General features: G+C 33.6%; 7 protein-coding genes and 1 long non-coding RNA gene across 18 annotated transcripts; 3 read left to right on the top strand and 5 right to left on the bottom strand.

The window, feature by feature from the left end:
• Window positions 1-3,076: 3,076 nt before the first annotated feature.
• Window positions 3,077-11,428, top strand: Scp1 (Sarcoplasmic calcium-binding protein 1). The gene is made up of 4 exons (XM_089633770.1): window positions 3,077-3,267; window positions 8,268-8,434; window positions 10,359-10,592; window positions 11,264-11,428. The coding sequence occupies exons 1-4, from the start codon at window positions 3,216-3,218 to the stop codon at window positions 11,408-11,410; spliced, it is 600 nt and encodes a 199-aa protein (XP_089489896.1). The 5' UTR covers window positions 3,077-3,215; the 3' UTR covers window positions 11,411-11,428.
• A 136-nt stretch (window positions 11,429-11,564) lies between these two features.
• LOC149426861 (NPC intracellular cholesterol transporter 1-like) lies at window positions 11,565-61,615 on the bottom strand. 6 transcript variants are annotated; one of them, XM_089633734.1, is made up of 22 exons: window positions 61,317-61,615; window positions 51,439-51,564; window positions 43,257-43,491; window positions 40,539-40,612; window positions 40,244-40,459; window positions 39,701-39,896; window positions 37,025-37,129; window positions 36,421-36,516; window positions 34,311-34,532; window positions 32,182-32,460; window positions 31,730-31,922; window positions 31,204-31,375; window positions 28,598-28,859; window positions 28,081-28,282; window positions 27,490-27,690; window positions 27,042-27,213; window positions 26,636-26,858; window positions 25,612-25,743; window positions 24,709-25,490; window positions 20,259-20,346; window positions 18,884-18,966; window positions 15,677-15,817 (listed from the first exon to the last, which is right to left on the bottom strand). In XM_089633734.1, the coding sequence occupies exons 1-22, from the start codon at window positions 61,416-61,418 to the stop codon at window positions 15,812-15,814; spliced, it is 4,167 nt and encodes a 1,388-aa protein (XP_089489860.1). In that variant the 5' UTR covers window positions 61,419-61,615; the 3' UTR covers window positions 15,677-15,811. The 6 variants fall into 6 exon arrangements, with proteins under 6 accessions (XP_089489852.1, XP_089489860.1, XP_089489845.1 ...); XM_089633726.1 differs by lacking the exon at window positions 18,884-18,966 and having other exon boundaries at window positions 11,565-15,817; XM_089633719.1 differs by lacking the exon at window positions 15,677-15,817 and having other exon boundaries at window positions 15,848-18,966.
• A 3,800-nt stretch (window positions 61,616-65,415) lies between these two features.
• colt (carnitine/acylcarnitine carrier protein colt, mitochondrial) lies at window positions 65,416-67,269 on the bottom strand. Its single transcript, XM_089638871.1, has one exon. It carries the CDS (start codon window positions 67,078-67,080, stop codon window positions 66,187-66,189), a length of 894 nt encoding a protein of 297 aa, XP_089494997.1. The 5' UTR covers window positions 67,081-67,269; the 3' UTR covers window positions 65,416-66,186.
• Window positions 67,270-69,360: 2,091 nt separating this feature from the next.
• On the top strand, window positions 69,361-95,011 carry LOC149426859 (uncharacterized). Its single transcript, XM_089633699.1, has 7 exons — window positions 69,361-69,706; window positions 85,092-85,206; window positions 85,410-86,913; window positions 88,132-90,852; window positions 90,996-91,222; window positions 93,475-93,679; window positions 93,905-95,011. The coding sequence occupies exons 1-7, from the start codon at window positions 69,562-69,564 to the stop codon at window positions 93,992-93,994; spliced, it is 5,007 nt and encodes a 1,668-aa protein (XP_089489825.1). The 5' UTR covers window positions 69,361-69,561; the 3' UTR covers window positions 93,995-95,011.
• Window positions 95,012-95,022: 11 nt separating this feature from the next.
• On the bottom strand, window positions 95,023-108,782 carry Marcal1 (SWI/SNF-related matrix-associated actin-dependent regulator of chromatin subfamily A-like protein 1). The gene is made up of 13 exons (XM_089633708.1): window positions 108,249-108,782; window positions 107,059-107,174; window positions 106,729-106,826; window positions 105,620-105,754; window positions 104,114-104,303; window positions 101,988-102,168; window positions 101,658-101,808; window positions 100,816-100,980; window positions 100,515-100,665; window positions 95,892-96,023; window positions 95,671-95,796; window positions 95,399-95,458; window positions 95,023-95,309 (listed from the first exon to the last, which is right to left on the bottom strand). The coding sequence occupies exons 1-13, from the start codon at window positions 108,586-108,588 to the stop codon at window positions 95,103-95,105; spliced, it is 2,052 nt and encodes a 683-aa protein (XP_089489834.1). The 5' UTR covers window positions 108,589-108,782; the 3' UTR covers window positions 95,023-95,102.
• A 189-nt stretch (window positions 108,783-108,971) lies between these two features.
• On the top strand, window positions 108,972-110,425 carry bug (thioredoxin domain-containing protein bug). The gene is made up of 2 exons (XM_089638858.1): window positions 108,972-109,061; window positions 109,152-110,425. The coding sequence occupies exons 1-2, from the start codon at window positions 109,019-109,021 to the stop codon at window positions 109,997-109,999; spliced, it is 891 nt and encodes a 296-aa protein (XP_089494984.1). The 5' UTR covers window positions 108,972-109,018; the 3' UTR covers window positions 110,000-110,425.
• A 3,675-nt stretch (window positions 110,426-114,100) lies between these two features.
• Window positions 114,101-120,525, bottom strand: Nmdmc (NAD-dependent methylenetetrahydrofolate dehydrogenase). Of its 6 annotated transcripts, none has more exons than XM_089633645.1 (7): window positions 120,129-120,238; window positions 119,614-119,806; window positions 118,373-118,557; window positions 117,985-118,255; window positions 116,665-116,873; window positions 116,229-116,351; window positions 114,101-114,335 (listed from the first exon to the last, which is right to left on the bottom strand). In XM_089633645.1, exons 2-7 carry the CDS (start codon window positions 119,700-119,702, stop codon window positions 114,223-114,225), a joined length of 990 nt encoding a protein of 329 aa, XP_089489771.1. In that variant the 5' UTR covers window positions 119,703-119,806; window positions 120,129-120,238; the 3' UTR covers window positions 114,101-114,222. The 6 variants fall into 6 exon arrangements, with proteins under 6 accessions (XP_089489771.1, XP_089489788.1, XP_089489803.1 ...); XM_089633662.1 differs by having other exon boundaries at window positions 119,614-119,673; window positions 120,098-120,195; XM_089633677.1 differs by lacking the exon at window positions 119,614-119,806 and having other exon boundaries at window positions 120,226-120,525.
• A 1,068-nt stretch (window positions 120,526-121,593) lies between these two features.
• LOC149426855 (uncharacterized) lies at window positions 121,594-123,004 on the bottom strand. Its single transcript, XR_016303006.1, has 3 exons — window positions 122,952-123,004; window positions 122,013-122,082; window positions 121,594-121,911 (listed from the first exon to the last, which is right to left on the bottom strand). It is a non-coding gene; the product is annotated as an uncharacterized LOC149426855 (long non-coding RNA).
• Window positions 123,005-123,747: the final 743 nt, after the last annotated feature.

Here is a 123,747-nt window from a genome sequence, read left to right as displayed (position 1 = left end):
AAATGCTTTTCTCAATGCATTTCCCATTTTAAATGCTTTTTTGCAACATTCTTCCTACTATCTCCACTCATCTTTTTTTCATCAAGCCCCAAATATCAGTCGGTTCTCAACCTCGCTATGAGAGATAATTTACATTTGTCAAGTTGCTCCCTGGTAGGAGCCCTGGCAATTGAGTGATACCATTACAAAAAAACTGATTCAAATACTGAACATGGGGCCATGACGCTGTAATATTAACTGCTAAGTTTCTATGTTTTTACGTTGGAAACATTAGTCCCGCGCAAATTTTTTGTTGTCTCATAATCTGTAGTCGTGGTGTTTTTGGATTTACCATCATGTAATATGTTTGTTCTACATTGATGTCCATTATTAAATGACAAAATTGTTTAAAAATTCTATAATTATTTTAATTGTTTGACCTCAGAAACCATTTTGCATTTTCAATGCATTTTGAAAATAGGTATTTTGCATTTTGCATTTGAAATGCTTTTCTAAAAACCATTTTGCATTTTGCATTTTCAAATGGAAAAGTTTTGACCCATTTCCATCTTGCATTTCAAATGGTTTTGGGTACCCATTTTGCACATCTCTGGCCCTGTAATATTACTAATATAACGTATTTTTGAGAAAAAAATTGTATGAGTAAGAAACTAACTTTAAAAAGTGTCTGCATTAAAATAAAACTAAGAACTTGTTCACGGCCATAAAAAAAACCACTTATTACACGCCCAAGATCGCCCTTAACGAGATGAAGTAAAAAAGTGTTCTGATTTGACGGTTACCGTTTCTAACGCAAAAAATGTTTCGATTTATCGATCAGCTACAAAGATCGATAACTATGTGTATCTATGGAATGCAATGCATGCATTTGTTATGTGGAAAAATATTTTCTAATTCGTCATCTGCGCGGGTGATCATGTGCATCGAGATACACCCTCTCCATCTCACCCCATCGTACATCGGACAGGAAGTGAAGTGGGTAATGGCGCGGCGTAATGGGCAGTGGGCAGTGGACGATGCAACTAGTTAAGGAAAAGGAGGTGGGAGGTTTATTAAATGCCGCATAACATAAAAAAATAGAATTAAAAACCGACAGATTGATAATTAAAGTATCATAGGGGGCAAAAAAGTAAAAAGCTTTTTCTAAATAATAAATTGGGAAACAAAGAGTGTGCATTACCTATAAATTCTTGTCTTATATTCCAAACTTTATGGAACTAGTAGAGTAATGGATCTCCCGATGGCGATGACGTGATTCTAGGGAGGTTAAATTTCCTTTAACCCGAAATGTTTTTATATGTCGATGAACTTAAGTGATATTAAATAAATGTCGCAAATATTTTACAATATTGCTACGCAAATTTCTAAAATTCTGGCGAACATAAAAAATACAAATGCCTTAAAATTAAAAAAAGTTTTATGAATCCATTCGGACCACAGACATATGAATATATACAGACTAGAAATTAAAGGTGAGGGGTAAAATCAACTGTCGAAGAACGAAGGGGGTAAAGCTGACTGTGATTCGTCAATAAATCAATCTGACAGTATATAGGCATCTCGCATTATAATATCACCATTTAGTTCTTAAAAGTAAAATCTGCTTTTGAATAAATAGACATTTTTACATGGGAGCGCAAATTACTCGCCACGTTATGAACAAATTTGCGAAGTCCAAATTCGGCAAAAAAAAATTCTTCTATTTTCAGAGTCGAATATTTTGTTTACGTATTTAGTTAAGACACTTTTATAAGTGTTCATAATTTACTTCCCAGTAACAACGATGCGCACACTTGAGAATCGCTACATTCGACCAATTTTGGCTCGATGTGATAGTATATGTTTCTACAACTGATTCATATTATACGACGTGAATAAGCTTAAAATGATGCTTACATATGGAATGTAATACGACAATTGGGTTTATTCTCTTTTTCACATCTATTTTTACAAGTTTTCATATCACAAGCCACTATTTTGCCGTGTTATTTCATAAAATGCCTCGACCATAGCTCGACGCTAGTTCGCACAAGAATGATGACGTCACATTCTCAAGATTCACGGGAAGCCATACGCGAGCCCAGCCGGCTCCAATGGAACCGGTATGGGGAGTGGGGAATAATACGCTTTTAATCACTTAGGGCAGGTCTACTAATATTCATATGTCTATGATTCGGACGGAAATCACACCTACATTTATTTTATTTATAACGGAGTAAGTTAAGTATATTTTTTTGCCAACAATAACTTTGATAAATTTAGCCACGTTTCTTGAAGTATTTTTTGTGATATTTTTTATAATTCTTTAGTTCAATGGTAATTTTACTTACCGAAAGCAGCTGCCTTAGTTCGGTAATGAATCAACATAAACCCGGTGATATACCTACTGATATTTGCAGACCTGTTGTGCGAGTTCAATGAAAATCGTGAAACATTACTCGCATTTTTGCAGCTCCCGGGCATTGTTGACAATGTTGACTATTTCATACTGACCCGTGAGGGGACACGATTACACACTTTAACACTGGTTTATTTCCCGCCAAAATTCAAAATATGCATTTTTTACTGACATTGATTTCTTTCTGGTGAAAACCGAATTTAGTTATTTGTTTGGATTATATTTATTGACTTTTGATCTGCAAAAAAATGTAAATACTTAACATCGCTGCATGAAGGACGTTTGGCGGGTTTAGCAATCGACATACTCCCAACAATTGGTCAATCAATCACAACATCTCATCTCACACCTAGCTGTTGCTAAATTGCAACGACAGGAAGTTTAGGCACAAGCAAAATGATTTATTTTATCGTGTCGACCACTTATTTACACATCACACTCTCCGCTCATAAACGTAGGGGCGTAATGAATTTGAGGTTCAATCAATAATAGAGGTTCGATCGTGCCCTTGATTTTGCATTGTTGATATAATCGACAAGCATGTGTAACAGGAAGTAAATATGCGCGGAATGTATGTCCCTATTACAATATTGGCATCCAGAAGCGTTTGCGCATTATTCTCAAATTATCCCACGATATGTCTACAAAGAAGAGATCAGTATCTATAGATCGGTGGACGATTTGGTAGCAGTGTCCCAGTGAGCTTCGAACCGGGTCAGTGTAGTCTTACTGCTTTATTTCAGGAGTGAGATAATCGTTTCTTGATCGACATAAATATACTCACGTTCTGTCTTCGACCTAAACTCAAGGGCGGGAAATGGCTTACACTTGGGATAACAGAGTTGCCTTTGTTGTCAGATTTCTTTACGGTACGGAAACTGTTTCCTTCAACATTTTTTTTTAATATTAAAGAATTAACTGTGTGTTACATATCATTTAAAAGTGAGCTGTGTTCAAAGTTAATATCTAATATCGCAATCGATTTTATCGGCGATTAAACGAGCAGGCTATCAATGAAATATAATAAAACCGTTTTTAACCTTATTCCACTTTTATTTCTCTCCCACTGGACCAGATGATAATGCTAGTAATTAACAAATTAAGTGTAAATACCACAGTTTTCAAAAATGTACCAGAAACCGGTCCGGTCGAAGGTAAATAAAAGTGAAATAAAGTATAAAAATGTTTTTACTATATGGAATTCCACCAAGTGTTAACATACATTTTGAACACACTGTCCTTGCACGAATCATCACAAATAATTGTCACTCGAGTGCCGGTAAATTATATTTGTTGTGAAAGCACATCATGAATAAGCTAGGTCAAAGAGTGTTCAAGAACAATCTGCACATCTGTAGGTATTTCAAAATCACATAGTACTAAATACCACATGTTATTGATTTAGTGGAGGTTACTTACTCTTCACATAAAATTTATAAATACCACTTTAAAAATCTGAAGTAAGTATCGAGTGTGCATGTCTATTCAAATAATATTTTTTTCAATCCGCATAGTTAGTGAATTGATGCCGTTTTTATTATACTCATCAGGTGGTCATCATCATAATTGATGCAGTTTAGTTATGTACGAGGTACCTACTCATTTTTTTTACCTACCGTGATTTTTACGCAATGTACGTAAAATCTGATTCCAAAATAATAAAATATACATATTAAGTAGGTACTTTTTGTCGTATGCACATTGCTGTTCACTGCGGATGGTGAAACATTTCACAAGAGTAGGTACAATCCAACATAGAACGATGTGGGAAGGCGGGAAAATTCCGCTGAAGTAATAGGGTTAACGGCCGGTCCCAATTTTTTTTTTTTCATTTTTGCACGCTATTTTGATAAATAATAATATCTGAGAAATAACAACAACTAATAACAAACATGTTGTAGGTGGGTACTTTTGATAATCTACTTAAATTGACGTAAAAATAAAAGATACCGAATGGAAAGAAACGGTGGGTAGGTAGTGAGTAGCGATCTAAATATAATAAAATAAGGAATTTATATTCGGTGATTATGATCTAAATATAAAAATCTCGCACTTGTTAGTATTTTCTATTTTGAAATGGGAGGGCGGTGATATTTTACAGGCTAGCAAACCTGCACGTGGTGGCGTCAAATAATAATAAACAGCACGATACACTTTACTTTGCTGTCGGGGGCGTCGCCACTGCTGATATTTTAGATACAAAAAAACGTGAAATTAAAAAAAATATCTTTATTTCGTATTTCCTATTTTGGCGGCTTGCTAACCATGTCAAGCTGATGTATATGATCATTTCCAACCTCTGCTGTTTCATCGCCGTTTGGAATTGGAATAGTGAAACACAGGTGTCTTGTCAACACAAGCAATGTGAAGCAAAATAAATCTTTCCAAAATATACACACAAACCCGTTAACAACATTTAAGAATTAAATGATAAACAAAACACTCCGTCACAGACACTTGGGGTTATTCGTCAAAATTAGTGCTTACCTTTTTTTTTTTTTTTTTTTAAATTTAAAAAGAAAGACAAACATTCCCGGGTCACGAATAACCCAACAATGTTTGAAAATCTCCTACTACCACCACAGAAAGCCGAAAATGTTGCTTGTGTTGTGATGGAGGACTTAGCCAGCCGAGGAATCGAACACGCGACGCTCGGGTGAGACCCAAGCGCTATGCCCACTCAACCACTGACCGGTCAAAAATTAGTTCTTTCCTATCCAATTAGTTCTTTCAGAGACTCATGTAAAATAATAATTTATTGGCCTATGTACCTTTACCAAGTATAATAAATTTAACCAGACCAATAATACTAATTTCGGTTGTGTGTGGGTCTGTGCAACTTTCGTTCAATGAGTTCGTATTTGCTTTAACTTAAGTGTAATTTTCAAATTTGGTATTGAAGAATTCAGACAAGCGATAATGTAGGTATCTACCTATAATACAATATTTTTAACAGAAAATTATGTCAATTTTGCATTTTCAAAATTGGAACTTGGAACTGATTTATCAATAATTCTGACACCTACGTAAGAGTACCTGAGTACCCACGTAACATTCTAAAATTCAAAATTAAAAATACGGTAATTCTTATTATTATTTTCATTTGGTACAAATAATTTATAATGAACCACCTGAAGCCCTCGGTGATGCCCGAGATTAACACAGAGTTTATTTAGAATAGTGGATCCTCCGCAATGCTTCGCTATTGCTAATGTCTTTCTCGGGCGCCTCTGACTTCTTCCAGCATTCCCTACTGTATACCACAATGTTATTGCATTCAATTAAATTAAATACGAGGCAAAGTTCTACCTTTTTCTGTGACAATTTTAAAACGTACTATGAAGCTCATACATCTATAAATAGACTACATCATTTGGGAATATTGTAGACATGTTTAAAGATTCCGTATCTAAGCACTCCTGGCACTAATAACAACAAAATTTTAAATTTTCATCGATGTTTGTTGACTACTTTTCGAGTTATGAGAGCACAAACATAATCAGGCTGAATTTTTATATATTAAGAATATGTTTCCGATCGAACATTCCAATGTTCCGGGATGTTCTGGAATGTTGTGGAATGCTCTCGAATGATCTGGACCTTTCTAGAAATTTCTAGAGGGCGTAACTTCCAGCCCTTATATCTTCAAAAGCCCGCCCTTCAGGTAATAACCTGAACCTTCTTCATGGATGGTGGATAGAGGGCTACCACACCATATAACTCCCTTGATTGTACCAGGACTCATTTCTGAGTTTCTATTCTTGCAATAGTTGGTCGTGTAATGATTTCGATTAGGTTTAGTGTATTGGGTTTTGATTCTCGGCGGTGGAAATTTTTTGTTTTTTTTTAAATTATTACTTTTATTACAAAGATACAATTTTTATCCTGTGATTTTTCACAAGTCAGCGCTAGTGGTTACTATTTGTAGTCTGAAGAGGAACATTATGAAGAGTTGCGTGATACCATGCTGTCTTCATCATCTGCCATTGTGGAAAGATAAAAAATGATTTAACATTTGTTATTTTCCTCATTTTATGTTGATTTTGTAGCGTTTAACGGCTTTGTTAATGCCTGGAGAAATTTTAGTGTTACTTGAGTAATCTTTGAAGTAAAATGCCTATCATGTTTATTCTTATTCTACTAGAAAGAGATTAATTACTGGCTGACAGCTGGTTCTGCCTTCTCATCGTGTGTTTGATTCATTCTGATTCTTGTTGGATCAGTTTCTCTTTTGAGAGGTGTTCTCCATCATAATTATAATAAATTGCAAAATAAGTGCGAAAAACAATACATTGTTGAATTTCAGAACGAAAAATAGGACTTTTAGATACACAAGTATTATAAAGTCCTATAGTGATGCCATAAGTAGGTACCTATATTTAATAAAATGTTTTACTTATCAGATTTAAAAAATTAGATGGATGTTTTATAAAACTCACTAATGTATTTTAATTTCTCTATATTATCAAAAAACAGCCTATTATTTACTACCAACTACCCCACACCTGAATACTGGAGTTCATAAAAAAACAAAAAAGTATATACCTCATATCTACATATTACTTCTTACTATAGAAAATGGATGAAGTTTGGAACAGCATCTGTATTATAAAAAAATTTGTGTCTAAAGGACCTAGTTCAATGTCCCAATGCGCTGGCCCAACGTGTGCAGGACCACTTGGCTGTTGCATGCCTTGGCTGCTAACGTTGGCCGGTCTACCCGATTATTGTCGATTTCATGCACACATCAACGGATCTTGGCACCAACCTGATAACAGCGTTCATACGTTAGCCCCTTCTTCAGTTCGCAATACGCATTCAGCGAAGACAGTCGTATTGATTATTGCATGAGTGATTATTTGCGTTTATGAATTACAATTATTAATCATTGTAATTAATGTAGGTAATGTAAATAAACTGAGTTTTTGTAACTGGATAGTTATCACGTAAGTGAGAACATCTGTAAAAACCCAGTATAAATAAATAAAAAATGTGCCATACAAATAAATTGTCGTCGCTGCAATAATTTCCATATCCATCTAGATTTGACGGCCTCCATGGTTGAGGGTAAGGCTCTCAACTTGCAATCCGAAGGTCACGGGCTCAAATTCCGGCATGCGCTAGTAAATTTTATTTGATGAATTTCACAATTTATTCACTTAAAAATAATGTATAGTATACTTGCGGCATGTTCCAGAATGGAAGATACTCTCAGTATCGCCCTAGTGTAAGACCACCATGCAGAAACTTTGCTTGAAATAGCTTTAGCAGTGTTTGGTGACAAGATCTGAATAGCCAATTACTCCCCAACCATCCTCTTCCCCTCTCCACTACCTTCAGCCTCATAAAATACCCCACTTGGGGATGCCATAGTCTTACTGTCTCCAGACTGTTGGAGGCAGTTAATACTCTTGTGCGCTATTCACATAAAAAAACAAGAATCATCAAATGGCCAAAGCAGAAAAGGGTAGTTTCATTATTTTCCTTTTCTTGAAAAAAATTACGATAATGAAGGTATATTTATTTTATTTTTATGTTGATGAATAAAGTATCTTTAACGATTTATGATGTACCATTTTCGATTTTGCCGCCTAAGCGACATGACCATTTTTAACCGGCCAACGTTGACGACATGCATTGGCCAACGTGGACTAGTCCCATAAGGCTTTTAAATGGCCGCCAACATTCAATAGTGTAAAAATCCCAAAAGGAAACTTTAGATTCATCCATTATTTTATAGTTACTGGGACTGTACTGATAATAGGATTAATCCTGTCTAATAATAGGAAGCAAAGAAGAGTACTAAACAGTAAAATAATAATCTATAAATAAGAATCTGACACATTTGTTGTTTTTTTTATATTTGAAGATATCGACAACAATGGCTACCTGGATGCGCATGACTTTGCTTGCCTGGCGGTGCGTGCCTGCGTGCTGGAGGGGCGGGGAGACTGCGGAAGTACACGGCTAGCGCGCTATCAACACATCATGCTCAGCCTGTGGGAGGAGATCGCTGAGATAGCTGACTTCGACAAGGTCTACCCGACTTGCATATTACTTATACACCATCAGAGCTACAATCCTTGGAGTCACAACGGCCTCCAGGAAATGTCTCCATTCCTGCCGTTTCCCTTCAGTTTCTTATGCCCAAGACTTTAGTATTGGCCTGCAGGTTTATTGAATAGGATATTTGCTGGTCGACTTACCAAACTCTCTCACGGGTCGGTAAAGCCAGGTCTCTGCTGATCTGATTTCATAGAATCTATGAAATAGATCCATGAGAACAGGTTTCTATGTATTAGAAACCCAAAGTTGTCCTTAGAGGATCATAAAATGGATCAGGTGAAAATGCACCATACGAAATCCATATAAACCGGGTGCAGTAACAATGTGGGCAATTGAAGTATGCATCAACGCTCCGGTGTATGGGCCCAAATAGAAATATATGAAGCGGAGTGCTCTCGGTATCACACTTTCTTACTGCACCTGGTTTATGTTGATTCCTTATTGACCCGTGAGGGAATGGGCTTAGTAACATAAACTCTATTTTGTATTATTAATAAAACTCACTTCAGACTGCACACACTTACATGTACAGGGAAAATGGTAATTGATTAAAAATATTGAAGCTCTATTCAGGGTGTCCGGGAGTAAAGAGCGCTAACTTCAGGGGGGTGATTCTACATGATAGTACAAGCAAAAAAGATTAATAACTCTTTTATTTCTACCATCACCATCATGTAGAATCACCACCCGAAGTTGGCACACTTTACGGGCACCCTGTATAATAAAGACTTTTATTCTGGATCATGGAAATACTAAACTAGAATAGGTACTCCGATGATTATTATGACTCTGTGACCTATCCAGCTAGAATACTATTTTTATTCATTCTTTATCTTGTACTGAATTTTGAGATTATCAACCCAAATATAAAATATATACAGAAATGTAGTTTCCAGATTCATCAACTGTCGCTGGAAGATTATATTATTGAAAGAATTACTGAAGACCCATGAAAAATCAAGGGATATTATGATTGCAGGATTGATAATGGCATTTCACTAAAAGTCTGACCTTACTTGTCACCCTTAACAAATACCATAGAATAATAATAATACGCCCAACTCCATCGACATAAAGGCAGTATTTACCCAAAGCTGGCCGCTAGAGACATGTGTAGCATGTTACAATTGCTTCCAGACATGGCGGCAAATTATTGAATTTGTACAAGGTGTCCGGGGGTAAAGTGCACTTACTTCTACACGATAATACAAGTAAAAAAGATAAATAACTTTTTTCGAAATTCCAACTTTTTAAGGTAGTTTTTAACTAAAAATACATATTCTTCTATGGAAAAATTATTTTGTATGGAAATTTTCTTTCTCTTTTTTGCTTCTATCATGCCGTCATATAGAATCAGAATCACCTCCCGAAGTTCGTGCACTTTACCCCCAACAACCTGTAAGGTGGCGGTGTTTTGCGCTTTCAACATTGATTAAAAAATATATAAAAGCAGTTGGGTCTTTGTAGGTTACTACATAATGTGTATATTTTTAAAATTTTCTATTTAACGAAGAAAATATTTCACATGAAATCCATTAAAATGTATGAAAGAAAACCAACCCGTAGAACTCGCGCCGTTAGGAGGCGCTAGTGTAGCATACTGCCATCAGAATGTAAGGGAAATGTAGAAGTTTACTGTCTCTATTCTGGGTTATTTGCCCTTAGAAATGTAAACAAAGGAAATATATATTTCAAATTTAGAATTAGAATAATTCTCTGGTACAAAAATATAGGTACTTTATCGCTTGTCTAAATTTGTGAAACATCAGTTTGAATTTTAAAAATGATATTTAAAATATTATATTATATGTAGGTACTTTATTGCTTACCTGAATTCACTTAAATTCAAAACAAATCCAAGTTCATTGATAAAATAATTTATTTTCATTACCAGGATGGAAAAATCACAGTATCAGAGTTTAAACTCGCAGTGCAGCAGTGCTGCGTGGGAAGAAGGTATGAGGACTTCCCCCAAGCCATGAGGGCGTTCATCGAAGCCAACTTCCGCCTCATCGACCTCAACCAAGACGGGATCCTGGACATAGATGAATATAGATACGACTGCTTACAACGAATGCCCGTAGATGATATACACATTATAAATGATGCATATTACAACTTATTAAATGTGAGTTGATCATTATAAATAAATTAAATATTTCCATGATCAAAAAAGTCTGATACATCATACAGGGCGTGTAAGAGCTTTACCTGACATATATTTACATTCACTCCAAATGAGGTTAGGAATCACTGATTAAAGTTTGTCAGGTACATCTCTTTACACCTGTATAGCATTGGCTATATTTTTTAAACTGTGTCCAAAATATTATTTTTGGCGGAATACTTCTATATATGAATAATTACATAAAAAACTGCAACACTGTTTGGTAATTTCTTTTATGTGTATTTAATTTAATTTTTCTTTTTATTGTAGAAAATGGAATATTTAAATTTAAAAAATTGAAACATACATTTTTTTATGACCTTATCAATGATCTTTTTAAACGTTAAAAACAAATATGTAGATATGTTTTACAAGGACAGATTTCGAATTAAACTTTTTTTTACACTGTTTCTGTTGAGTAATTGGATCCACTTTGGTTTTGCTGCGTGATTATTATTATTTTTATCTAGTAGTCATATGAAACCAATTTGGGGCAAAAACCTCAATAAGTTGTGGTCAAGTGTGACATGGGTTCATCCTTTCAAAATTCTGGGAAAGAATTTGTATGTATTGTGTTTGTTATCTTGTATAAATAGGGAAGTACTTTTTTATGGTTTTTAAATATTTTGCAGGATGAAGATCGGAAAAGAGGCGGCCTTACCTTAAACCGTTACCAAGAACTGTTTGCCCAATTCCTGGGCAACCAAAAAGATGACAATCCTTCCATGTACTTATTTGGACCCCTCGAGTTGACTATTAATCACTTGTACGCTTGTTAATAAAAAATAATAAAATTACTTGTTTTATTAATTTAATACCTATACCTTAGAATTATTATCGAGTCCTCATACTATTGTAAAATGTACAACGAAGTCAACACCAACCGTTATTTAGGTTGTGCCTAACAAATTTAATATCACATATTTCAGATGATAACTGCCTTGTTTTTAAATCCTTGCACAACGATAAACAAATAATATGTAATCTCATTTATTTTTTAGAGATATTGTTGAGAATATATAAATTTAATGTAAAATATGCACAAACGCCATACAGCAGAGACCCAAACCTCGAAATAAGTTTTATCATCTCCTATGACTTTGTATACAAAGTAAACTTACAAACTATAACTTTATAAATTTAAATTTTAACTTGGTTACTATGGAAGTCTATAAACTTACCAGTCTGAGGGTTAATATCATTTTCGCTTGGAGAATAAAATAGAAAATTTCCGACTAATACCATTTATTGAAACAAAAAATGCAGAATGATGAATTATTTAAAAAAAAAGGTTTACCAAGTTTAGTGTCCTAGTTCAGGTAAGCATTAGAAGTGATTGCTTCAGAAAGGGATGTCGCCATTGCCAAGACACATAATGTAAAATATGCTAATTAAATAATGTAATCAAAGAAACGCAATTAAAAATTATTTTATAAACACAAAGTCATACTAAATATTGGTCATTGTAAAAAAAATACTACTTATCCTATTCAATCAATTTACCTAATAGATTTTTGACAACTTCACAAATGAATATGAATGTATGAAGGCTTGGAGGAATGAAAATATACGAAAGGAGCAATTATTTGAATGAATTCAGTATAATTACAGAAGGTTCATATTCAGTAATCCTTGAGAATCTACAAGATTGAATTTCTGAATTTTACAAAAAATACGATACTACGTAAAGGCACTGCCAAAGGCTGATTAAATTGTACTCACAAATTTATGCGCTTCAAATTGACAATGTAATCTCTCTGACATTCTATGCAACTAGGTTTGCTAATCAAATATAAATATTAACTGATGAATTTCCCTACCCCCAAGACTTCAAAATAATAAATCAATGCCAAAAGAAATTTGTTCAAAATTCAAAAGATTATCACGATAATACATAATAATACTTACAATATAATAAAACACTGAATATACATATCATACATTTCAACCACGAACGGAAACGTTGATTGAAAAACATTATCATTAGGTCAATGTTCCACTGATTTCCTATTATCCTATGGTTATATTTGAAATTTTTACAGTGTCAACACACTACAGAAGATTGTGTTTTCAAAATACAGAAACCATCAATCAACCATGAATCACAGGCAAGAGAAGTCATTCATTCATCCTTTGCATGAGATGTTGTTATATTATGTAAAATGCATGCACTCTTTCCAAAAGTAATAAGTACGAATTGTACGAATCTATTTCCTTATTGTTTAACCCACACACCCTTATGCCCATACTATGGATGTGCAAATAATCTGTGACTCCCACATGCACACACGCTTTCGTAATATGACTGTTAAAAAAGGCCAGTATTATATAAAAAAAATAATTGTAAAACTTTATTTTTATCGGAAAATAATTGATTTTTAATAGACTTTCAAAATGAAGAGAACGTACTTAACATTTTTTTTAAAGTAAATATTTTAAACATATATATTATGTGCAACAATAATATAATAATTTAAAGCAGAAATTTAACACTTTCATTTTATCTTTCGTGGTCGCTTTCATACTGCTCATCAAAGTTGTGGATAAAAAATATTTTCACTATAAGATTCATTTTGGTTTACCTTCATACCCATTTACCGTTATGTACTACATATATATTTTTTCCTATTTATTAACTCTCAAATAAGATTATATAGTATAAACTTTAAATAAAAATTAACAATACCATATTTCAGATCTCAGGTTGCATAAATATTATCTGGGCCAAAAAAGTTGTGACAAACACGGAAGGAAAAAAAAAACATAACTTTAACTTTAATCATACACTATCATGGTCAATCTGTAAATATTTTAACAATATATAATTATTCATTATAATATTTATTTTTACTGTGTATTATTTATTTTTTACATTTTTCTATTAATTTTAACATAAACAAAAAGACTTCTTTCCTGAACTAATCCATCCCATCCAAAGTTATTTTGATTGAAACTGACCACATTAACTGAATTAAACTTTGTCCTGAATTTATTGTTTTATTTATTGTCCTTTATTGATATGGTAAAAATGACGACTCTTCGTTTTGTATTTATTTAACACAAATTTAATTTTTAATAATTTAAAAAAAAGTATATGTATACATCTTGAGATGGCAACGCATCCTACTATTTACATAAAAATAAAAATTTTGTTGAGAGGCATAAATTATGACAGTCAGGCCATGGCCTTCTAAGATAGCATGCTAAATTGTGGCGGCTCAGAGGGAATGGGTTAAAAGGAGAAATCGTATATTCCATGCTACAAAAGCGAACTTAATTTTTGAGAATATTGTCTTCTCTTTCAACACCAATTGTATGGATTATTATTTTGATTGATTATTTTTGGGTAGAACTATTTACATAATTTGGTTAAAAAATATAGCAGTTAACACACTTCAGGTGGGAAAGATGGTTCTACCCGTTTGGTCGATTGATGCTTAATGGCGGGAAGGGTAGTTCTACCTTTTGCGTTGGCCTCATTTCAATGCCAGAAAAGACAGAATTATTCAAAGTTTTCATATGAATATTATATACTAATCTCTTTGTAAAGGTCCCAACTATATGTACATAATTATCGAATCGTAACAAAAGGATAGTATATTTTTAGATGACATATTTTGTTATTGTAATAATTCAATTCCTGGAATGACGATTTTTATGACCGTGAAACCCGATTCAGATCTCTATCTCTGTTCCGCACCCACTCAACTCCTATGTGCAAGATAGCGAGAGATGTCGGGCGTATTTAAAGAAAGCAGGTAGGGGCAAATACCAATAGGCGAATCGTAATAAACATATTACAAGGTTAATTGAGTTGCGTGTCAAATAATATTCGATTTTCGTTTAGTTACTTTTATAGCTTGGGTATGCTGAGTTACCACATAGACATTTTTATTAAAATATTTTAACTATTTTCGAAGATATAGCGATTTAAAACAATTTAAAGAAAATCGTACGGGACCTTTACTTTCTCCCGGAGACAGCGTAGCGCCAGCGCAAAAAATACCTGCCAGAAATGTGTTAATATTTGTGGTTTAAAAATAATAAAATAAAGGAAGCCTTATCCATTTACTCAAGCCCGAATGAAGTTGATCACAAGGTACATTATATGTTATATATTATTTATAAAAGTCTCAACCTTCAGTAAGTTTCTTTAGTAGAAAATTACACAAATTAATTAAAAAAATTGTAACTAAAGATGAAAAAATGATGTAACAAAAATATAAAATATAGTTTGAATTACTTGGGTAGTAAAATATATAATAATATATTATCTACATGGCTATATCAGAGTAATTGCAATACTTAATAATTATTGACACCTTAAAAAATGGACGAAATTAACATACAAAATAATTGTTAAAATAAAAAGAAGAACATTATCAATTAAATTGATACAAAAACATAAGTATCTAATGGATATGTATACACCAAACTGTCTCCACATAAGTATGTATATACATCATGTATACACCAAACTGTTTCCACATAAGTATGTATGTACATCATAGAAAAGTTTCATTACTCTTTACATATTTATATACTTAATAAATACTCTCCACGATAATACAAAGGATCCTTACAAACTATAAGTACAACCACTGCGCTGAACCGCTCTTTATGAAACAATAACCACTCCAAGCATTCATAAGGTGACAGTCAGTCTGTGACTCCATCCTAAATCTCTATCTAAGCCAATGACTGTACTTAAGGCACGTATAATTGTATTGCAATTATACTGACAAGAAAACAATACATACATACGCTGCGGAGATCTACAGAAGTATCTAAATATATACACACATGTTTTCGCAGGAAGAAGCATTCATTAATTTGTCGAAGTACAGAATTGCAACATTAAACATCAGCCATGGCAATATACCGTGAAACCCACTTATTAGGTTTCCACATAAGAAGTTTTTATTTCCAGTCCCTTTGGAAACATTTATAAGAGGGTTTCATTGTATACACGGCGTAGCTACGAAACTTCTAGTAGATCCCCAGCCATTACATTAGAGTAGAAAACAGATGGTTTGTTTGTTTGTTTGTTTAGTCTTCACCCAGCTGTGGGGGGTGTTGGTTTATACTGCAGTAGGAGAGGTGCGGCCGGTCGCCGTCGGCCAACAGGCACTCAGAGTCTCCCGGGCCCTCCACTGCGCACAGCCGGACTCTACTTCGGGTTATGCCTGTGAGAAAAGTCATCAGTTCAACAAATGATACAGACTAAAAGGGATTTGTGTGCCTCGCAATGCCCCAGTTATTTCAGTAAAACCCACATAAGAACTTTTCACACATAAGGTTTGTACGTGTATGCCCAAATAGACCATTCGCCCAGAGTGCATACATGTATGTATGTGTTAATTTTCATAGAAAATATAATATGAATATCCAAAAAGTGCCGCGCATACCCGTTATCCTATATACAAGGGCTAAGGTTTCGTAATTCTGCTCTAGAAAATTTTCAAAAGGAAAAAGCATTGTTTTTTATTTATGGACCACCACACGAATAAGAAAAGCCTTATGAGAGGGTTTCACTGTACGATAAATTATTCAAATGGTTCTTATTACAAATTTCATGCAACACAAAAAAATAATTTGCTTACATGTTTACAAACTCTTACTACCTGTTTATTTGGCTAGCATGCAGTACATATTTGTGTCTTTTATTTTAATAAATAAAATGCATCAATATTTATTTTTTATTGCCTTGAAAAAAATACATATAGATAAATCTCATCCAAAAATATTGTTAATCATTTAAGCCAGGACCCATTAAGCATAAAAACATTTAGGTTTATTTTAGTAGTTAACACTTGAAACATCCTGCCCCAATTGTCTACCAACATTATTTTGAACAGCTGTAAACCATTTTTTCAAGTCATTCAAACTTACCGAATTTGTAAGTTTAATCGATCTCACGATAATTGCTTGGGTTGATCAAAATGGACATTAAAACGACTGTATATTTAATACCAAAAGCAACACAAATATATCCCAATGTATATATGTATGACCAGGTCCAAGGGAAAACACATTGAATGCGTCATTAGCATAGTCATGAGTTAAAGCAATATGCAAAGCAACCATTTAAAGCTTTGTCTTTCATAAAATATTGTTTTCAAAATTAAATAGGTATGTGAAATGATAAAAATGCTAGCCAGATTAAAAATGTATTAATAAATGAACAACCCATGCAATATTAAATGTTAGGTTTGTAAATGATACAAAATAAGGGTTATTTAATAATTTATTGACATAAAACAATATACAAAACAAAATAATAACTGGATATTTAAAGTAATAAAATTAATATTTCCTGGAGGTACAATTTTGGAAAAAATCATATATTTTAAGTATTTGCTTATATTTTCTATAAAAAAATTCGTAAATGATAATTTACATCAATGACCCTGTTTCGGCAGTTTGGTAGAAAATTATTTAATCTGATAGTAAATCATAATTTGGAAACAAAACCAAAAAAAAATTATCACCAACAGGTGCATAATATGAAGTTACATAAAAATTTAAAAAATGGAGGTCAAATACAAAAATGATTGTTAGTCACAAAAATACTTTATTTAAAAAATTACAAAACTGAAAATGTTAATCAGCTAATTTAAGAAACAGCCCATTTTAAATAAGTCACAATGTAACATCATGCAAATGAAAATGTAACGAAATGTCACTTGAAGCAAAGGCAAATCTATCGTTTCAGTTGAAAATAGAGATTTGGCAGAAATGGTTCGCTGCAGCGGTAAAGCACACATCAATTGTTTCACTCTAAAATAGAAACATAGCAGATTCACGAACGAGCTGACTTTCTATTTGGCGTTGCGTTACACTCGGAACAAAAGAGACAGTGACAGATTAGATGTCACTAAAAAAAGCAGTGACATTACGCCATTATTATTATATTAATTAACCAACTCCAACATATTTTCCATGATAATTGTATTAAATTATTTCTTTGTTTCACTAACATTATGAATTTAGTAAAAATGGACGGGACTATAACAGTGATGGCTTGCAAATAAAATCCTCAAAGGAAGATTAATTTCATAATATGGTTATGTAAAGATTTGCATGCATAATGGGGCTGACAGACTTGCGGTATACTCTCATTGCTTGGCCTATTTCAGCATATCTCTCGCCATATATTCCGAATGGGAAAGTATAGCGTGCGTTATGCTGAAATAGGCATAAACCTCGTACTATACTGAATGATATATTATATACATCTCTACACAAAACTAATAATGCAGCTATACTATAAACCATCACTGTTGTTGACAAATCAAACATTATGTTAAAACAGAAATATCAGTCAATGTCACAAAAAATATTTATCATAGCAATAATTTGATCGAATGTTCTACATTATTTATTTAAATAAAATCTAAATGTCAAATATTATCATACTCGAGAGTAAAATTATATTTTTTAAGCTAAATAATATAAATGAATACATAAAATAAAACTACTTTAAGCAGACAACAAACATTCATTAATTAATAAAACTAATAATCACCATTAAATAAGGAATAAAAATTAATCATAATGAAGACTTTAGTATGTATTCAAATTATTCACTCTGATAACCTTTTAGAGAGTTCCATTTTAGTATGATTTAGAAAAATATATACTTTTTACAGCAGAATTCATAATCAGTAGATATGCATACGTGTATGCAGGTTAAAACACTAACCAGAGGTGATTTCAAACGTGACATTATTGGGCTTAAGATAATCATGCACAAGTCCATTTGAGATCAGTATTCAATATTGTATCTCCAGGAATGGACTTGTCACTGGACATACTCAGTATAATATATCTGTCTGGTATACAGCAAGTTTGTATATTAGTAATTTGTATGAAAAATGTCACCGTTCAACACAATAAATAAATTGAGAATAAAATTAGACACTTCAAGCTCAAATAGTACAATATAATGATAACACTATTTATTGAGAAAATTGTAACTAATGTACTACATTATTTAATAAGAGCACTTGTTGGAAGTGACGGTGTTTAAATGTCTCTCGACACTCTTGATAAATTATCATAAGCCAAATAAAGAATAAAACTGTAGCGAGTGGGTCAGTAAAACCAAGCAAAGGTTGGAGTGAAGAGAGATTAATCTAGACAGGGTGTGGTTGTGTGTTGTTAGGTTAGTAGTAGTAGTAGTAAGATCAGCCTAAAAGAGACTGCTGAAAGCGATCACGGTGTGCCCTCCCCCGGCCCTCTGCCCTTACTCTGGTCAACGAGGTCTCCTGAATGCCGCCCTCGTTCAGGGCCCTCCTGTGCTTGGCCAGCTTCTCCTTATTCATCGGCGAACCTGCGAAATTTATACATTATGCCTTATATCTAACATCTCTTCTCAGTCAATAAATCAAACAATTAAACTCCCGAGGCATACAAATAATCACGTTTTACTACTTTGATTCACAATCAATCAATTAAGTAAGGTGAAAGTAAAAGCACTGTCGGATGAAGATGCTTCCCTGGAAACGCACTTTAAACTTATATCCGCTTTCGTCTCGGGCACTTGGAGCCCCGAATATACTGATGCCAAGTTTAGCGACCAGAGGACAAAGATAACCCAGAGGTTTGAGAGCATGGGCACAAAAACACGCAACTTCATTATTGGTTAAATAACCACTCAAGCAACCAAAATACCAAATATGTTCATTTAAAAACGTATATAAAAAACATTACGTAATTATGATGAATGTGTGAATATTAAAATAATATAATATGCAATGCATTTTGCTTAGGAAATATAATGTTAATATGGAAATAGGTTGGATCGTATCTAAATGAAAATACCGTTTTAACAGGGATTGCAATACATGTACAGGGTTGGTTACGGGGATTTGACAATTTTAGTTTAGGAAATGGACGGAAGGTTGATTTATAGCAGTATAAAAGAAAACAAGGAAAAAGAAACAATTTTCTTACAATCCTTATGAAATATGAAGAGAAAACATTTTACAAATCTACTTATGCTGGTTAACAGCACAAGCAATGATAATATTGTACATATTATTTACTTATGCTGGTTAACAGCGCAAGCAATGATAATATTGTACGTATTATTTACTTATGCTGGTTGACAGCGCAAGCAGTGATAATATTGTATGTATTATTTTACTTACGCTGGTTAACAGCGCAAGCAATGATAATATTGTACGTATTGTTTTAAATTCACCCATGCTGATTATCCAGTAAAGTCTACGTGCAAATCCTTAAACGGTTTCCCATGCAACTCCATTAAATATGATATTAGATACATACTATTACAAGATTTTAGAAAAATGTTATTGTTAAAATAAATTAACGGCTATGTTCGATAGGACTATCACTGAATCTAAAGATAAATACAAACATCCGATGCATTTAATTAGAAAAAAAAACTAAAGTCAGGTTTTCAAACGTCTTGACTTCTTCTCATTAGTAAGCTTAATAAGCATTGGGGATTCTGCTTGATTATGATAAAACACAATGACACAAAGCATTGATGTTGGTATTACCATGGTGATTATTATGAGATGATATATAAATGTATGTAATTATGCAAAATATCAGTAAGATAAAGAAAAAAAAAAACTGTATAAAAAGATATCTTACCAATATAGCTGAGTAGCACCGGCAGGAATATGAGGCCGTGAGCTGCCCCAAACACTACAATGCCGAGGTACATTCGGAAGTAGAACACCTAAAAAATGTCACATTTCTATTAGAATGCTGGCATTATGTACGCATATAAAGTATATATTATTATTTATATGCAAAAATAATAATACATACTTTATTATGTATGCATACAAAGTATGCATTATTATTTATGCCCAAAAATAATAATACACACAAAACATATATGTATGCATATATTGTAAGTATGTATTATTATTTATATGCAAAAATAATAATGCATACATTATTATTTCATTATCATTATTATGTATGCATATAAAGTATGTATGTATTATTATTTTTGGGAAAACTATTGATTAGAAATTCAATAGTGAATTAATTTACGGAAATGTATTCCTTGCAAAACTTACAAGTTGCTAATTATTATGTATATATATTTGTACAGCGCCCTTGAGGTGATTTTCCACAAAAACGGCGCCATACAAATCATCCAAATATTATTTTTATTATATTTAAATATGGTAGCAACAATCTAAATAAACAAATATAAAATTCTATACAATGAATGGAATATTCCATGTTATATTTCTGCAAGGAAAGTCAAAGGTCAGATGCAACATATATATTTTATACTAGCTGTATCCCTCAGTCTGTCTGTGCAGATAAAGAAACAATAGCGCGTTTTGCTATTACGTCCAACAGATAATGGGGTTAAAAAAAAAAAAACATGTTTTTACCTCACAGGTGTCATCTACATAATATAGGTATATAAAAAACATGCGTATTCGAATGCGACATTGTGTAAAAATAAGAAAGCAATCGGTGAAGAACTATCGGAGATTTAAGGTTTTGAACAAACGAACATTAACATTTTTATTTTTATATAGATTGTTCAGTAGATATGAAATTGTTAAATAATGAATCAGTATTGGCTTACTCAATCAATGGTTAAATTAGTGTAATTTTTAAAAGTAACAAGTAAACAGTTCTATTATGATTGCATTCAATCAAAATTATTTTAACACATTGTAGTCGGGCGCTTCAAACAATAGACTCTAGCCTATAACGGGTGTTTTTCGCGAATAGCGCAAAAATATATCGCTTCAGCTAAATCTTCACCAGAATGGGCAGACAAATTATCGGCGAATATTTCCTCATGACTTTCGTTATTATCTGAAGACATTTTTGAAGGATAAAAGAAAATATCAATTAAATAAATTCCACTATAAAAACACGTCTGTTTTGTAACTATGTATATCATAACTAAAGCATGTGTATATTAGCGCCACTCTATCTTCACAAGTAACGAGTGCCAGGAAAAGTTATTCAGGAAATGATTATTGTAATACAGTAGAACCCCGTTAATTCGAACCCCGATAATTCGAAAAAACGCGTAATTCGAAATTTTCGCAAAAAAAATTTCCGCTGAAAATTTTTTTCATACAAAATTTTTTTTAATTCGAAATTCATTAATTCGTAATTCGAAATTTATTTTTGTCCGCACACGAAAATTTGTTCGTGTAATTCGAAAAAATCTGATTTTTGCGAAAATAAATCATAATATTTCATAAATCTGAATCTAAAAGTCAGCCGTGGCGGTAAAACGCCGAAAAATGTATTTTTACGTGGTTATACATCTTCCTAATTAGTATTATTATTTTGTAAATCTGAATCGATTTACACTGGAATGTTGTATTTTTTCAAATTTATTTCGAATATCCGAGTTTAAAGGGCCGAGAAAATACATTTTACGCGGATATATGTCGTAGTTTTACGAGTTTACGCCAAATATCTGCATTTAAAGGGTCGGCCGCGACGAAACTCGGCCGCGTAATTTCGATTTACGCGTAAATATATCGTATTTTTACTAACTTTACTTCGAATATCCGCGTTGAAAAAATACGGCGCGACGGAAATCGGCCGAAAAATTTCGATCCATGCCGAAATATGACATATTTTTACGAATTTACTTCAAATATCTGAACATAAAAGGCCGGCCGCGACGAAAAACTGCCGACAAAATTCGATTTACGCGGAAATATATCATATTTTTACGAATTTATTTTGAATATCTGAATTTGAAGAGCCGGCCGCGACGGAATACGGCCGCGAATTCTCGTTTTACGCGGAAATATATCGTATTTTTACGAATTCAAATTCAGATATTTGAAATAAAGGGCCGGCCGCGACAGAAAATTACCGCGAAATCTCGATTTACGCGGAAATATATCGTATTTTTACGAATATCTCAATTTAAAGGGTAGGCCGCGACCGAAATCGGCAGCGAAATCTCGATTTACGCGTAAATATATAGCATTTTTATGATTTTTTTTCGAATATCTGAATTTGAAGAGCCGGCCGCGACAGAATACGGCCGCGAATCCTCGTTTTACCCCGAAATATATCGTATTTTTACGAATTCAAATTCAGATATTTGAAATAAAGGGCCGGCCGCGACAGAAAAATACCGCGAAATCGAGATTTACGCGGAAATATATCGTATTTTTACGAATATCTCAATTTAAAGGATAGGCCGCGACCGAAATCGGCAGCGAAATCTCGATTTACGCGTAAATATATAGCATTTTTATGATTTTTTTTCGAATATCTGAATTTGAAGAGCCGGCCGCGACAGAATACGGCCGCGAATCCTCGTTTTACCCCGAAATATATCGTATTTTTACGAATTCAAATTCAGATATTTGAAATAAAGGGCCGGCCGCGACAGAAAAATACCGCGAAATCGAGATTTACGCGGAAATATATCGTATTTTTACGAATATCTCAATTTAAAGGATAGGCCGCGACCGAAATCGGCAGCGAAATCTCGATTTACGCGTAAATATATAGCATTTTTACGAATTTATTGCGAATATCTGAATTTACAGGGCCGGCCGCTACGGTAATCGACCGCGAAAATAAAGAAATAATTGGTATTAATACGAATTTACAACTAAAATACCACCCGGATTTGAAGAGGCGGCCGAGAAAATCGATTTTCGGCCTATTTTTTTTTTTTTTTTTTCATAAAATTTCGAATTACGTGGGAATTCGTTAATTCGAAATTTGATTTTTGATGTCCGCTGGATTTCGAATTAACGAGGTTCTACTGTAACAGGTCCAATGAATTTATAACACGTCATAAAAATATAATAGGTACAGTGGTGCCTAACACAACGAACTTAATTCGTTCCAGGAGCAAGTTCGTTATGCGAAAAGTTCGTTATGTGAAACGCGTTTTCCCATAACAATACATGTTAAAAAAAATAATTCGTTCTGTAGCATAAAATATGGTAAGATGACATAAAAAAAAGATAAATTTTTTGTTATTATTTTTATTTAGATACATCTAAAAACAAAATGAAAAAAACACACATTTTTTAATTTTAAGAAATAATCGAATCTTGCACATCTTCATCCATTTTCCGCCGATGGTGCAGTGAAAAACCTGTCCAAAGTCGTTTGTTTCTCTTTTTTCTTCAACATCTGCCGGAAATAACGGACAAGAGTATCGGAGTACAGGTTTTTGATCCTGTTTGCTTCAGCGGAATCCGGATAGTGGGCATTAGTAAACTCCTGAACTGCTTTCCATTTGACCAGGATGTTCTTGATGTCAGCAGTTGGAATTGGTTGATTGTTTGATTGTTGCTCATATCATATATCATATAAAAAAAATGTTGAGTTTATCTTAAAAGGACGACTGCCGTGATACGTGTGCAATTTAATTCGTAATGAAGAACGATTGCTGCGATACGTGCGTAAGTTAAGCGTACTACGCAGTGACTAACGAGTCTAACGACTGCCTGCGCGGGAGGATGCAATTAATCGGCAGTGATCGTAGAAGATCGGGCGACTTCGTTGTGTGAAGCGAAGTTCGTTGTGTGAAGCGAATTTCGTTGTATGAATCGTGAAATGAACGAAAAGGAAGTTCGTTGTGTGCAGCATTCGCTGTGCGAGGCGTTCGTTGTGTGAGGCACCACTGTACTCATATTCCCAGTACAACTAACAAACAATCTTTGAAATTTAACACAATAAAATTGCCTAATTATTTCAAGAGTATGTGTGTACATAAAAGAAACAATGGCTTATCTTTTTTTTGTTATATGTGTGTGTAGTTTGTAATGTCTTCAAGCGTTTAGATTAAATAGTCACGGGAAATAATAATAATAATTTTCCTTCCTCGCCTTTGAAATGGAGCCGGCGTAAAGGGTATTTTTACCCGTCCCGCCGATAAGCACCAGTCGGCCACGCGGGTAAAAATACCATTCCCGCTCATAGTGTGTTAAGATCGCAGAACTTCGTTAAGCATTCTTCACTATACCCATGTAGATACTTACAAACAATAAAAGTGTAGTTCAAAAGAGGACGAGTGACCTTTGACTTTGGAGATATAGCTTTAATTAAGGTGATGGTATTAGCTTACCTGGAAGATCTGACTCTTTGCAAATCCTAACACGATAATTCCTCCAAATTTGGTGAGTGTTATGCCCGAGAAGACGGAGCTTCCCATCTTGGTGAGGGCGTCGGTAGCTCGCAGCACTCGGGACTCCTCCACACTCACTGAGAAGCTGTGCACCAGATGAGAGCAGAACTCCACTGATATTCCAACCGCCATCACCAAGTTGACTAGAGACACCGCATTCAGGGTTATGTTCCACCAGTACATCAGTCCACCAATATTCACAACTATCATAGTGATGGTAATCACAACAACTAGGGAGGAGAAGGTGTCAAAGCCCATCAGCAAGAACGTCACCACGAAGATAGCCAGCACAGAAATGCCCATGGACTTGAGAGTATCCGGCCACATGGTCAAGTACTGCTCATAGAACACATAGAACACAGAGTACGGGAACACAGTGACCGTCTCATTCTTGCCTTGAAGTCTCAAGTTGGTATTAATCATTCCTGTCAGGTTTGTGGCGATCTTTCTAGCCGCGCGTAAGGCTTCATAATAGTCTTTGCTTGTCTTCAAGACGGTATGGTATCCGCTGAAGTAGGACGCTCCGATGCGGGCGAGTGTTGGGTTCTTGGGGTCGGGGAAGTCGTAGTTCACTCCTTGGCCGTAGGCAGCGTGACCGGCCTTGGCGCACTTTTCATCAGGATTATCTTGCAAGAAGAATGGCGCGTATTGTTTAAAGCCCGTTGCATTTGGTCTGTGTTCTTTTCCTGTCAAAACGATATTGCACTGGTTGCATGTACGCCCTGAAAAAATAGTACAATAAGCTATTAATATTTTAAAGAAATAATAATATAGAGAATAATCATGAATCATGATTAAAATAAACAGTATGCAAAAACAAATAGATGAGAATGCTATACTCACTGCTGTGAGGACAGAAGCTTCCATTGTTGGGGAAGAATTTGCAGCATTGATCAATCGATGCCCAATCCATGTAATCATCAATCCACGAATTTGATGGTCTACCGATGTATGTTTCAGCGCCCAGTTTAGAAGCTGCAAATAAAGATATTAAAAGTTAAAATAAATCACATTAATATAATAAATCGAATTAAGTGATTGCGAAGATGATTCTACACAGAAACTCTAGTCCCCATTATAGACACTGTAACGCTGTCCGAAATGTTGGCTAAAGGAGGAGGAAGCACGTAACACGGCATAATAACCCAAAATTAATCACAACATGAAAATCTCAAATTATAAACAGTGGCGGCTCATAGCTTTGAGCATGATAGAGTGTAAAGTTTTAAAAATTCGACATTATTAATGTTGTTTAGTCCAAAATGATTATTTTGTTTTTTCGTAAAATTCGGTTTTTTGTTTGAAGATTTTCAGGAAATTTTAGTTTGGCCGACGGTGAACGGATTTCCGGAAAAATCTTCATACAGAAAATTGAAATTTAGAAAAAAAAAAAAAAATTTTCGGCTACAATGTCTATAATGCCATTTTTTGTAATATTATCACTCTAGTATACTCAAAAGTCACGAGCTGCCACTGATCGTACCCTTAATCTCATATAAAAATGAATTAACTTTTGAACACAATCACATCAAATTTACAGCAAGACATTATTTGAGCTTGATTACTGCAAAAAAATTTTTATATACCTACTAATAATTATTATGATATAAGGGAAATTTTTATATCCCTACTAATAATTATTATTAAATAAGGGAAATTTTTAATAAAATACAGGTGGACCTGAAGTTGATAATGATCCAGCCGGCAAGGCAAGGGTCCTGGGTTCGAGTCCTAGATGTGACCGAATCTTTTTCTGTTTCAGATTTTCATTTAAGAATCACTAATATTGTCTTCAATAATTAAATATTACAATTTGAGGTTTTACTCACCAAGTTATTCCAAAAAAAAAATAATAAATAAAACTTACCGAGATAGAGCTGTGTTGAGACGCTGTCAGGATTACAATAGAGACCGCCGCACAAAAGATTTTGAACTTTAGTTTCACTGTAGTCCAAACCTTCTTGAACAACAAAGTATACCGGAGGACCAATGTTTAGGTAAGACTTGAGATCCTTAAAGTATTTAAGTACGTGGCTGTCGTGGGGCATTGACAACTCCTGGTCCAGACCAATTTCAATGTGTGGAGCGACCTGAAACACAATAAAATATACTCAGAAGATCTGCAAGGAAAATGCCAATCATAATATAAGATGGTCCTGTTGCTGAGAGCTCCATTGTAACCTCTCTTTATGTTACACGCCGTGTGTACAAGAGAGGGAGATGTTACACCGGAGTTATCAGCGGCACACCTTTACAAATGTCTAAACACTTACTGCAATACTGGAGCATAACCAACCAAAGAAGACAACCATGACAACAGCACGAACTGTCTTGTTCATCAGGAAAGGCGCGTAAATGCTCTTGAAGAACGTATAAAGTATTCCCTCCGACGCCTCCTCGGGGTTGTCTTTTTTGTTTCCTCGAATACAGCAGAAGATGTCGTATCTGAAATAATTTATAATATATATACATACATAAAATGGTATATACTGCTTTAGTTGGAGCGTAATAAAGATGAAAATACACAGATATTTCATTTATTTTTCCTAGGGTAATGTTGCGGATTACACTCTGAAGGGCAGTGCAAAAATATTAATTTCATATATTATTGCTGCCAATGCAATCTGCCAGAGATGTTGGTTGTTAAGTTCGATGAACCTTACGAAAATGGCATTACATCTGTCTTAGGGGAGATTAATAATATCCTGAAATCGTTCAAACCTGTTTGAGTTCTGTCGGATGGTGTCCAGAGCCAGCAGACTGACAAAGCTGGTGACTTGGAGCAGAAAATCAATGAGTAGCGCCATACCGGCGTACAAGGCAAACGCCCTTACCGCCGGCATGTCACTCAGGCCTCCCAGGAAGAAGCAGCACGACTCTGAGACGGATGTCAGCAGCATAGACGGCCCAACTTGACCCAACCTGATCAGATGATAAAAATTAAAACCTCATTTATTATTATTACACAACCCCAGTATATTACTTTGTGAGTGCCACTCCTGGCCTAAAGGTGAGCTGATTACATGCTATTCTTAGTTTTACTAGTACACGGCTAACTTGACGTGACCACACGTAACGCAACTGGCCATACAAAATAATATTACATAAATACACTGATTTCATCAAATTATGGGTATTCTCAGTTTTTCTAATACACGGTTAACTTGACGTGACCACATGTAATAACGTAACTGGCCATAAAAAATAATATAATATAAATACACCTGATTTCATGAAAATTGAAGTCAATGCATAATATAAACAGCTACAAAGTTATAAATGAATTCTGTTGATTGAATTTTCAAAACTTACGTTCTGCCAATATGTTCGGCGACAGTTTCGTTAGGACGGCGCCCGTCCCTCTGATGTGTCTGCACCAATATAAATATGTTATCAACTCCAACAGCCAACACCAAGAACGGAATGACTTCAATAATAATCAGCGTAGCCGGGAGACCCACAAATCCAAATAATCCGATAGAGCACACCACCGAAGCCAACACGATAAAGACACCTGAAAAAAAAAAGATAATTCATTAGCCTGTCCTCGCACCGCGCTCCTAGCGTTTGATGCAATTCTCAATGACAAAAAAATTTGCAGTCAAATGGGCAAAAGAAATGAATTGTGACCTTAATAATATTTCAGAACTTTGTATTAATGTTCAATTATTGCTTGATACTTGCCTGCACTTGTTTAGGTCATGCGTCAAACACTTTGACAGTGTCACGACGGAGCTATTTATGAAGATATATTTGTATATTTTTATACTGAACGGTATTCTTACAGTGTGAACAATAAAGAAAAATTATTGATGTTGTTTAACTGTACCTCCGAGTCCTAAGGTAATCTTGCTGTCAATCAGCAATCTACTGCAGGAGTTAAGTTGTCCCAAGCTGATGGCGATGTAGGCAAACATGATAATGTAGGAGACGAGGATTGTCATTACGTCGGACTGAGATTCTCGGTACAGCTCGTCTTCTATAGACCTCTCTGATGTAAAGGAAATATCCATGAACTCTGGCTTCTCGGTTGTTGTCCAATTCTTCATCAGGTCAATGTACTTTTTCTCCCATTCCATGGCCGGTGTGAGCTGAACAAATACATAAGATAGTATTATTATACATATATACCTAATATAAAATAAAAATCAATTTTCAATTACAACAAAAAGATCTCAAATTCCTCAATTTAAAATCATTCAACGTATACAGCTCTTATGACAAAATCAAGAAAAAATTTCGAATCATGAAACTACTCAATACTTGTCATAGACTCACTTTGATCAGACTATCCTGCACAAAATTATTAACTCAAAAGTTGACTGCCCTGAGTTGGTAAACAAAATAAATTTCCACGCACCGCTTTGATAAAACAGACAGAAAAACCCTTTTCTACATTGGCAAATGCAACACCAACTCTAATCAAAATGAATTTATGAATAAGACCTGTAACTGGAACAGCAAACTTGGAAATATAGACATACAAACTGAAATATGCTGCTAGTTACTATCGTTACAGAAGGTCATTGTATCATATTTTAGGTGCAAATTCATGATGGTTAAATTAATTGTACCTTATTTTTTTATTTATTAGTTATTTTCATTTCACTTAAACGGCAACATCCCATAATCTTTCTCCTTCCCTAACCCGCCCCAAACCCAAAACCTGTTTCCACTCTATCCGGTATAGTTATAAACACGTATATTGTTGTACTTTCATTTATATTATTTTTTTAAGTACTTAGTTTTATACGACTAAATCAACCTATCCGTGAATATTTATAATCAGTCAGTTTTTTTTCATTCTCTTCTGTATATTAATACTGTTTACGTTCCTTAAATAAATTTTAAAAAAAAGATTGTTTCCAGAGAATTGACAAATTTATAGTTTATAATATTTTTAAAACCCTCGGGTTCTCTTCGTCATAAATAAACTAAAGTTATCTATGTAGTTATTTTATAAATCGACTGACTATTAAGCTTGCATAATCGTTTTACTTTTTAAGGGTAAGAGATCCATATGAAAACTTACGTATGATAGTGACATAATAATTTTTGATAAGTTTACACATTGCGTAATTTCAAATTCCTTAAATTGAGGCCATAAGAGGAACGGTTGCGCAGCCTTTTTCATACAAAACTTAAATTTGGGTATGAGGCCAAAATACCTAACGAACTGAATAATATCTTGTTTTAATATTTATTAAAGGTATATGTTTACAAGACAAGGTTTTTTTATGCAAAGCACAAAGGATAACAAATTATTAATAGCCTGAAACAAAAATATAAATTGAAAAAATCTTCCGGGAAAAAATAAATGCCGCCAACGGGAATTGAACCCGCACCTTCTGATTAGATACTTGTCAAATATTATTAATATTAGGTAAACATATGTTTACAAGACAAGGTTTTTTTGTGCAAGGCACAAAGGATAACAAATTATTATAAGCAATAATTATTAGCCTGAAACCTTAGTCAATAATATATCTCGACCCCATCTAGTGAGAAATTAAGTATTTAACAATACCTTTCCTGCAAACATAAAGAAGGTTGTTTTCAGGTGAAAAAATCAAAAAGCAATAATTGTTGGATGAAATACTAGTATTTATTGAATTATTTGACGGTTAAAAATAAGCCTTGCACAGTGGTTCCGTGCACCTGACCGGCAATGAGAAGTTGCGGGTTCAATTCCCATCGACGGCATTTATTTTTTCCTGGAAGATTTTTAAATTTATATTTGTGTTTCAGGCGAATAATAATTGCTTATAATATTTTAATATCTTTTTTAAACTAAGGGTATAGCAAATATCTAGTGCGGATATGTGGTACTTTATTTATTTGTCGTTTAAATTATGATATAAAGGCCATTAAAGAATTCAATTTTTCATGATTTTAGAGGCAACTTTGGCATTTGTTTGTGATTTAATTGAATCTAATAAAAAAAAAATAATAAGATTGTAAGGTTTAGACATTTCATACGCTTTTTATGAAAACAGCTGCAACATGCCTACTATGTGAAGGTAACATTCACGATAAACACGTGTATTACAACCTGGGTAAATGTTTACATTATGTACTTGTGTATTATTCCTCGGGGAAATCTAAACGAATGTCTTATTTATTATAACTGCCAACGAAACCCTAAGAGCTGAAAGCATAATGCAAAACTCATCGATGTATCCTCAGAGGACACTAATAATTCACGACCTGAGCAAAAGGTCAACGTTAAATTCTGTTGAAACGCTACAACAGGAGATTGACGTCAGGGTATATGATAAAACCAAAATTCACATGGATGACATGCGCATAAATTCACGGAGGATAACCATCTGAGGAAATATTCCGATAACAAATATTCAGTTCCCAGGAAGCTGTTTTGACATAACGGTTGCAAAACAATACATTAGCGATATTTTTTTTGATTGTAGCACGTACCTTGGTTTTGTTGTGATGATTGTTGACTATGAAGGTGAGGATAATTGCGGTGGCCTTCTCGTATTTGGCCTCCTTGCTCAGCACCTCGCCGGGCTCCAGGAAGCCTCCCAGCGCAACAGCAGGGTCCACGGGGCCCCCGTATGGCGCCAGGCAGTCAGGATTGTAAGGGTTTCTAAATAAAACAAGCAAAAAATCACTAGTCATTATGTATATAGAACATGGGTTGCATAATCATCATTCACAGCGAGATTAGTCAAAATGTCATGGCCGCAGACAAATTATTCGGGGCAAAGTATTCGACAGAAATGCTCCCACAGTAAATCCAGGCCGTATGAATAATTCACTTATCTTCTGCAGGAACATAAATCTGGGAACGTGTTGTTTTTCAATGAAATACATAATGCATCATGTAAATTATGCAGAATACTTAACTCCTGAACACAAATATGTACATTTTACTAATAGAATCAGTTTGATGTTGGTTTGGTTTGCCATTATTGGCAGGATAGAATGAACAAAGACTTACTGGGTGCAGCTCTTGAAGTGGTCGAGGTAGTTGGTTTCGTAGCCATCGGGATCTATGTCCTCCTCGTCAAAGGTTTCCATATCGTCTTTGTAATATCCCCACACTGATTGCAGCACGCATTGTTCTACGCTTGGGGGTCCGGTTATGGGAGAGCTCAGGGGAGCAAAGCAGATGTGCTCCAGACCACCGATACCTGGAAAACATTATATTTATTATATTGTATTTGGTAATCTACGGAAATTCCAAGTTAATTGTTCACAGCTTTGTCTCCCGCATGAGGTATCAGATCTCTGGTCTCAAAGAGAATCGGCAAGAACAAAAACTGAATTCTACAATTTTTTTTTTTTGTGTTGTATGTACATATTTTTTTAATATAACGGTTCGTGTATGGCACTTCTCCCAAAACCACGTTTGAATAAAGAGATATTTACATGTTTTTAAGATCCACATACCTTTGATTCTTTCTTGCAGATCAAACACTGTTTTCATGAAAGTCTTGTTGAACACCGGACCAAATGTGATGATTCCGCGAGACGTGTTGTGAACTATATTGGGGAGATCCACTGCCTTGATGATGATCATCTCAGTCCTGTAGAAGGGCTCAAAGTGAGAGTCAAAGTATTCCCTCTCGAGCCGGGCCCGGGAGTTGGGGGCAGCCCACAGCTCCACAGGGTCAGTTGTCACCTTCATGTACTTGATGCCATGGCCCAGGGCAGTCACCACACAGAGTCCTAAAACCAATCATTTATGAGAATGAGGGAAAGGTTACGATGAATCTATTAACGGTACGCTAACAGGTATTATTATTATTTTATGAGCTGGCAACATTCTGCTGATGCGCTTGTAATAAGTTTTACAATAGATTAAATTTTAAATAAGGTTAATCCTTTATTCTCTCCAAATAAGAATCCAATCGAGCTTTAAATGATTTATATTTGTAGCATCGATGACATGTTGTTGAAGTTAGTTCCATGCTTCCACTACTCTATTTGCAAGGAAGTGATTCCTAGAATTGAATGCTAAAGGCATTTTTTTTAGTGTCTACAGAGATTTACATTTGTGTTGGTGGTGAAGATTTCTTGAATACCGAGGCAACTATAATGTCCAGATAAAATTTTAAAACTCTCAATCAAGTCGATCCCTTTCTCTTGTTGGTAATTTTAGTTCCTTGAGTCTATCTTCACATTGCCGGTCTTTCAAAGCTCTCGGTATTTTTGTGAATCATATTTGTACCCTCTCTATTAGATCTATAACCTTTGCAAAATGTGGACTCGAAATTTGGAAAACATATTCCAGGAGAGGTTCTCCTAGGTCTTGTTGTTATATACCATAATTTTAATTGGTATTTTGTATCCCGTCGACTTTCAACAAACAGCTACATATTTTTCAAGTATTAAATATGAATTTATGTACCTACATACAATTGATATCATCTAACTAGATTGATAAATAAATAATAAACTACTGAAGGGACAACTATTAATATTAATGGCTGATTATGTCAAATGCTGTCTGCTACAATAATAATTCGATCATCGTTAAGATTATGCACTGTTTCGATGATTCATAATAGTAAAGGACACAGAAATAGACACGTGATGTGAGTTACATGAGGAAAAGTCACAAATATCACGACATTTGCTGATAAGCTGAGTCACCATATCCACGAAGTTCTTAATCATAGTTTATGAAAAATAACGATAACAAAATTCTAATTCGATTAATGGAAAAAGTAAAACAAAATTACTTAAAATAAGTCAAATATTACATCAAATTAAGCATTTGAAATCGATAATTAATATATTATGATAAGTTAACATTTTCCATCAATAGAACAGATATATTTGACAATTAAAACTACACAGTTTTACAGAGCTGTTCAGCTGAGTTCTTTTTCCAATACCGTAAAACAAGGATTCCCAACAGGTCAATTGGGTAGCAAATTATGGTCGATCTCGAAGAAAAAATTTATATCCTAAGACAAATTAGATCTGCTAGATTCATCCTTATCGAGTCAAAGTTTGAAGTAACAGCAAACATTCTTTTTAGTTGATCCCTATGAAAACCAGGGTAAAATGTAGCTCCCAACCTTCTTGAGGTTCCAAATTCTTTCCGTAAAATTTACTTTAAAAACGGTTTTTGATAACTTCTTTTACAATGCATTGAGGCTTATGGCATTGTGAAAGGATGTATTTTTACCCACAAAGAACGTGATAAAGTGGTTTTTCCACAAATGTTAGGGTTTTCCCCTCATTTGAATGACACAATACAGTATACATTCATTCCTAGTTAGTTATGTATGAACAATTTTGAGTTTTTATTTTTCTTACATTTAATAACATTATTATTTTATTTAAAAAAGCTTATTTATAAGCAAATTCTGCTTTGTAATTATTATATAGTAAAAATCATAAAATTAAAAGAGAGTTCTACAAATTAAGCTACATGAAAAAAATAATAAATTACTAAAAACACAATAAATAACTCGTCAAAACAATAATAAATAAAATAAAATGCATGAACAACTTGGTCAGATGTATAAAAGTACACAAGACACAGGTGTATAAAAATTATAGCTTACCAAAGAATAGAACGGGCCATGGTTTAGCGGCGCATAGGGTGCCCCACCAGCGGAAGAATCTCTGCAGATTGGCCTCCGTGCCGGCGCCCAGCTTCTCCAGAGTGGAGGGTTCGGGCTCATCCATATCCTCAGTCACCCCCTCGCCGTCCGCACGTCTCCTCTCGCCCTGAGCGCCCCCGGACACCCCGCATGACAGCTCCTGCTCTGTGTCTGATGTCACACCTGCACCAGGAAATTAATATTATTTCATAGAACAACACTAAAGTTAACTACAGTACAAGATATAGTATACATTACAATATTGCAGAAATCTACTAAGGTGTATATTACTTAGTTACAAAATGATATCTGTCAGTATCAGAGCATGATTCTCCCAGCACCCGTCCCAATATTATGTTGGCAATTTTAAATGTTCAAAATATGGTTAAAAAAATATATACAGTCGAACTTGGTTATAAGTTGAAATGATTGCAGAAACACGTAATGAGTTCACAGTTGTAAATGACCAATATTCTTTGGTTTCTCAGATTATGCATATCTCTCTAATCATAAAAAATTATAATCAGAGAGCCCTTTGGGGTAATAAATTTAGTGAGAGCCTTTGTCTGATGGTACATATACATTTGCAAACCTTAACGCAAACCGAGCCACGAATTACGAGAAAGGAACTGCCAGCGGCGTTTCGCGTCCTTTGCGGTTGCTTTGTTCCTTTCCCATAAGTTGAAGTTCAGTTCGGTAGTTCGGCTCGCGTATGTATACGTAGCATAAGATTTAGTGATATTTATGATCCCGACATATCTTTTCGCATGTCATTGTTCAGGTGGATGTAGATAAAACTTTGAGATAACCAAGTTCCACTGGATGCTTTTGTTTGATAGTCTACGCTTAGCGAATTTACAAATTGGATTGGACTGAATTTGTAGTAAACAAAATGATTCATTGTGAGAATAATAATACATATATTGTTTGCTTACAAGAACTAAGTCAAAATTTGAAATGATGAAACAGTCACAAATAATGGTAGATAAGCAGAACAAAGGATTTTGATAACACTACTATTGTGGAATGATGTAAAGCAATAAAACTAATGATGATGACATAATGAACCAATGAGTATTTTAGCTGGTACTATAGGATAGTTTATAATTCAAGCCTTCTCCCACCCACCCTCTATGGCTACAGCCGGAAATATCTGAAGGTCTTGCTTCTCCGGTCTCCCTATAAATGTACCCACATAAAAAGACATGAAATAAATTGATAGAGAAATTCAAAAAGGGCAACGTTAATAACAGCACACTTGCCATTCAGCCTAATTTAAATTAAAGAATAAAAAGGATTTTAATAAAGATGTTAATTTATTATTAGTTATAATTTAGTGCAATGAAAAATAATTGTAACTGCAGTTCTACCATCTGCTTTAATTTGCAATGAAATAGATTAACAAACATTCACCAACAAAGCAAACACAAAAGGTCAATGGAAAAAAAATGCATTTGAAAAAACCTGTTATTGAATTTATAAGCACAGGTCTATATTATTACAAACTTTTTTATATATACAGTAATATATTGTATACTAAGTGGCGACAGGTGAATTTATTTTTACTAAAGAGCTAGAATATAATTTTTTTTTATCTATAAAAAATACAAATTGTAAATTTTTTTTTTTCATCTTAGTTCTCTAGAATGAAGAAAGTTAAAACCTTCCTATACCAAATAATGCCTGCACAATATAAATTATCTAGCTTTCTTAACTCAAGCCGCTAAGTCATGCATAAAGCTATTTGTCGTTAAAAACGCATTTTCTATAAACAAAACTAAACGAAATGGAATTTGTCGCAAAAATAATCTAAGTAGCATACAGGTGCCATTCTTCTTATCGATCAAATAATAGTTGAAATAAGCTGATTAGTTTGTGTAATTTACACAATTAGATTAGAGTCATTAACACAACATATCTGTATATTATGAATTTTAACGGTTAAATGTTCAGCAACCTGAATCTCACAGACACGTTAGACAATAATTAGACAATGGAGATGTTAAGCACGAGTACACGGATATGGCTGCACAACACAACAAACACTTCTTATAAGTGAGCAAGGACATACTGGAAGTATGAGAGTGCAGGGGAGAAGTCTCCGGGGCATGGCAGCCCGTAGTCAGCTGGCGCCCCACGGCCCTTGCCCCGCCGGCCCGCAGCCACCCTACAACAGCATAAGCCAGTTCATGCACTAAAGAGTTAACCGTCTACTACGCCACGAGGTGCCAAGGGGGATAAGTGCAGGAGTTAGGAGCCTACACCGCCATGCCGTCATGCTGCCAAACCGCTGCTACAGTCAATTATAGATATAAAAGGAGTACGCTACTCAAGTAACTCATCTAATCTAAAACCCTGGTAAATTTCAGCTAAAATAATAATTGGCGCCAGCAGCCAAAAAATAACAATAATAATTGACTTTTATAGAAAGCATTCATTTTGTGGTTTGACATTACATTGTCCCAGTTCAGGCATAAGTCACCAACCTCAGAAACAAAGCTTTGAGTGATTGATTTATTTCACAAGTACTAGAAGATTTTATGTTTATTTTGAGCATTGCCGACGTTGTAAGCACTTGCGTGCGTACTCCTTTTAGGTCATGACGGCTGATGGGCGATGGCTGGATGGCTGGCGACTACAGTGCATCGGTTAGTAGTGTTGAAGAGTAAACATACTGGATCTGTGAGAGTGCAGGGGGGAGGCCTCGGGCTCGCGCGCCCCGCCGCCTCGCTGGCGCCCCCCGTTGCCCCCGCCGTCCACTCCGTCCGCCCGCAGCCAGCCTACAACACACGCACACCCGGTTCATGCAACAAACACATCCAACCAACCAACCACTGCCACCATTCTACTCAACATCTACTCACGCCATCCGCATGTCTACCCTGTTTAAAAATTGATGCTTGTTTTCGGAATACAGTTAAACTCCCTTATATAATATAAAGTTCCCCATAGTAACTTTAATTTTTTCGGTCCCTTGAATATCCTAATAAGAACGTTTCACTGTAAAAAGAATGAAAATGAATTAATAGGAAACGAGAAAACCGAATGAGCTTTAAATTCAATTTTTTATCTGTTTCAAAATGAACATTATAATTTATCCTGCTCATCTCAATACCAATTACCAATTATCAATTACCAATGGTGATGCCCTTGGGAAGAACCCTAGGTTAATTAACTGCCTCGCAGGAAATGTGGATATTTTCCACATGTCCTACAACGTATTTAAACGTGAAATATTATTATTCAATACTTAAAATTGTAAATCTAAATTTGAAACTTTTTTCTTTGTCCCACTTGTAAATGTACCTATTTGTTATTCACTTTTTTGTAAATGTTAATTATCGATATTGCAATGTTCTGGTTCATACTGTTTTTGCAAATAAACAATAAATAAATACAGGACTGCCCTAGTCAGTTGAACGGGTTATGTTATGCTTTTATTATACAACTAGCAGAAGACTCTACACAGGGTTTTTAGAAATCTAATGAAGACAGTGACCTTCCCCTTGTTTTGAAGGTCAAGTGTGCAAAATTTCATCAATCTCAGAATAAAATTGCAGATTTGTATGAAAATCAAATCCAAACCACGCATCCCGTGTCCGCCCGCCATAGACACTATTCTTTATATAAATAGATTTTTTTTAAATAAATCAATAAAAACATAAAAATTTGATACACTACATGATCGCAATATTCAAACAAAACAAAAACTAACCTAATAAACAAATAAAAAATTAGGTACCTGTGCCAATAAAATATACATTCTTATATTGGGAACAGTGTTATTAACACAATTGTGGAACAAATAAGAAAAACCTCAAGGATATTGGAAAAATATGTACATTTTTAAAATGCATAAGGGTGACTGTTAGTTAGAGACAGAGATAGAGAGAGAGAAAGAGTTTGACCCTATATATTATATTGGTTTACTCTCAACTGGTTGCGGATGCTATTCAAGTATTATTATGAACCCTTCAAGGTCTATGACACATAACTTGTAAGCAGATTATTTATTTATTTATTCCTTACACACAGCTGTCAAGCCATTTTTGTAAGTTCCATCAAACTTGATATCGATATCACACCACCCAAGACTTGGCAGTGTCTACAATATATAATAAATTAGATATTGACATTCATATATCGATGTATGTGGTGCATGGAAAACAGGGTAGACCTCTCTGCTTAGGTCATTCAGATGAAAAATTCAGTCAAGTCATAACAATTTCATGGTATAAGACAATTTAAAATAAATAAATGCAAACTTACTGCAACAAATATCAGATAAAGCTTGATGTTATGGTAAATACATACGATGAAATAATTTATATCACTGTCTGCTGCCGCAGATATGAATTTGATTGAACATTACAAAGGAAGTTATGATTTGAGAGTATAAGATTATTATCATAACTCAATTCACATAAATTATATCATTAATCAATGGAAATTATAAGAAATACAATAATACAGTCCTAAGGAGGAAATCCATAACTGGTTTTATTTGGGGTATACTAAGTATGTACAAACTGATAAAATATATGCTGTCGATTTCCCGAAAAAAAATAAACAATATGTATAAACATCAAGGAAAAGAAACATTTTTATTGTCAAAATATTAAGAGAGATTTTTCCAAGATACAATTTTAAAATAAAATTATTCTTGAATTTGAATCACAATTATAATGTTCAACATGTACATGAAAAACCCGCCTAGTGCCATTATGCCAAGGGATGCTCCCTTGCATAATGAAGATCTAATGAAATATGACAACTTAATAAAAAATATCAGAGGTAGCATCCAAACTGTATATTTACAGAGATCTAAGGGATCATTCCATAAACCATCCTACAAAGCTAAACAAAAAAGTTAACAGAAACTCTGAGGTTGTATTTCAAACAATACCACATTTGTAAATAAATTGATGATAAGTGCAAGTAGAATTTTTAACATTTGGACGGTCCACATTTAGTCGCTGATTCTCAGCCCGTTTTAGCTTAACTAATTGTCATCAGCTTATAAGCATAACAATAAGATGGACAGCTGATGACGGTTATCGAAGACCGTTAAAATGACAAAAAATCAAAATCGGGCTGGATCGTCAATTTGATGGTAATCAATTGTGATAGATATTTGAAACTCTCCAACCCAAAGCTAACTTTAATTTCCTCAGGGGTTCCAATACAAAATCATTCACTAGTTGCAGAACTCTACAGTCAACAACCAAATGTTATTAAATCAAATATTTGTTCATAAAATACTAAAATTAGTAAGGATTCACCATTAATCTATAAAAATGTTGATCCACCACGATTTGACGAAAAGAAACACTAATAGTTGGTCGACTTACCGACGGTGTTGTTTGGCGAGGGCGTACAGCAGAACACTCCCGACAGGAAGAGCAAGGAGCCGAGGAAAAAGAGCAGCAGCAGCACAAGTGCGTAGCCGTCCATACCCAGCAGCGTGAAGGGGATGGGGGCCGGGGGCAGAGGGGGTGCCACGGGGCATGACGATTCGCAGTCCAAGCATGCGCAAGCAGTGCCATTCTGGAAACCACAGATACAATCAGTGGATCATGTCTAGGCCATACAGTTTGAATGCAACAATCAATCTCTAGCTAAAAAAGATTTAGTAATTATGACAGGGCTGTAAAGCATATTCTAAGGCGTAGATAGTTAAACTTCTGAATGCTTGTACTTTGGAAATTCAAAGCAAAGCTTGTGGTGTTAGTTTATTTTACTTGTTAGAGATCAAAAATCAACAGTTTCACTCCATTTACTAATACATTATTCTTAAATTATGTAAATATATTCTTTGAGGTATTAATAATGAAGTGTAGAGTGCCCTTATCAGTGAAAGAGATGAGATGCTGAATTGATGGTAATTGGCTTACATTGACGGCAGAGCTGCACGGAAGGATGGGCAGATCGGGAGGGGTCATATTCCCGACGGGTCCGTCACTGCTGATGTAGGTGATCTGGAAGGGCACGTAGGGATTGCCCTTCTCGTCGCCCATGTATTTGAACCAGCGGGCCGCGGTGCAGCCGATGGCCCCCCACTCCCCACACATCATGTCCAGGGCAAGCTGCCCAGAAGCTGGTACCATCACCTAAATCAATTCAATCAATCAATGTTCATAACCAACAATACATATCCCGTATTCAAATATAAATTAAACAAATTAGCACCTGTTTGCAGGAATTGAAGGTTCCGTTCATGTACTTTTCAGTTAAGTGAACTTCGACAGATGTTATAACTTCCCCTGTAAACAAAGAGAAAAGGTTATCTTCAGTGTAAAAAAAAGCAACATATATTATTACTGCAGTAAGCAAGATACATAACTAGATACACTTGTAAGGGTCAGTTGTTTCACAGCACTTGAACAATTCATCAATGTATTAACTTTTATATTAATTCATTTGTGTATTTATTTGTGAAAGTTCTATTCAAGTTCTGCGAAACAACTGGCTCCAAGTCACCTGTAAAACTAAAAATAGAGATGTTAGCATTCCGTCGAAATTTGAAGATATGATATATAATTTTTAAAATTTGTTCAAATGTACAGCATACGAACATTTTTGTAGATATTTAACATTCTTAGTTTTATTATTTTTTTAAAATAAATAACTTTAAAAAAAAAGTTAAATATCTACAAAATTTTTCGTATTTTGTTATTTATTTTAGTTATTTTTATTTTAAAGTTATTTACTTTAGTTATTCTTCTAGGAATAACTGGGAATCTTGTGGTAAATGGAGGGAAGAATGGGCACTATAAAAAGTGCTGCAGGTGTCTCATAGAACTGCATATATCAGTGAAGACAATCCTCAGTCATGACTGAGGGCCAGAAATCAGACGATAATTTATAAAGACCTAATTATAATATTTGCAGAATAAACATAAAAAATTTATAAAGAAAATGTGTTTAATGCTAATATAATCAATAATTATATTCAAATCGTAAGCAATAAACAGCTTCACATGTTTTGCATTCAAATAGGATTAAAAAATATACCTTACTTATATCATGTTTTTGAATGATTTTAAAAATATCGACTTATGTAAATAAGATTTGAATATATTCATTTTTCAAAACAAGTCAACATTACGTACATTGTCCCAAGTATTAAATACCATTGAGTCCAGAAGTAAAAAGATGACCTTCAACTTGTACGCAAGTTTCTTGTGTATAACTATCTGAATTAAATTGTCAGTTTTTAGTAGATAAAGCTTGAATTACTACTTCGATTTTGTCAAGATTCTCTTAACACATAATTAAATAATTAACATGTTTGACAAAAATAAATTTTGCAAATTTAATGAAATCTCCTATTTGTTAAAAATACGCATTAAAAAGTCTATTTTTTTACTAGCCTATATTGTGAGCATGATTTTCACAAAGAATGGTGGTGTAAAAAACTACAATGCGACTGACTGCCAGGGGGCATCAAATAAAAAAAGTTCAGATTTACCAAGAATCATGATTCTCGCTGAAGATCTAGTGATAGTGACTACCAATAAATTAACATAATATATAGATGTTTAACTGCTTGAGACATTGATGCTGCAGTTAACACGCATAGGAGGCAAACTGTTAAGCACAACAGTCACACATAGGCCGTGGATGCAGGTATTCAATGAATTGTCGCAAAAAAGGCATTATTGCATTATTAAAGTAGACATGCAAATATGTTAATTAGACACTAAACGATAGTCTAAAACAACAAGACTTAAATCCTATAAATGGCAGTAATATGAAGAACATTAATACATAACTTAAATGTTTATTTGATTGGCAAATACCAGTGGCATAAGTGTATCATGATGTTTCACAACATTAGACTGAAATGATGTCCTTAAGAGATTCAGTCGCCTTGAAAGGAAATGCTCCCATTAAGGAATGAGATGTCCTTATCAGATGACTGACTGGCTAATTCGATGATGAAATGGAATCCTTTAATGGAGGCTCGGCAATAGAGTGTAAGAAAGCAGATAAGGGGACTGTGCAACGTGCATGGAGTTGAAGGGTTATAAAAGTACACATCAGTAGCTGTCTGTGACTTTTCATGTGAGCTAGAGCAGTAAGATAGAAAAATTGACATTGTAGCTGGAAATATTTTTATTGTTTTTCAAAAATATTAGAAGACAATTCAACTGGCCAATTTAATTTTATATGAAAACTGAGTAACAGTTTCATTAACTGCTTAGAACCAGGAGGAATATGCCATCTCCTATTTGAGAAATGTTGTTGTAAGTGGGGTACGAGAGGAAAAGGTAGAAGAAGGTTGAAGTACCTTGCTATTCAGATCTGGTCACTAAGCATGGCTAAAGCTAATTCAAGCAACATTTCAATAGTGAATCAAGGAGCTGGATGCAATAACGACATATACACGCACAAGCTGTTATGCTCCAATCCCTTCTTTATCTGTTGTGTAAATATTACTTCTGTAGGTTTTACACAGACGGAGCTACACGCAAACGTTCGAACACTAGTTACAAGTTACAAGTATATACAAAGCATTTAAAAAAAAAATTAAAGCGTTTTACTTTAAACTACAATTTTAAACATAAGTTAATTATTGTATCCAGCTCCTCAATTACAGTTTCTCAACCCGGCGAACATTTTAGGAGAATTTAACACTGGAAAGAAGTATAACTAGGTACATGTATTATTTTCTTGTAACTATATGCGAAATAGCTAATTCAAAATCTATTTCATTTTAATTACCTATGCTGGGTTTCGAACATACAACCTCCGGGTCAAGTCAGGAGACCGAGGAGCTTACTGCACTGCCACAGAAGTCTTCAAGTCTTATTGATATATATATTATTAGTATATTGTGAGGCTGAAGGGTATGGGGAGGAGATGGAGGGGAAAGAGACGGGGAAGAACTAGTGTGCAACTCACCGGCGGAGGAGTTGGCAGTTTCCACGACGTGCATGAAGTCAGACTGTGTGGGGGAACAGGTGAGCGCGCAGAGGTGGTGCGCAAAGTTGTCCATGCAGGCAGGGCAGCGCTTCAGGAAGTTGGCCGCCACCTTCACCTTGGTGTCGAAGCTTTCCAGCTGACTGAGGCTGCAACAGGTGAGTATTCCGTCCCCTTTGTCCACCATCAGCTCTGGGCACCATTCTTGCAGAATTTTCTGTACAAAACAGAATATAATAGGTTAGGTTAGACTGGTTTTTTTCATCCATCTTCTACGCTTTTCTTCAATGTTCTGTTTTGTAATGGAACCTCTGATTTTGTAAGTAAGCTATGCGCATAACCAAGTTGATACATAACGATTTTTGTCTCCTTGACTATTTAAAACTCTAGAAGCTGAAGCCAGTTAGAGAGCATGCATCAAACTTCAGTTTCAATGTCATTGAATGATTGGTCAGTTAAAAATGATTTACGTTTGAAATTAAGTTAGCATAAAATTTGACATTCTTGGTGCACTGGCTCTTTGTACAAATATCCATGAAAATTAAATGTTACTGGCAGTGCACTTGTAGCTAAATATGCCTAGTGGTCAATTTCCTTATTAAATTCCAATATTTTATTTTCTCCTAAAAAGGTTACTAGGCCATTTGTGGACTTCAATCTTTTTACCTTGCACTCTCCAATTATTATAAACTCAAATATTATATTTAAGAATTATACAACATGTAAACAAAATTGTGGTGTTCAAACATTAAGCCTGTCGTTCCATGGGTCAGTAAGCAATCCACATAAACCAAATACTACAAGGACCCTGCGCCGAGTGCTAATATAAATTAACGGTCTGCAGCGCTGTTCAGTGTGGAACTTTGCTGCGAGGGGTCTTAAAGCATTTGGTTTAAGTCGATTTCTTACAATAGGCTAAAACATATTATGACAAGTTTTAAAGAAATACCTACAGAAACATTGTCACGGGAAATCACCACAAAATCGTCAGAAAATAATTTTTCGATGACCCCATCCCATGATTACAAACAATGGTATTTTTATAAAGAATTATTTCTTATAGGCGTAATGTTTTAATATATTATATTGTACAAACACATAATAGTTAATCATTCATATGAACAAATATGATTTGGGTTCCATGATTCAACGGAAAAATTTCTATAAATTTTTTAACTTTGTTGACTGGTGTAAAAATTTTAATTTTCTAACTAATGTTAGTGGTATTTCCTTCCTGTGATAATAAAAACATGTTCATATTACATGGGTAAATTAACAAAGTATGCACAGGTGGATAGATAAAACAAATTATTATCAGTAGTGATAAATATTTCTAGTAAAACGAATGCCTAATATTTAGATTGTGATAATTTAATGAATGGATAGATTTTATACCATATAATTCAATCGCAGATATATAATTTGACGGTGCTTAAAAACTTATTCTACAAACCAAAGCTAAATTATGAAATAAAAAACAAATACATATTGACTTGAAATCACCCATTATTAAACCTTTCGTACACTGTATAAAATACATAGATTTAAGATTTTTTTTCATCCTATCTAGAGCTAATAAAAATTAGAGGTTTTCGTTATTCAATTGCTGTAACTTGCTTTGAACGCTATGTTTTTTTTTAATGTATTTAATCAAAACTTAATTTGTAGATAATTTTTTTGATAATTCTTTACCTGAAACTACCGTTTGTAATACGCATTAAAAAAAATAAACAATCATTTGATTCAACTTAATGACAATAAACAACAACTTTTTGCATTTACGATTTTGAAAAATATTGAAATTTAATATTATTTACGTAAATAATAATTTACGAGAAAATTTGCTAACTGACGCACCATTTTGACAGAACACCAATATGAATTTCGCGCATAATTCGCGTTTGTTTGTAGGCAGTGTAGAAAACATGAAACACATACATAATCAGCAGAAAAGAAAATTATTTAGGATCGCTGGCCACGAAATTATTATATTGGCCACGAATTTTGCGCGAACTTCTTTTCAAAAAGAAGTTAAGATTTTTTAAATAATTTTGTTTATAAAGCCCGTTAAATTCAGCCAAATTCTAGAGATTAGTAAGAGCTGAGGGAAGTCTATTCCAGATGAGTGGGCATGTTGCACGAAAAGAGCGATCATAGTATACGGCTCCATTTGACCTAGAATGTTCGATTAGACGATTACTAACATCTAGATCTGCTGACCTTAGAGTAAGCTGTCTATTGCTTAGGTTTTGTCGGAAACATTGTTCCGATATATAGGCTGGCTGGATTTGTCATTATATGTGAAACAAGCCCTCTGAGACCTAATGTTATTTCAAATGAAATTAGCATATACACGGTGTCCGGAAACTCGTAGTACAAGCGGGAAACTGGAGAATCTACACCACATGGGGAACCCAAAAAAACATAAAGTTTTTTGATTTGAGCATTTTCAAAAAAAAACCAAAAAATATATATTTTTCGGCTATTTTAGGGTTAAAGTTTTTTCTGGTGTTTAGGGTTGAATAACAGATGTTTTAACCCTGCAGAGCAGAAATATTTTATGATTACACCGGGTTAAATGAAGGGTGATTTCAAAATAATGCTTCAAATCCGAGTTTCTTCATTTGTTTTACTTTCAAATAGTTTTAATTAGTTGGGTACTTTGATCTTCAGTAATAATTTATAAGAATTTGATTAAAAAAAAAAAAAAAAAAAAACTTCAAACTCGATTTACTCGATAACGAAAGCTCAAATAAAAAAAAAAATATACTACAAAATCGACTCCAAATGTGATGTAGATTCACCAGTTTCCCGCTTGTACTACGAGTTTCCGGACACCCTGTATATACGTATATATATACATAATAAAAAATAATAAAAAATTTGAAATAACTCTACAAATTTTTTTCAAGCATCAAATATGTTCTATCATTGCCAGTTTTAATTCAGTTTTGAAAGGGTTAAATGACATTACAGGGTGACTTGCACTGCAATGGGTTAGCAACGACAATATTCTCAAGATAATGCACTGGTATGATAAAAGTTGCTTGATTCATTTACATCTACTTTACTTAAATTTGGTAAATCTAGTCAGGATTGCTTTAACACGATTAACAACATAAATCCTAACGTATAAACAACTTGACCGTTTTGCATTACGTCTGTCTGTAAAGTTGTTTGCGCATTCCTTTTCCGGTTCAAAATGGTGGCAGGTGTAATGGTTTAGTAAAGATTCTTTTTCAAATTTGAAATATTTTTGTTTATTTTGACTTCCTTATTTGCATTTTTTCAATATTACGGTCATGGTAACTACCTGCATGAAGAAAGTTTGAAAAACGAATTGTCATTGAGAATGAGAGCGTTTCATTGGATAAATTGTATTATTCCTTATTTGAAATAAGAAATGTACATAAAATATATGGTTTATAATTAAGTAAGTAGGTATTTAAGTACCTACTTAAAAAATTTTGTGATTTCAGAGGAAATTTTGATTCATCAAATAAGAGAAAATTAGAAACATATTTTTTTGGACAGAAGTTCTACTGTTCACAGAACTACTAGTATTCTAAATAGAATACTAGTGGTTCTGTGAACAGTAGAACTTCTGTTCACAGAACCACTAGTATTCTATTATTTAAATAATAAGAATGACTGTATTATTATTATTATTACGGTCAAACTGTATTATTTATTTGTATGGCGCCGATTTCGTGAGAACAACACTCCAAGGGCGCTTAAAGATAATGAAGGTGTAAGTACATAATTACACGCATGTATTAGGTTCTAAAACCTATGTAAAACTAAGGAATTATTGCAAACAATTTAATTTTAAATTGGATAATAGTAAATAAGTAGCATCATAACCATTGTGAATATATAAAACTACAATAATAATATGTAAATATGACATGGTTAAATGACCAACCATATTTTAATCTAGCATTAAATATCAGGTTTCAATGTTTCATTGATGGGCCTGTAGAACCTCCAATGATTGTATAATAGTGAACAGATACTATAATTAAAGTAATTTCTAGATAAAACCAAATATTTATGTATATTTAATGGAAACAACAATCAAACTCTGTAGTGCATGAAAAAACATATTGCTGCCATAATACTGTATTATATATTGAAAAAATTAAATCTACATGTGTTTGAAGTTTATTGATTATTTGAAGGTTATGTGGTTCTTTGGACAGCCTTGCAGTTCCAATGTAGCACTTATGTATGAAGTATGTGCCCAAATGGGAGGTGCAAGGTTTTACAGTGGCCTAAATAGAATCATAACTGCCTAGCAATCGATAAATTCGTAAGATTTTCCTTCTGACCTGCTGATAAAAAAAGTGACCCTTAAAAAAAAATTACCTCGACTAATAATAATAATTACAAAAATGGAGTTTGACCAGACGAAAAGTTTATTAAATTAAATTGGATAAAGAGGTGAACTCCATGTCAATGACTTTTTCAATTTATTAAGCAATTATCCAATTGACCTGTGTGGGAGAGATCTGTACACTATTCAATACATAAAGACGGAGCGAAACCTAGCAATTGTACCATTGATTGGTGACCAATTCAAGCACTAAGTACCTGATGAATGATGAAATCTGCCATAAATCAGGACAGATTCATTTCATCCAAACCACAATCATAGGAGACTGGTTAGCTGATCGATTATGATGAATCATCATTTTACTAATGACCTTTATTTCAGGCATAACTTTAGAGACCGGAAAGCACCGACATTTAAATAACCATTATTGAAAATGATTTTTAATCTCTGGGAATCAAAGTTGATATGGTTTTGTTTTCAATAATAAAATAAAATTTCAGTCAACAATAACATTGACCTGTTGAATGCCAAACAAATTTCTATACATTTTCACTTCAGGACACCATTTTATTATTTTATCAGATAATATATTATATTTGAAATAATATTAAGCTAGTCATGATGATGTCTGTTTGTTCGATTGTAAATAAAATAAAATCAGTAAAAAAATTTAACAATTAAAATAAATTATACTTGAAATTTTAACAATTAGGTTCGATTTCATCACTCTGAATTTAATAACTATCAAAATATATATATACAACAGGAAGGCGTATGCTTTATTTATTATGAAAATATTATTTCTTCAAATACTTATTTCGTGTATTGAAGCTATACAGAGACGTACCTGACTTAATTTAATCAGTGATTCCTGACGTTATTTGGAGTATAAATTTAAATTAAACTTCGGCGCATGGTGAAATTTTTTGTTGTTTTAATTTTCAAATAGGTACCAACAAAAAAATCTGTTAAATATTCGGTATCGCTGGCCACGGTTAATCCACCTAACCTATAATAACCTTACCTTTTTTAATATATTTCTTTATTTATAAAACATGCCTAAACACCTTTATTTTATTTTTCGAGTTCGATCAAAATAGTAATTACCTAGTATTTGCATAGAGTAAACGGTATAAATTCTAGCCACTCATATGGTATCAGGAATAACAAACATAAGACAATGTCACCAACAGAAATTATTTTAGCTATCATCCCATACAACGAAAGTGAATTTTCATTTTACGTAATTAAAAATTAAAAATTTCCCAAATGCAGTCAGTTTCCTGTGATAGTAATTAGGGTGAATCAAAATGTTTTATTTAAAAATATTTCGTATCAGCCGTGTTTTCAAAAGAAAGATATGAAAGCGTATTATAGGAATAAATTAATTACTTTGTGATGCATCTTGAACCTATTTAAAATAATTTTGTTTTGATCACCTTTTTCATCTCATACCATCTTCAGGAAGATGATAAAAAAGTTATTTCAAAATAACTCTGAATGGCAAAACTGATGTTATGACGTATTTTTGAGTTAATTATGCCAACTTTATTAGGAGTATCCATAATTATTTATGAAATAAACAGTAACAAATAAATTATTTTTGCGCAAAATGTGCCTAGTCATCTTTTTAATGATGTCGTTTTGAATAGATATGTAATAAAAATAAACATAAATTGGAGATAAGAATAAATTAACAAATCTAGGTGGAAAGGAAAACCAAGTCTCCATCGGGCTAGGGCAGTCTTCAATAATTACTATGGAAAGAAAACCTAAGTAAATAATCATTTTAAACCAGAGGTTCCCAAAGTGGTCTATATGGACCCCCAGGGGTCGATATCGGCTTGCTGGGGGGTCTATATCAGCGAGAAAAAAATTTGGGGGTCCACGAGATTCAAATGGGGGTACATACGAGCGGACCCTCATATACCTCAAGTCGACATTTAGGAGTTCCGTAAATGACACAATAGAACTAACACAAATATAATAGACTGAGAAATTACTTATTAGATATTTGTATTTTTATATTTCGTAAAGTTGTTAATTGAGGTATAGAAATAGAGTCTACGTTCCTTTTCTCGTCAGAATTAATATATTCAAGCAAAACATTGCACATTGGAAGCCGCGAATTTTCCTAGTTCCCCAACTTGTTTTTGAAAAACATCCAGGGTAATAATGACGTTCAACATTTAAATGTACTTCACACAGACTTCAAAACTAAGTTTGAGGACATTTTGACTGTTGAAATGGAACGTTGAAGAATCGGATATCGTGTGACAAAAAGAACTGACCGAAATAAGCACTGACAAAGAACTTAAGGGGCAGTTCTGTAGGGGCAGCTACAGAAAGAAATACCCGTTGCTTATCCTGCTTCATTTTCATTTGGTGTAATACCTCACAAGAGCGCCCCTGTCTGCACAGTGTAAAGACAGAGGAACTATACCGCCACCCGGTTGTTGGACAGGCAAGGGAAGGGAATCTTTTTACGAAAAAAATAAATGATTACCACATGGGACGTTAATAGTTTTAGGAAAATTCAATATTCGGCAGGCAGGGGTCTACGGAAAAAAATTTTTTTGGCAAGTGGTCTACGGGTAAAAAAGTTTGGGAACCTCTGTTTTAAACCTTCACACACATAGGCACAAGTCCACGCACACGGGCAGTTAAGATAGTGTGTAATATGTTGACCTAGAATCTAGGGGCAGAAGGCAATTATCACAGAAGCCATATTAGGTATGAAACTGGATCATATTACATTTTCCCCTTCGCATTTAACCAGTGGCGTTCGTTAGGATTAAAAGAGGGAGAAAAAAATCACTCTGATATATAAAAAAAATTGCTTGCTGGTCCTTTCGATGTTATATATATTTTACGTAGATCTAAAAAAATCTCATCACATCAATGCACCAGAGATTAACCTAGCCACTAAATACAAATTGAAGATTCATTAAAATGTCTGTGCCTAAAGAATGTAATGTCGTAGGTAACAAAAATAGTTTTGAATACTAAAGAAGTAACATCTTCACAACACGATAATCACAGAAAAAACCTGTTGATTCTTGCAAAATACTATTCCATACGAATTTGATGACAAATAATCACAATTGCGGGGCCACTAGTGTTTTGAATTAACTATTTCTTAAAACAGAAGTCTCATAGTCGCTGACATTAATAACGCACAAAAACGGTATCATTTCGGACTCACTCTTAGGCAGCATATTTCGCAAGGGTGGATTTTTTAACACGGAATTTGAATGGCGGGCCATTTAAAGTGTGGTAAAATTAAAATACATGTTTATATTATTTTCTTTTCTATTTTATGAGAGTTTGCATCTGAGGGAAAACGCCACTGCATTTAACAGAGGATCATACACATTTGGAAACTCCATCGATTTATACCACTAAGAAGCGTACTGTTATGTATACATTAATTAGGAACATAACCGAGTTGAAATAATTAGGTATTATTATAAAGCCAATACATAACCAAAACTGTTTTTGTTTCCAGAGTGCCTGTTTAGTGCAGATACAATCAAATAGAAACAAAGTAAAATTATTAGAGTTATTAAATAAACTCACACACAAGATTATTTTCATATAATCTAATATGGGCATGCGCGAGACTAAGAGTCTAATGACTTAAACATTGTATTTGAAACAAACTATGTACATTTTTTCTTAAGAATAATCTTAACCGCATTCTCTTTGAATTAGCAGATGAATCACTTTTTTTTTTAAACACGCTGATGACATAAATCTTTTGAAAAACTTATTTTAATTTGCAGAAGAGATTGGCATCAAATGATGCATAAAAATGCAGATGCTTACCAGTCCTTCCGTTGAGAGAGCCTTTGCAGTGCCATTGTAGGCACAGTTCTTGGGTTTTTCTGAGCCATTCTCCTTGATGCACTCATCATACCAAATGCAATGACCTTCTCCTGCTGCTGATGTTGACTGCAACAAATGGAAAAAAACAGCTTAGAAATCACTCAAGTACTTCATGGATAATAATAATAATATATCTTTATTTGAGAAAGTTTGAAACTATAACTAAGAATACATGTTAAGTGTTCATAATCTACGTTTGTTTATAAATTAGGTAGTAAATAAAATTAACAACAGAAAATAATAATATAAAAACAATAGGTAGCGTATAACAAATAGAAAAAGTTGGGGTTTCTCATAACTTGCCTCACTAGGCTAGCCTGAGTTGAGGCAGTCATTTTAAAAGTTAATTTAAATAATATGGATATACCTAAACTTATTTTTTATTATTATTTATTGAGTTTATACAAAATTTGAATATAAACAAGATAATATTTCATTTTTAAACTTTAAATATTTTAACAATAAACATAACATTTATTTTTAAATACATTCATTCTTTCTTCAGACTTTCAGGCATTTCATCATACATCTTTGGTCCTTTGTACATTAGGCAGTTCTGTGATTTTGATTTCTTCATATTTGGCAATCTAATTCTATTTACATATCTGGTTTCGTAATTATGAACATCTCTATTGAACACAATGTCATCCTTAAAATATTTTGACATTTGGTTGCTCATGACTTTATGCACAAAAATTAACACATTAAATCTCTTAAGTCTCTTTTTTATTGGAATCCAAGTTAGCTGCTCTCTCATTTGATTAATGCTTCCGTATTTGCCTTTTCCCAGTATACATCTCATAGTTCTATTCTGTATAACATACTCTAGTTTGTTCAAATTTCCTTCATTGACCAAATATAACATAGTAGAGCAATAATCTAAATGTGGATCAACTATAGTTTTATTATATGAGCTCTGTAGTTTTTCCATTTAGTTTATTTCTTAATCATCTAAGAAAATTGACTTTTTTTTATGCCTTCTTTAGCACATATTCAAAATTTGCTGTGAAAGTGAGTTTTGAATCGAGTATTACACCCAGGTACTTAATTTTATTTACTTTTTCAATTTTTTCATAATTAATTGTCAATTTTAATTCTGTGTTATGCGTTTTGTTGCCTATTTCCATATATTTTGTTTTGTTTACATTTAGTTTTAATTTCAGCCATTTCGCAATATTTTGTTGGTCTTCATTTAATTTGTCGATTGCATCTATGTACTCTTCACATGATATCGTCGGCTTGGCGGCAAAGTCCACTAAGTCCCGTTTTTTCATGAAATGACTTAAGTATGATGTTTTATGTAAAAAAATCGTCCTCTTTCGACTGGCATACTCCATTAAGTAGTATATTTAATCGTTTTCGATTTAAACATGTTTTTAAATTCACACTAAGTCATAAATCCGATATTATTGGCAAGCAAAACACATTAAGTCAGACATTATACTCGGCAATATTTAGATTCCAAACTAACCATTGCAAAAATGCATGCGCTGTATGAAGGGAAGTGTACAGAAGACGGTGATGACAATCCTGTTAGTCTTATAACTTACCGAAGAATATTCTGCCAGAACTATAACTTGTCCTTCAAACCAAAAAAAGATCAATGCGTCACGTGTAGAGTATACAACAAGGCCGGTGCCCCAGAAAAGGAAACCCTTGAAGATAACTATCAACAACACCAAAACCGAAAATCTGCATCCATGAAAGCCAAAGACGAAGATAAGAAAAGAGCTATTAAGGATTTTACTTTCATGTCTATAACATGTGACTTGCAAAGTGTTTTGCAATTACCTTGCTCCCAAGTGAGCTTACTTTATTATTTGCGGAAGTTAAATTTGTATAATTTTACAATCTATGAAGCGGCACCTCCAAATAAGGGTCTCTGTTACCTTTGGACAGAAAATAACGGGAAAAAGGGTAGTGGTGAAATTAGAACATGCATGGCCCTTTATTTAAAACAACTCCCACCGCAAATCACTGAAGTATCCATATTTTCAGATGCTTGTGGTGGACAAAATAGAAATATGCAAATTTCCGCGCTGTTCCTGCATTTCGTCCAAAACACTTCCAATGTGTGTTATTGAACAAAAATTTCTTGAACGCGGTCATTCATTTATGGAAATAGACTCAATGCATAATGCAATTGAAAACAAAACAAAACATTTGGATATCTTTAGTGTGCACGAATGGATCAACGTTTTTAAAATGGCTCGATCTTACAAACCAAAAAATAAAAAGCCTCCATATGAAACTAAAGAAGTTTTATTTACAGATTTTTTAGATCTGAAAAAGTTGTTTTTTTTTTTTTTTTTTTTTTTTTTTTATATAGTATTTACTCCACACAGGAGGCCCTGAAGAAAATAATTTCCCTCAGGGCCTATGTCATCTTTGGGGATGCTGTGTGGAGGGTCTTTTTGTGGAGAGGAAGGAGTGAACATGGGTCTTGAAGAGTCCCATGTTGTAGGAGGGAGGAAACACAGAGGCCGGCAGTTCGTTCCACAGCCGAGCTGTTGAACTTAAGAACGAATCGTAGAAGCGACCCGTTCTCATGTGACAAGTGTCAACTGTGTACAAATGTTGGGCGCGCGTTTGGCGTGTATCCCGACTACGCACCGGTGCCGAAGGGATCAATGACGCTAGTTCCTCAGAGCATCTTCCATTGTAATACCGATAGAACAAGGACAGCATACCTACCTGACGCCTGTGCTCTAAAGATTGCAGTCCGTTTGTTAAGATTGGGGAATCTATCAAACGGACCGCCCGTTTCTGCACAGAGTCAAGGGTTTTTTTCAGGTATTTAGGGGCTCCAGACCAGAGATGGCTGCCAAATTCGACCGTAGGGCGCACTTGCGATTTGTACAGGGTGAGCAGTTGTGTACTATTAAAGTATCTGCGGGCCCTGTACAGTACGCCCAGCTTCTGAGAGGCCAACTTTACTCTGGCTTCGATGGAGCCCCCGTACCTGAGCTGGTCACTTATAGTTACACCAAGCATATCAATGGAAGGCCTGTTCGGAAGATTGCTTCCGTTGAAGGAGACTAGATTATCATTTGAAGTTTGAAATGAAAATAAAAAATAAGAAGGTTGATGAGGATACCAACATTGTCAAATGGCTAAAAGTTAAATGCCTCCGATAAAATTCCGATATCAGAAAAAATTACCAAACATTTTAGAATATCGGTATGACTATTCCAGTGACTCCAAGAGGATTTCCGTTGCCTCCCTTTCACGACCAATCAGAAATAAAATAACATGTGCACAGATCGAAGAGCAAAGCAATGTTATTATACCAAAGCTTTATACAAAGCCCATTCCAATATCAGTCGCAAAAAAAAATGACCTGTTAAAACTATGTAAGAAAAATATTATTCCGCCAGCCTTACATAACTGGTATGAAAATATACCATGTTTAAGTAGCATCAAAAATGTAGCTCCCGAGCCCAGCTTTTCTGATTCCGATCCTGAAGATGAGAAGAGTGTTCAGCGCCCTTGAGGTGATTTCTCACGAAAACGGCGCTATATAAATTAGCCAAATATTATTAAATATTAGTGTACCGTACCTACATGTCTACACATATACGCATCCCTTAAAAGTCTTTTTTATTATTATAAAATATTATGAATGTGTATTTCAGTAAACACCAATAATGATTGGTAATTATTATTATTTTTATTTGTAATAACAAATATTACAATTTGTATTGCATTCTTGGTTTTCATATTTATTTCTACTAAATATTACAAACATTGCTTATTTTTACGTTGATTAATGTTTTTATAATCTTTTTTATTTCATCTAAACACACACATTGTTTATTTCTGATATTCGTCATAATATCTTTTATGTGATTATTATTATCATAAATATTTCTTTTGTAGCTTTGAATATCTGTATTTCAGTAGGTACCAACAATAATTTGTAATTATTATTATTTTAATAAAAAACTACCTAAAAAAAACTTTTGTCTTATTTAGAAATTATTATAAGAAATAATAATTGGTATTTAATAATTAAATAATATAATTAAAATAATCTTAAAGCTATTTTGCAGCATTACAGTCAAGAATTTGACAATAATCTTAACAAGCAAAGCACACTAAGTCATTATTGACCGGTAAAAACCACTAAGTCCGGCTAATTTTTTTGTAAATCTTTAATTAAAGGTTGCTGTTATTGCTTTCAACTAATATTGTGTATTGATAAGGTACTTAAGGGTTCAATCTAAATTATAAAATATATATTTTAGAGATATTCATCCACTTATAGCCTTTCCAAAATCGCTAAATATTAAAATGCGATTATCTCAGGATTGTGTTTTAGTGGCTTAGTGGACTTTGCCAATAGGCCGACGATATATAGATTAATGTATCATCTGCAAATAATCTAATTTTGCAATGTTTTATGGTTTTAATTATATCATTTATGTAAATAACAAATAGAATTGGACCTAATACCGACCCTTGCGGAACACCGAGGTTGTTTTCTATTGGTTCTGATTCAGAGCTTTCAACTTTTGTTACCTGTTTTCTTTCGTGGAGATATTCTTTGGAAAGATTTAGAGCTACTTCAGAAAGACCTATCTTTTCAAAAAGTTTTTTCCTTTATATCGTTTCAAATGCTCTTTTGAAATCTAAGAATGCTGCAATGGTGATTTTTTTTCACCATGTTTATTGCCGCTGCACAAGAGTTATTGTTTCGGAATCCTGATTGCTCGTCACATAATATATGATGTTTTTCCAAATACTCAACGAGTTGTTTCTTTATTACAATTTCTAGTACCTGTTGGTATTTTGGTAACATATTTATAGGTCTAAATTCTTCACATTTTCTGGTAAGAACAACTTTCGGAATCGGGATCACAATAGATGTTTTCCATGTGTTTGGAAATTTTCCACTTCTTAACGATTCATTTATTATGTTCAGTAGATGAGGTCTTATCACTGGCACATTATGTTACAATATAATCGCTCAATAGTTTTGTCAGATCAATAATTTCGAATTTGGGTGAGGGCACCAGTAAAGGTCCTATTATTACTTTTGATCCAAATTATTATCTTCTTTTTATGATCACATTTTTAAATATTGATTATAATCACATTTTGTTGTGTTCTCTAAAAGAGTATTGTACAATCTTGTGGCAATGTACCTAAAATTTCTTTTTTCTAATGCTAAAAAATATTAATATAGATAACTCTAGTGCCTTTAGCTTATGCTAAAAATTTAAACAGAAGATAGGGAGACTTCAAAGTAGAAGATATTCTCAGTGCATCGCCCTAGTGAAAGACTTTGCTCACTTTTAAGACACCGTTCAGAATCAAAACATTGTTTGAAATGGCTTTAGTCGTGTTTGGTGACCATATCTGAATAGTCAGGTACTTCCAACATTCCTCTTTCCCATCTCCTTACCCTCCCCACTACCTTAGACAAAAAAAGATTTTATTTTAATCTTTTATTTTCGGATTAATAAGGGTTAAAAAAACTTTTGTAGCCAGGTTTATGTTTTGATGCGTTTTAAGACAATAAACAGCTGATATTAACCCCCTAGTAACCGATTTTTTCAAATTTAACCTTGAAAATTCCATCTTTGAACACGATTTACTCAAAAACAATGGCTCAAAAAAAAAAGTTTACCACAAAATCGACTTCAAATGTGATGTAGATTAACCAGTTTCCCGCTTGTTTCCGGACACAAGGCATCATAATCGATTTTGTGTATAGGTACTATTACTTTCTATTTATATTAGTTTTCATGTTCAAATTAAGTTTTACAGTTAAGATTAAACCTTATTTATTGATAAATATGATGGAGATCGTTGAATTCTTCGAAAATTATACATTTACGCATAGTTAATTAATTATCATTTTATAGCAGGAAATATCACAGATGTACTTTAACCTCTTAAAAGCCAGCGTATCCATATGGACACGTCTATACTATTTTTGAATAAATATACTGGCTGTAGCCCACAATGCGTTGCTATGGCTCAGTCTGTCTGTACAGATAGAGAAACAATAACGCATTTTGCTTTTACGTCCAACAGATGACGCTGTTTAAAAAAAAAAATCGTGTATTCAAATGCAACATTGTGTTAAAATTTGAAAGCAATCGGTGAACAAACGAACATTTACATTTTTATTTATATAGAAGATAGTTAGATAAAAGAAAACACATTATCTGGCAAGACGGTACAATTTACAAAAACAACATTTTGCAAAAAAAAAAAAAAAAAGTTATGACGAAAATAGAATCAGATGGCGCACGGTGAAAATTTTGCAGCGGCACACCAAGAGTTAATAATATGCTCCTTCAAAGACATGGAAAAATTTATGTTATCCTGATTCATTTACCAATGTAACAATGTAATAAATGTACAGTGTAACAAAAAATAAAACATTTTTATTTTATTTATTGTACTTTTTAACATTTTAAATTGTTTTTGAGGTGTCTGATTGCGCTATTAGTAAGCTACCACTGATAGAAGCGTTATCCTGACAGTGGCTGGTACAAGAGACAGCCAGCCAACTTTATTACCTTCAAACTCAATCAGCTTTATAAACGGTTTAACACAGACCTCCAAAAGAAAATAAAAAAAATAGTTACTGCTTGCACCATAATCATTGTTGGATTGTGTTCAACCTAAATGAAGCTAACTGTCTCAGTTTGAGACAAAATAATATTTTCTCTTTAGCCAATGTTACAGTAACAATCAAGTAATAAAGTCAGTATGCAATAACTTCCAGTCATGCTGACCAATAAAAGAGACATATTGTATTCCAAATGTACATGTATGTAGTCACATTGCGACCACAATCTGTTTTCCTCATATTACAAATAAGAAGTACAAATAATTATTCTCCTTAGTACATATAAAAAAGCATTATTATTACACAAACATTTAATAAATGAATATTATAATTAAAATAGTTCATATTAGTCTGTACATAATTTTGGTCATTAACATACTGCAATTTTGTTTAAATAATGAAGCGCCCCTGAGGTGATATCTCACAAAAGCGGCGCTATACAAATTATCCAATAAATAATAATAATAATATTACTGTACTTTATGTATAAACTGCAGGTGCCAATTGTATCTAGGCCTAGAAACTTCAACCCTAAATTGTGTAGATCAGTTTCTTTTTGAAAATTATCCCTTCTTGGTGAACAGTTATTTAAAAATTTTATTAGCCTCTAATTACCATCCGATTTGCAGGACAACTTGCAGGACAGCATGCTGGGGCTTTGCAAATCAGATGGTGAGTAGGCAAACAACCGCCAGCCGAATTATTATTATTCACTTTATAATAATAATTGGGTTGGCGGCATAGACATATGAATATTAGTAGGCCTGCCCTAAGTGATTAAAAGCGTATTATCCCCACTCCCCATACCGGTTCCATTGGAGCCGGCTGTGCTCGCGTATGGCCTCAAGTGAAATTTGAAAACGTGACGTCATCATTCTTGTGCGAACTATGGTCGAGGCATCATCGGTTCATTTTACGAAATAACACGGCAAAATGTTGACTTCTACTATGAAAACTTGTAAAAATAGATGTGAAAAAGAGAATAAACCCAATTGTCGTATTACATTCCATATATAAGCATTATTTTACTTTATTTTAAGCATATTCACATCGTATAATATGAATCAGTTGTTACTATCACATCGAGAAACGTCTGGACGCGAAACACAAAGCTGGTTGGTTGCTGGGAAGTAAATTATGAACATTTATAAAAGTGTCTTAACTAAATACTTAAACGAAATATTCGACTCTGAAAATAGAACCGAATTTTTTTGCCGAATTTGGACTTCGCAAATTTGTTCATAACGTGGCGAGTAATTTGCGCTCCCATGTAAAAATGTCTATTCATTCAAAAGCAGATTTTACTTTTAAGAAGTAAATGGTGATATTATAATGCGAGATGCCTATTTACTGTCAGATTGATTTATTGACGAATCTCAGTCAGCTTCACTCCCTTCATTCTTCAACAGTTGATTTTACCCCTCGCCATTATCTTCTCGTCTATTAATTCCTATGTCTGTGGTTGGCGGTTAAAAATGCTGTCCTGCAAATCGGATGGTGAGTAGGGGTATTAGGTCATACAGATGTTATAATATTAATATGTACCTATTTGTTGTTATCTGTGTGTCATATAATAAACAGGTGTTAAATTACACTATTTTATTTCCTAATAAAAAAATCTAATCTATTGATTCATTACTGGAAATTTCTGGGAATTTCTACTCCATAAGTTAGTAAGCATTCAGATTGCACAGCCAGAAGACACCAACATTTGTACATGGGTGATATTTATCACAAGAGCCATTTTTTCAACTCAGTGCTCAATACTTCGGCTGTGAAATGATTTTTTAGCTTTTGCGTTTCTTCTCTCCTATAACTTCAACCAGATTAACTTCTTTCTTTTCTTAAATAGATTTCCACACAGCATTTACAAAGATGACATATATGACCTTCGGAACACCCGAGTAAAGAATCCATTTTGATGAAAAAAAAGTAATGCGAGGCCAGAACTGAGCCAATTTTAATCACTCCAGATGTATTAACATAAATATTGATGACCCATTTACCGGATACAGGCCAGAATAATTCAGTGTGGTGGAAAACTATCAAAAACATGACATCCCTACAAATATCACACCGAATTTGGACAGTTGGACGATTTTTGCTTATCATGTTGGGACGATAAAATAGTATTAAAATAATTAAAATAATAAATGTTAATCAAGAATATGGCTATTGGCTTAGGATTCTTTGAAGTTATTACGTCTTCACATTGTCAAATGATTAAATGCTTAATTTAAGATAGTATAATTGGACTGGTAAGTGTTCCTCAGAATAAATCTTTAAATCACTCCCCTGTACAGGGCCGGCCCTATGCGGGCATAATCGGAGCAGTCCGCTCCGGACGCCAAATTACCAAGGCGCTGATAATACCTAACACCTAACAGTCGTCCTTGATATTATTTTTCATAAAAACAGTGCAAACAAAATACAAATCACCCGGATATTATTTTGATTACAGTGATCACCTACATATGCGTTTACTGGTTTTGATAAGAGGCGCCAAAATTTTACTCGGGCCAGGCACCATTTGGCTCAGGGCCGGCCCTGCCCCGGAATAATTCGTCATTTGTCACTTACACAGTTTTTCAGTACGGTGACGATTTACCTATGAATTGTATTTACAACTCGGAAATGCAGTAATTAATGTTGTTTTATTACAATTAGTTTTATCATTTTTACTTGAAATTGAAAAATACTTTAAAATTAAATTTCCTGTAGACAGAATACAATATGTGTTGTGTCTACTCGCAGAAACTGCACAGTACAGAAGTAGACCGATTAACAAATATGCGGATATTGTTCCAGGCAATCAGTTTGAATCTAAGCTTAGTTCAAATTTCAAGAGCACTTACAAAATATCAACATTTTAATCGTCGAATGAATATTTTTGACCTATACATATTTATCCTTATCAATGAAATGAGCACCTGCGCTATTGTTTTTCTATGTACATGTCTAGAATATTGCAGGATAAAAACCTTGATCGTATGTCAAAAAATAAACATACATAAACTTTAATAAATTAGCGATAAAAACTACTATTAAGATCCTATTTAGAACCAGAACAAGCTCTCATAATATGTTATTGCGTGACAATATGATTAGTAGACAAGAAAAATAATGAGCACTATAAAACATGGGTGGGTAGGTCAAAATACGAGGACAATATTTCAATATGATTGTCACGCATATATAAAATACATTTTTTAGTATTACAAATATAACATACCTTGAATGTGATGCAACATATTAAAAGAACTAGGGATATCCGCAGCAAAGAAACACACAACCTTGGACATGTTATGTCGGAACTATGGTGAGCCATTTTCATGGACAACACTGACACTTGGAATCGTTATTCGAAGAACTATCGTAATAATACATTAAAATATGTTAAATATCAGAAAATCATTTCAACGGCAATGTAAAGGACAATATTAAATACTATTGATCAATAAAACACTACACTGAAGCGTAATTCAGTGCCAGGCAATTATCTGACTGGACGCAGCGACATTCCGAGAAAGAACAAAATGTCTATTGATGAATGATGAATCATGCATGCCATAGAAATCGCGCAAAGTCCATAGATAAAAGGTGCGTTCAGCAAACAGTCACCGTTATAAATTAATCTCATGAATTTGTAGCGATCAAACAAAATGGTAAAATTTATTTAAAATAAATAACTAATTGTCCTCCCTACTTGTATTATTCACCATAAAAAAACTCAAATTATGAAATGATTTCATTAACAATCTTGTCTTGAGATGATTTTGTATCTCTAAAAACTAAGAAAGATCAAAAATATTCATTTATTTATTATTTTTAACTCCCTAACGGACTTTTACATCATTTACTGCATAATACAGTGCCAACAGAATGTTTTTATTTTTAAAACAGCAACAATATATAAACAATATATAACAATAGAACAATAGAAGAGTATGTATGAGACGATGTATGAATGTGAATGAGGCAAGGAGTGTGTGCCAAGACCGAGTTGTTTGGCGGTCCGTCCTCTCTGCCTACCCCTGCGGGGAAACGGCGTGATGGTTAGTTAGTTAGTTTTAGTTAACAATATATAAATCAAGTATGTTTGTGCATGCATACAGTCATTAATATATCATGCTTAGGCCGTCGTCTCACGGGTCGATAAGCAATCAACATAAACCTCGGTTTAGGGTTGTACAGAAAATTAAGTTCATTATAGTAAGTAAGAAAACGGTCTGCAGCGCAGTTCAGTGAGAAACTCTCTGGAACCAATCACTTCAGCAAATTTATTCAAACATAGTCTTTGGCGTGATAGGTATCCCTCGGGTAGCTTAGGCCGAAGGAAAATGTCACCTTTGTGAACTCATTCAATTCTAATAGTTACATTAAAATCCTTAACGCCATTTCTGGTAGCTTAGGCCGAAGGAAAATGTCGCCTTTGTGACCTCATTCAATGCTAATACTTACATTAAAATCCTTAACGAAATTTCTGGAAATAATTAATAATGCCTACATATTCCTTCCATCTGAAATGAATCACTGTCCCAAGATCAAATAATTTCAATATCACCGGGTAAAGTAATAAAAACAAGGTATTAATCACCCTTAGAAAACTTACGTCTTATATCTTCTTCAAGAGCCATCTGGTGTCCAGCTTGGAAAATAAGCCTCCCTCAAAATTTTCCCAGGTTTGCCGATCCTCCATCCCCCATTAAATTTTTTCCTTTTAGAACAATCCAGTGCTTTAATGGATGTTATATGACAATCAATACAAACTTTCCGTTTAACTGCTTGCTGCTTCAAATGTGCTGAAAACAATTTCATTGCTGAAATAAGGGCATTTCTCTCAGACCAATACATTTTACTAAAAAAAAATTGATTTTAAAAAAGTGGTGTCATTTATTGACAATGCCAATTTCCCGACATGATGGGATGAAGGTTCCAGGAACCAGGAGACAACTATGGTAAACTTTATAAGAGATTAATTTTGAATTATATATATTTTTTTAATTAGGACTACTATCAAGAGAATAATGTAAAATATGGTAGCAAGCACAATGGGCCTATAGTAGTCCCAGAGACAGATCGTACATGACATCATTGACGATCATTCTAAAACGGTTACATTAATTTCAAGTTTTTCTTTAAAAATATATATTTATTAAAAAAATTGTATATTTTTAAACAAGTTGTCTATAAATCAACAATAATTTTATCTATTCATGTAAAGAAGAGTGCCTGTGACCTGTGGCGGACGGGCTGGCAGCCGCATGACGGACAACGGGTGGGCGGCGTTGATTTGATTAATTTGTATATAAATCTACAGTTTTATTCTGAGACTGATGAAATTTTGCTACATCTGATTTCGAAATACTGTGCATAAAGAACAAGCAATGTCGGGGACTTCAGAGAGTTGAATATAAAAAAAAACTTTAAACCAAAATGCACTTCTACAAATTAAACTTGATAACTGATAAAAAATAAATCCTCACATAAAAATCTTCCTTTTCACACATCTTGCATGAAAACAAAAAGACACGAGGACACCACATGCAACCTCTCTCTAGCTCTACTTTATAGCCTGGAGGTGAGTCTATAACTTTTGTGTTATCCTAACGAGTCCATGCAAACTATTTGAAATCGCGTTAGCATGGACTTCGCCTCCACGTAAAACGCTAACGCAAAAGATACACTTACCTGACTGAATTAGTGTTGGGTAGGACACAATATCAGAATGAGTTTGATGAGGTACTCAAATATGAGGTATTTAGATAAAAATGCTAAGAGTCAAACATTACATATGAATGCATGTATTTGTGTGAGTAGTGCTGCGTTGCTCAACTGGCTCCAGGAGGTGGGAGCAGTTGAGACTCTTGTGCAGTACTCACAAAATAAAAACCCTGACGTGCCTTCTGTCCCTCTCCCCCCGCGCTTATTGCAGCTACCCCCCCTGAAAAAGACTGTTGATAAAATAAGCCCGATAAAAAAAGTTGAAAGTCATCTAATCAGCAGATAAGAATATTAATAACCAAAGAAGAAGACACAAATCGGATGACTGATTCCTGCAGGATCGTGTACGAGTACCTAATTACCCCCCCCCCCCTCTCCCTATCATCACTCCTTCAAACTCTCCCTCAATGCCCCCCCTGGGGAGCTGCTGGGATGCAGTGTTCACATAATTCCTCTTGGGAACAATTGGGACTCTTGCATGGTGTTTATATAATGATAACAAATAAATATACTCACCCCCCTTTACCACCACCCCTATCATCAACAGTCAACCCTCTCCTATCTGATTGGTATAGCTACGTCGCTGTGGATTTGTGTTGTTTTAGGACTACAGTACTGCAAGAGTAATATATTTTCCATGAGGTGTTTGAGGCCATTTTTCAAGATGCTCTTCAAATGTCCCATGCTGTACGGCTCTGGTACAAAAATGTTGCATACACGAAATGTAATGATGAAGTGGCAATACACCAACCATCTCACGACGTCACGACTCTAACACAAAAATGTCCTATACACAAAATGTGGTGATGTAGTAGTGCTAATACATCAACCATCTCACCACCTCATTTGTAGTAATATAAAGAAAAAGAGGCAGGACAAATACATTTGGTGGGGTTGCGGGACATCTTGTGTTTTCGTATGGGACATTTGTATGAGGTACTCAACACTTAATAACGAGTTTATTCATAAGTAAGTAAGTTTATTTATAAGCATAAAAAATTATCATATAATTTATATAATATATTTTAAAGCATATAAATTGTATGGCAGTCGTCACCGCCAAGGAACTATGTATATAAGAATGATGTAAAATTTACTTTTTTCCTACCTCAATCCAGCTTTCTCCGCTATATCCTTTCATATTATAGTTATAAACATAAATATTTTTCCTCCTCCAGATCAAATTATCCTTGGACATCATTTCTTTGAAATGAGTAGTAGATGCATGTATAACTAGCGTAGCGTGCTACCAGCACTGTCAGCAGCGTGAAACTAACGTCAAACCCGTTGTATTTGGCGTTGTGTACGAAAACTCGAGTCGCTTTTAAGTATCTCGATGTACAAAGACCTAAGGCAAAAAGCGAGGATGCTGGAAGATAACTGTAGATCATTGAGAAAATGGTATTGCACTAATATACAATGAGCATAATTTTATGAAACAGTAGATTTTGTGTATGTATAGGTATAAAGATGTGTATTTTCTGGGTTGTTTTACAAAACTATAATTCTTGCCAAAGAGCAATGATTAGAGGCCATTCTACGGGTGATAATGAGAGAAATAACAAACACAACGATTATAAAAAATATATATATATTATCAATGTTCTTAGATATTATGATAGTCAAATTGCGTACTAGTGTCACAACACATAAGTATTCTTAGTTTTGACAGGGCAGGGAATGACATGGTGAGGTAACTACATAAAATATAATACAAACAGGATAATAGCAAAATATAACATGTTATGGTTTTAGTGAAATCACAATAATTGTAGCACAATAAATGTAGCATCATTTTTTGTGCTAAATTTAATATAATAGATTGATATCGCACTCTATGCCGTCTATACATACCCAATTTGTGTATTTTTTTGTTGTTGTTAATAACACCCTTAATACAAAACAATATTTTAAAATAGGGCTTAAGACGTAGACTATAATTATCTTCATTGAAGGCACATTTAATTCTGTATAAAATACAGCTAACACATATTTGTAAAATATCTCCAATATTAGATTTGTTAGAAGGGAAACCAATACATCCAAAATCATAAAGCATAGAAATCAGTTTGCAAAATAAATAATTTATGAACACAAAAGGCATATCAAAAAATACTGTTTTAAACATTTGGAAAATTTGCGATGGACATATTATTTGAGCGATGACATTGAATGTTAAGCACAAACAAAAATTGCAGTAAGGAATCAATTTGAACTATAATTTTAACAATGATGCTAAAAATGGTCCTGTTGTTCATTTAAAAATAATGTCATAATCAGCTAACTATCAACTAACACAAGGCTAACAGAATAGAAACTATCCACATAAATATTTATTCAATTTTGTTTAGACTAGTGAGGGAAGAAGGGAATTTGAATTACAGTCCTACCCAATTAAAGAATTTAATAGCTACTTCCAAACCGAGGAAACACGCAGCGTTGGCTGGGAACGCTCTCAACATGACGGGAGTTATTCCTTTATAGAGAGCGAGGGGACCTTCATGCTTCATCAGCTGCTTGAAGACATCCCGCATGCCCCTGGGGTAGGTTCCTTCGGGAGCCGTCTGCAAGCGACTCTTGAGCACATCAGCAGGCATTCCTATCAACCAGTTAGCTATTCCAGCGCACCCTCCCGCCACCACCGTAGCGGTCAGCCCCAGCTTCCCTTTCTCTGCGTCAGCGGGAGTCAGAAACTCTTTAACCACTTCGTAAGTCATGAAGTACATTCCACTGGCAGGTACATCACGCAGTATGGTGGCCATGGTTCCCTTGTAAATACTGCGGATGCCCCCTTCTCGGTACAGTTGTTTGGCACAATCCACCATTCCACTATACTTTTGGGGTCCACCTCCACCCTGCTGTATTTGGAGGAGACACTTGATTCGTTCTCCGGGTGCCATCACCGCGGTTGTGAATATTCCAGAAAAGGCTCCGGCCAGGAACAGTTGAGGTTTGGTTAGCGCCGCATCTGAGTCACCCTGAACCACTTTTTTACCAACACCGAATCCGAAAAAGCTAATTGCGAAGATAGGGGCCACTCCTGTGAGAGGTGCAGACATTCCTTTGTAGAGCCCTCTGAAGCCTTCCTTCTGTATCGTTTTCGAAAAACAATCCCATGTGCCTTTATATAGAGCACTTTCACCGGGCTTTGGGAGTGCTTGAGTTTGTAGTCTGACCTTGATTGTATCCATAGGATGTCCAGCAAACACAGTGCATATTCCACCAAATCCACCGCAGAAAAAGTATTTCACAGGTCCAATTTGTTCAGACATGTTGATTCAATATTTTGATCAATTTAAAGGAATACTGTTAGACTATCTACACAGCTGTCGCCGTGTATGTAACCGGTTATGAATTTGAAGATTTTGCACTGATTCTTGAAAATAATTCAAAAAGATAGGAGATATCTATTGGGATATCAAAGTCCAACGTGTAGTAACCTCCAATCAAAACTTTCAAAAGCGGGCCCCAGGGGGGTATAACTCCGAGAAAAAGGTGGGTCAGAAAAAAAGACACGGTAATCTCTATGGGTGACTTGTGACGTATATTTTCCACATTCCAATACGAACTTCATGCATGTTTATAGGCCGCTGTCATTGGCCGATTTTAGGCTAGCCAATGGGTTGGCTCCGAATGAGAATTATATTGTCTATGGTTACGCCTTTTTTATAGTTTCTATCTTAGTCGATGGTGAATGTGTGTAGTAGTGACGTATATTTTTCAGTTACAGACTTTTATCTATGGCAAACATTAGGACCCATGGGCTCAGTACTAAAAACCCGAAGATATTGATCTAGTGAGTGGTTCATTTATGGCGGGCTCTATTATAAATATCACCGATTACGAAGATAGTAAGATATACGACAGATGTCTGTCTGATGTCTAATCTGTCAAACTGTCAAACCCGTCGAATTTTATCTTTTCAGAATGGAACTAGAAGACTCGATCCGATATATTTGGCCTAGTGATGAGCAGGATCGAAACATCAAGAGAATAATATATATACAGAGTGTATCGGCACTAACCCGACAAACTTTAACCAGCTATTCCTTAACACATATGGAGTAAAAAATGTTATGGGCACTTTGCTGTCCGGTAGCATTTTTTTTTCAATTAAAAACAAAAAAAATTAAAATATCCACACTACATCACTGTCATTGGCATTGCGTTTCGTGTTCAACAGCTGTTATAAGCAAGTATGTCAAAAAGCGTCTTCGCTCTTTCGCACACACTAAATAATAATAGTTAAAAATGAGACGAATGGTGCCGTGCCATTTCGTTGTGATTGTAAAAGTGCGCCAATATAGGTACACACGTGCATTATTCAACGGAATTCGAATGAAATATTTGCCAGATGGGTTTTCAAACTTTAACAGTGGTGACATGTGGTGAAAATATGAATAGTAAATTTTTTATTTAAAAAAAACGTTACCGGACAGCAAAGTGCAAATAAGATTTTTTACTCCAAATATGCTAAGGAATAGCTGGTTAAAGTTTGTCGGGTACGTGCCGATACACCCTGTATATATATTTTTTATTTATTTTTTTATTATGGCGACTATTTAAACATTGGACATACAAAATATGATATTAAATATATGTATAGTAAATAATTGTATTTCTTAGTCCTCCTCACTAGGGTGACCTGTGCTGAGGCCGAATAAAGTTATTAATTTCTATTTTATTAGTTTTCTATGTCGTTTTTAATGTTTTTTCATTAATCTCTTTCAGACAAATTTTTATTCTTAATTTGCAATCATTCAAATTTTTCTATTCACTTTATATCAGGGCGAAGGAATAATGATATGAATGACTACAAATTTGTATTCGTTTCGTGTGAAGTTAAAGTTACAATTTCTACATTTAAACTAAATAAAAAATACTCATAAGTTTTGTGCCTACTTCCAATTATCAATAAATATTATAAACTTGAATATTCCTACTGGAGGTTTGAAATCTCCTCACATTTCTCATTACTTCGTGAACTCATTCTTAAATAGAAGAAATAATGAAAATATTTCATCCCAATGGACAAAAAACCCAGACACTAAAACAATACCGAATATAATATTTATATATCGGGCCAAATGCATCTTTCCTAAAACTACATGCATAACCTTACAATACATTCAACTTTAAGATTCTTAATGAAGCGCCCTCAAGGTGATTTTTTTTACAAAAACGGCACTATAAAAATGATCGATTTATATTTATTAATAACTTTCCCAACTTATTACAATTCCGAGATAATTTTGACGTTTCCCGGAGTTCGGAGGGAATCGATTTACGTTTTCGAGTGAATTCTTACCAATGACGTGACGGCTGTGGTTTGGAATAATTTTAAAAACGATTGTCTCGGAATGTGTGATGATTTTGACAGAATCGATTTCTTGTTCGATGACGTTTGTCGAATTAGTTCGAAACGATCGAGTAAATCCTCCATGGATTCATCGATTGTGCCCATCCCCACTAAGAAACTCTAATTTTTGCGGTTTATCTATGGTTATTTTGAATTCTGCACATACGTCATTGTCACAACGACAAACGGATTCTGAAAGCGTTAGGATTTGTAATGTTTGTGTTATTCATCAAAATCTATTTGTCAGCGCTACTTCAATAATAATTGACAGTTATCAATAATTTATTAGCGTATTTGCTTCAACTGTGAGTTTTGTTTCGATATTCATAAAGAAGTATACTTCGAAGTCTAGGGTTTTCTTATGTCTTAGAGTATAATATTTTCGTAAAATACAATGAGGCGTTCGTCCGATTCTTCTGATCCAAGGAAGAGGAGTTTACACCGAAGAGTTAGTTTGCTTCGTAGATCTGAAATCGGTAATGCCTCGGGATCAGGCTCTATTTTGGACGATGACACCGATGCAGATTGGAATGAAATGGGTAAGATTTAATATTTTACATCTGTATAATAACTGATCTGAATATAAACCTCTCGACCGTGTGAGTTATTCTTATTATATCTATGTTTAATTCTGAAAGCTTGGTAACCTTAATAACTTTTTCAAATGGTGTTCTGATAATAAACTTCGGCGAAATGTTAACAAATGCTAAGTTATCAGGTTCTACTAAATTAAACATCCAATAATATTCAATTATTCACTAATCAATCATTCGTCATTCTACCGTGGTAGTGTGTAGACGTGTTTATAGAAAGACAATACAATATTAGAGAATTGTCACATTTATCTAAGTTTTGCCGGGAGCGAGGTGTTCCGCGAGGCGGTCACAAGCTTAACCCATTATGGACGTGCTGTCGATAATAGAAAACATAAAATTAGAAATTTCAAATATTTCTACGGTAAAGGACTCGAAAGCTAAAAATAATCTGGAATTAAATATAAAACTATTAGAAGAAAAATGGACTCAGGAAAAAATATCTTTTCAAAACGAGATTGTTTGTCTCCAGTCAAAACTAATTGAAAAATTAGAAAAAAAAATCGAGAATACGAGCAATTTTGAAAAAAAAACATACGCAAGTTGTCTCAAAGTAATCCCGGAATCCAAATTCTCATTGATCATCAAAGGTGAAGATTCGAACATGACATCGGATGCTATTAAAGAACGCACTATCGATTGGAATAAAAAATAATAATCAATTAGTAACATATCTTCTACAAACCACATTTGAAAATAAATAAATATTTTAAACATTCTGAAACTGTCAAACTGGTGACAACAATATTTGTACAGTACTACTGGTTGTAAAAGTGTAAAGTGGAGTAAGTTTGTGAAAAAATAAATATGGCCAATCTACACAAATTCATGGAAGAAGCAAAGGAGGTAGTTAGTGAACTACTTCTCGCAGTGCAAGATTCCAGTAAAAAGTTCAGTAAAGACCAACAAATTATTGTGACAAATAAAGCCACAAACATTTTATCATTATTAGGGCACCTGGCAATTGAAATGTCGGAAGATAAAAATAAAATAGAAATCGCGAACAGAGAAAAAACATATGATTACCCTCAAAATAAACAAAAAAATACAAAAAATAAATATTGTCTAATGATTAGTCCTAAAACAAACAGTGACTCTTCTGACTCGATTCTAAAAAAAATACAAAAACATATTAAAACTAGTAAACTGGGAATATGTATTGAAGGCATCAAAAAAATATCCCGAAACAGAATCATCATCGAGTGTTTAAAAAAAGAAGATGCGAAGAAATTACAAATGGAGATCTCAAAAGTAATAAATGATGTCGATACTAAGAAATTAACAAAAAAAAAACCTACTTTAATTTTCAAGGGAATATTTAATGATTATGATAAAGAAGATTTCACTTGTGACATCATCGAACAAAATGAAGAAATTAAATTTATGTCGGAAAATAAGGAACATAAACCTGTGTTCAACGTCAAGAAAATAATTAAAAATAAATTTAATGATACATCTAACTATGTGGTTGAAGTAGAGAGTGAAACCCGGAAAATACTCTTAAACAAAGATAAAATTAAAATCGGATACCAAAGAATCTTTGTTGAAGACGCAAATCCAGTAATGCAATGTTACCACTGTTTACGCTTCGGACACGGTGCTGCAAGATGTCTGCAGAGAGAGAAGGAAGAAAAGCCTGTTTGCAGTTACTGCGGTCTCGACCACACATACAGCGAATGCGGGAACAAGGACAAACAACCAAACTGCAGAAACTGTTGCACTCAAAATGAAAAATATAAAATGACATTTCCAGTTAATCATAGGGCAAATGACAAAAACAACTGTAAGGTATATAAAAAAATGCTCGCAATTGCTGAACAAAATATTGAATATTAATTTTTACTTATCAAAAAAAATGCAACAATATATTTTAAATAAGAATCTTTTGTTATATTGTAGTATTTTGATAATTAATGAAGATAATCAATTTTATTTACATGCGTATGTGATATGTAAGTTTTCTTCTTTTAAGATGCTTGTTAATATTAAATTAACACATCAAAAGTTACACACTTTTCTTAACCAGATCCAGAATATTAAAATACATTTTATAATCATTGTTTATAGGCCTACACTATTTAAATACGTTCTATACACCTACTCTACATATACTATTATGTCCATTGCCTTGCATCTAAATTATCTATTAATAAATACTGTATTTCAACTTTTTACTTTTATACGGAATGTTATAAGTGTAATATTTTATTATATTTTAAATAAAGAGTATAATAGTTTATATACACCGCAATACCAATATTCCCATTTAAATCTGCACTACTGTTTCAATACTTGTTTTAGCGGCGTAAACTCACGCACACTATCTTACTTACAAATCGTTACCAAATGGAGAATGAAACAAATAAATTATTGTTATCCATTAATTATCATGTTATCAATTAATTATCAATTATCAATTAGTTATCAATTAAAATACAATGAATGAAACAAATATATTTCATGTAGAAAATGTACAGTATGTTTTTACTGGTGCAAATTATTAAACCTACCTTATACTGAACAATACTATAATCTAACCATGAATGTTTTTGGAAATATTTTATTTAAATCATTATGTCTTTTAGTTTCATAGATGATGACAATGATATTAATTTTTGTAAAGTAAATAACCTGCGTGAATGGTTTCAAAAGCAAGATTCAAGGAAATGTGATACAAGTAAACTTAATTTTGTTCAACTAAACATTAGGTCAATATGTAAATATTTCGACATATTTCATGTTTATTTTAAAGACTGTTTAAATCACGTTGACGTACTCATGCTTTGCGAAACGGCAATTCGTTCGGAACTTGTTAATCTTTATGATATTCCCGGATACAATTCGTATCACTATTGTAGAAAACAAAAATCCGGTGGAGGCATCTTGTTATATATAAAGAATAACCTTTCCTTTTCGCAAATATTTCAGGACACCAAATTTTTTGAGAACGTTTTTGGAATATTGACACTTCCAAATAAGAGCACTTTAAATGTCTTAGCAATATACCGACCTCCGAATCTAAATAAGCTATCATTTTTGTCAGAAATATCCTCCGTGTTTGAAAACAATATTAAATCAAATGAAAGTGTAATATTTTTCGGCGACATAAATTTAAATTTATTAAACAAAAATGATCCTATCATAATAAATTATGAAAATATTCTTACAAATAACTATTTGAAAAAATGTATAGATGGCGTCACTAGGGAAGTAATTGTTAAACAGAAAATAAATAGTTCATGTATCGATCATTTCTACGTGCGAATAAGCGGTAAACTGCCCGCTGGATTAACCAGTACAATCTTCGCATGTGTATGTGACTATAACATTGCCGATCACAACACAACAGCTATAAGTATACGCTATAACTCGGTAGATAATTTAAACTCAAATGATTATAATAAAGTTAAAATTCTTTCGCAAAAACTGGTTGATAAACATATTTGTAATTATGATTGGAAATCGCTTCTAAAGGAAACCGAATGTTCTGTTATTTATTTGAAAATTAAAAATTATTTTGATGACTTGTATAAAAAAAGCACAATTGAAATAAGCAAAAATTCAAAAAACCGACCGCATGCCATAAATGAATGGATATCTACTGATGCACTTTATAAAATTAAAAAAAGAGATTTTTTATACAAACGTTGGAGAAATGCTCCAACGAACAAATACTATGAAAAAGAATATAAGTGTTTTCGAAATATTTTAAATAAATTGTTAATAAAATTAAAAACCTCATACTATAATGATAAATTCAAAAATATATTTCAAGACTCAAAAAAAACATGGGACGAATGTAATCAAATTTTAGGAAAGAAATGTAAAAATGATTGTGACCAAGTTGCATCCAAATATTTGATGAAAGATCGGACCGAAGAAAGCGTAACAAATGACTTTGTTGATTATTTCTCTGACAATGTTTGCAATATGTTACATAAATGTAATCACAGGACAACTGGGTTTGAACCAGAGGAGATGCCTCAAAGCATGTACCTACCTAGGGCTAAAATTGCTGATATAGAAAACATTGTGAAGCAACTTAAAAGCTCTTCTCCTGGAATCGATAATATCAGAATGAGCGATATTAAAAAACATATATTAACATTAGGTCCAATTATAACCCATTTTGTAAACAGAATCTTATTTGAAGCAAAAATTCCAGATGATTTAAAATGTAGTATTATCAGACCCATTTATAAAGGAGGTGATCACACCATTTTGGGTAATTATAGACCAATCAGTATTTTGCCATCACTCGAAAAAATTCTTGAAAAATACATTCAAATTAAATTAATAAAATATTTGGAAGATTTTTCTATTATTGATACTAACCAATATGGATTCCAAAAAAAAAGGGCACTGAAGTGCTACTTCAAAAGTTTGCCAGCTTGATAAATAATAATTTAAATAATAAACATCATGTATTAGTCTTATTTATAGATTATTCCAAGGCATTTGACACTATTAACCATAAAAAATTGTTGAAAATACTAGAAATCATAGGAATAAGAGGGAAACTTCTAAAACTATTTGAAAATTATTTGAACAACAGGTGCATGCAAATAAAGCTTTTGAACACATTAAGTAAAAAAAGAAAAATCTTAGCAGGTGTTCCTCAAGGTTCCATATTAGGTCCTATTTTATATATAATTTATGTATCTTTTATTAAATTTATTTTTAAACATGTAAAACACTTTGTGTACGCGGATGATACTGCATTGGTGTTTTCTTGCAGTGATTTGCAATTATGTATTGAACTTTTACAAAAAGATTACATTGAACTTTTAAAATGGTCTCACGACTCTGGCCTAATCATAAATGCAAAAAAAACTAAATTGATACACATTAGATCACCCAATGCCAAGGTAAATACTATTATACCCGAAATTAAAACACACAATTCAGATTGCCTACATGTTGGTATCCCTGCGTTGTGTACATGTGAAAATATTGAACTGGTTAAAAAATATGTTTATTTAGGTGTTATTATTGATTGTTTTTTCAAATGGAATTTACAGATAAATAAAGTCTGTGAACGACTGAGATCTATTATTAGTAGATTATATAAATTAAAATTTTATTTATTTTTCGGAATAACTTTATTGAGTAAAACCTCAAATTGTAATATTTAAATATTGAAGACAATATTAGTGATTTCTAAACGAAAATCTGAAACAGAAAAATCAGAAAAGGAAACGCTGAAGAAAAGACGCTGTCTGGATTGCATTTAGTTCGGGTTGAATCTTGCGATCATACATAAAGATAGTTGCCAATAAAAATGTGCGGTGAAAAAATGAAGACAATGTTAGTAGTTCTTATTCGAAGTATGATACAGTTAAAAGTGACCGAGGGGAATAGGGTCCCATTAGCTCAGTCGGTAGAGCACTGTCCCGGAAAGACAAGGGTCCTGGGTTCGAGTCCCAGATGTGACCGTTTCCTTTTCTGATTTTTCTGTTTCAGATTTTCGTTTAGAAATCACTAATATTGTCTTCAATATTTAAAATTTTATGTTCCAATATGCACACTTCGAATAATTTATTTATCACTAGCTGAATCTATCATAAGGTATGGAATTACAGCTTGGGGATTTTCCTCTAAAACAAATATAAATCATGTTCAAGCAGTTCAAAATTCTCTTGTTAAATTATTAGCTCATAAAAGTTTATATGAACAAAGGCATAATGTTCCACACCTTTATCAAAATCTGAAAATCCTCTCGGTAAGAGCAATTATGTGGTATAAAATAATTTTTCAGCACATAAATAGCCCTATGTACATAAATAGACTGGAACACACTTACAATACTCGATTTACATTAAATGAAGGACTAATCGTACCAAAGCATGTAAACAAATATGGAAAAAGAACGCTAGACTACATGATACCAAATTGTTTAAATATGTTACCTGCAGAAATCAAAAAATGTACAAATATAAAAAGAAATTTTTTGTTGAAAAATTGGCTAGCTGAAAGAAATAGTTTGTACTAGACTCTAATACAAACTATTTCTAACTGCATACGCTTTAATTGTTTTTTGTTTTTATTTTTATTGTATTACACCTCTCATGATATGAATGTATACATTTGATATAATCTGTTTAAGTTAAAAGCACCCAATGACAAACTACTTTAAAGTAGTTTATTGGGACTTTTTGATTTTTGTATATTATTTTGATATTTAATAAAAAAAAAATAAAAATAAAAAAAAATCGTAAAGAAAATTAAAATAGCAAACTTGGGTATCGCAGTAAACGGAATACGAAAAGCCTCGCAAAATAAATTAATTATATCTTGTCCTTCAAAAGAACATGCAGAGAAATTGACAGATGAAATCAATAAAACCCTTAAAAAAACATGGTTGCAGAGGAATTAAGAAAGAAAAATCCAAAAATATTCATAAGAAATCTTCAAGTAGATTTAACTGAAGAGGACATAATTGAGGCATTAAAAACACAAAACGATGGAATAAAAGATATCATGAATAGCGATACTAAAAACACGATTAAATTAATAAAAATGTTTAAACCAAAAAACCAAAATGGACTCACTAATTATATACTTGAAACCAGCGGAGCAGTAAGGTCATACCTCATGGAAAAGGAAAAAATTAACATTGGTTTTAGCAGAGTACGAGTGGAAGATGCCAGCCCCTTGACGCAATGCTACCATTGTCTCAAATTTGGTCACACTGCATTAAAATGTTTTAATAAGGACAAACGTGCGACATGTTTACATTGCGCCAAAGATCACGAATGGAAGGAATGCCCTAACAAAAACACTGAAGAAAAATGTAGTAACTGTGCACATCAGAACACTTTATTCAAGATGACCCTAAATACCAATCACAAAGCTAATAATACTAATTGTTCTTACTACAAAAAGATGATGCATATCGCTCAAAGTCGTATAGACTATGATTAGGTATGTATTATAATTCTAAAAAACAATTACAATGCTAATCACAATTTTTTCATTTTTTAACTTCATATTATCACTTTCATTTATGCATCGTAATGTATATAATTTATTGAGACATAAATATTTCATATCCTTGCCGAAAAAAAAAAAAAAAACTCATTTATGTTACAATGCATTATCCCATTGCCACAGTGTTAAACGCTAGTATACTGAAATCTATGATTATATTGATGTTCGCGCACTCTTCGTGTATTCGTATGTGTAGAAAGTTCAATATGTAATTATTGGTGCCAATTAGTAAACCTACCTTGTTCTGTACAAAACTATAATCTAACCTGGAACATATCGGAAATACTTACTGCTATATTGTTATGTATCTATCGTATTTATATTTATAAATCCCAATACATGTTTATATATTATTGCTGCCAATTAAAATATTATTCTATATGGGTGAATTGAACTGTGATTTTGACACAGCAGAAATAGATTATGAATGCACGTCAATTTTAGAAAACTGGGCTACAAAAAAACATGTGTTAGGAAATAATAAAATAACTGCCCTCAACTTAAATATACGATCTTTATCTAAATATTGGGACACTTTCCTATTAATTGTTTCTAGCTCTTTGAGAAACATCGACTTAATTTCACTATGCGAAACGTCTATTAATGAAAATAATATAAATCTTTATAAATTACCGGGATTTAATTCGTACCATTTTTGTCGAACAAAAAGATCGGGTGGCGGTATTATTGTGTACGTGAAAGATCACCTTACATTTGAAAAAATAAATATTATGACTAATAATTTTGAATGCGTTTACGGAACTATTTCAGTAAACAAACATATTCGCTTACATCTTTTAGCAATATATAGACCGCCTATTACAAAAAAAAAATTATTTCTTGATGAGCTGGAGACAATATTGGGGAATATTGATATAAAAGAATCCGTATTGGTTCTAGGTGATACGAATATTAACTTATTAAATGTACACGAACCCATAACTATGCAATATGAAAACCTCACGTCTCATTTTGGAATGACCAGATGTATAAATGATGTGACTAGAGAAGCGATATTGACTAACTATTTAACGGCTTCATGTTTAGACCATATCTATGTAAGAGTGAAGGAGACGACCGAAATCAGTTCATGCGTATGCGATTCAATAATAGCTGACCACTACCTAACTGCAGCTAGTATTAACTTCTGTTACTATGATAAATGTACCGTCGACAAATCGCACCAAGAGTATTACATTGCACTATCGGACAAAAGGATTGATTTATTGATCGAAATCACCGATTGGAATGCAATGTTAAAATTGTCTGAACCAAACATTATGTATGCAGAATTAAAATCGATTTTTAAAAATATTTATGAAAAAAGTACCTTTACAAAATTAAAAACAAAAAAATTTCGAAATAACCAAAAAACTTGGATGAATGACAGTCTCGCTGAAAGTATTCTAATACGAGATGCCATGTGGAAAAAGTGGAAAAACGCCTAATAATACGCCTAATAATAAAAAATATGAAATCGCTTTCAAAAAATATAGAAATAAACTTAATAAACAAATATTAAACACAAAAAAGGCATACTATAATAACAAATTTAATCACTGTTTCAAGGACATTAAAAAAACATGGAATGAAATTAATACAATTTTGGGTAGGAAAAATAAATCTGGTTGCGATGAAGTCTTATCTAAATATTTCCTAAAGTCACAATCTTCTGATGCAGTTGCAGAAAATTTTGCTAACTTTTTTGATGAAGGAGTTAATAAGTTGTTACATTAATGTGATTTCCGAGCATCTAAACACTTGCAAGAATCCCTACCGCATTCAAAGTACTTACCTAGAGCTAATGCTAAGCAAATTGAATATATTATCGGAGGTATGAAAAATTCAAAGTCACCGGGCATAGATCTAATTCGTATGTTTGATTTAAAAAAACATGTCAAATTACTTAGCTCTGTTATTGCTCACTTTATCAACAGAATAATCGATACGAGCCTCATCCCCGATGAATTAAAAAATAGCATTTTAAGGCCTATTTTCAAAAATGGAGATCACTCCGAAATTAACAATTACAGGCCAATTTCTATTCTCCCGGCACTAGAAAAAAATTTAGAAAAATATATTTCGATAAATTTAGATAAATATTTGAATAATTTGAATATTATAGATGAATGCCAGTACGGGTTCCAGAAAAAAAAAAGTTGTGATAAATTGCTGGAAAAATTTTCTGATTTTATAAATTCTGAACTTAATTCTAAAAAACATGTACTGGTGCTTTTTATTGACTACTCAAAAGCTTTTGACACTCTCAGCCATATACAATTAATTAAGGTTCTTGAAAACATTGGAATCCGGGGTAAACTCCTCTCATTTTTTAAAAACTACTTAACTAATAGAAAAATGAATGTAAAGATTTTAAATGATATGAGTAAAGGAAGACATATTAAATCAGGAGTACCGCAAGGATCAATTTTAGGTCCAAAATTGTACATTATATATGTTATTGTTATGTCAAAACTCTTTGAAAAGGCCTTTAGATTCATTTTTGCTGACGATACTGCACTTGTAGTATCCAATGAAAATCCTATCATAGCTATTCAACAATTGCAAAGTGACTTTAACGAGCCACTTAAATGGGCTCATGATGTTGGTTTAATTATTAATGTTAAAAAAACAAAATGTATGTATGTAAAATCACCAAGCCTGGGAATATGGAATATACCCAAAATAATTGCTCATAATTCTGAATGTATTCATAGAAAAATTGAAAATATTTGCCACTGTGAAACAATTGACTTTACTAACGAATATACTTATCTGGGACTAATAGTAGACAATAAATTTAAATGGGATAAACAAGTGGCTAAAATCTGTAACCAGATCCGATCTTTTGCAAGTAATTTTTATAAACTGAAATTTGTTTTGCCTCATTGTACTCTTAAAATAATTTATTTTTCTATGGTCGAATCCATACTCAGATATGGCATACGAACTTGGGGGCACTCAAGCAATATTTATATTAAATATATACAAAACTTACAAATTGCTATAATAAAAAAAATTGTACCACCGAATATTTACAGACAAAGAAGTAATCTAAAACTACTGTATGGTTCTGAGGGCCTACTTCCAATAAAGGGTCTTCTTTGGTACATTATTATAATGGATAATGAGGGAGATAGCAAATATAAAAAGCAACCGGTGCATAATCACACAACAAGATTCACTGAAAATAAGGGCCTCATTATTCCAAGAGTAACAAATAAGTATGGAAGCCGAACGCTTAAATATTTAATGCCAGAGATTTTCAATAAATTTAATAATTCTTTTAAACCTCAGAATAATGAGAGACCCTGCCCCAAAAACACTAAGCGTTGGCTAATAAGCGACGAATCAATGTATCTCTGAACTTTATTATTGATGTTTTCCTGAACATCTCAACGTACCTGCCTAAATAATTTGTATATAGGTAGGTACTTTGAGATATATTATTTTGTGATATTGTTTATTGTATAATTTTGTGTCATACATGTATTAAAAATTAAAAATGTTTATATATATTATTTGTAGAACCTACAGACAAGCCGTCATGTGTGACAGCTTTGTGGGACTGCATAAAACTTGTATCTTTAAAAATTTATAGTAAATAAAAAAAAAAATAAAAAAAAAAGTTGACTTAATCTCTAGTCGAAATACTTTTTTTTTTGCTAAATATTGAGATCGCTGGACACACTTAATTAAATTATTGTAATTGGCTATCATCCCATACAACAAATGTGATATTCATTTTACTTTTAACTTTACACTTGCGGCCAGCGATCCCTAATAATTACTTTGGTAAAATTTCGATCGCGCTGGCCTCGCTTATTATGAATATTTTTTAGATAAAACCTTTAGATTCACCTTAATTACTGTATAACACAACTTTTTGCATTTGGGGCGGTGGAAAATATTGCAATAAAAATTTCAATTACGTTTTACTTTCAATTAAAGATTCCAACGCAAATTTTTGAAGTGTATTAATTTTAGACTTTGTATTCCTTTAGAATTAATAGATTATGATTTTTTTATTACATTCATTGAAATTGTTGAAGTGAAAAGAAAATTTCTTGTTCTTATATTTTTATACAAAATTTTTAATTATCAGTTGGATAGCCCAGATATATTAACATTGATTAACTTTCAAGTTCCTACCATTGGATCAAGGTTCTCTATCCCTAGTATGTATTGGAGGCTATAATTGTGTAATAAATAACTTTCAAGTTCCTACCATTGGATCAAGGTTCCCTATCCCTAGTATGTATTGCAGGCTATAATTGTGTAATAAATAACTTTCAAGTTCCTACCATTGGATCAAGGTTCCCTATCCCTAGTATGTATTGCAGGCTATAATTGTGTAATAAATAACTTTTAAGTTCCTACCATTGGATCAAGGTTCCCTATCCCTAGTATGTATTGCAGGCTATAATTGTGTAATAAATAACTTTCAAGTTCCTACCATTGGATCAAGGTTCCCTATCCCTAGTATGTATTGCAGGCTATAATTGTGTAATAAATAACTTTTAAGTTCCTACCATTGGATCAAGGTTCCCTATCCCTAGTATGTATTGCAGGCTATAATTGTGTAATAAATAACTTTTAAGTTCCTACCATTGGATCAAGGTTCCCTATCCCTAGTATGTATTGCAGGCTATAATTGTGTAATAAATAACTTTCAAGTTCCTACCATTGGATCAAGGTTCCCTATCCCTAGTATGTATTGCAGGCTATAATTGTGTAATAAATAACTTTTAAGTTCCTACCATTGGATCAAGGTTCCCTATCCCTAGTATGTATTGCAGGCTATAATTGTGTAATAAATAACTTTCAAGTTCCTACCATTGGATCAAGGTTCCCTATCCCTAGTATGTATTGCAGGCTATAATTGTGTAATAAATAACTTTCAAGTTCCTACCATTGGATCAAGGTTCCCTATCCCTAGTATGTATTGCAGGCTATAATTGTGTAATAAATAACTTTCAAGTTCCTACCATTGGATCATGGTTCCCTATCCCTAGTATGTATTGCAGGCTATAATTGTGTAATAAATAACTTTCAAGTTCCTACCATTGGATCAAGGTTCCCTATCCCTAGTATGTATTGCAGGCTATAATTGTGTAATAAATAACTTACGCACCATTGTTAACTCGTATGCTAGGTTTTTAATATGCCTCTATTGAAGTATAAAGCTGTACTAATTAAACATTTTAGCAGTGCATATTTTAATGAGGTCAGCATAACAGGTTTTTTGTTTTGTTTTTTTCTTCATCATTAACTTTGTACTAATGAATACATTTTTCCTTTTGTTTACTTACTCTTATAATTTTTCTTTTCTTTCTTCTTTCTGTATCGTAATATGACTGTCATTAACTGTCATGTATCGTCGCATTAATTCGTAGAATGCGTAACCACCAAATGTAAAATTTTACAGGAGGCACAAAAAACCTCGTAGTGAAAAAAAATGAAAGACGGCTCATTCTTTTTATTTATGTTTCGAACATATAATATATTTCGAAATTTATTTTCAATCATTAAACTTTTGTAAGTTAAGGCTTTCTATTTCAAATCGGAGTTAGGAAGTTTACATAAAAACCGAGAATGGAGATACGTATTTTACAAAAGATACATACTTTTCTGCGAACAGTTTTATGAACAACCTAGCGGAAAATTTGGGGGATAGGAATTTTACATTCATTCATTTAGATGCATTTTAATGATTTTAATGATGCGGAAGGTTATCGTAAAAGGAGTGGTAATCCTTTTCTAATGTCTGTTTTGAGTCTTGTAAATGCTGGTACTTTTCCTTCCTTAAGGGATTAAATCTGACTCTCAAGTGAAATCTTCAAACTCTGGAGATCATTACAGATTCGGCGACGGTTTTGTGCTGGGTGAGATCTACACTGACCGGGAGTAGTCGTGTCAGAGATGCTCGTTAAGTGACGCTTGGGGTTGATGAAGGAGATTGTAGAAGAATTTGATCTGACATTGTCGATCACCCTTGTAGATTCCTGTAGAAATAAAACTGATGTACTTACTAGGGTTTGCAAGACCCGGGCAAAGAGTAGCCATGACAGGAAACGTTGTGAAAGAGACTCCTCAGAGTGTGAAGATAGGTGGGAGAGACTTGAAAGTGGAACTGGTGAGCAAACATGTGCTTTAAGCGTAGAAACTCTCCATGCTCAGCATCACTTTGGAGTAAAGTGAACGCTTCATCTTGCCCGGCTGGTCGATCCCGAGGCGAGAAGAAAGGACGTCGATAGATGCTTGCGTTCCTGCGTACAATGCAGGATAATTGACCCTCCGCCATCATCCAATGAAGCGGGTAATCTTAATGTTGTGACAACCTGGAGTCGCTTGGCAGTTGATGTTACTCATTTCGGTAGGAAATGTTTACTCACATTTATCGATTGCGGTCCAAGTAGATTTGCCGTGTGGCGGGAAATCGAGTCAGATAATGCAGCTTCGATTATCAGACATTTGGAAGAAGTGTTTCGGGAAAGAGGCCCGCCCAAAGTAGTTCTCATGGACAATGGTACTGCATTTTGTTCCTACAGTGTTACAGATAAGTGTAAGAGATGGAATGTTCGTCAAAGATTTTGCGCGGCATACCGACCAGCTGGAAACGGTATAGTTGAACGACATCATCAACAATAAAGAGAACTGCAGCCAGAAGTGGAAGCGATCCCCTGCAGGCAGTGTTTTGGTACAATCTTTGGCTGCAAAAAGTCAGGATGATCAAGGTGTTGCGCTGTCTAGTATAGTTCACACTTATTCGTGGAGACACCCTTCTGCGCAAGTGAATATAGAAGAGGAAGTATTGACTGAGTTCTAAATGGGCGATCTTCTTGCGGCTAAGCCAGTAGATGGGAGATGCACATTGTGCATGGAAGGGTGACAGGACTTACTTCAGTCAACAACATCGAAGTAGATGGCATACCAAGACATGTGCTTGATCCGCGGAAGATGCCTGACAGAGAACGGACTGTGTCTGAGGAGAGACGAGATGGAATTGCCGCACTTTCCACCGTCAATATTTTGGGTTTGTTTGAAGAGGACAGTGAAGAACCGGATCCGGGTATGCATCAGGAGGAGATCCACTTGCAAAGAGATGGTGACCTTGAAGAAGAGATAATCACAGAACAACGACCTATTAGGTAGGACGCGAAGGGCTCCGGGTTAGTTAAATCAATTCGTGCAGTGATGATGACATCAGGAGGGCGTGTGGTGATAAGCAGGTACCACTGTAAAAGCAGTGAACGCAACCGCAGAGGCACATAAAACAAGAGAGCTACGGCAGAGCGTCACACGGTGCAGAAGACATCAGTTTAGACTACAGATACAAAACACTATTCGTGACTTCACAATTAAAATTAAGTTTATAAAATTTTTGTTGTTTGTTTTTGGGGTGTTATGCCGTGTTGCGCTAACTCCTTCTTTAGCCGACGTTTCGGACAGCGTTGCAGTGTCCATCATCAGGGCAGATCCGGTAGATCCGAAGATGTGGATACCGGATCTGCCCTGATGATGGACACTGCAACGCTGTCCGAAACGTCGGCTAAAGAAGGAGTTAGCGCAACACGGCATAACACCCCAAAAACAAACAACAAAAATGCTTTTGGCCGTGAGAATCTAAAAACTTACAAGTTTATAAAATGTTCAAAATTGATTAATCAACTTATCTCAGTTAATTTCACGGTAAAACTATTACACCGTAAATAAATTTCCTCAGTCAAAAACACAACAAGCGTGCACGGCTCACCGGCCAATACTGAATTAAGGAGTTTCGAAGTATTGGCGAGTAAAAATGGCACCATGATTTTACGCAGTTTCCTAATTTGTGTTTATCTAAAAGGTTAATTTTTTTTTAAATTTGCGAGTTTTGCTAGTCGATGCGGGACTAATTTTAACACCAGATGGCATTAAAAACGTATTTTCGAAAAATTTGGAGTTACGCAGTCTACGAATTAATGAGACGGTATGTAAATGGCACTTGTGAGGTTAATCTTCTATCTAAATAAATAAAAATGTTCATTTGTTAAAAATCTTAAATCTCCGAAAGTTCTTCACAGATTGTTTTGAAATTTTGACACAAAGTTGCATTCAAATACGCGTGTGTTTTTATATACCCATATTACATAGATGTCACCTGTGACAAGTAAAAACATGCTTTAAAAATAAAAACAGCGCCATCTGTTGGACCTAAAAGCACCACGCGCTATTGTTTGTCTATCTGCACAAAAGACTGTGCCACAGCAACGCGTGGCTGGGTAGAGCTAGTTCAACAAACCACGAAAAGGACTACTCATTTTAGTCATTTTTTAAGACCTATTTTTGTTGTTTATAGAACCTCAGTGGTGGGAAAGATTGGATAGAGGTCCAGACAAAAGGGCTTCAGCAAACTATGTACCTGTAAATAGATCAAATACTCCTAATTACTCTGAGATTTTAGTAGAAGAGAGGTAATAGTGTAATTTTTGTTTTGAATATTTTATTGGCATATTTATTAAAAATTTTATTCATCACCTAATTTATTTTTCGAATTATATTATTTGAATCATTATAGTTCCCGAGTAGGACAAGGGGAAGAAGACTTTTGCGCATCATTATAGTTGTTCCAACTGCAAGCATGTTAACCTGCTTTTATTGAATGTTTTGATTCTAGCCGTACCATACGGATAAGTGTAGTGGAAGATGAAGACAGTGATGATTCCACCATTGATTCAATGGGCTCGCTTCCCACTATGTCCCCAATGGCTTTCACCAAAAAGAAAGGACTGTTTCAAAATAATTTAAAAAAGAAAACCGGAGGAGCGACAACCCCTAAAGCCTTGTTGGCTTTACCCGCCCCGGAAATGCCACCACCTGTCCAACAGAACAAAACTGCTGCATCCGATTCTGATGCAGATTCATACCTTGAATCATTAAATTTTCACAATAAAATTAATTTTGACCCACAAGAAGAGAGGAATCTCCGTGCTAGGAACAAGAATCTATTTAAAAATAAGAAAAAAAATAATCATATGACTTTCTCAAAAGCTGTTGACACTTCTTCCAAAGTGGAAAGCAATTCCGGATCAATCAATGAAAACCAAAGTATTCCTGTACTGAAGAAACCAAACGTGAGTCAAAAGCAATCCAAAAAATTATTCAAGAAAAATTCAAAGCCCCGGAATTCCCTTTTTGCTGATGCTCTTTCACATTTGGAATCTGATGGTTCTTTAAAGGACGGCGAAGACCCGGAATCAAATGAGGTTAATAAACCTGCTGAAGTGGAAATTATTTCAAAACACCAAGAAACATCGAAAAGGCAAACTTCTAGGAGGGTGAGTTTTGAAAATAAGAAAAAAAATAATCATATGACTTTCTCAAAAGCTGTTGACACTTCTTCCAAAGTGGAAAGCAATTCCGGATCAATCAATGAAAACCAAAGTATTCCTGTACTGAAGAAACCAAACGTGAGTCAAAAGCAATCCAAAAAATTATTCAAGAAAAATTCCAATCCCCGGAATTCGCTTTTTGCTGATGCTCTTTCACATTTGGAATCTGATGGTTCTTTAAAGGACGACGAAGACTCGGAATCAAATGAGGTTAATAAACCTGCTGAAGTGGAAATTATTTCAAAACACCAAGAAACATCGAAAAGGCAAACTTCTAGGAGGGTGAGTTTTTCTCAACGAAGAATGTCAGATGCTGAAAGTGTAAAATCTGAATTTCAGGAATATTCACCATCCAGTGTTGTATCTGAAACTATTAATTTCGATCGATGGAAACAGCTCGCTTCCTCAACCATGTTGGATGGTGATAAAAGTCCTAAAAGCATGAATAAGTCTAATTTCAAGGGCTCAAAGCAATCTCTATCTGATAAGCTAGCCGTGTTACACTCAGATATAACGGAAGAGAAGGAGATGAGCCCCACGGCTTCTAAATATCAACATCTTCAACCCAATATTGAAATCAACATCGAGTTGCCTTTAGCCTTGGAAAACTTACCAAAGGTAGATGCCATCTTACCAGAAGAGGCTTTAGTAGAATTACAAGTAAGAAATGTATCTAAAAATAGCCCGGCAACAAGAAGATCCGACAGATTATCAAAAAACAGCCCAGTACCAAGGAAATCTTCTGTATTACAAAGTACACCTGATCTTGTGAGGAATGTGGTGAATAAGGTTTGTAAATATCTTATTAACTCAATACACACAATATTGTTATAGTACGGCCATTTAGTTTGAAGTCTTTAAAGGTCAATAATTAAAATCTCATCACTGAACATTTCAGTATTCACATTAATCCATCTTCACTAAGTTAATTTATAAATCATAGAATCATAGAAAAAACATTAAATTGACCTACTACGAGCAATAACTCCTTTGATGGCAACAACACCAGCAACCACCTTATTTAGGTCAGTTATTTTCCGGTGGTGGGCGGTAATTTCTTGCCAGTCTGCAGTAAATTTCACCCGAACCTTGTAGCCGCTACATGATTTCGATTTACAGATTTTTTTGAAAGAATACAAAACAAATTCTTACGTTTTATAAATTTAAAAATGGGTATTCTAGCAATTATGTTGAACTACAACACTCTGTTAAATTATGTGAATATGCTCAAATTGTCAGACAGAAGAATTTTCACTGACTCGGTATTTCTATATAAAATTCTGAATGATTTAGTTGATAGTACGGTATTGCTAGAATTGAAAAGCTTCCGGATTCCTACAACGTAATACTAGAAGTCAGGATTTATTTCAATGCAGAAATTCTGGGACTAACTACCATATGTATTCCTCTTTGCCCAGAATACTAATGGAAGGAAACAATTATACCAAGTCAGTGGACATCTTCAATTTATCTTTAAACAAATATAAAATGTTGTTAATGAAGCAATTCAGTTATGTACAATAAATAATGTATATTTCTTAACATTCTTATGTAAAAGCTCCGAAAAAGGCCGTTAATTAATAAATAAACATTTCTGTTAGCCTGATTTTGTCAATTAGTTAGATTTTGCGGTCTGCAAAATATTTCTTCTATTTTCAGTTGTAAAAAAGGTGAATCTGTTTTAGGTGATACATAAATGATAACAATATGGTTAGAATGGTTCCCTGATATTTCATCAAAATCAAAATTCAACACACCTTTAAAAAGTGATATAGAGTTAGTAAAAGTGATGAAACAAAAACTCTTGTAATTTTTGTTTCATCACTTTTCATGACTTTTTGGAGGTGTTTTGAATTGTAATTTTGATGACATACCCGGTCACCGGTTAGAATGACATGTCGGATGATAAAAATTAATTTAATGACTTTTTTTTCGTACATGTTATTTTATGTTCTAGAATATACCTACATATTACATTATATTAACAGATGTTTTATTATGTTTTAGAAATATTCAGAAGCATATCTTGAGGATGCTTTAGGCATTTCCAAAATTAATGAAATGAATAAGACCGTGGCTCCAGTGCTTCCCCGTGATGAGGGCGTTCCAAAGAATGGCTCTCAAAGACAGTCCATCGGCACTTGGCTCCGGTTAGAAGAGAGTGACGAAGAGATATCTCCACCACTCAGTCAAAGTGATATTGACAGACAAGTCATTGAAGAAATGATGGCCAAACGCACTAATCCCCCTGTGAGGCGTTCTTCTCGCTTTTCAAAGCAAAACATTCAAGATATGTCTGACAGTGACGGGGAGATGAATCAGACGCATGAAATCATCAATACTAATACTGAAGGCGGTGATAAACTGAATGTCTCGACAGATAAGTGGCTTGAAACTGATAAACGCCAATTTAAGGAAAAATCGGAGTCGAATAGGAGTGTATCAACTTACAACTTACTAACAGGAAATGAAAATGTCCCTGAAACATTACCTATTGCTCCATCTAGTATTGAGGAAAACAACAAATCTATAAGCCAATCCCAGAAACAAGTTGAAAATCTACAAATTCTAGATATTGCTGAAAAAAGTGAGTTAGAATCAAGTGATGGAATAGTTATAGATATAAGATCTGACTTGGGCAAGAGCCAGGCACTGACTACTGACAATATTTCTCTGAATCAATCAAGAAAATTATTAAACTCTTCACAACAGAGTGCAAAAGATAATCATCTAGATTTTTCGCAAAATAAGAGTGTGTCACACTTAACAGGCAATGCGAATGTTCCTGAAGAATTGCCTATTGATCGATCAAATGCTGAGGAAAATAAAAAATCAATGAGCAACTCGCAAGACCAATTTCAAAATTTAGAACTAGTGGATATTGCTGAGCAAAGTCAATTGAAAAACAATATTTTAAGTGATATTTTGGATCCAAACACTAATAAAATTCCAATCATTACATCTCCCCATGGATCTCCAATAAGTTCAGAGTCACGTAAAAGCCAGAAAATGACTACTGAGAATTCTGACTCTTCAAATATATCTCTGAATCGATCGAGAAAATTACAAAATTCTTCACAGCAAAGTGTAAAAGATAAAATTACAGATTTGTCGAAGAATGAGAGTGTATTAACTTTATCAGAAAATGAGAATGTCTCTAAAGCATTGCGCATTGATCAATCAAATGTTGAGAAAAATAAAAAATCAATGAGCAACTCGCAAGAACAATTTCAAAATTTGGAACTAGTGGATATTGCTGACCAAAGTCAAATGGAAAAAAATATTTTAAGTGATATTTTGGATCCAAACACTAATATAATTCCAATCATTACATCTCCCCATGGATCTCCAATAAGTTCAGAGTCACGTAAGAGCCAGAAAATGACTGCTGAGAATTCTGACTCTTCAAATATGTCTTTGAATCGATCAAGAAAATTACAAAATTCTTCACAGCAAAGTGTAAAAGATAAAATTACAATTTTTTCGAGGAATGAGAGTATATTAACTTTATCAGAAAATGAGAATGTTCCTGAAGCATTGCGGATTGATCAATCAAATGTCAAGGAAAACAAATCAATGAGCAACTCGCAGATTCAAGCTGAAAGAGTACAAATTCCAGATGTTGCAGAGAAAAGTGGATTGAATAAAATTGTAGAAACTGAAGTTTTGGAGTCAAATATTGATATAGAAAATATTACATCTCCACACGGGTCTCTAACGTCTATGTTGCCTGGAAGTCAAACGCCGACTACTGAAAATAATGACTCTTCTTTGAATCGATTGAGAAAATCACAAAGTTCTTCACAGCGCAGTGTAAAACATAATGATTCAGGTTTGTCAAAGAATAAGAGTGTATCAACTTTAACAGAAAATGATAATGTCCCTGAAAATTTACCTATTGATCAGTCAAATGTTGAGGAAAACAAATCAATAAGCATCTCACAGAAACAAGTTAATAATGCTGAGAGTGAATTGAAAATAATTGTTGAAAGTGAAATATTGGATTCAAGAACTGGTATAATTTCAGTTACTACGTCTCCCCATGGGTCTCCAAAAGGATCTGAGTCGCAAAAGAGCCAGGCAATACTGACAACTGAGAATACTGACTCTTCAAATATTTCTGTGAATCGATTGAGGTTGGAACAAAGTTCACCACAAAAGAGTGTACAAGACAATCATGCAGATTGGCTGGGAGAAAGACCGCCGAAGACTGTAGCTCCTGAAACAAGTTTGTCTAGTACCATTGCACATTATTCTGGAAATCAAAATATTTCCTCAGATGTCTCAAGAAATACATTTAATTCTACACTACGTAATGCAAGTGCAAAAGATATATGGAAGGATTCAGTGGAAGAGCAGGTCACTCCTTTGAAGCATCTGACACCGCATGTAGGCATTCCAATACAAAAACATGTACCTGACAATGAAGATTCTGACTTTTCAGCTAATAATTCAGTGGATAGATCAAGAAAAATACTAAATTCTGCAAAACGGCGTACAACAGATATATGGCAAGACTCAGATGAAGATCAAGCCACACTCACCCCTATGAAGACAATGGCCTCCTCAACACAGTTTGAAGATAATTCTATTTCCCTTTTAACACCGGGCCCTTCTAAATCAATTCATCGTGCGAATGTTCCTGCCAAAAGGAAGTTTACTGAAGAAGAATTGAAAGATATTGCAGAAAAAGTCATGTCTGAAAATGCCAAACAAGCTAAGATTGTGGTAAGATATTTTTTCTTTAAAATTTTCTTTCTAGATTTGTAGAATGTAAATACATACGTCTTATTTCATATCCATAATACCTTATTTTGTACCAAAAATTCCACAATATATTTTTCCATTTCAATGCTGTTTTTTTTTTTCAGGAGGAAAGGTTAGCCACCAGATTCACTTTTCAACCGTATCTTCTTAGTATTCCTAAAGCAGTTCAGGTCAAGCAAAATACTATGTCCAAGTTGTTAAATGTTCCTCGCAAACCTCGTGTCGTCAAACCTAAGAACACTGAAGAGAAAGTATCTAAAAAGCTTTACATGAAAGAGGAATGGATCACAAAAAAGCTGTACAATTTTGTTGAAAAGAAGCTAAAACCACAGTACGTATAGATTTATTTTCTAAACACATATTTTATACAGACATGATACGCAGGAGCTGAAGTTCTGAATTGCAAAGGTAGCCTTACCGCGGCTAGGAAATATTTTAATCTATGGCCTCTTATGTAATGTTTGTTGGAACAATAACTTTTCGATCTGGCCTCTACTGCAGTGTTGTTGTTGTTACAAATTATAATTAATTACATTTAGGTTAACCACTCAGAACATTAGAACGTCAAAAGACGTAAATATGATAATAGCGGTCAAGACATTAGAGCGTCTTTTCACGTAAACGCGCGAGATTTTACAAAAATCGATTTATTTCCATCACTAGTATACGGATTGCCATGATTTAAAAAACAGAGTATCGATAATGAATAACGCTACGCGTCTGTATTCAAGAATATCTATGGAACGTAGAGTTGCATTATCTAAGCCGATTGAATCTGTCATCTTGTTCGTTCATAATTTATTGCGTTTCTAAATAATTTATTAAAAATATTTTAGTTTGAACGGTTAATATTTTGAGGTGACTAATAGTTTTTAATTATATTTCTTCAATATATAAAGTGTTATTTCTTTATGATACTCAGAAAAAAGTACATTTTTCAAAGCTTTGAAATAATTGTAAGCGATTTTTACATATTTTTGACTTTTTCATAAAATGTATATTTAGAAACGCAAATATTTACGTATAACAACACAATGCGATAGTGGATTTCATAATCTTTCCAAAACATTTTTTAGAATGAGGCTACGTTTTCCAAAACGTGAGTTATGAAGCCTTTAGCAAAACTCGTAAATAACACAAAAATTATCACGTTTTGACAGTTCTCAAAGGAACACATAGTAGATAAAAGTCTTTGTCTGAGAGGTTAAGAGCCGGTTGAATCTGAAATTGTGGCATGAAATGAAGCACACAATTCTACATTTTTAAATTGTAAGATTCAACCCTTTCTGCTACATATTCTAAATAAGACCTGTAAATATGAGGCCCCTAAAAACAAAGACGGAAGTGTCCACTTTGTTAAATTGTTGGCAATCTAAAAAAAACGTTTAATCAGTCCGTTATTCATCAATATGCAAGGAAATTTTAATAATATGATAGTAAACCGGTTTAAGAATACTATTTCAAATCACCTATGTATCTAAATGCCCCAGTTTCTTTAAAAAATGATTTTTTTTGATGGACACTTCCGTTTTTGTTTCAATCATTTTGACCATTTTGGACACTTGCTGTTTTGTTTCACAAACAGTTGGAAACTGCCGGTTTTGATGTAAATGAGAATTTCAAAGATGTTGCAGTCAATGTAAGAAAACAATATTTTTAGGAAGATTTTTTTATTCAAAAAGTTGCAGTTGAGTTCCCCTTGAAGATATTATTGAAAGTTGATAGGTCACTTCTATCTCAGAAATTTTCATAAATTCTGGATAACAGAAAATAGATTTAAAAAAAGGTAAAATAGATTTAATAAAAGGTAAAAATAGATTTAAAGAAAAGTTAACTAAATTATAAAATAATACAAAAATTAACTAAATCATTAATAAGTCTGACACGATTTCTGCCGATTCCTCATTACATTCTATGTGAACATAATCATCTTCTTCTTGAGGTACAAGAGGTATTCAGATAAATCTAAAAATGTCATATTTTGACATTTGCCTACAACATGATGGCGGTTTATCTTTTTTTCTTGGCGATGTTTGCCTTCCATTTATGCGGTTGTTTGACACGTTTTCTCACTGATTCCGGTGGCAATATATCGGGGAAAGTTTCCATTCTTGGAATATTTGACGTCCACTACAAATAAATGGTTATTTCCACAAAAAATAACAACTTTTCACTACACAATTCACTGACGCTTCCGCACGAGTTTGTATGAATTCAAGTACGGCCGCCATTATGAATAAAGGATCCTGATTGGCTATTTGAAAAACTGCCGCTTTTGTTTCGGAAGGAGGTGGACACTGCCGTATTTGTTACAACAACAAAACTTTAAAGCCAAAATACTATGGTTTAATGACAATTATATTAAAAACAGATATATTCTCGAGATAGAATGAACCTTTCTCTATAAAACTGCATATTCAACACATTTTTGACGTTTGGTGGACACTTCCGTCTTTGTTTCTAGGGGCCTCATATGTATTATTCTAAAAAGGTTAATTCCACCCTCTCTGCTATTCTTATTTTAAGTGCGTTGTTTTCCCAAGCAAATATCTTCCATTCTAAAATGTTGTTTTTTTCACATAGGTATGGATTAAAAAGTATTCTAAGGACAGAAAAGTTCATAAAGGATTTGGCATGGGTAGTCAACATTGTGATAAAGAGCAAGGGTGGCCATCACCATTTCGTCGACACCCTGAAGAGGGAGATGGCAAGATTGCAGCTTGTGACGACTTATTTCGACTTCTGCTGTTTCATTCACGAATACCTACCATTTTACTTTAGGATTAAGGTTTGTTAAAATTTATATTACAGCACTTTTTTTTTCACTAAGCACAGCTGTTCTGAAAAAGGAGTCAGTTTCCGTTGTGCAAAATTGATCCTTCCAATTGTTGCAGAGTGTGCACCCTTACAGATGTATGCGTTTATGATTTATTTAGATGTTTTTAATAATGTTACATTATTAATGACATTGCCTCAGTTTTGTGGATGTTGATTTTGAAATTTTTTATTCCAGTCTATTGCTGCCGAAGGTCGGGATGTTCCCGAGTTCACAGGAAAGGTGTTTGAACCTATATTAAATGGCGAGAAGAAAAAACGACATTAAACTTATATTGTTTTTTTCAATTAGTATATTCTGTGGGTATATAAAAGGTGGAAGCAATAACTAAAAAAAAATTATTCCACAATCACAAGCTATTTTTGCTACCTTTGCCTTTTTGGTATCTCCAATCCCTTTTTAATCTGCTGTATAAAAATGACTTCTGCAGGTTTTACACAAACGGAGCATGCAAAAGTTTGAACAAGCATTTCAAATAACTTTGAATGCATTTTACTAAAGACTACATTGTTGATATTGCATCCAGCGCCAGAATTTCAATTTTAAATTACATATTTATTTAATTTTTAAGTTTTTCAATCTAACTTCAATTATGTGCCACCCATTGATGTTATGTGGTTATATTCCCCCTAATGAAAATCTGTTTAATGCCTTCTATTTGTGCCTTTTTTGATTATTTAGTGAATTAAAATTATGTTGTTTTAGTATTATTTTTTTGATATTTTTAAACTTTGATTTCTAAGGAGAATTAATGTTTTACTGTATAGTGTCTGCAATCCGAAAGTCACTATTAACGAAACCTCCTGTAATCCAATCCATCGGGTGACGGGGTGGGTGTGGGAATGCATGTGACAATAATTCTCAATCAGCGAAGTGACTTCCTTCCGCTTATCCGAGCTTTATTATAAAAATGGGGAGTTTGATGCCCCCCCTTTAAAACTCACACTGATGAAATGCGTAAATTAAAGTTTGTTTTATCTTTTAAAGATGCCATTTATCTGAAAACTCATTTAACCGAATAGGTTCACTTTTTAATTGTTCAGATTATACTGTATTTGGATCATTTGTTTATTTCTAAATTTCATCTAAAACCCTTACTTTCAATATGTAAGGCGTTGGCCCATTATTCCAAAATAGGATGTGGTTTGTCTCCAGGAGATGGACTGCAAATACATAATATATATATACGCCCTGTGAATTGTGTCTATTTTGTCAATGAAATCTGTTTATTTTTTGTGTAATTATAATTTCGTCAATGTCACTGGTAATTGATCACTATATCTTTGGAATCATAAATAAAAATGTATTCTCATAAAATGTTTGATTTATTCATCGTAACCTTAAAACAAAAACAGTATTTTACAAAAAAAAAATCTTAAAAGTTGACATTAGCTAGCAATTCATCATCTTCGTCGTCTTCAAGAAATGAACTGACATCGGGACTGAATTCCTTATTGTGCAGCTGTTTGCCTTGAAGGGGAGGTTTCACTCGACTAGAGCGCAATATGTTTGTTCCAGGAATAAAATTATTGTTTTGGATTTCAGTGGAATAGTAATTTGGTATTGTATTTTCTTCGGAGTCCTGAAAGCAAATATTGTGGATAAATAATAGCAGGATTGTACACATACACAAGTACTTGGTACAAGTAGAGCTCTTTGATAACTACATACTTGCGTAGTGTGGATAGTATTTCCAAAAGTATCTGTGCTAAGACCAACTTGATTAAGAACCTGTGGAAGAAAAATTCTCAGTTAATAATAATTTCTAGGTATAAACTTTTACGGGTGTTGCACTGCTGATGTTTCTGGTTTGCTTCCAGCATTTGTTTTGAAGAATAGAAAAGTAATCAGTCAAGATTTCCATGAAGTAGAATGTTCACAGCTATGATGATTTTATTATATTATTTAGTTGTTAATTACCATTTTAATTGAATTAATATTACCTGAAATTTATTTTCTAACATTGGCCACATAAAGTCATCGGCAGTTCCCCTGGCTAGGAGATATTTAATGGCCACCCCTCCCCGCTGCCCAATCCGGTGAGCTCGGGCTTCCGCTTGTGTTAAGATCTGTCCGTGCATTCAACAATCATCATTAATTAATATTAAACTTTGGGTGTTACCACTTCGTATCATATCAATGAATAGGAATAAATATAACTTACTCCTGGATTCCAATGCAGCTCGGCAAAAACTACCAACTGAGCAGCCGTGAGGGTAATTCCAGCATTTGCAGCTGTTATTGATAAAACGGCGCAGCGGCATGAATCATTGAATTGGAATTTATCTATAAGAATCTGAAAAGTGGTTAAGTATAATAAGTACTCTAATTTAAAACACTAAACACTATGTAGTGCAATCGCAGAATATTATTCTCATTTTAAAAACATTTGCTTTGTCTGTGAACATTGTGTTTTGTCGAGTTGTTAACAGTACATTTTTTACTAGAATTATTCTATTTGCGTAGGTCTCTTGATGCCTCTTATGAATATTCATGGCACTTATTATACAGGGTGTATCGGCACTAACCCGACAAACTTTAACCAGCTATTCCTTAGCACATTTGGAGTAAAAAATGTTATGTGCACTTTGCTGTCCGGTAACGTTTTTTTTTAATAAAAAATTAATTAAACATATTTTCACCACATGTCACCACTGTTTTATCCTTTGTCAAAATTTGAAAGCAACATCGCAACTCTCGCGTGTTGCTGCGAACGAAGCCCGTATTACATAATCCAGTACCAGAAAAGAAATATTTTATTTAACAATAATGATTATTCACATTTTTCGTATGCGAATCACTGATTGTCTTCTTGTATTGTACACATCAGTTTTATTTTTGTATCTAAATTGTTTCACCTCTGGAATGCTTTGGTTTCACCTCTTACGCGTTTCACGTATTAAATAGTCTAATTTTGAAACTAAGAAACTAATTAGTAGATTTCCTGAATTTATAATCGAAGTCCAATAATTCTGAGCACTTTTAAAAACAATTTTCCTCACTTAGGTACTTATCAATAATAATAATTGGATTATTTGAACAGCGCCGTTGTTTTTTAAATCACCGTAAGTGCTCTGTCAAAATGTTACTTGCTAGGCTATCCTACAACGTATATTTTTTAATAAATTTAGTTATTTACAACTTCGCGGAATGTGATTTATGAATATTATTGCTTATGTTAAAAGCCTTCCAGAATTACCGGAATATAACGAGCAGCTTGACACACTTAAGTTTATTTCCACTAATTTGAAGGTACAAAGAATGTATAGTTTTAAAAACAATCCCGATGAATCAAAAAACGGTTCATATAAAACTGCTGCGCAACACACTGAGACAAAGGAAAGCACTCACACAAACGTCATGACTGCATTGGATTGACCACCTGCAAATGAATGCTGCCAGATTGCTAATTTATTTAAACAATAATTATTAAATTTTATTTAAAATATCGCAATTTTTTTAAAAAATCGACAATAAATTACAACTATAATTTAAAAAAAATATTCTTAACCCCACGCTTTTTCGTAATTGATTAATTAATTCAGAATTTAAACGTTGCTTGAAATGACTAGCCGTATTTGGTGACCAGATCTGAATATCCAGGTTCAGAATTTAAACGTTGCTTGAAATGACTAGCCGTATTTGGTGACCAGATCTGAATATCCAGGTTTAGAATTTAAACGTTACTTGAAATGACTAGCCGTATTTGGTGACCAGATCTGAATATCCAGGTTCAGAATTTAAACGTTGCTTGAAATGACTAGCCGTATTTGGTGACCAGATCTGAATATCCAGGTTTAGAATTTAAACGTTGCTTGAAATGACTAGCCGTATTTGGTGACCAGATCTGAATATCCAGGTACTTCCTCACCTTCCACTCCTTCCCTTAGCCATAAAACTTACCCCAATTCAACATAAAAATTGTTTAAATTATCGGATGTAATGAAATGCATAATAATTAGACCCCAAAATACTTAATTATTCAGGGAAATAAACCCCTGAGTCATCAGTTGGAAATACCAACGACATTAAGTGAAATTAACAATGCAATAATCCTATTATTGCATTGTTTAAAATTTCACTTAATTATTAGCATTAGCAAATAATATTGGGATTAGCAAATAATAATTTACGACAATTTACTCGGAAATCAATAAAGCCAGAATAATAAAAAAAGAAAGTTATCACTTACGTCGTCTGTAAGTGGCTTTACCAAAGTTTGATAATGCCGTCAGAAGGTGAAACAGCTGTCACGCGTAATAATAATTACAACTAGCAGAACTTGTTTATAAACACACTGTTTTTATAAATTTTTTAATAAGACTGTTAAAATAAAAAAAATCTCTAAATTGAAATGGAGTTCTACAAACTAAACTTAAAATCAAATAAATTTATTGCGAAGGTTCAAAGTACTGTACTGTAATATTATATTAAATAATTTTTACGTGTTTAATTATTGTTTAAAGTCAGATTAAAGCGATTAAAAAACCCACCTGGCAATTCTTATTCGAGTTTCGTTGTTTTTACGTATTGGCGCGCTTACAAGCATCAGTCGTCTCATTTTTAACCATTAATATTTAGTGTGTAGGAAAGAGAGAAGACGCTTTTCGACACACTTGTCGAAAAACTTGTTGAATGCCGACAGGCATACTCTTCTACAGATTTTATTAAATATTGATATGTAGGTAATATTGATGTGTAAATGAATGACATTGTGAGAATTTTACCAATAAATAATAAATGAAAATGCGGACATGTAGTTTATGTTAATTTTTTTATTGGAGCATTTGTTCGAAGTGACTACCATTATTTTCGATGCAAGCGTGTAGTCTTGTTATATTTTGATTATTTAAGTTTGCAGGATTTGCTTTAATTTCTGCAGCGGCTTCCATCACTCGTTCGAGCAGTTGCTCTCTTGAGGCTATTGGCTTAGCATACACTTTTTCCTTGAGAGCCCCCCACAGGTAGTAATCCAGGGGGGTCAGGTCGGGTGATCTTGGTGGCCAAGCAATGGCCGGACTTCCACGGCCTATCCAACGACCAGGAAACTCGACATCCAAGTAGTTCCGCACGGCAATCGAATAGTGTGGTGGGGCTCCATCGTGCTGGAACCACATTCTCCGTAGTAATTCGAGGTTCACATCTTCCAGAATCTCGCCCAGTTGCACTTGTAAGAACTCCAAATACATCGGTCCATTTAGTCTGGGAGGCAACTCGATTGGACCGAGTATTTGATTTCCCAGGATTCCTGCCCACATGTTGATGGAAAATCTGTCCTGGCTCGACGACTCCCGAACAAGCTTGGGGTTTTGTTCAGCCCAATGGTGCAAGTTGTGCACATTTAGCACTCCTGTTTTAGTGAACTGTGCTTCGTCGGTAAACAATATGTTTTTCATGAAGTCTGCATCTCTTATGACATTATGCAGCATTCTTCTGCAGTACACGACTCTGGAAAAGTGGTCATTCTCCATGAGGCCTTGGCAGCGCCTATAGTGAAAAGGTTTGAGCCCGTGCTTCTTCAGAACTCTCCATACCGCCATGTGTTCCCTGTGTCCTATCATCAGAGCGACCCGACGCACGGACAGCGTGGGGTCTTCGGTAATTAAGTTCAGGATTCTCTCCTCAACTGCCACAGGAACGATGTTGTGTCCTCCGCCGGCGCCTTCAATCCGTCCGATGCCACAGTCACGCAATTGTTGATACATCTGAAACAAAACAACAAATAACAACTGCTTTTATTATTCAGCTCAGTAATAATGTCAAATAAACAATCGCGGGCTTTTTCACTCATTTTATTTTTAAAGAACACTTATTTTAGGCACATATCAGAAAACTTACGTTTTCTCTTCATTTATTTCATTTTTTTATAGTAAAATGTATAACAAAGTGTTTTAAATTATAATTTTCTTAACTAGGTACGGTTGATATCTTGGATTCACAGGGGTGAAATTGAATTCAAGTAATTTAAATAATCCCATGGTGAGAAAGGGAGTGAATTCAATTGCAGTGAATGATGCATTTATTAGAGATTAAAATTAATTAACTTTTTAAAACGCCGTTTAGTGACCACTGAACACAAATCACCTAAAGTACAATTTACATTTTTAAAGTTGGTGGCCCCTTGTTATGTTTTTAATGTTCCCAGTTTAAATTTCAAAAGCGCTTTTTGGCATTATCAATGAATGTAAATAGTTTCAATAAACAATTGATAGGGTACAAACCTGGACAAAGGTAGCATGGTGTGGGACGCGTCTTCCAGGAAACCTCATGCGATACTCCCTTACGGCTGCTCGTGAATTTCCATTGCAAAATCCATAAACAAAAACAATATCTGCTTGCTCGGCAGGTGGATAATTGAGGGGCATATTTCAACAGTAAAAACTTAGATAACAAAACAAAAACGAAACTAGAAACTTGATGACATGCGAACTCCCAAAACAGCACTGACCACTGATACGAGACGGGGTGGCGGGAACCACACGGGACTTGAGACAGAATATGTGTGAAAGAGATGACAGTAGCGCGGCGTTGCCAATTATTTTACCCCTATACTGTGGGCAGTAGCGGAGTGTGGAAATTTTATTTATTTTTTGTTTTTAAAAGAAAAAAAATGTTACCGGACAGCAAAGTGTACATAACATTTTTTACTCCAAATGTGCTAAGGAATAGCTGGTTAAAGTTTGTCGGGTTAGTGCCGATACACCCTGTATATCATGATGCAAAAATAAGATATATGTATATCGATGACAGACTGTTAGTGCACCGTGTTAGTTACGAGCAAACTCACTGTTCTAGTATCAGATTTGGTGGATCCGTCGATGCATATGTAGGAAACACGACAGTCATCCAAAGTATGGCAGATAGCTTCCAGTACCACCCGATGGTGGGCAAAAATAATGAATTTCTCATTCCCTGCTAGCACATCGGATACATATTTACTGAAAAAAATAAAGAATTACATTTCACAATACATATCAGATTTTTATTTAAAATGCTGGAAGAAATTTGTATTTGAAATCAGGGATGTAAATAATGGTTATTTGGTTCTAGTTACAGGTAGTAATCATTATAAAATATAAGAATATTACCACACAGCCGGTATTTTAACTTTGGCAGTTTCACAAAAGAAAGTCAAAAGGGCTCCATGCTTTTCTGCAGCCTTCTTTTGTTTGTAGGAATCAGCCAATTGACTTAAGTTATTTTGCTTCTCCTTTGTCATGCATAAAAGAGCGGAATCTAAAAGAACAGTTTCCCTGAAATTGTAAAAAAGATATTATATTTAGTGCATCAATATTTCTTTTATATTTATATTATTATCTTTTATATAAAACACCATATTTAAAAGTCTTCAGAATATCTTGAATACTTTCTCTAAAACCTATTCACTGCAATAAGCTTTTTTTTTAAAGGGAATTAACGCAAAAATTTAACACTCCTATCATCATAGCCAAATAAATAAAGCACAATATAAAAGTTATTTTGATGTACATAAGCAGATGCAAAAAGTTTGGCATATTTTCAAAAACTTTCAACACTCGAAATTCTATTTGCCATTTTTGAAAATTGCCCTTATTGCCGCATAGTCCTCAATTATTTTCCTAAGAGCCTCCCGTGTGGGGTTAATGTAAACAAAAAATTGGATCAGTTTTTTAGGCCTAGGAGTCAATCTATCGCCTTAAACAAACACGCCGCATCGAGCCGGAATTACACATACTAACGATTCTTCATATCAAGTAGAAAGTACACATAATATTCATAGAACATAGCGATAAGCTATTTGATTTACACATCAATTGAAATAACAATATGCAATACATTCTTTGTAACACTACGTATTTTAAGATAAGCAAAAATCTGCATTCCGGACAACAATAGACTAAGAATTAAATTATAAACAAGTTCAGATAAAAAAAAATATTTTAGTGCTAACCTTGTTTTTTCTTTCAAATTGAGAAGAACTTGATCTTTTGTTCTTCTAATTAAGAACTTCTTCATTAGTACAATTTGCAACTCGGGTAAATTAGATTGCCCTGTCATGTCCCAGCCAAAACTCGACTGTTTGCCAGCACAGTAGCGTTTACCTGCGGGAATAAACATTGGGCTTATAAACAGATGGTGTATTTACAATAATTAATGTTAAATAAGGATTCCTCCAATATCAATGATGTTGCAGTGAAACACTCTTGTAAGGTTTTCCAAGGGACTGGAAAAAACTTCCCAAGAGGGTTTCACTGTACCTACATATGTGCAACAAACTCACCGTATTCAGTGAAATTGCTGAAGAATTTGTTATCTATGATGTGCAGTTGTGTGTAGAGTTCACTGGGCCGCGACAGGGCGGGAGTTCCGCTCAGCAGAATTACCCTTTTGGACTTTTTCGTCAGCTTCATTACGCACTCCGTAGACTGCGCTTTGTAAGACTTGAGAAGGTGTGATTCATCCTGCAAAAGAAAAAAAAATACCTGCATTAAATATGTCAAACATTTTTATATTATACTACACTTTCAATTGCACCAGAACTATTGACTGTATTTTAGGCACAGATTTGTAAAATAATTGTAAGAATATAATTATAAAATTATTTGGAAAAAAACATTGTTAATATATACGTACATAAGAGAAACAAAAACGGGCAGTACAAGTCCTCCCCAATATACATTGGAAAAACTTTCATATTTTTAGAATTTAATTCTCTTCGATGGGGTTTATTTAAAGAAACTATATTTAAACCTTTACAACGCTGGCCTTTTCAGTGCAATCTATCCCATCACATGGCACATGCTTACATTCAATAGCTGGGGCAACCGGCTCCTAGGTCAAATGGTCTTTGACCCAAAAATTATAAGATGACAATAGTGCTTGTAACATATTATAGTAATCAAAACAACTGGTCTTATTTTTAATTTTCCGCTGGGTCAATTTATAAAATGTTCATGATATCTCGACTCCCTGTACGCGCCATCTAATGAATTAGATGGCACTATGTCGTCAAACTGTAAGTAGATGGATTGTGTAGTGATTTCCAATTTACTATTACATTAAAATAAATATTTAATTGAGAAACTCGCTGCAATAGGGGCAATATATCCAAATTGCGCTTTTTCCAGAGAATCACTTTATTAATTCCTTGATCCTCTAAAATATGGCAGCTAAAACTCCCATGCGTTACCGACCGAGATATGGGCTTCGTCAGGAAAGCTGGCCGTAACCTTTAGATAAAATATTAAAGTTTTTAGAAATCAAAACCTCATATTCTTTTAGGAAACCCCATATGATGTAGGTATGCGATCTCTGCACAGAAATGAAAATAAAGCAAGGTTCAAGCAAATCACCCACCATACATGCAGCTAGTTTGTTCATAAATTGGTGTTAAATGTTAGCTGAAGTGTGCAACAAGATCCCCGAAGTAATTCTGATTTCAAAATACAATCTTACGTACAAATTAAATGCAGTCCATTTGGAACATTCGTCATTTATTCATCTCATAATACAATAAACCAATGAAGTTGAAATCTTCAAAAATTTGAACTGATTTTTTTCTGCAATATGAAGATAAACCACCACTAAAACTCGCTAAAGCAAAATACTTTAAATCTCTGTTGATATTTTGAACTCTGGAGGCTAAAAAAATTTACAAGAGGTGGTATTTCCAGAGGCAAATATTCACGCCGATTATTTGGAAGAATTGCAAGATATTAGTGAAAAATAAAATATGTAAAAATGGCTGACAAACTTTATTTTATTTTTAAAATTACCCAATTTTTATCTTGAAGACGTTTAAGATAATGAATGATTTGAATGGAGAATAAATAGAGTACTGATACCTAACCTTTACTAAAAATTGTCCCTGCAATAAGGACAATTTTTTTTCAAGTGAATTAACGCAAAATTATCAGATTTATAAATAAATATGAGACATTTAACACCTTTATAATCATAGCCAAATAAATAAAGCACAATGTAACATTATTTTTATGTACGTAAGCAGATTCTAAAAATTTTGGCATAGTGTTAAAAACTTTAAACGCTCTTAACTTTTTTGCCACTTTCGCAAAATTGCCCAATTGCAGCCCTCAATTTAGTCCTCAATTTGACTTAAGAATTCACAAATAACCTAGAAATGAATTTAGATTTCAGCATTTATCACAATTTCAAATAAAAATTAGCCAAACACATATTTTCATGACCTTCAACTTCTGGACCCCTAGAGCCGCATCTCTGTAACACTCCAAATATCAACTCTGTTGGAAAACGAACTTGCATTAAGATAAATCAAAGCATCTTGTTGGCGCAGGATATGGTGTCTCAGATATATGATTCTTTTAAACTCTTGTGGCTCTTACAGTATGCAAGTTTCAAATTAAATTATCAATAATGATGACTTACCAAAATGACACAGCCAAATTTTTTTTCCACAAGAAGATCAGTAAACAATATGGACATTTTGTAGCTGATGATAATAATATGGGATTGCCGATCTAGAAGATATTGCTTTTCTTTTCCAGATGAGACTGAAACCACATTCACCATGGGGATCGATGGCAACAACTCATGGATTTTACATTCCCACGTTTCTCTAAAAAAACATAGAATAATAATAATTGTATTAACTCATTAATAAAATATTGGCATCACTTTTAAAGCAATTTTCTAAGGACTCATTTTATGTTACGCGGCATTATATTAGAGTTCTAATAAATATCTGGATAATTATATTAATTAATTTTTTTTATTATAATATAAATAACATCTCTAAATGGTATAAAATAAAATAGCTTTCTGCGTCAGTCTGTTTGTGCGCTTAGTTCTTCTAAACTAAGCAACGTATTTTGATAGAGTTTTCACTATCATTTAGATAATTTCTTCCAGAAGGTTTACTTATACAAAACAAGCATATTATATTATATTATACAAACAATTTACATATCACAAAAACTAATAATAAAAACCATATTAAAAAAACCCTATTCATATTCGTCCGAACTTTTATTCAAACAATTTAAGGTCAGAAAATTAAGTGCATTATACTTCTACCATGCAAAATTACAAATTTATAAAAACAATATTCAAAATAAAATTGCACCCTTTAAAAATAACAGAAATCTTAGACAAATGTCAATACTTCCTACTCCTAAATGTAAAAAGACAATAGGACAGTTCAACCATGAATATCTCGGAGTTAAATTTTTTAACTCATTACCAGAAAAAATTAGAAACATGAATGCAAATATAAACGAATTCAAAAGCCACCTTAAAAAGTATTCCGAACAGTTGAACTAAATCATATCAAATTTAAACCAATATAACACCCCCCATACACACAAGCCCTGCTTATTTATGGGGGTACATCAAATACTTATATTATATTATATTATGTAATTAATAACTGTATTATATTGTGTAATGTAATTCGTGTATCTTTTTTTACTAATAAAAAAAATATAATAATAATATTTATGGAAAGTAGAGAAAAATCAATGTTTTGTAATAAGTCGTAAAAAAATATTTTTGGGCGCTTACATTGGTAACGCTGGCTAAATCTTATGAAATTCATAAAAATAATGTACTATGGAATTGTAAATCTTGAACAGGCCTATAGAAAAGTGGAACTTGTTAATTGTCTATCTCCTAAGGATAACCCCTAGCAAAGCCGGGTAAACTTCAGCTAGTTTATTATAAAATAAAATAAATTAAAACAGAGTTTACATATAATTAAACATGAAAACAATAAATTACATTACATGTTATTTTTTATAAATATTATTACATATAAAGATTAATGTCAGCTTACCAATGACAGGCTCAGCATCATACAATAATATAATTGTTCCACACAAGAAATTTCATGGCGTAGCTAATGTCTGTGCAAAAATAAAAAAAGCATGTATTTACCTCATGGAAGAAGTGGTTACAATGAGAAGTGGCCAGTCATCTTTGTAGTAGTATGCGATGGCTAGGGCTTGGAAAGTCTTTCCTAAACCCATGTCGTCGGCTATTAAACACCGCCCATTTTTGCCTATTCCAAAACTAAAAAAAATACATACAATCAATCCAACAACTTCATAACCGTTTCTTTCGAAGGGTGGTCAAAGAGGATGGACTGCCAAACAACTCTGTCTTGGCATACGCTCTTTGATTCATTCAAACAAGGTTAATTTCTGAAGTACGTTGATATTTATTGGATATATTAATTTTCATTTAAAAATTAGTTAATTATGAATGTTATTTTTTTATTATATTATGACTAATTATTGCTTATAATTATTTGTTATCCTTTTTGCTATGCATAAAACCTTGTCTTATAAACATTAGTTTATCATTAAAAAATAATAATATTTGACAAGTCAAAAATATTTCACCGATAAATGAAGATATAATATGTCTCGACGACAACTAGTGAGAAATTTTGGCCTACAAAAACCTTTCCTACAAAAATAAAGTTGGTTGTTTAGAGGTGGAAAAAATATAATAAGCAGTAATTGTTGATTGAGGTACTGTACATATTGAATTAGTTGGCGGGTTGGAAATAAGCCGACATAGCTCAGTGGTTTCAGAGCACCTGACCGGACATCAGAAGGCACGGGTTCAATTCGCGTTGGCGGCATTTATTTTTACTCGGGAGATATTTTCAATTTGTATTGATATTTCAGGCGACTAATTATTGCTTATAATTATTTGTTATTATTTTGTGTTTATATTATTTATTGATATACCTAAAAATGATTGCATATGAAAGTGATACATGAAATCATAAGTATAGAGTGCAAATATAAATTCTTCAGTACAATAAACTACACAAAGTTTATTGTATCTTTATTTTGTTATTGTGAAAAACAGGAAACATAGCGCATGTGTATTAATTGGAACTTTGATGCATCATATGTTTCTTTTAGTAATTGAGTTGAAACAAAGTGTTATTTAAACAATTGATGCGTATCTAAGTATGGAAATTTTACTGCTAATTTTTTACTAATTTATGCAGAAACTAAAGAGGAACTAACTTTACTCCATCAACTTGGAAGGGCATTAATTTATTCCGTAGGAATGGATCAATTGAAGTCAGGTCATAGTCATCTATCTTCCTTGGTTCCCGCACTATCTGTAATTTATATGATTAATCATTAAATTATTAATTGATTTTTGGAGAATTTTTATTATCTCTAAAGAAGATTAAAACTTATCAGAGTCATCTTTGATCAAATGAAATTGTTGGTGCTATTTTTCTATGTGGGAACTTTTGTGGTTGTAAATTTTACACTAATCTCAGAAAATTAATACTTTATAAAACAATATTTCTTTAAATATTAAAAACATCATTATTAAGAACTCACCTTTAAAACAAAATTTGGTATTGGACCTATAACTACGTGAGGCTTCAGCGGCAGTATATTATTTTGCAGTTCTTCATAATGTTCTAATGAAAAATTCCATAGCCGCGACTCTCCATCTGCAATAAATATTTTGATAAACTTGTTGAATTCCGCTGCACGCTAAACACATTTCGGCCGGGTATTTTTTTCAGTGGCGCTATGCTGAGTCCGGGCGAAAATAAAGGTCCCATGTGAATTTCTTTTATTTGTCTTAAACCGCTATATCTTAACGAAAATCGAATATTATTGGAAATGCAAATCAATTAACCTTTTAATATGTTTATTAAGGTCTATCTATCGGTACCTGCTTTCTTTAAATACGCCCGACATCTCTCGCTCGCTTGCACATAAGAGTTCAGTGGGTGCGGAACGGAGAAAGAGATTCGAATCGGGTTTCACGGTCATAAAAACCCTCATTCCAGGAATTGAATTATTTCACTAACAAATGATATACTATCCTTTTGTTGAAATACCGATGTAAACGAAAGGCACGAAAATAAATTAAAAAAAAGACTTGCATTACGATTCGATAATTATGTACATATAGTTGGGACCTTTACAAAGAGATTGGTATATAATATTCATGTAAGAACATTGAATAGTTCCGTCTTTTCTGCCATTGAAATGAGACGCAAAAGGTAGAACTACCCTTCCCGGCCTTATGCGTCAATCGACCAAACGGGTAGAACTACCTTTCCCGGCCACAGTGTGTTAATACATAAAAAAATGATAAATTGCAGTTGGTTTCAACTTAATTACTACAAGAATTATTGGGCACCCTTGAGGTGATTTTGCACAAAAACGGCGCTATACAAATCATCAAAATATTATTATTATTTAAGAAATAACCATATTGTGGGAGATGGTAAAAGATGCAATGTTCTATTTTCTTAAAGTTATGTTTAGGTTAGGAAATACGAATAAATTATTGAAATAACCTAAACTAATACCCTAAAAACCTATTTTGTGCATGTTTACTTAAACCCCCGACTTAAATAGTTGTCTTCATTAGATATTTAAGCAGAAATCAGATGTTATATTTTTAAAAAGCCTTTGCATGCAGGGGAATTCAACAAGATCACCATTTATTTTTTAAAATAATACTTTTTTACAAACACTTACACAACAATTTTTGTAGTATAAAGACTTACCATAAATCCTAGATTTAATACTCTTAAAGACATTTATTAATTGTTCACTGAAGTGTGATGGTTTTACTTCAAATCTGTGTTCTGAAATCAGGTACGCTGTCCCTGATACTACCTTTGTAGGGAGAGAAATGGATGAATTCTGAGGTCTTGTATCTTTAACGACATTTTTATAAGGTTCAAATCGTTGTTTGGGAACATTAGATGGGGAGCTGATGTTCGAATTAACCGCCTGCGGTGAATTTCTATCGTGTAATTTTAGATTCGTTCGCAAGCGTTTCCTTTCAAGTGCTGCAAGACGTTTGGTTTCAATATCTTCTTTAGAACACGACATTTTAAACATTATTGTAATGGTTCCATTGCTTTATTGGGTTAATTTAGATTTTTAAAATAAACACAATTCGTGAAATATTGTTGTACAAAACTATCATTGCTAAAATTGGTTGTAACGTAAAAAAATACAAGTTTACTAAAAACAAACTCAAAAGAATTAAAAACTTTCTTGTTATGTTTTTTGACAGTTTTCGAAAAGGTAGATAGTGCCATGGATAGTGCTTCAAATTAGAAAATCACTCGATCAGACTTTTTGATAGTGTTGGATCATTAATCGGGAATAGCGATTATTATTTGAAATATTGACTAGTCGACTAGTTAAGTACTTAAAATGTAGGGAGTTTTCTGCGCGTATGGGGATATTTTTGCCTGCTAGGGAGTTTCAATTTTTTGACTCGGCAACACTGATCCTACCGACTGTCATAATAATAAAAGCGAAAATGTCATCACATAATAAACTTATTTTAATGTTTCTAATAATTTGTGAGTTCCTTTTGTGTAACCATGTTTTTTAACCATGTTTTGCTTTAAATATTTGAATCGCCCACATTTACCTTATTTACTTTGTTTTAGGGGTAGGTACCGTTTCTCCCGAAGAGGTTATAAACACTGAGCCCCTTCAGCCTGATGATAACATTAATTTAGAATCGCAATTTATAGCATCAATAACAAATAAACCACCAGAGGAAAAAGAGTTGCTATCTGAACAAGCTGTTGACCCCAACGATATCGAGGCAGCAAACATCTCAAATGTTACCGACGATTCAGACGCTAGAAATGTAACAAAAGAAATAAAGAAAATTGTAAACTGCAAACCGAACCTTATAAATGCAACAGCAGAGGAACGTACTGCTGCTATGGTGGAGATGGTTAATAGTTCAAGATTAGTGGATCTTCTACTATCGGATGTCGAAATAACTACCAAGGAAACCGAAGCAAACTGTATGGTTGTGTTCTTTTATTCACGTCTATGTCCATTCAGCGCAATGGCTGGACCTCACTTCAATGGCTTTGCTAGGTCATTTCCAGATATAAAAATGGTGGCTTTGGATGCTCTGAAATACCACGGAGTAAACACGCAATACGGGATAGTTGGTGTTCCCACTTTAATACTCTTCCATAATGGCAGGCCCATTGCCAAGTTTAATGGAACTGAATACACAGTACACGCTTTTGTAAAGTTCATTAAAATATATACCGGCCTTCAGGAAGATGTCATTATAGTTCATTCCCAAGATTTTCAAGGCCCTGTACCGAGTGTAATTGACAAGGAGATAGATTATTTTCTTATTTTATCTTGGACATTTATTATAGCCTGTTGTATTTACTTTGTAAGCATATCATCCTGGTGGAAACTGCTTGTGGAAATGATACAAAACAATTGGCGGGAATCTACGGGTCAACATGAACATGTGGAATAATACTTTCTTATTAGTGCAATAAAAATATAAAATTTTTACTCTGTCTTATTTAAGTTTTTGGTGAAGTGACGTGTTGCCATCTTGAAGTGAATGATTTTGATTGATTGTGAAATATTGATAAACGATACAAATAAAACTCACTTCACTTTCAATGGTCTTACAGCTCTTGTAAAGCTTAGTCTCCTAATAATAATACAATTCCAATTATCACAATCCTTTGATTTCCGCTCTGAGCAACCAACCTTTATCTTCCCTTCAGTCGATGGCTAACAAAAGACCCAATGTAAGTACTTATTGTATACCTAATTTTAGTTTTGTTTTCAATCATACAGTAAGAAAATATTTCTTTTATCTTTAATTAGTAAAAAATAAATTCGCTATCTGCGTCCGTATGTTTGTGCGCTTAGTTCTTCTAAACTAGCCAATGGATTTTGACTATCATTTAGAGAATTTCTTTCGGAAGGTACACGTCGCCTAGTATATTTATATTTGACGTCCTCTGTGGACGAGGGGTACGGCTCAGCACTAGCAATCCGGAGGTCGCTGGTTCAAATCCCGGCGTGTGTAAGTAAATTTTGTCTGATTGGGTTGTGTTATTTCACAATTTATTAATTTAAAATAATATACAGTATATTTGCATCATGTTCCAGACTGGTTTAAGTCCACCATTCAGAATTGAAACGTTACTTGAACTGGCTTTAGCCGTGTTTAGTGACCAGATCTGAATACCCAGGTACTTTCCCTCCCAACTACCTTCAGCCTTATATCATACCCCAATTGGGGATGCCAGTCTCACTGGCTCCAGATGGTTTGGAGCAGTTGGGACTCTTGTGATTTTAACTAATCTCTTCGCTGTTATAACTTATTACATACATTATTTACTTAAATAGTATCATAATTTTAATAATAAAGTAAATTACGTGCATACCTAATTAAACTTGAATTTTATTAAATAACGAAATTTGTGTTATTGCACAAGTGTTCCAACTGCGCAAGGCCAATGATAGTGGGGGGAGGAACCTGGCCATTCAGATCTGGTCACTAAACAGCACTGAAGCCATTTCAGTAAATAATATTAACATTTTGTACACTTAACTTCAGAAGTATAATGGAAAGTGGATTTATGCTCGTTTCACTGACTTAGCAGCGCGATTCAGCCGCATACATCATTTTGTATGTAAACTTATAATGTTATCTTATTAATGATTTATGTTTTCGTGCAATTTGTCATTGCTTTATTCAGTGTAGTTAGTTTGTAGGTACCAAACATTATATTTCTAATGTTCGTGTTATATGCTGTGTACTGTATAATTATGGGGTTATCAATTTAATAAATAAATTAATTAAATACCCATTAGCGATTTAATTGTGCAATCGTTTTACGTACAAAACGATGTTCACGGTTGAATCGCGCTGCTAAGTCGCAAATGTGAGACTAGCCTTACAGGTCCTCTACCATTTTTAGATAATGATTTTATGGGGGCCCCCAACAGGGTATTTTCACAAACTGTTAAATAGTGGAAGATTTAAAGTTTATTTTTACAATTCTGACCGTTGTACTAAAAATGTGTAATCTTAATATTTTCATTCATAATTATTGATTTTAAAAACGATCTAAAACCGCACAATCTGAAACGGTTACAACTGGCTACGTCATTATGACATACAAAACGCCAATGTCTGGTGAGACAGTTGTCACCAAAGTCGCCCAGCGTGACATCAACGCCACCGAATTCACGAATATGTCGTTTTGGCGGCAAATCGAAAATGGCACATTTAAATCGTTGTAGAAAAAGTATTCATTAACATAAAAATAAAATACCTTCATCATTGTATTCTTTTTCGAGAATAAAAAAAAAACTTTGAATGGTTCCACCCCTATTCATAATTTCTTTAAGTAAATACTTAACCTGTTAACCGGGCGGGACGTATAAATACGTCAAACGTAAACATTATCGGGTACGGGTAGGACGTATTGTAACCAGATTATAAGGTGAAGGGCACGTTGCGCGCCGATTATCTCAGGAAAAGTTGTAACATAAGTGTAGAAAATAAAAGAAGGGAGGAAATGAATTCCAAAATACAACATTTATTTCTACATCTTTTAAATAACATAAGAACTCTTTAATTAATAGCAAATATCTCAGGCGTGTGCATCAGCCGAAGGTTGAATGCACGATTGGAAATTTAAAGTTACATTGAGAGAGACAAAAAGGATGGTGACATTTAAAATTTAACTAACCTGATGAATGGTAATAAGGGGCGCCAAGCAGTGCCATCGGCAAAGCTAATATTTATGTGAAATACGATGGATGACCAAGGAAAATTGAAAAACTGCGTCGTCATCACAACTCGTAAATTATGTCGTGTCGGCTCATGAGTTGGTTCGTGTCTCCTCTCTGTTCCACAACATTCCGGAAGCGCAGCCTGTTGAATACTGACGCGTCGAGCTGGCCGTGTTGACCGCGAGCCCGTCGTTGTGGTGGAGTTGCCATGCGGTAAGGCAGCTGTAAATCAGCGATGGAACTGATTGCAGTCATTGCTCTCTAGCGAGCCAGACAGAACTGCTAATAATGCTATCACTCTGTAGCGGGCTTGAAATAACTGCTACAGTATAAATACGTCCTTGAAATATATGTTGCTCCCTGGAACGAGCGGGACGTATATTTCCGAACATATCACACGGAAATTGAGTTTTTAATTTTTACATATTCCAATTTTTTAAACTCAATATTTCTCTTTTATCTGTGTGCTTTTATTTATTGTTCTGTAATTATAACCTTTTTAATATTATTTTGTAATCTTTATAATTGTTTGTAAATATTCAATTTTTTTAATTCGATGTTTAACGTCCACCGGGCGTGATGTATTTATACGTCCTAGTGAAGGAGTTCGCGCCCGTTACATGTTGCGTAATTCAAAACTGAACTCCCCGGTTAACAGGTTAATTCAAAACTAGCACCAAGTCCACAAGTAGGTGCCTCTGGCTAGGACACTTAATGAAAAAATTATATGAAAACTTGAGTAGGTTCCTCATTGCTGAAGATCGTGACCCGCACTCCAATTTCCAAGATGGACAAGGCTCTTCCACTCCTGCGCTGCGGACACCGAGGTACCAGACGCCGTGATACCTGATCACTCCAGCACATCGGTGACCTTCCTCTGCTTCTCCTGCCTTTCACTTTGCCTGTTTTGAGTCCTCAGTTTGGCGAGCAACATGTCCAAAATATCTTAAAATACGGTGTAGGCATCAGACAGTTGATTATAACAGCCTATCGTGGATGTCTAGCTCTTCCAGAATGTATGTGTTAGTGGGCCTGGCTGTCCATGGAATCCTGAGCATTTTTCTCCAACACCACATCAAGGGCTTCCCACATAATGTCTTCACTCAAAGGATATTAATAAAAAGATTTAAAAAAATTTACATGCAATGCTAATCCAGTAAAAAAAAGTTTGGAGTTCCCTGTTTGGGATAAAATAATGTTGTTTTGTTTGAAGATAAGAGAGGTGAGGAAAAGGTCATGATAAAATATTCTTTGTCAGATACTTTCTGTAGTGAACTTGACGTTGTAAAGACATGATGTTTATTCAGCCAGAATAAATGTTCTATATGACATAATATTAGAATATTATTTACTCTACCCTTTGTTCGATCACCAAACAATGTGAATTAAATTGTGTTTTTAGTGCAGTGTTCTAAATTGTAGAATGAGGTGAGTGCTGTTCTGCTTAAAATAGTTGATTGATGTTGGTTGTATTTGCCACACATGTAACTTTTATAGAACTTAATCTGTGATATCTTTCATTAGTAATCTGAAATCTCCATTTCTTTAACTCGCTGGAGAGCATCTTTAGTTCATGCAGATTCTGATTCGGAAACCGTAGAATTTGTAGTAAGCATACTTACATAAATACATTTCAAATAATAATGTACAAGCATATTTAATGACGGCATATCACTTCTTCAACCATGTATTTTAAGAAATACATATATACTTCGTATCTTGATTTTATTACGCTTTATATGGCACACCCTTGTCTTCTGATTATTTTGCTATCCCTTTTTATTAAACAAAATACTTATCAAATAAAAAAAGGCAATAAAACATAATTATTTATTATAACAAAGCAATACTGACAGTAAAAACAATAATAATGAATATTGCGTGTCAACAAATACACAAAATAGTGTTCTAGAATGACTTTAACACATGGATTTTTTCTTAGGTCGCCCTATGTTTTGCAGCCAGGAAGGTATTCCTCATGAGCATGGCGACAGTCATGGGGCCCACTCCTCCCGGCACCGGGGTGATGGCTCCAGCTATCTTTGAAACCTCTGAAATAGTTTCACAATAAGAATTATTTTATTGAATCTCATTGCCAACACGAATTTGGATAATTAGCAAATTAAATCCCTTTCTGTCATCCGTGGCAACTTTAGCCATTCTATTGGTGCACTAGCTCACTCCTTAACCCCTAAAGCCTGGTATTTTGCAACATACTTCTAAGGAAAACTGTCAGAATACAGATTCCACGGAAAATATTTTCGTATTTTATTTTTTTACTTTAGTAAATTTTTTTACATTTGCTTAGTGTAAAAAAGGAGGAGGAAAAAAATCCCCTCAGGGGCTATGTCATCTTTGGGGATGCTGTGTAGAGAGTCTTTTTAGGGAAAGGAAGGAGAGCAAGTATTAGTAAAGGATTCATATGTCCAGGAATAATGGACGTATGAATCCATCCCTCCCCACTGCAATGCAAGGCGAAGGGTTGAGAGAGAGTCCGGCTGGAGAAGTCAAAAGGTCTCCCTCAACCAGTCTCTCCCAATCCGACCCGCCACACAGTCAAAAGATAGGTGGGCAAGCGCATCCGCTACCAAAACCTAGACAAACCTCACCCCATGAATCCGGGCACCCCTGCTAATTCACCAAACGTAGCGAACCACTAGAGATGACCTATAGCAGCAGTGTTGGTTATCCAATTCCACGGTTATCCAATAACCACGGTTCCCGGGGCGGCGGTACCCATACCCGCCTCCCAAATTGAATTTCATCATTGCATTACATATGATTCCAGATAAATTTGCTGTTTTTGAAAATATCTCAAAATAAAATACTGTTGTTGAAAGCAGATGAGGCTCTTTCAGATTTTAGTATTACAAATCGATATGCAATTGAAAATATTAAAATTTTAAACTTTTGAGACAGCGTCAGGCAGGGAGATACTTCACCCAAAAAGACTACGTTTGTTTGTTTTCTATGAAGAATATCTCCAAAAATTGCCCAAGGGGTTAATTTCATTTGTCCACTTCGTACACCATATTCATGGTGCTCTTCTCAAAAATATCTTGTATTCACTTTACTTTTATATAATAGAACGAAATTTTAAGAAGTTGCAATGGTAAGATGATTTGAGAGTTTTAATTTTTCACGTTTGGAATACAGCATTTCATTTCCAGTATGCATATTTATCAGAGATGTGCTTTATTTCAAATAAATCCATTTCAAATGGAAATGCAAAATGCAAAATGGGTATTTTCCATTTTGCATTTTAAATGCTTTTCTAAAAACCATTTTGCATTTTAAATGCTTTTCTCAATGCATTTTCCATTTTAAATGCTTTTTTGCAACATTCTTCCTACTATCTCCACTCATCTTTTTTTCATCAAGCCCCAAATATCAGTCGGTTCTCAACCTCGCTATGAGAGATAATTTACATTTGTCAAGTTGCTCCCTGGTAGGAGCCCTGGCAATTGAGTGATACCATTACAAAAAATACTGAACATGGGGCCATGACGCTGTAATATTAACTGCTAAGTTTCTATGTTTTTACGTTGGCAACATTAGTCGCGCGCAAATTTTTTGTTGTCTCATAATCTGTGGTCGTGGTGTTTTTGGATTTACCATCATGTAATATGTTTGTTCTACATTGATGTCCATTATTAAATGACAAAATTGTTTAAAAATTCTATAATTATTTTAATTGTTTGACCTCAGAAACCATTTTGCATTTTCAATGCATTTTGAAAATAGGTATTTTGCATTTTGCATTTGAAATGCTTTTCTGAAAACCATTTTGCATTTTGCATTTTCAAATGGAAAAGTTTTAACCCATTTCCATTTTGCATTTCAAATGGTTTTGGGTACTCATTTTGCACATCTCTGATATTTATTATATTCTTCAAATAATGTTAGTTCTACAAATTTGAATAAATTTTCATTTATATGCTAACCTTGAAAATCGACGTCTCCGACAAGTTTTACTTTGCCATCTGGAGTAGTAATCCTAGTTAATCCAATATCAATAACAGTTGCTCCTGGTTTGACCATGTCTGCTTTGATTAGCCCGGGTATACCTGAAATTAACATTTTATAATTAAAAGAAACTTAACAGATTAGTGTAGCCAGATGTAGCTGACTATCTATTAAATTTTATCAATCTCACATGCACACTACATAATATTAACCTTTTCAAGCGATCTATTCCATCACACAGAATGTTTCGACACAATGCATGTGTTTTAGTTTCGTTAAACTTTAGTTAAACTTCATGCATCATGCATGCAACATCCGCTGTATCCAAATAGCCGTCGATGTATCATATATGTGACATCTGCGTAGATCAGGTTATCAAATGGGGTGGTAACTAAAATCATCCTGAAGGCATACCCGTGGCGGTGATGATGATATCGGCGTTGCGGCAGTAGAAGGCGAGCTGGTCCGGGGGAGTGTAACGATGGCAGATGGTAACCGTAGCATCCATCCCCAGGGCAGACTCATGTGACCCATCAGAATGCAGCAACATAGCTATCGGCAAACTCACGTTCTTTGATCGCCCTACAACTACAGCATTGCGACCAAATGTCTCGATTTTATTCCTAGAAGAAAGGTTTATGAGACCAGTTTATTGTAAAAATTTGTAATGATTTAATTATTTTATTTTATTTATTCTCCATTATAAAAATAACCCGCTAAACTAAGTGGTTAGTCAGCAGGTTGATTTAAAATAGATTTGATTAACACAATATTACGAACAAGTATTCACTATTCACCTCTATTCAGAGGCAGAAGAATAACTTGAAGTATGTACCTATAAAACTATGATCTATTTATGTGAATATAAAGAAGAGTGACTGTGACCTGTAGCGGGCGGTATGGATTTGATTTTTATACAAATCTACAGTTTTATTCGGAGATTGGTGAAATTTTGCGCACTTTATCTTCAAAACGAGATGAAGGTCACTGTCTCAGTCTGATTTAGAAGACTGTGTGTAAAGCCTGTGAAGTGGCGGGGACTTCAGCTACCCAAATAAAGCAATAATGGATGGTATTATGAAGGTGTAATATTTCAGTGTTCAAATAATTTATTTAGCAGAGATAGAAGTATTTCTTACATTACAAAATCCGAATTTTTGAGTTGTAAGAAATCAGGATTTGCAATCCTTAGGTAGAGTTAGATACAAATCTACAGTTTTATTCGGAGATTGGTGAAATTTTGCGCACTTTATCTTCAAAACGAGATGAACGTCACTGTCTCAGTCTGATTTAGAAGACTGTGTGTAAAGCCTGTGAAATGGCGGGGACTTCAGCTACCCAAATAAAGCAATAATGGATGGTATTATGAAGGTGTAATATTTCAGTGTTCAAATAATTTATTTAGCAGAGATAGAAGTATTTCTTACATTACAAAATCCGAATTTTTGAGTTGTAAGAAATCAGGATTTGCAATCCTTAGGTAGAGTTAGAGTAGGCAGGTACCTTTAAATGATAACACTCAATATAGAGTTACAGAGTAGGCAGGTACCTATAAATGGTAACACTCAATATAGAGCTACAGAGTAGGCAGGTACCTTTAAGTGATAACACTCAATATAACACTTACTGTCAAATTGAAAAACAGTTATGGAAGTTCCCCTAATTACAAGAGAGCCAAACACAGTATCTTATCATTTTATTTATGCTAAAATCTGAAAACAAACTTGTGACTACCTTTTGATAATTTCTAGTACTCCGTATGGAGTGCACGGCAAAATGGTATCCATATCCAAACACAGTTTGCCAATGTTGGTAACATGAAATCCATCCACATCCTTCTCAGGGGCCACGGCGTTACATATTGTCCTCTCACTAATGGCTGGAGGCAGAGGCAATTGAACCAGAATACCATCAACGTCAGCATCATTGTTCAGTTGGTGAATTAAATCCATCAGTTCCTTTTCAGAGATCTTGGAATCGAGGTTGAGGGTGGCACTATCAACACCTGGAATACAAAATCATATAAATGAATATGTTAGAATCTATTCTTGTCTCAAAGTCAAGTTAAATGAATTCAATTTCACAGGCATTTTGAACTATGTTTAAATATTTGATATCTTACCAACAAATTTAGCAGCCTCTATCTTATTCCTGACGTAAGTAGCACTTGCTGGGTCATCTCCAACCAAAATGCAGGTCAACTTTGGTCTTTTGTGGTCTTTTGCAACCCAATCCTCAATATCTCTTTTTAATTCATTTTTTATTTCTGTCGAAAGGGCCTTTCCGTCCAAAATTTTTGCCATTTTTCTGAAAAACATATTTGAAAATAGATTTACCAATCTCTTGATTTAGTAACATTCGAATTGAATATAAACAATTTACTTCGATACAGTAATAGTCAATTTAACCTTCAACGTGTGCAATCATTCTTAATTCATGGGCTATTAATATTACTGCAAAACATAGATTCATATGTAGATTTACCAATCTCTCGATTTAGGAACATTTGAATTGTCTAGTAATATACACACAGTAATAATAAGATACAGTAATAATAAAGTCGAACTTCAGCGTGTGCAATCACTGTTTTTCATGGGCTATTAATATTACTGCAAAGATTCACAAATCTAATTTTTATTATAAATATCGTCCCCAATCAGGCAAAAGCCATCAACTCTAAAACATAAATTTAAGATAATGAAAATTTAATGTTGAAAATAAAACATTATTATGCAGGGAGACTTAGCTTTAAAATGTACATTTCATTAACTTTAAAAACATACTAAAGTGATTTTACCTTCGTATCCCAACAATCAAATGCGGTATTTATCAAAACTTTTCCATCGAGGTTGGTGACTTTTGCCCATAGAGACGATATTATGTTTAGATCAGAAAAATTCTAGAATTCTGCTTCAATCTTAATGCTCACAAATTATTGAAATAGCATTTCGTTTCAACAACAAGAAGTAACTCTTTACATCGGGGGAGATAGAAAAACAAGCATAATATAAGTTATTATATTCTTAGTTTGGGTTATTCAAATAATTTGTGCGTATTTAGATTGAAACGGAACCTTCCAGTAAACATCACATAAAAACACAGGAAACTTTGAATATTGATTGAAAAAAAATTGGCACTACAATACATATTTTATCATCTGCAACTTAAATAGTCGTTTTTATGTAGTAATTAAGTTGCAATCAAGCGTTATTTGTGCGTTGAAAGATTGAAGTGGAATTCTGGATCTTTAGATTTATTAAAACAACAAACATAAATGTTAGAAAGCGTATATTATTGGAACATAAAAAGCAAAAACTAAACCACAATGGCATTCTATAAGATTAATTTTATAAAGCTATTTACCTGCCACTCGGCGATGTGCATTTTATAGAAAAATGCAACGACAATATAGACGGAACGATCCTAGGTTTAAAGTACTTCAAGATAATCATGGTTTGTACAAATTTATACCTTTTATTATATGCAATATATCATTATAATGTTTAGCAAACAGCCATGTAGAACATACACTTTATATTAAATAATATACAAATTACTGAGTAAACAAATATGATCGTAAGACATCCCGTTGACAGAGGTGCCAGGACATTAATATGGGTTCATTCATGGATATTCTCATTGTGTGTTATTTTAATTAAATAATTGATATGATGCAATACTGATTGAATTATTAAATACAATATCCTTCGAAATGTTTGATTGAAGAAAAAAGTTTTATCGAATTTTGTACATAGAAACGACACTTAAGCGTTGTAATTATCCAAAAAGCGACCATTCAATTTCGATTGGAAAAATTGTACAATTTATAAAAATACCAGCTGCTTACGTTTAAAGGTGGGAAATACGAAGTGAATAACGTTAAAAGGTATACCACTTGAGCAATTAAACTAGAAAATACACTATAAAAGCTAAAGAATAATACGGAAAATAAATAAATAAATGTTTAAATATCACAGTAAGAGTAGCTCGTCCCTCCAAGATTCGAATTCTGAATTCTGACAGATCGCACGACCCGACCACGTTGTTTGTGAACTGACGTTTAGTGCATAGATTTTATAAAGTCTCAATTTATAGGTAGGTATTTTGTTTTCAAAATTTATTTTTATCGCTCGACATCTCCAACGATAACAGCGTTGTATTTAAAAAAAAAGGTGGATTGTGGTCTTCCATATAGATAATCATACAACTACCTACCTTATTTCATGTATCATGTCGTAGTGGATTGTGGGTGTGTCGGTGTGTTCGAATAAGGTCAATTCACAAATAAACCACTCTCGGTCAATTTATTTTACTTCGGGTGAAATTATCAAATATCGAAATTCTTTCTTGAGTAGATAATCAATTTCATTGGCTAGGGGCCTAGAAATCAAAATGTAGGTCCAGTGTAAAATGGCGATACCTGTTTTCTTTCAAATTTGTAGGTATCTGTACATACTTAGACCATACTTTTTTGGGGTTTTCTCTTCTGTGTTTTACCTACAACCTGTTGAATGTGGGACGAAATTTCGGAAACGGCGCGAAAATTACCTCGATGTGTTCTGCTCAAATATCTTAATGAAAACTAAGTATTTGCTTTTTTTTCGATTGTTTTCTGTTTACCAGATAATGTAGCTAATTATTCATATATAGTTCATGATTATATCGTAAGACGTTTTCCCAGAATAGCTAACTTTATCTGAAAAATTAATAAAAAATTCCCCCGTTCGGGAAACAATTGTCAAAAAAATTATGTATATGAATATAAACGGATTTTATTATTTCTACACAAACCTGAATAAATAGCCTATATGAAAAAAAATAAACCAAAAGTGTTTTCAAAGAAATAATGGCATTTACGTTGTTTTGAAAATGTAAAATATTTGAGGCTTTTCAAAAAAAAATGTCAAGCCAAGCGTGCACTTTAGAATTTTTTTGTGTCGTATTGTATAAAGTTATGAAAGCAATTCTTTCAGTTTTTGGTAGTTCATACTATTGTTGTTACTAATAATATTTTTTTATACTAGAAACCTGTAAATAAATAATGCTAAAAATATATTTATGCACTATGATGTAAATTTTCTAACATTTTTGCTGTCACTTTACTAACCTGGTTTTTGACACAATTATATTGCGAAATATTATAAAAATTACATCAAAATAAACTAGATAGAATTACCTTTCTAATGGAACCTCACACCTATTATTTCGATAGTGAATTTATATCCAAAACAATGCTAATATATACAATATTTACCTCAGACAGTTGACCAACTTCAATACATCGATATCCAAAATGGCCGCCATTTTTGTATACAGATATTTATCGAAATACAGAGTGGTGCAAAGAATCATGATTCAATGAGAATAAAAATAAATTTTAGTGATATTTTTTTTCATAATATTTATTTCAATTTTATATAACATAAAATGCATTTTTTTCAATTTCAAGTAACTGGGTGGTTCAATAAAAATAAAAGTCGGAGATTTATGTTTCATCATATTTATTTCAATTTTATATTACATGAAATACATTTTTTTATTCAAGTGCTGTGGGGTTCAATAAAAAAATGTTTAGTAAAAAAAGTTTTTTTTCATCGTATTTATTTCAGTTCCTCTTATGTTATGTTCTCTTATGTTCCTCTTATGTGGCCGATTTGAAACCTGAAACAGTAAACATTTATTGTTACACTAATGTCTTTCAATTCTGGAAAAGATGAAGCGTACAATCAACCTAATATAACTACTACTAATACAAAACATACCGTCATGGCGATCGATGCGGTGTCTGTGGTGGTTCTGCCCCCTGCATCATGTTGTATTGTGGTCTCCATTCTGCAAAGCGATAGAAGCAATCAGACATATACTTGTATTTATATAATTTTAAAAAAGATATTTATAATTGCATACTGTTTTTTTTATCACATATAAAAAAAAATCTTATAATTTTTTTTAGCACATCCTGTACACCTGATCTAATTTTGTGATATTTATTACGATTTTTCATAAAACAATAAATAACATAAATAACAAAAAAAATATTTCCGTAAATAAAACAATAGTTTTACATTTTCTAGTACACCCTGCAGTGGTTGTTTCTTTTGTATGGAGATTGCAATATTCACATATCACTACAGGTGGCGACACTAGTCATTTTTCAAAGCTTTCGTAAAATTCCGTAAACACATACATTCAAACAAATTGGAAATCTTGATTGTATTGGTGTCAATTGCTGAGATGCAAAACTTATTTTTTTATAATATTTTAACTAAATATTGACTAAACAATGATTTTGAAACACAATGCCAATAGTTTTCCCTACATAATGACATATGAATCTCTACAAATAATATAATATTACGATGTCAATAATGATAAACAAAAACGAACTTTTTATAAGCAAGTTTTTTTTGACATTTTCGGCCAGTAATTCATTTTTCATAAAATAAACACTAAATATTGACAAAACAAAAGCTTTTATATATTCTCTCAAATGGTTTTTCTACACAATAACATGTAAATCATTCCAAATAATGTAATATATGACATAAATAACTTGATTCAAACACAATAAATTTTCAGAGCGAAAACACTTCCAGTTTTTGACAGGAATTTTACGTATTTGTCTTTTGCAAAAATGAATTATATTTATGAAAAACACATGACTTGTTCAATGAACTATGCATAAAATCATGTTTACTTACGTTTCTTTGGGAAATTCGTCGTATAATACAGTCTTTACTGTAGCAGTCCGTCCACCAGCGAACGTTGAAAAAGATGCACAAAAAATATGACAACGGCTTTTCATAGAGAAGTCAATTTGAAAGCTACCAAAGAGGCTACACTAATAAAATAAAAGGTATCTTCTAGACTGATATTAGCGCAAGCGATTTTGACCTTGTTCTTCATACAATTTCTCTATAGATAAGGGTTAAAATAGCACTTTAAAAAAAAAACCAAGCAAAAATATTTCTCGGATGCCGGCATCCGACTCACAGTCGAGAGGATAAGTTTATTACAAAATTAATTATTTCGGTTGTGCCTCTGTCTGTAACTCCAGTTCAATGGACTATAGAACTTTTTCTTTGAATTGTGTCCTCATTTTCAAAATTGGAAGCGTTTGTTTTGATAAATTCAAACAAACGTTCTGTAGGTAGTGTAGGTAACTATCTACCCAAAATATAATGTTAAAACTGGAATTATAAAATCCTGTGATTTTCATGAGTCTGTGCTACTAATATATAATTGTTGAGTTGGTTATTGTTGATAATGGTTTGGTGGTTAAAAACAAAGTTGTTGTTTAATTCGGTCTGTTTTGATTTATTTACAATAAAAAATTACAATATATAAAGGTGCAAGCGCCGAAAGAGGAAATGACGAATTAACTTGTACCACAAGTACCTACCCGAAATATATACTACGAACAGATTCGAGTGAAAGTAGGTACTGAGTGTGATCTATACCAATTTGAAAGAAAACCGATGTTCTTACCAAAATTAT

The sequence above is a fragment of the Hesperophylax consimilis genome, chromosome 1 (assembly GCF_061612785.1).
Source record: "Hesperophylax consimilis isolate HC1 chromosome 1, BYU_Hcon_1.0, whole genome shotgun sequence".
NCBI classification, from domain to species: domain Eukaryota; kingdom Metazoa; phylum Arthropoda; class Insecta; order Trichoptera; family Limnephilidae; genus Hesperophylax; species Hesperophylax consimilis.
This window is presented reverse-complemented; position numbering and strand designations above follow the sequence as displayed.

Coding starts and splice junctions, on each gene's coding strand:
- Scp1 (XM_089633770.1), top strand. CDS start 3,216: ATGGCTTACACTTGGGATAACAGAGTTGCCTTTGTTGTCAGATTTCTT. Junction 8,435..10,358: donor AGATAGCTGACTTCGACAAG/GTCTACCCGACT, acceptor TTTCATTACCAG/GATGGAAAAATCACAGTATC. Junction 10,593..11,263: donor CATATTACAACTTATTAAAT/GTGAGTTGATCA, acceptor AATATTTTGCAG/GATGAAGATCGGAAAAGAGG.
- LOC149426861 (XM_089633719.1), bottom strand. CDS start 61,418: ATGAAAATGGCTCACCATAGTTCCGACATAACATGTCCAAGGTTGTGT. Junction 39,897..40,243: donor CGTGCAGCTCTGCCGTCAAT/GTAAGCCAATTA, acceptor TGTGGTTTCCAG/AATGGCACTGCTTGCGCATG. Junction 27,214..27,489: donor ATCCGACAGAACTCAAACAG/GTTTGAACGATT, acceptor AAATTATTTCAG/ATACGACATCTTCTGCTGTA.
- colt (XM_089638871.1), bottom strand. CDS start 67,080: ATGTCTGAACAAATTGGACCTGTGAAATACTTTTTCTGCGGTGGATTT.
- LOC149426859 (XM_089633699.1), top strand. CDS start 69,562: ATGAGGCGTTCGTCCGATTCTTCTGATCCAAGGAAGAGGAGTTTACAC. Junction 69,707..85,091: donor TGCAGATTGGAATGAAATGG/GTAAGATTTAAT, acceptor TGTTGTTTATAG/AACCTCAGTGGTGGGAAAGA. Junction 91,223..93,474: donor GAAAAGAAGCTAAAACCACA/GTACGTATAGAT, acceptor TTTTTCACATAG/GTATGGATTAAAAAGTATTC.
- Marcal1 (XM_089633708.1), bottom strand. CDS start 108,588: ATGTTTAAAATGTCGTGTTCTAAAGAAGATATTGAAACCAAACGTCTT. Junction 105,755..106,728: donor TTCCAAGTTGATGGAGTAAA/GTTAGTTCCTCT, acceptor TATTTTTTTTAG/TTTTGGAATAGGCAAAAATG. Junction 100,666..100,815: donor GTTAAAATACCGGCTGTGTG/GTAATATTCTTA, acceptor TATTTTTTTCAG/TAAATATGTATCCGATGTGC.
- bug (XM_089638858.1), top strand. CDS start 109,019: ATGTCATCACATAATAAACTTATTTTAATGTTTCTAATAATTT. Junction 109,062..109,151: donor TTTAATGTTTCTAATAATTT/GTGAGTTCCTTT, acceptor ACTTTGTTTTAG/GGGTAGGTACCGTTTCTCCC.
- Nmdmc (XM_089633645.1), bottom strand. CDS start 119,702: ATGATTATCTTGAAGTACTTTAAACCTAGGATCGTTCCGTCTATATTG. Junction 118,558..119,613: donor TGCACATCGCCGAGTGGCAG/GTAAATAGCTTT, acceptor TATGTTTTTCAG/AAAAATGGCAAAAATTTTGG. Junction 116,874..117,984: donor GTACTAGAAATTATCAAAAG/GTAGTCACAAGT, acceptor CCTTTCTTCTAG/GAATAAAATCGAGACATTTG.